We start from the raw sequence: 144,179 nt of genomic DNA on the forward strand, positions 1-144,179 counted from the left end.
TTTTTTGAAGAGGATATTTTTACTTCATTTTATGCTTCTGCCCCCTGTGTTGAATAGTAATTGACCATAGACACTTGGGTTTATTTGTGGGCTTTCTATTCTGTTCCATTGATCTATGTATCTTTTCTTATGCCAGTGTCAGGCTGTTTTGATTACAGTGACCTTGTAATACAGTTTGATGTCAGGTATTGTGATCCCTCCTACTTTGCTTCTCTTTCTCAAAATTGCCGCAGCTATTTGGGGTCATTTATGGTTCCGTATAAATTTTTGAAATGTTTACTCTGTATCTGCAAAATATGCCATTGATATTTAATAGGAATTGAGTTCAATCTACAAATTGCCTTGGGTGGTATGGACATTTTGATGATGTTAATTCTTTTAATCCATGAATATGGTATATGCTGCCATTTGTTTGTGTCTTCCTTAATTTCTTTCTTCACCGTTGTATAGTTTTCTGAGTACAGGTCTTTTACCTTCTTGGTTAGGTTTATTCCTAGGTACTTTATTTTTCTTGTTGCTATATCAAATGGGATTTTTTTTCCTGATTTCTGTTTCTGGTATTTCATTGTTGGTATACAAAAATGCCTTTGATTTCTGAATATTGACTTTGTGTCCCAATGTTTTACCATATTCACTTATTAGGTGGCATAGTTTTTGGTGGACTCTGTAGGATTTTCTATGCACACTCTCATGTCATCTGCAAACAATGACAGTTTTGCTTCTTCCTTTCCAATATGGATGACTTTTCTTTCTTTTTCTTGTCTGATTGCTGTGGCTAGGACTTCTAATACTATGTTGAATAGAAGTGGTGAAAGCAGATGTAGAATCTTTCATCCCAACGAAGCAGAATAAACATTCTTTTCAAAGGCACATGGAACATTTTTGAAAATAGACCACATGGTAGGACACAAAACAAGCCTCAACAAATTCAAGAAAATTGAAATCATATCAAGCATTTTTTCTGACCACAAGGGGCCGAAACTAGAAACCCACCTCAAGAGAAAAACTTGAAAACACTCAAATTCATGGAGATTGAATAGCATGCTATTAAACAATGAATGGGTTAAGCATAAGATCAAAGAAGAAATCAAAAAGTTTCTGAAAACTAATGAAAATAAACTCAAAACAGTCCAAAAATTTTGGGTCTGAAGATTTTTCAGAATTCAACTCTGTGTGTGTGTGATTGTGTGTGTGTGTGTACACAAAGTTTTGTACACAAAATTTTACATAGTATACATAGCATATGTATATAACAAAGATCCTTCTATATGTACATGTGTATGTATATATATGTATGTGTTTATATATTTATATACATAAATATGCACATACACACCCATACGTATAGAAGGATCACCATAAGTATGTATACTTGACCTAGTATCTTCAGATATTGCTACTTTGTGAGGATAGTCTAAAAACATAGATGTAGAAACCAGTGTAGTCTGGAACATTCTGGTTTTTAGAACCATGGGGGTTTGTGTGTTATCTACAAAGCTACTTCTCCTGAAGCCACTTTACTTGATGACTAGAGAACCATAATAATGGATTCATCTTTTATCTGAGCTTTTTCTTCTGAATAAGGACATCATTTGGATTCTTGTGCATTATCCCAAGATTTCCCTTTATAGCACATGAATCAGTAATTATCCTACCACTGTCTAAGCCTTCCCTAATCACAAAAATCTTAGAATAATGAGATTTTTCAAGCTAGAAGAAACCTTAGAAATTAAATATTCCATCCTAAGGAGAAAAAAAAAAACAGGTCAAGAAAGGTGACGCTTGAACTCCTGCAGCTAGCCAGCAGCTGTGTTAGTGTCTTTCTCCTTCCATCCCATGACCCGGCCTCCTCTATGAAATGCCACTTAATGTGTATTTTTTTTAACTGTCAAGTTGGTGTCATAATCTTTGTGACTTCCAGCTGGCTCTCTCTGAGTTAAGTGGTTTAAAAGAAATGTTCAGCTACTTAAATCATAATTATTTCATCCTCCAGTAAGACAACCAGTAGCTGAAGACATCCTTGCAGCCTCTTCCATTCGAGCTGGACCCCCATCCATTACCTCATAGCTACTCACAAGGACGTTCCTTAGTCCTACTTCAGATGGTTTGAGAACACAATACTTTTTCTCACCTTGTTTTTACTCTTTGAACATCTGTTTTAACCACTTATGTAGAAATCCTGGTCCCTATCCTTGGCATAAATAGCCTCACATCATCATACCTTCCTTCTCTCATAAACCAAAAAACATTCTCCAGGCTCCTGGGAATTGTGGTTTTATTCACTGACTCTAAAAAGTTTGTTTTCTGGGAATTGGTACAAAGAAAGGACACTGTGTTGGGGTTGTGAAGTGAAGATTGAGGTTTAATGTCCTGGGATATCTTCCAGTAATAATTGAGCCTTTGATTATTATTGTCTTTATTCATTCAATTATTATATACGTTTCAAGTCCCAAGAAAGCTTTCCAGGTTAGCACCCTCTGCTTGGAAATGAGGACTACCAGAGGCAGTACAATAAACAACCATGTCAAAAAAAAAGGGTAAATTGTGTCTAAATTTAAATTAACCAAGATGAAAGAAAGACAGTGGTACATCTAAATTGCAAATATATTTTTAATGCCAGAAAAAAAATGTCAGTAACAAATGCTGATGAAATAAATTCACTGAAAAATCCTATGTGACATAGCTTTCTTTATTTGTATTCAACCAATATTTATTGAGCACCTTTTACCTAGAAGGCACGGAGGCTACAGACGACCCTCACCCTCATGGAGCTTACAGTCTGCTGGGAAACACAACCATTATATAAGCAGATATGTTAAATTACAAGGCTTGTGAAGATAGGGAGGTTAGAGGGCAGCACAGAGACACATAGCTGGGGGCCTTTAATGGGATCAAGGTTCCCTGAGGAGACCATGTTTGATGTGACATCAACCCTTGAGAAATAATATTGTCTGCACAAATAATTGCTTATTTTTGACACAATTGTGGTTTCATTAATGTTATAGAATGCACTTGGGCTTTTGCTCATTATATATACTCACCCAGAGCTGATATCAAAATATCCAGCAACCAGTAACATAGGACATGAGGCAGTTAGAATAGAAGCTAACCTCTGCTCTGGGGCAGAGAGCTGGAAGCTGCCTAGTGTGCTGTGCATTAACTGCTCGACCGTGGAGAGGTCTAGGCTTCCTGGGGAAGGGACTACAGTGAAGGAGAATGACTGAGGCCTGCAGCCATTTACCAACCACGATTGCCCCCTAGCACATACTGCTTGCTTATCTGTCCTGTGTGTACCAGGCTCCTTCTATTGAGAGAGTACATTAGAATTCAAACTTGACAGGAAAAAAAAATCCCTTATTGTTTCAGATCATCTGAAACCAATTGCACAAAACCAATCACTAAGAAAAAGCTTAAAATATTTTATGCAACAAAATGAAGTTGCCAATTTTACAAAGCACTAGTTTTAAAATATTGGGAATTAACATTTTTCCATATAGTGCTGAACATAAAGTGTGACATTAAGCTTGCCTGATATATTTTTTGAATAACATTATTTCAAGAATTTCTAAATTTAGGTAGTTTAAGAATACACTGAATTCTGGGGGTATGATTTCATGTGATAAGTTCAAATACCTCTTTCAATGTAAGAAAAAGGAAGACATTTCTAGCAGAAGGTTAAATGTATTATTTAATTCACAAAAAGCCAGCAATGGGCTAATACAAAAAAATTTATGTTATTGCTTAAAAGGCAAACACAAATTTATGTCCAGAAGAAAAGAACAATTATATTAACTGAGCTTGGAGATACCACTGTATTGTCAAGTACAGTAAACTATTTAAATGAGGCCTCCATTTTTAATCTGGAAAAATATGATGAAGCTAGTTTTCTGGCATAAATCCAAGCTTTGCCAACTTCAAACACATAATGCTTAGGAAATGCAAATCTTGTATTGTATTTACTACATACTAAACTTTTATAGCCAATTTGAACTAAACACTGTAAATTCATGAATTTACTTTTGTTTTACCCTGATGTAAATATTAATGGACCGTCAATCAATTCTAATGGAAGTGTGTTTACTTCTCCCTGGCTCTCTTCATGTGAACATTTCAAACACCTACAAATATTTATAAGATAACCTACTATAACTTCACCAAATGTAATCACTCTAAGAAACAGGGAAAGGCAAAATTGTTTTTCTTTGACTTTAATCTCAAATTGTAACAGAGTTTGTGCTGAAAGGTGACCTCTAAATCTCTTATATCCTCAGAAAAAAAGAATCTCCTACTTCCTGAAAAAAAAGGGCAGTTTTTAAAATCATTGGACAAGAGCATTATCATTTAATTTGCACTTTCAGATTCATTTATGAGCATTGCTCTGGTAAAAGTTAATTATGGCACCAGTATTCCCATCTGAGCTCAGTTACCAGGATCGAAAACGTGTGCAACAAGAGGAACTGCGTTTCCGAGTGGCTGTGCCCTTTCTAAAATCCAGGAGGAAAAGTGACGAGTATTAGGACAAGCTTGGGCCAGGAGTCCCTTCCAGGGCCTTGCAAGAGCTTTTCTGGCAATCTGAATATATTCAAAGAGAATATTTTTTCAGTAAGCCTCCATTTGGCGGACATATTTTTATCAAATAGATTGTTTAAATTAAACCTGCATGCTACAGAAATAACCCCCACTCTAAGAAATTTGCAAGTCTGGTCTTAGTATATTTGTAGGTTTTTCCTCCCATTTACTAATAGGGAGGCACAATTATGTCTTTTGAAAGTGGCATCTTATATTTGCTAGCAGCCATTGAGGCAGCATTGTGGAGGGACCAGCACAGGCTTTGCGATCTGACAGTCTGAGACAGGGATTTCTATTTAACATCTCAGAGCTTCCTTCCCTGCATATGTCACTGGGGAAACTACACTGCTTTGTAGGTTGTTGGAAGAATTAGGAATAATCTATGACAGTGCTGGGCACATAGTAAGTGCTTAGTAAATAGTAGCTCTTGATTTGGTGTTTGTTTATGGTGGTTTTGCCTGCTCTTCACCAGCAGGACCAAACACCAGTGCCATGGTAACCTAGACCATTTCTCATGGCCAACACCAGTTCTCGGCCACGGAGGACTCTGCCCTCTAGGGGACATTTGGCACCGTCTGGGGGCATATCTGGTTGTCACAACTGAAAAGGGAGGGGGGAAGGTGCTCCTGGCATCTAGTGGGGAGGGTCAAAGAGGCTGCTAAACATCCTACAATGCACAGAACAGCCCTCCCTCCCCCAACAAAGTATTATCCAGTCCGGAACCGCAGTAGTGCTGAGGTTAAGAAACCCCGGCCAACACAGTAATCACAATAAATTCTAGAGGCAGAGAAACCATAGCAACAGTCAGAAAATTCATCATAAATTTCAAACTCTCCATAAAGGGAATGAAGGACAGTCTTAGAAATAAGCATAAAATCAGTACAGATAACTATTGAACAGGCTGCCTAGTAGGTGGGTGTGGGTAGGTGTGTTTGTGATTTATTTTGAGTTTGTCTTTTTTTTTTTAACAGTACACCCACCCTTGCTTCAGATACATGCGTGTGTGGTGTGCTGAAGTCAGTGTTCCGTACTACCAATCTGGGATAACTGGTAACTTGCCCCATACAAAGGGGGTTTTCAGTAATGCCATGAACCTTCAATCCCGTGAACTGAAAATCTTGATATGGCTGTGTACAAATCTAGGCACTTAAGATCAATATACTCCATACTTTAGTGTATAAGAAGGTTTAACATGTTTAATGCATAAAAAGGTTTGTTGTATATGCTTCAATGCATAACATTTTTAGGAAACAAAAGAAAAGAGAGCCTGTGGTATAATCCAAACAGGAACTGTGCCAAAGAGAACTTTGTTTTGGAGGCCACCCCACGCGAGCCGACGGTATGACTTTAGAGTGTCTGTGGATCCTTTGTACTTTTGAAGCCCCTGTGGGTGATGAAAGCGACTGAACTGCTACCACAAATCTCACTTATTCGAACGGGTCCTCCCCACTCGACAACTTATTAGTCCACTATGGGTTTTAAAGTAAAAACCTCATTTATATTTTAAAAAATCATCGCTAATTCAGAAAGTCTTGTTTCTTTTGAACCCAAGTTAGTGAAATCATACAATTCTAATATATTTTGGTTTCTCACTTGAGGAATGGTATTTTCAAACCATTGCAAGAAACAAAAAGCCCAGGGACCGTCGGGGGTAGAAATGGGTAAAAAAAAAAACAAAAAAAAACGAGAAAAAACGGGTATAAAGTTTAGTACTAATCGATATTCTACTCCTGTCCCAAATTTCTTGAACAAACATGTATATACGGTTTTTCTGCTCTGGCAGGATGTAAAAAGTGTCATAAAATATACTTAACTTGTAATAAGGTAATAACTTGGTTCACTTTATACTACCGTATTTTTCAGACTATAAGATGTACCTTCCCCCCCGTCCCCCAAATTTGGGAGGAATTATGGTTGTTAATGGTGCTGTCAAGTTCTGTTTACATTTACATTGGTGAAATATTATGTTATTTATGTTATTAAATATTCTACCACATTTTTTGCTTCAATTTTTTTTCCTATTTCCCTCCTCTAAAACCTAGGTGCATCTTAGGGTCTGAAAAGTACAGTATTTAATTAATTTATTTGAAATAGGTATTTGAAAATTATTCATAGGGGTAAATGTCTAATCTGGCAAATAAAAATGAAAAAGATTATTTGAATGACTGAGAACCTTAATTTTCTGCTTCATATGTTTTTAAAAAGTATAAAGGATTGGCACTACTGAAACACTGTGTAACCACCCCAGGAAAGAGACTCTGGCCCTCAGACCACCATATACCAACTGGCAGTAAAGAAACACTCACTTAATCTTTGAGATAATATATTTAGGGAGGGAAAAAAGAATCGACAGCATAGGCAAGTCTGTGGTTGAGAAATCAGGTTTGAAGTCAGAAGAGGCAGCAATAGGGACTCGAATTCTCCTCTGTGCTTAGTTCATAGGCGCAGAAGGGGACTTAAGGCTCCGCGGGAAAGGACGCCGAGGTGCAGCTCTTGACAGTCTACTCCTAAGCTCAGTGAGAGAACTTGGTGTGTCTCAGTTCCCAGATACTAGGATCCATGGGTTTTATAAAACGCTGGCATGGCCTCAGCAAAGGCTGAGGAGGAGTGACTGAAATCTACAAGGTGGACAGAATGTTATCACAAGGTGAACATGAAAGAGGTGAGTTCAAGTCAAATGGAAGATCCTACTTTGAACAGTAGGCTGCAAACTTGAGAATCTCATCTACCCCATAAAAAAGGAAAATTTGTGTAATTTCCTTTTTATGTTGGTGAATTCATGGATTATTGATACATAATGAATTTTAGAGAAAACTGAGGTAAGCGGAGGATCATCTTCCAAACCGAAGGGAAGGAAGACGGGCATCCCCACTCTGTCGGAGGTACACAGGCACAGAGCCCGGGTGTGGGCGGATAGGGCTGACTCCGCGTCCACCCTCGCCTTAACGCATTAATGCGCCCTGGCCACGTGGCGGGCGCCCGGCTGGCCACACCACAGAGGCAATAACCATGTCTGCCTCAAGCAGGCAACAGCCTAGTGGGAGCCTGTACACGTAAAACGGTAGCTAGAATCATGGACGTACTCCATTCTGTAAATATTTCCTCGAGTTCTTGATGAGGTCCTGCAGCCTATTTCCACCTTGTATTCACCCAACTGAGAGTATAACAGCTACTTGCATTGAAAATGTCTTTCTTCAGGAATAGCTGAGGTTTAGATAAATCTTTATAACTGTGAAAAAGCCTGAAATCCTTTAGTTCCAGTTCTTTGAGGAGGCTGTACCAGAACCGCACTACACTGCTGTCACTGCCACTGACCTCGAACCCAGGCCAGTGGAGATGGATCTCGAAGATGAGCTGTCCAATTTGCTCAAGGACATCTTCCAGAATAAGATTTTCCAAAACTTTCCATTCTGCACTTTCCAGATCTGCTTTGAGAACATCAATCTGTGAAAAAGTGATAGAATGAGATTAGCAGATTCAATAAACATTGTTTAAAATGCCATCTTGGTATCAGGAACATCACTGTTTAACTACCATTCTAGAAAGCAGAATTTTTCTTTTCTTTTCTTTCTTTCTTTTTTTTTTAGATATTGATTTTTTTAGAGAAAGAGAAAGAAACATTGATTTGTTGTTCCACTTATTTGGGCATTCATTGATTGATTGTAGTATGTGCCCTGATAGGAGATCAAACCCACAACTTCGGCATATGGGGACAACCCTCTAGCTAACTGACCTATCTGGGCAGAGCCAGCAGAATTTTTTGAATTTTAGATTTAGAGGTCTTTTTCAAATGGCCATTTGTGAATTTCTAACCTCACTCCACACCGAATATTGATACACAAATGATGAAATGCCAGTCAGTCAGAGTGGACCCTCTTTCTTTCTGCCCAGTGGGAATGGATGCCTAAGAAGGAGATGCTGGAGCGTATCATGAAGCTCCATGTCCACAGCCTCCCCCAGAAAACTACATGCTGCACAGGGGAACCTGTGTGTCCAGACAGAACGGTGGCCTGCAGGGGGGACTGACAGAGGACCACTGTCTGCAGGGACCACCTCACTAATCATGCCCCCTCCCACTTGACCAGGACCAGAATCCAGGGAAAGACTTCTCCGGTATCTGAATATTGGACTTGAAAAAAATTATTACTCCATGATCTCTTTTAAAAAAGTATATACAAGTATAACATTCTAAAAAGAAAAAGACAAAAATACCATTCTCTGTTCATCTAATGAATATAAGTTCACGTTCCGGGTGAGACAGAATATAGAAAAAAGAGTAGGATGGGAAAGATTTTAATTAAATTATGAGAATAAGCTCCTTTTTGCTGGCTTTATACAAAATCTATTAGAACAACAGAACTCCATATAGCCCCAGAAAGCAATGAAAGCTAATTACTCACCAAGAGCCTATATGTACCTGGCATTATGCTAAGCATTTCATCTTACAATATCCATTTAGTCCTCTTAACAGTTCTGCAAGAGTGATTCTCTTAGCATCCCTCTTCAGAGTTTAGGAAATCAGACTCACAGTGCCCCATCCTACCACACTGCTGGAGAGGCAGTGGTGAAATGTGAACCGAATCTGTGTACAGGGCCTAGATTCTCAACCACTACATGATGTTGAGTCCCCATAAACCACAAAAGGAAAAGCAGTAACTCAGAGTCCCTAAAAGGCTGTTGGTTTGGAAAATAAGGTGCTAGTGCAGAGAGAATGGCGGTCAGTGAGCAGAAGTATTGTTATCGGCATTACCATTTTACATCTTCGGAGCACTTCCCAGCTTAAAGCATTATAATCTCAGTGAAACAGCCCTATCCGTAGACAAGGATTTGGTAAAGATGACTTTCTGATGCCAAGGAATGGAGGGACAGTGGGAGTGGATAAGTAGACCACACTGAGAAAGGTGACAGCATTCAGACCAAACTGGAATAATGAGGATGGAGGGAATCGCTGCGATAGAGCAGAGGCCAGTGTCCCAAGAGGTGACAGCACACACAACCCTAATCAGCTCCTCAGGAAGCAGCGGACCAAAGTCTCTGACGTTCTGTCCATGCAAGTAAAACATCTTTGTGCGGAAGGATGGATAAGGAATCAGACCAACTCCGTCCCAGCCTCTCTTCTCCCAACACATCTCTGATAAGTTTCTCAGATACAGCTGAGTCACGAGGCCCTCAGAGCAGTGATAACATTTCTTGTGGGATTTCAGAGTGGGATGGAGAAGCAGCATTGAGTTTAGACATAACTGCTCCAAGAAAATGGTCTCTGCCCAGCATCCTGAGATCCTGTGGGACACGCTTTCATTCTCCTGTGTTCGATAGCACCTGCTGGTCCATCAGGAATAGAGTGATAACAATGCCAATATTAAAAGAGGCTTAGGAAAGGCTAGATCTCTATAAACCAGCTGGTTGATTCAATGGCTCCAAAATCAAAGAGAAAAGCGAAAAACAAACACAAAACAACTTTCTTTTCTGAAAGGAACAGAGCAAAGGCAGATTCCATATGAACATACACAAGATTAAAATAATTCTTGTCAATTGGACACAATAGAATTAATTCACCCTTTTTTTCATCTCTGCAGTCCTGACACTTGCTTGGCTTTGTTTAATTTTTGAAATCTTAAGCAAATATTCCTGAGTTAGGATAATTAAGCTGCCAAAAGAGATAATCAAAACTTCACACCATTTTTCTAATTGGTATAGAAACTATCCAAAACCCAAAATCAACATTTGTGGGGACAGTTCACATTGCCAAGAATTTCTTAAGTTCCTTATAGATTTATTTTTTACTGTGGTTTTCTGTGAGTTTGTATAGTTGAATGATCAATAAAGTATTAAAAGGACAGGTTAAAGTTAATCAGCCTAAAATTGTCCTAAAAACTATAACTATGAGGTGTAGAAGAATATACTTCATATATTTTTCCAAACATTTGTTTTAAACAAGCTGTTAATCAGAAGTTATGAGCAACTGGAAAATTACCAAGTTATTAGGCTAAATCATAGCAAATGTATGCTTCCTTTGGAAATCCAATTTTCATTCACAAAATGCTAACCCATTCTAAAGAGCAAAAAGTATAGTCAAACATGACAACATCCCCACCCCCTTTTGACTTCAGTGACTGAAAATTCTCCCCATCAGTCAGAGCTGCACGGGCTGCTCCAGTGCATGCAGCCCTGGTGTGGTGTGGCGCTGAGAGAAGTGCAGGCAGCCAAAGTGCTGGGGATGAGGCATGGTTTTCTCTTACAGTGTGTTTTTTCTGTTTTTTGCATTCCAGAATATTCTATTACTGCTATTTTGCAAATATAATTTCCATTATTACTGCATTAAGCACCCAATATTATTGTTATTATAGGCACTAAATATCTCTGAATAAGATATGCCAGTTTTAATATTCTAATAACAACTTTCAACAATTACGGCACTAAAAATCATGCAAATAACCATATCGGAATAGTCAAGTGCCGGTCCTAATACAGTTAGGTTAAATCGAGCTTATTGAAAAAAAGGAAACAACTGAGTGTTAACTCTCTGTAATCTCTGAAATGAAGACCTTCTTGGGTAGAAGGGTCTCAAAGAAGTTAAATGAAATGGCTTTTTAGTGTCATTTCAGAGGCATTAGAAGGGTCCTCTTATCAAAAATCATCTCCTTTTCTTTATGCCTGAAATACACATAAATCACCTTTCATAGACTTTTGAGGAAAAGGGAAATTTAACTTTAACTGGATTAAGTTGCGAGGCCGTCTGGCAGCTTCCTCACTACAGGCACAAGTTTACCCGTGTTCATCCACCTGGAAGCGAGAGCTGAGAGGAAAGAGGGGTGTAGACAAGGGGCACCAATGCTTGTATTAGTTTGCTAGGGCTGCTGTGTAACAAAGTGTCCCAAACCGTGTGGCTGCAACAACAGAAATGTGTTGCCTGGGCTCTGGAGACTAGACATCTGGAACCAAGGTGTGGGGTCCCCTGGGGACTGTGAGGGAGGGTCTGCTTCATGCCGCCTCCCAGCTCCTGGTGGTTTGCTGGCAAGCTTTGACATCCCCTGGCTTCTGCACGACTCTGATCTCCGTCTTCATGTCCACACTGTTACCCCTGTGTGTCCGTGTCCAATGTACCCTCTTTATAAGGAGACCAGTTATATTGGATTAAGGGTCCACTTTACATTAGTATGACATCATTAAACTAATTACACCTGCAATGACCCTCCAGTTAAGGTCACCTTCTGAGGTACTAGGGGTTAGGACTTCAACACAAGGTTTTGGGGGGGGACACACAAGGCAGCCCACAACAGTGTTTGAGGTGGCTATCACTATAGAGCTATGGCAAGACAGTATGAGTTTGGGAGCCAATCCCGCAGGCCAGTGCCTATGGAAAGTGTGCTGGGCCAGGGAGCCGAGGGCCAGCAACCATTGGAGACAGTTATTGGCAACTTCCTGCCATTTCCTACGCCAGCCAACACTGACAGCTCCAACTTCGCTAAGTGTCAAACCCAGAGCAGGTCAGCAAGCCTCCAAGGCCAATTAAAGCAGCCACCACAAAACCCCTGTGCTACATCCCCTGGTTCCATCTAGGCCACATGGCCAGGCCCAGCAGGTGCCGCTTGTCTTTGGCACCTTCCCATTCCTAGCTGCACCCCTCTCCCTCCTTCTGGAACTCCTTCAGGCACTCAGCATCCTTGTGTCCACGGCTCCCCACCTGAGCCTGTTCTCCTCCAAGGGGGCTGTCATGCAGGATAGGAGACTTTGTTACATGCCAGCTGGCTCTCAGGAGGGTAAAAATGGAAGCTGCAGCACCTGTAAAGGACTAGGTTGGGACTCACCAGCATCACTTCCACGGCATTCTATTGGTCAAAGCAAATCACAGGGCCAGCCCAGATTCAAGGGGAGGTAGAACAGATCCCAGCCCTTGAGGACAGCAAGGCGAACACAGAAAAGATGAGATGAATTGTTCATAGCCATGTGTGCAGTTCATTGACCCCAGGGTTAAAAGCAATGTTACTTTACATACACACCCATGAATGAACTAAAGTTATTACAGTAGACTTCAGCTTTTACTGGACATAGGCAATAGTCCAGGAAAAATAAATTATAAAGCCTTTATTCATCAGAATATTATTTAAAAAGGGAAATTAATTAAAACATGGCATTTACTATTAGATCTGGCTTTCCTTGAAAGCTGACAAAGAACTTAGATATCCAATGGATTAAGGATGACTAATAAAAAATACTGAAAAGGACAAGTAAATATGTGTGAGCCTTAGATAGTGTATTAATCTATTAGAGATGCTATAACAAAATGCCACAGACGGGTGACTGAAACAACGGAAATTTAGTTTCTCAGAGTTCAGGAGGCTAAACGTCCCAGATCAAGGTGTCAGTAGGCCTGGTTTCTCCTGAGGCCTCTCTCTCCGGCTCACTGACGGCTGCTTCCTCCCCGTGTCTTCACGTGGCCATTCTCCTGCAAGTGAGCACTCTTGGTATGTCTTGTTATTCTTACAAGAACACAGTCCTGTTGGACTAGGTTCCCACTCTCATGACTTCAGAACTTGAATTATGTTGATAAAGGCCCTGTCACCAAACACAGTCACATTGGAGGGTCAGAGCTTCAACCGACGCATTTTGGAGGGGACACAATTCAGGCCATAACAGATAGAAAGCAGGTAGGCACTCTTGTTACGCTCTAATTAGAGGCAACCAGTATCTCTCCACAAAGAGTTTCGAAATACATGCCTGTTTACTGCTGCAGCAGCCTGGCTTCTGCAGATCCAGCATTCTCTCCTCTGCACTGCCTGGCTAACTCTAGTTCCGGGCAGTAAAAAACGTGAGCCACCTAATTCACTGAAGGTGAATCACAGAGCCTATGGCACATTTTATTTTCCCAAGGATGGTCTCACCATTAACTCCCATGTCACAATATGGCCTTGGCACTCCTCCCATCAAGAGATGGGGCTGGTGTTCCCACCCCAGAGATGGCTTCATACGGTGCGACCTGTGCAACCACACCAGGCCCTGCATTTAGAAGGCAACTTGATTTAATGCTCTGTTGTCCTGGACTTGAAATTCTTAGTAAGTTTTGAACAAGGGACCCTGCATTTTCATTGTTCACTGGGCCCCACAAATTATCCATCCTGTCTGTGACTTCCCTTGAGTTTTGCTGGGCTTGAGACTATTGACTAACTGAGTGTGAGAGAAGTGACTCTAAGTAACATCCAAGTCTAGGCATAAAAGGTGGTGCAGCTTCTGTTCTGTTCGCCAGCACACTCACTCGTTGAAACACCGGCCGCCATGCAGGGTGCCTGCCTGCCTGCCCTGAGACCACCGCGCTGTGAGGAGGTCCAAACCGGCCTTTGCAGGGAGGCCACGCCAAGGCACCAGGAATCAGTATGAAGCGGGAGATGCCTGGACGACCCAGCTGCCGCCGACGTCACCTGACTGCAGCCGCGTGACAAAATCTGAGCCAGACCACCCAGCACATCCTGTCCCAGACACTGACCCCAGGAACTGAGACATGACAAAATGACCAGTTGTCATTGTTTCAAGTAACTTAAGTTTTGGGACTGAGTCACTATGTAGCTGTAGATAACTAGAACAGGCACCAAGTACTGTTTATGCAGATATTCTTTTTAAAAGTTACTTGTATAGTATCACAGGCCATATATTTCAAAACTGTGATTTCCAGAAATTAATATACAGGGTCCTGCAGAAGTAACACCATTGAGTGTGGTCGGTAGGGTAGGTGAATGTTTCTCATGAGACGGATGGCAACTTGAACATTTCACCTAAAATGTCATAAATAAATATACACACTTGTCATTATACACATTTGGTTTCCTTTATTTATTAAATAATTATTAAATATCACACACATTTATTAGGGGCATTATTTGTGCTGGACCCTGTATATTTAACCAGAAGTATTTTCTTATTGAAAAGACAATACATGGTCATCATTTAAAAGTTAAAACTACAGACAGGAAAAAGAAAAGAAATTAAAATACCCATAATCTAGAGTGTAAAAAAAGTTAACTCTTGAACACTTGGTGTATGAGGCTTTGTTTTTCTTTGCTGTAAACACACACAACACACACTGCAGCGTGCACGGGCGTAATTCAACACGCATGCTGTTCATATGATCAGAGTGACACTGTGTTTTCAAGCCTGCTTTTTAATTTTCTTTTACCTTATTATTTTTTTATTGTTTATGCTATTACAGTTGTCACCCTTTGCCCAAACCTGCTTTTCTATTGAAGATTTTATTTATTTACTTTTTTAGAGAAAGAGGAAGGGAGGGAGAGAGAGAGAGAGAGAGAGAGAAACATCAATGTGGGAGAAATACACTGATGAGTTGCCTCTTGCATGCCCCCAACTGGGGACCTGGCCCACAACCCAGGTATGTGCCCTGACTGGGAATTGAACCAGACACCTTTTGGTCACAGGCCAGCATTCAACCCACTGAGCCATGCCAGCCAGGGCCAAATCTGCTTTTTAAAGTAACAGACCATGAACATCTTCCCAGGCCAATACATTTTCGTATAAAGTGTTCTCTCAAACACTGTCCCTCCAAGCTTCCATAAGACAAGACCCGCATCCCACAGGAGTGAGGGTCATGGGGATGAGGCCCCAGAGTGCCTCCTCCATCTAACAGGACTGACTCCACTTTTCTCTTTTTTATATTTGGAATCTCTTGCAAGTTTCTGCTTGAAAAAAAACTTCCCTGCTTAAGAAAAACATTTTTGAAGGCCTCCACCTATAACCTGTTTTTGAAAACTACATTTATTTATTTATCCTCATCTGAGGATATGTTTATTGATTTTACAGAGGAAGGCGAGAGAGAGAGAGAGAGAGAGAGAGAGAGAGAGAGAGAGAGAAGGAGAAGCATTGGTGTGAGGGAGACATCAACCAGTGGCCACCCGTTTGCACCCGGCCTGAGGATCACTCTCACAACTTTTGGTGTATGGGGCAATGCTCCAACCCATTGAGCCACCTGGCCAGGGCAATAACTTTTATAATGCTATAATTTACTTAACCCTTTCCCCTTCTGATGGACACATAGTCTCTTTTCAATTGGATGATTTGCACACTGATGAGATCAACAACTTGTAGCTAAATATTTAAGTGTGTTCTATTATTTTCTTAGAATAAGAACACCCCCAGAAGTGGAGGAGCAAGTTCAAAGGATAAGCGTGGTTTACAACTTTTAATAAGTTTACTAACCGTTCTTGTCCCTGCTCTTGAGAAAGTACAAACAGGTTGTGCTAAAGGTGGGAGCCCTGTGCAGATGCTCAACAAAAGACTCCTGCCCTGGCTGATGCAGGTCAGGGGACTGAGCGCCAGACTGTGAACCAGAAGGTTGCCAGTTCAATTCCTAGTCAGAGGAAATGTTTGGGTTGCAGGCCAGGCCCCCAGTGTTGGGGGTGTGTAAGAGACAACCAATCAGTGTTTCTCTCCCTCTCTTTCTCTCACTCTCCCTCTCTCTCTAAAAATATATAAATAAAATCTTTAAAAGAAAAAAAAGACTCCTCTTGTCATCAGCCCAGTCAGTACCCACTTGCCTTCTCACCCCAAAGGCATATGACACTCCGGAACATTCCCCAATGTGCCTGTGCCTTTATGTCTGAAAAATTCATTAGACGAGACAAAATCCATGTGCCGTTTAAAGAAAGAGAAAACAAAACAAATCAATTTTAACTACATGTTAAATCATCTTTTTACAACTTTTCATTTAAGACATTGTAATAAAAAGTGCTTTACCTATTGTTTTAAATTACATCTTTAAAAGAATATAGATTCTTTTCCACTCAAGAAATGTGTATTAAAACTTAAAACTGGCTATTACCATCTATTGTAAAGCTAATTAGCCATTATATTAATAAAAAAAAAAAAACCCTGGCTAACAGCCAAAGCTACATGAGTTACACCAACAAAACGTCAGAATTAACCACCCAGCCTTTTTCTCCGCTGACGCAGGAAAGGACTTCCCCCGGAGGCCACGGCTGACCTGCAAACACAGCTGCTCGCCTCTGCAGCAGCCGTCTGTCTGCGGCCAGAACCAGGCACTGCAGGGCAGCAACAGACACGGCCCACATTCTGTAAAAGGTAGATTCCTGAAAGGAGTGTGGACATTGAGTTTCATACTTGGGCTCATATTTCAGAGAGTATTATTTATTGAGCACTCATCTAGTCATTTATGAATAGTTTTAAAAATTTTATTATAATCAGTTATTCCCAAAACATCAAGCTATATTCATTCTCCATGTGCATTACAGTCTGGATCACTATTCAGTCATAATTTTAAACTTTCTGTTTTTTAGATTATGAAAAATTTTTAATGATTAAAGCAAAGTAAATCCAAGCTTGACATGTCAAATCTACTTTAAAAAAGATATGTATATCTGCGCCTATAAAACTAAAGCTGAACACATTAGAAAGAGGATCATGCTTCTGTAGAAAAAGAGAAGAAATTAATCTGTCTTAAATGAGCAAGAGGATTAAAAGTGTCTTTAAGAGCCTTAGACTTTAAACACATTCAGTCCAGCCCAATTATCACTGTTGGCTGCCGGAACTGTAACATTACAAGGGTCTGCTACCACCAGGCAAAGGGAGACAAGACTCACCCTGCGTATCATGAGAAATATTAAAGGCCACTCTAAGCTAATATATGACCGATTCTGAACTTAAAATAAAAGAAAATAAGTTTTATGTAGTGATCAGCTCTCAGAAATAACCTCTGCAGGGGAGCAACACTGGGCAAATGAATTTAAAAAATAAGGAAAACACTTCCAAACAAAGACTTTTTTATTTTATTTTATTTTTGCCTGTTCCAAAGAATCCAACCTGAAGCTGCTGAGCAAGACTTCTTTGGCGGTCAGGGGGCCAGGGACAGGTAATTGGTGAGATCTGGCTGGTGACAAGTCAAGAAGCCAGATGTCAGCAAGGCCATGGATGACATACAACAGCAAGGAACCAAGTGCTGCAAGTTCAGGCAGGACTGAGGTAGCAGCAGGGGATGTGGCCAAAGGCAGAGGCGGCAGCAAAGCAGGCAGGCAGCAGCAGGACCAAGGACAGCGCCAGGCAGTGGCTTCAGTTTCTTTGTTTCTACCCTGCTTCCCTGGGCAGCTGAAAACAACATGCCAGTCTCTGACCTTAGATCGCAATCCTGTGCCTTAAAGCTACAGTGCCTGGTTAACTCATTTCTCTGACCTTACCATATTTATGCAAGCATTTTCAAGTATTTCCAGAAAGATGAGACACAAAACACAAACCTATATAAAGTATTTCTAAACAAATGGATGTGTAAACAAATAAATGACCAAGTAATCGCCCAAATAAAATGTTCTTCAGCCAGAAATGTCCTTGAGGTCCAATAGCAGGCCTTAGAAGTGGGACCAGGTCCATCCTGGAGCACGGCGAGGCCAGCGACGTGGCTTCAGCTACTTAAAACATGGTCCAAGTGCAACAAGCAAGCACTAATTTAGGGGAACACAAGATGAACCCACTGAGTTATTTAGCTGTTTTTCAATATGCTGAAATATGAGCTAAAAATAACACTGTGCTGGGGAAAACTATGAAAGGGTCAGCAGAGAGTGAAGCCAGACTTAGAAGATGGAGGAGAGGCGATGAGGGAACAGGACGGGTCTCAGGCCGCAAGTCAGGGTCACCTTGACATCTTCCATTTCTGGGCCCTGTATTTGACTTCTAGGGAAGTCCATAGCATGGCTTCCACTCATTTGTTGATATGTCTGATTCCCTCCCCTCACTTGGGCTGTAAGTTCTTCCAGGGCAGGACCTAACTCTCCTTTAGTATCAAGTTTCTATGAGAGTTCCTGCCAGGCACTCCGAGTAATAGCCTCTCAGATCACAAGTCCTGTCCCTTCAGCATCGGCAACATCTCACACCTGGCCCCTCTTTCCACACCTCACCTCCACCACCGTGATCACCTTCCTGAGGCCCCACGGATTGAAAGGGAGGAGGAAGGAATCAGAGATTGGAAGTCAGGAATGAGGGCAGCCACAGATTCCATCGTCCCATCTGACGTGAATGGTGTCAGGGTCTTATCAACACTTTACAAACCCTACACTTTAGCCCAGGGCAATTCTTTGCTGTTCCTGAAAATGCCATGAAATGTCCTGCCCTTGATCCTTTGTTCATGCCACTTTCTCCATGTGGAACACCAAACAGAAGTTTCTGCTGGTCCTCACCTCTCCCCTTCACCAACACACAGGGCCCCAGGGCTGTCCTTGAAGTGCAGGCTGAATATCATGTTCTTTAACATACTTTGGTTGGGGTTATTTTAAAAATCCTTACCCTCTGGCTCCAAAGCAGAAATAATTATCTAAGGAGCCATTTACCATAATCTGAAAAGACTTGGAAATATATACAAATTGTCTTTCTCTTTTGGAATATTTCACTGGCATTAAACTGCAAGGCTCCCATCCCAGACATTTTCGATTTAAATGATCCCAGCCCTGGAATGAGAAAATAGAGAACATCAATACATGATTCCATATGTGGTGTTCATTTTTGGGGGGGGTTGTTTTGTGTTGTGTATAATGCAGTGAATGGTCCAGATGTAAATGTTCAGGAATGTTTAGGGATGCTATGGGGCGGAGCTGTGTTATCCTACACAATAGCTACACACCACGTGTGGCCATGTAAGTTTTAAATTCATTAAAATCAAATAAAATTCAAATTTCACTTCCTCTGCCACACTTCAAGTGCTCGACAGTCTTCTGTGCTAGTGGCTACCATGCTGGACAGTGCAGCCACCAGACATTCCATCATCACACAAAGTCTGACCGGTCGGTGCTGCTCAGGGTGTCCCGTGCATCAGCATCACCTGGAGGGCTCGTGGATACGCAGCTGCTGACTCAGTAGATCAGGAACGGGGCCTGAATGTTTGCATGTCTACCGGAAGCCCAGCTGGTGGTGAGGCTGCTGGTCCAAGTACTGCACTTTGAGAACCACTGGACTTGGCTGACACTCTGGGTGAGCTGTTTGTGGTGTGTATGCACAGGAGTCAGCCTCAGCACAGGCCAGATTTTCCCTTCTCATGAACAGATGTAGAACGTATCTGCACCCTGGTAATCTTTGGGAAGGTATACGATGGTTTTCCAGCACCAGCTGTTTTTTTAATGAGGTTACAGTTAGATCAGACTTCCCTAAATAATCACCAAGGTGTCAGTGAGGCATATACTCCCTGGAACTGTGAGCAAAAATATGTGTTTGTGGCTATGAGCACTTTTCTAAGAATATTGAAGTTACTGCAACCTTGGCTCTGAGGCTGATGCCTCATCACATAAGCCTAGGGCAGGTTATTTAGCCTCTCAGTGACTCAGGAAAGATACCAAGGGCTACCTTGAGGTTAAAGGAGAAATTCACAGGAAGTACCAGGCACAATGCTTAAAACACCGTATGTGCCCCATCCATGTTAGCTGTTACTCTTTTCACAAATTCTCAGTGAGGTCCATAGCTGCCTCTCCCAATTAAGATTGCCTTGTTTAAGCTAATAGTGAGGTGTGCCTTCTTTGCACCATAGCAGCTATGTTTAGAGAGATGATTCAGGGGAAGAATTAAAACTTGGCTCAGGAAATACACAGAGGTATTTCAAACACAATAGCCAAGAACCACCTCTGTACAGCACATTGGCAGATGAAACCAAAAACAGAGTTTCCGCAGCTGCATTTCCATCTGACGTGAGGCATGAGAGACGTACATTCCCTGTGTCCCAGACTGGACTTAAGATCCATGGATGTTCATTAGTTATTTGTTTTCGAATCCTCAGCTTCTAGCACACTGCCAGGCACTGTCAAAAAATAGTTGACAGCCCTGGATGGTGTGGCTCAGTTGTTTGGGCATTGTCCCACAAACGGAAAGGTCACCAGATAGATTCCCAGTCAAAGCACATACCTGGGTTGTGGGTTCAGTCCCCAGTTGGGGCACATATAGGAGGCAACTGATCTCTTACATCAATATTTCTCTCCCTCTCTGTCTCCCTCCTTATCCTCTCCCTAAAAAAAAAAAGTTGAGACTCCCATCAAGATGGCAGTATCGGCAGACATGGATCACCACTTCTCACAACCACATCAAAATTACAACCAAAATATAGAACAACCATCACTCAGAACCATCAGAAATTGAGTTCAATGGAAGTCTGACAACTACAGAATTAATGAAAACATGTCCACCCACACTTGTAGGAGAAGCGCAGGTGAGAAAGGGGCCGCTGGACCCTCCCCAATGTGTGGTGAATAAAAATTCAGGAGAGATATCTCGGGAGCAAGGAGTCCCAGCCCCACACCAGGCCCCTCAGCCCACCAGGGTTCCAGTGCCAGGAAGATAAGTCCCCACAGTTTGGGGGTACAAAAACCAGTAGAGATTGAGTCAATGGAAGAAACTTCTGGATCCCCCAAGCAGTTCCTCTTAAAGAACCCACACATGGACTCACCTACTCAGACTCTCTCCCTCTGAGCTCCAGCCCCACCAGGGAGCAGCTTGAAAGGCATCAGTGTTATTATAGGGAGAAACTGCGAAGTATCTGGCATTCAGGTAAGCAGATGCCATTGTCCCTTTTCAATACCCGGCCCCCACAGAGCTGACAAGTTTGTGCCATATCTGAGACTCCGTCAACCTCACTAACACTGATTGACCTGCACTGGAGATCCCTAGAGACTCCGTCCCACCCAGTTACCAGCCCACCCAAAAGCTTGTCCATAAGAATGGCTACTCTTGGCTCATGCTTCACAACTTCCTAAATCCTCTCAAACAGCAACGGCTGGCCTCAGTGAGCCCCAGGCCCAGAACTAGCAGCAGCCAGCCCACATTCACAGCCTGGCCTCCCCTGGGAATCTCCAAGCCCAGGACAAGTAGCAGCCATTTCAGGTTGCTTTCCAGCTTAGGCAGAGTGGCCCCAGGCAGAACACAGGTGGGGGCTAACCTTGGCCTGCACCACCTAGGAAACCCCAGGGGTTAGCACACCCAGTGGACAGCTACAGACCACATCAGAGCACCACCACCCTGCCTCTGCACAGCTGATCCTCCACAGAGAGCAGAAGTTGCTGGCAAATGGTCATAGCCAGTTCTTGCAGTTGACTAGCCTGGGTAAATCCCTCCCATCGATCTGCCATCAATAATCAAAACTCAATTACAAGAGGAGCATGTACCCCACCCACACTAAAGCCACACCTCAAGAAGGGCACATCTTGAGTACCCAGCTTGGATAACAGGGGAGACTGTGCCACTGGACCCTACAGGACACCTACTATATTAGGCCATACTGCCAAGGTAGGGAGTCATAGCAATTCCATGTAGTACACAGAAACAAACACAGGGAGGCTACTGAAATGAAGAGACAAAGAAACATGGCCCAAATGAAAGAACAGATCAAAACTCCAGAAAAAGAACTAAACAAAATGGAGATAGGCAATCTATTAAATTCACAGTTCAAAACACTGGTTATAAAGATGCTGAAGGAAATTAGTGAGGACCTCAGCAGCATAGAAAAGATTCAATCAGAAACAAAGGATACACTAATTGAAATAAAGAACAATTTACAGGGAAACAACAGTAGAGTGGATGAAGCTGAGAATCAAAAGATTTGGAACATATGAAGCAAAAAAAAAAAACAAAAAACACCAGTCAAAACAACAAGAAGAAAAAGAATCTAGAAAAAATGAGGATAGAGTAAGCAGCCTCTGGAAAAATTTCAAGATGTCCAACATTTGCATCATAGGGTGCCAGAAAGAGAAGAGAAAGAACAAGAAATTGGAAATCTATTTGAAAAAAATAATGAAAGAAAGCATCCCTAATTTGATGAAGGAAATAGACATGTAAGCCCAGGAAGCACAGAGAGTCCCAAACAAGATAGATGCAAAGAGGCCCACTCCAAGACACATAATTAAAATGGCAAAGTTTAAAAATAAAGAGAGAATCTTAAAAGTGCCAAGAGAAAAGAAGTTAGTTACCTACAAGGGAGTTCCCATAAGACTGTCAGCTGATTTCTCAAAAGAAACTTTGGAGACTAGAAGGGATTGGCAAGAAATATTCAAAGTCATGAAAAACAAGGACCTACAGCCAAGATTTCTCGACCCAGCAAAGCCATCATTTAGAATTGAAGGGCAGAAAAGAGCTTCCCAGACAAGAAAAAATTATAGGAGTTCATCACCAAACCATTATTATATGAAATGTTAAAGGGACTTATTTAAGAAAAAGAGGATCAAAACTATGAACAATAAAATGGCAACAAATACATATCTATCACCAATTGAATCTAATAAACAAACTAAGCAAAGAAAAAGAACAGAGACAGAATCGTGGATACAGAGAGTGTTTTGATGGTTGCCAGATGGGAAGGAGGTGCGAGAGGAATGGGTGAAGAGGTGAGAGGATTAAGAAATACAACTAGGTAGTTACTGAATAGCCATGGAGATGTACAGTACAGTATAGGAAATGGAGTAGCTAAAGAACTTATATATATGACCCATGGGTATGAACAATGGTGGGGGGATTGTCTAAAGGAGTAGGGGGTGCTGGGTGGAGGGAGGCAAAGGTAGAAAAATTGGGACAACTGTAATAGCATAATCAATAAAACATAAAATATAAATAAATAAATAAATAAACAAACTCTTTTAGTGATTGACCTAGGGTTTACAATATATTGTCCATTTTTAAAAATTGAGTTATTTGTCCTACTATTAAATGATAAAGATTTTAATGCACCCTAAATAAAAACTCTTTATAAAAAATAAAAATTAAAAAAAAATAGTTGAGAGGTGGATGGGAGGATGGACTTATAATGAGTGCCACCCCTGTTGAAAAAGCTAGTCAGAATTTAGCCTTCTGTGAAGAAGCAGTTATCGGCAGTACAACAGGCCAGCCACCCACGTATCAGAAGTTACAGTCCCCACTTAAAAGTTTACTGTTCCTATTCAGCCCTTCCTGAGATGGTAAGCAACTTTCTAGTTCCGGGATCGCTACCCTTCCTCTGGATTCCCCACATATTATTTCCCTCTTGCCTCCTCTTTTTTGCTCGAGATCCTGGACAATTCTTCTGCCAGAATTCTCATGACCCCCACATTGCCCTCTGCCTTTCTCTCTGGGCCCAGAAATGTACAAGGCATGCACAAGACGGGCGCGCAAAATCACTTACTTAGTTCCTTGTTCTGAAAAAGGTAGGATTAAGGCATCATGTTCATGAAGTTGGCTCTCTTCTTCCTCTATCAGATACATTTGAAATTCTAGTACATACTTAAGAAGACAGATACTGACATTATTTTCACCACTCAATGAATTCTACCTGTCTGTGTGTTTTTACTGAAAGCAGAGATGTTTTTCTTGAAGATGCAAGTCAAAACTCAGTCAGGACAAGACAATAAAGATATCTTTAGTCTGATAATGCTCCCGTAATGACAATTTTAAGTCAAATGTGTCAAGTCTTTCACCCGAAAAAGAAATGTACTCTAATTGGGGCAGCTCCTGGCTTGGTGAAGCTTGAAGCTTATTAAATTTGAGGGACTACTTTAGGGAAAAAAATACAAAATTATAAAATACAAGATTAGGTAAAGTCACTTCTGATTATGATCAAAACATACACACAGGTCCTGACCCAGGAGTAAAGAGAGGGTTAAGTGAAAGCCAGTATAGCTAAAAGCCAGAAAATAAGGCAAAAATAAATAAAGTGAGATTTTTTAAAAACCTACAAGAAAAAAATATAAGCAGTACCACTTTTGAGCCTTTAAGTTTATATAGCCATGAAAATGAGGAGAAAGAAACTTTACACACACAAAGATCAGTATTGATACATGGTTGTATGGGTATCACCCGTGCAATACTCAAAGGAATATGCTAAATATTCAGATAAGGTCATATCTAAAAACTTCAGCTCAGAGAATGTGCTAAGACAATGACCTACAGAAATAAGTATCATTGGCTCTCACTACCTATTACATAAAAGCCCCTAACATTTGCTTTAGATGTGCCATCCCTCAGAACATCTACCTCTCTTTTTATATTGTATCAACTGGTAACTTAAAAACACTAATAGCCAACTTTAATTTGGCACGTGCTGTGTGCCCAGCCAAGCAGCATGCTAATCACTCTACAGGCAAGGCCCCAAGCAATCCCCAACAAGAAGAAAACACATCTTTTACTATCCTCATTTTTCAGATGGAGAAACGCAGGCCTATGTAGGTCACACAGCTTGTGAGAGGTGTAGCCAAAACCAAATCCAAACAGTTTCCACAGAAACCTGAGATTCAGAGAAGTTATCCAACCAACCCAGGTCACACAGCGAGTGAGTGGTAGAATCAGGATTCTAATGGGGTCTGACCTCAAAACAGAAGTTCTCAACACCATATTCTGAAACTCTCACCATATTAATGGGTCCAAACACAAAATACGACATTGTCAAGGGTTTCTGGACTTACAGTTTCTTTTGCCAAAATGACGGACAGGAGAAGAGTAAACGTGGAGTATTTATTAATATAATAAGTTTTGGTAATTTTATTTTTCAATTACAGTTTACATTCTATATTATTTTGTGTTAGTTTCCGGGGTACAGCGTGGTGGGTAGAGTCGTAGATATAGGGAACAGACTAATGGCTGCCAGAGGGCGGGGGCTTGGGGCGGGTGAGAAGCGCAGGGAGGGTTGAGTGAGCCTTTGTAGGGCTCCCGTGGGGGGTGGCCCACTTGCTGCCATCCTGGAGGTGAAAGACAGCATCGGGTCTGCCTTCAGACAAGGCACATGCATTTGAGCAGTAGTAGCTCATTTCTTCCATTGCAACTAGTTCCCTCTCCCCTTTATTTCATGTACTTTTTCTAGAATATTCATTTCATAGCTTCCCTATGACCAAAAGGCATAATTTGGGGCTGGGACAGTTTCTTTGTCACTTTATGTTTTATCAAGTATCATACAAATGAAGATGAATGCATAAAAGAAGAAAACCACCATTTGCATGTGTGTGGGCTAAAATAACTGCCACATAGCCCCTGTTCCTGCTGAAGAGTGGTTTCCTCCCACCAGTTCTTTCCCCGCCCCCGCCCTGTGCACCAAAAGTGGATTATGTATTCTGCTCGATTCCTAATTCCAGAGTCAGGCCCAGCTGGGAGGGATCCGGTCTACAGCCAACACCATACCTCATGTTAAATTGTCAGAAGGAAAAAAATTATTTGAGACCTAACAGCCCATGAAACAAACGTCTGACACCCCACCCCACCCCAGGCCTCTCTGTTCCCTCAAAGATGACGGCAGTTTGGAATCTGTTTGTTTACTTCTGTTTATAAAAACAAGACTTGGAACTATTAAAAAATGGGAAAGTACAAAAAAGATATACAGAGGCAGGAAAAAATGTTCAAAATCAGTCCCAAGAGGACATGACTACTAACATTTTGGTTGTATTTCTTTCGGTATTTTATCCACCTTTAAAAACAACTGAGATCAAACGGTGCTGCATAATTCTGAAATCCGTTCCTCGAGGGGTTTGTTGTTGTTACTGTTGTTTCGCTTTAAAGGCCATCTGATTAATGCACATGTACAGCTCCCTTATTTTCTAGGCAAAAATAATTGCAACCAACATCTTGACTTGAGCATTCTAGAGGAGTCTGCAAACAGCCCACGCTTCTTTTAGGCGTCATTCAGTAGGCTGTCCTGGGAATTTTTAACCCCACGGTGGCAAGGATATGCCTACTCAGTTTGCCCTACATACAGCTACATGAGAAGATGAGAGCTGACCTTCCTGAAAAAATATGACCTCTCACTGTCCTTTCATGCTAATACGAATTTAGTGATAAGTTTGTATTTTTTCATGTTTCACAAGATATACTGATTTACACCTGGCAATGTCTGAATTGCAGAAGCAGGTGTGATTGCAAATCAAAAAGAAAGGAAGGATGGAAGGAAGGGAGGGAGGAGAGAGAGAGAGAGAAAAAGAGGAAGGAAGGAAGGAAGGAAGGAAGGAAGGAAGGAAGGGAGGGAGGGAGGGAGGGAGGGAGGGAGGGAGGGAGGGAGGAAAGGGAGGGAGGAAGGAAAGGGATGGAGGGAGGGAGGGAGGAAGGAAAGGGATGGAGGGAGGGAGGAAGGAAGAAAAGGAAGGAAGGAACACAGAACATGTGGAGGAGTGGGGGAGTCATTTAAACATTTTCAAGATGAAAGTATGTAGGCGCCTCATCCATTTAATGAGGAGGAGGGGAAGACCAGACTCAGCTCGTCCTCCGACTGCTTCGCCCTGCAGAGGACCTCTGGTTGAGAAACCACCCCTGCACCTGCACTCACACCTTTCCTACTCCTCAGTCCCACAATGGGAACAGTCAAACGGCTGCTCAAGGCACCTTTCCTACTTGGTTTGATACAAATTGACATATGGGCGATTTGACAGATGATTATCTTTGAAAATCATTCAAATCCACGTACTTCTAAGTGAATCAGAGAGAACAATACATATAATGGATTTTTTTAAGTCTCTATGTTGGCCCAGAACAGAGACAGTGGAGGTAATTGTGAAAATGTTATGGGCTGTCAACCAGGGACTTCATCATCTTGCTTAATTTCAGTGGTGGGTGTTTTTGTAAGTATTAAATTGCAATTCCCAGGATTCTCTATCTTCCTTCTTTAAAAGAATGGCTGGTGACTGGGAGGCTTCCACCATGGGGACATTCAGTTTTACTGGAGCTGGAAGAGTTTTCCAGATGGCATTTTTTTTTTGAGTCGAAACAAAGGGTAGAGGCAGTGTCCCTAACAGGGTGTTGTCAGCCTGTCACACGGACACCATCCCTTGAGTAGGTGCTCTGTATTTGGGGAGTGGGTGGTTTCAGACAGACATTGTTCAAGCTCTGAGTCATGTGACAGGATGGGAATCACTGTCTCACAGCCTACCCGTTTCTTCCCTGAAAGTAGAATAACATTTGACTCCCTGGAAAGCCACACCTCTTCCATAGCATCACTGTGGCAAGTTTAAGTTCCTTTATCTATGAATGATCCTCATATCGGTGTTTTTCATAAATGTCTAAATAGAGAAAAATGTATTCTACTTGTCTTATTTCTGATGAGAGAAGAAAAATTTGCAGTGTCTTGGTTCTTCTGAGGTGAGCTGCCAAATTGTATTGAGCTCCTCAGTAATGGGAAGTTTTAACTAATGAATTCCTGTTGGAAACAGCTCTTAATATTGTATCTTCAGAGAAGAGCACACATTTCCAATGTGCTGTTTCCATAGATCAGAACATGGTGAACTGGATGATTTCAACTGTGAGCATCTTGATCTAGGCTGGAAGCTGTCATCCAGACACACATTTGAACTTGAAAAAACAGTGTACAGGGAGGCACCAACAAAAAAAGAGTCCATATTCCACGCAAAACATTTGGGCTGTTTTTTAAGTCAATTCTCAGTTACCTATGGGGTAATTGCCAAATCCACATTTATAAGCAGTTATAAGTGCACAGCTCATAGCTAAATATCAAATATTTATTTTGAGTTATCTACAATTTGGATTAACTAGATCCCTGGAGGAAAATAATAAATTGCTGATAGTGCAAAAACAGCTTTCCTCATTTGTGGAGAATGTGACATATTTCTGTTTTCTTCATAGACAAAAATCCCAGGTCAAATTTGTTTATAGCAAGCCCCAGAGGAACTTTAAAAGGTTTTAGTAATAAATATTTCCTTTTAAAATGAATTATTAAATAGAGCTTTAAAATGTGTTGTACTGCAGCTTTAATTTTATTGCACTGGGATTTGACTTTCTTTCAAAAGTAAGTTTTATTAAAAAGTTGGTTGTGAAAATGTAACTGAGAAAAAAATGTATAAAACAAAGTATAGAAGTCTCTTATTTCTGCCCACATTTTAAAATTCTTGGCAGGGCCTGATAGCCATGATAGCTTTGCTAAAATACCGCGGCTGACTAATGCCTCCCTCGCCAGCACCGGCTCTGACTGATCTTGTTAACGCTTGCCCGCTCAGTGTTTTCCATGGACCTCATCTACTCTCAAGAGATCTTAGCCTTGAAGTGTCCACCTTCCACAATGTTCCCAGGATTATCTACCTCATTTAAAACCTAGTTAATTAAGCCCCTTGTTTCAGGGCCTCTGTAGGTGCACCTATGAAGTGAAATGCAAACCCCTTGACAGAGCTCACCAGGCCGCTCACCACCTGGGCCCAACCCCCCTGAGTGCCGGCCAAAATGTTTACCTGTTCTGGAATTTATAATTCGCTTTCTCACTTCTATGCCCTTGCATTTACCGTGTCCCCTCTCTTCTATCTCTGATAAACTCCCATTCAACTTTCAAGAGCCCGATGAAATGTCATCTCTTCTGTGCCACCTCCCTGACCACCCAAGAAAAAAAGAGCTACTCCTTTTCTGTGTCTCCTATGGTTGCACTTAGTTCCTTACTGAAGAATGTTTGTACAAATGTCTGTCTCCCCCTATTGACCCTGATGTCTGTGAGGGCCAGGGCCCACATCGCTGCTTCCTCATCACTGGTTGAGTTCTGTTGAGTGAATACCTACAGTGTTCTACAGCATCCAGCAAAAGTAAACGACAAACAATAAAAATCCAGCCTCTCTTCATCTATTGCATGGAATACGAAATATTTGAGAGTAGTGTGTACGTCACAAGGGTTAACACCCTGCAGCTGAGCTGTAGAGGGAAAGCACCCTGTGAAACTCTGGGTGGCCCCTCCATAGCCTCATCCCAATGGCAAAGAAGGTAAACCACACCCCAGTGTTTCTCCTTCCTACCTGCCTTCTGCCTTCCTCTTCCACTTCCTGTGGCGTCACACCCTCAGCATCTACTCTCAGGTGCCCTCTGGCTGGCCAAAGCTCTTTATTATACAGCTTATACTGAGCCATACACAAAAATTTTCTCCTTTACCACCTCAACCAACTTCCTTTCCCTCTGCCAAGTATCACGTGACACCTGCTCAAGAAACAAATAAGATTATACGATATATACTCAGGCAGTACACTCAATCTTCCAGAGAGAAATATCTTTTTAAAAGATTAGCTGATTAACTCAAATGAATCCAACCAGCAGAATTTACTGAAACATTATTTTTTTATTGGAAGGCCTCCATAAGTCCCTTGGACTTTCTGGGTCAGTCGAGACCAGGCCCAAGATGGAGGAAGTGGTGTCAGCAACCAGAACCCCATTTCCTGAAAGGTTGCAGGAATTTCCCACTGTGCCTTCCTCAGAGAGTCAGTGCCTGGAAGACCACAGTCTCTCAGGCTTTCCACATTTGGCCTAGTGGAAAGAAATCATTAACACACACACACACACACACACACACACACACACACAGAATTAGGGCAAGGAGAGCAAGGAGAAGAGGGGAGAGAAAAGACGTGTCAATACTGGGGGAACCGCAGAGGGGATACAGTGCCTACATAGATGGCACTCATCGCAAAAGCCAAATAGAAGAATCAGAAATGCACCCATCGCAGCATTTTTTTCTATTTAAAATGGTTTCCCCCTAAAGAAGCTGTGTCCTATATTTTGTTAAAAAAAATTACAAAAGATTGAGTGAGTCAGAAAGCCCAGAGCACTTTTCTTCCTGAAATCATGAAAGCCTACTGAATCACTGAAAATGTCTCTGCGCTCCCCTCGCTTCTGGTGATATTTGTTTCCATCCCCAATTTGATCTTATTTCCCAGCCAGCCATTCCTCTTATTGCTACACATGCTGAGATCAAAGGATGAAGAGGCTGTTAACATGTGAGACTAATGTTACAGAGAGAAGAGTCGGAGAGGGCTCAAACCTCATCACAGAAAAAAAATTCAAGGGATCAAAAACATTTTCAGAGGAAGCCAAAACCAAAAATAGTAGCAACTTTAAACTTCAATTTAGGAGCTTGAGGGATGTTGTACCCCTCCATGCGGTTGCCTAGGAACAGGATTCATTTATCCTATGCTATCCAATAATTTCTTGGAAATTGCAATTCTATATTATATCTATGATTGTTAAATTCTCCAAATTGGAAAGCACCTCCAAAATTCACTGTAAATGGGAAAGCCCCTCAAAGTGTAGTTTAGTGGGGAGGGGAAGGGCAAGCCAAAGAACATGAACAGAGGACTCAGGGGCACAAACAGCAGGGTGGGGGTTGACTGGGGGACAGAGCAAGGGAGAGCAACATGGGAAAGGGTGGGGCAATTCTAACTGAACACTAAAAAAAGGAGCGCAGTTTAAGTTACAGTTGTGGGATCTTTGTCAAGAAAACATCATAGAAAGCTAAAGCTCCTTTAGTATCTCTTGCTTTCCCAAAACATTAGCATCCTTCTCCTTGAACGGGAGATGTTCTTATCCATAATATCTTAGGCTTCACTTTGATTACTGAACCATGGAGTCTTCTTACAGATAAGTGAATTTGTCTTGATTAGACACACTGTCTTAGTATGTCAAAAAATATAAACAGGAATATTCTAATCTGAATTAAGCCAGGCAAAATTATTCTGATTTTACCCCTAAGCATGAATAAAAGAATATCCTTGATTACAAATGTGTAAGAAGCAAAAAGCATGATTTTTGACCCTGACTGGGTGGCCCAGTTAGTTAGAGCATCGTCCTCTACACCAAAAGGCTGCAGGTTTGATCCTCGGGGCACATGACTAGGTTGCATGTTCCATTCCCCAGTCAGGGTGCTTGCCGGAGGCAGCCAACAGATGTTTCTCTTCTCTTCCCTTCCTCTCTCTCTAAAATCAATAAACATATCCTCGGGTGAGAATTTTTTTCAAAGAATGACATTTGGTTTTCAGTACATAATAAATTTTCTTAGGTTCTTGCCTAGTGTAGGCCCAATCACGAGGGTGAAAAGTTTGAGTAACTGTCACAGGGAGGCTTAGTGAAGGTGCCATCCATGATACTAGCACGTTCATTGTTCAGAAGAGCAACACTGCTGGCCAAATCCCTGTCCTCTCCACTTCCCGTAATTCTATCAGGCCAGAGCGATGATTTCACTGAATGTGCTGAGCCTTCCGTTTCTGGTTCCCTTGTGTTGTCAGATGAATAAAGGGCATTCTGAGAGCTAACCCTCCAGTGGGTAGAATATTCCTCCTGCTTATGTTCCTTGCTAATGCTTTTGGCTTCTGTACACATTAGCACTTTTCACAAGGATCCTTGAGGAGGCTAAACTTCCCCTCTTCACTTTCCTCTTTGAAACAGCCTGTGTTGACATCTAGATCAGGGAAAGAAACAGACCAATGGCTACAGAGGGTGTAATCATGTGATTTGGTGAGTTCAGTTTTCCATAAAATTTTAAGGTCCTGGATATCCTGTGCCTGAGATCAGAGACTCTGTAACTCGAACACATGTCCTCTCGTAGAACCATCTATGAAATGATAGCTATCATCTGAGTAGCAAGGTCTCAACTAACCAGGATTTAATCACAGGAGAAATACTCCTATTGTCAGGAAGCCTTGTCCTGGGCACTGTGGGGCTTGAAAATATGCCCCAGTAATTTTTTTTTTCTGCAGCTCAGTTTTAAGAGAGTTGAATGGTAACAGAATAGACTCACATAAAAATCTTATTTAAAAATAATTTAAAAATTTCCAGGAAAGTCCTAACATAAGTCCATGCCCAGTTCTACCTTCTACAACTGCATGAATAGAATGAAGTTCAGAATGACTTTACAGGATACTACCTGCTAATTGTCAGGCCCCTGCGTTGTCCCTGTTTACTAACGAGGGACTGTCAGTGACTGTCTCAGGCTCTGGTGGAACACTGGATAGAGGTGTTTGAACACTGAAGTGCTGAAGTAGATTAAAGTTAAAAACGAAGTCAATCAACATATTCTTATCAATTTCAGGTTTAAATTAGTAATGTACATGTGTTACTTTATTCAAGAATGTACAATTCTGCGATGGAAAATGAGAAATCAAATGGGATAGGTGAAGCTTGCAAGATGTGACAAGTAACTTAGGAGCCATTGGGCCTAAATAAAATAAGTAGTAGAGACATGTGTTGGACATAGGAATAGAAATGCAGACTGAACACAGAATTGTCACCCAACCTTAAGTATGCACGAGGTACAAAAGTCACTCAATATTTATGAGACCTTAAATGGGCCACCCACTGGTTACGCCCACGCTGGCCCCATGGACCCTCTGCCACACAGACTCTGTTGCTCCTTAGAGACTAACTGGCGAGCTCACAGTTGTGGCCAGACCCACCTGTCCCTGTGTCCTTCCAACTGAGCCTCCTTGCTCCAAATCTCAACTCTGTTCTCTTAAACATACCACAAGGAGGGAAGGCTGGTGAGAGAGCAGGGAGAGGGGGGAAAGGGGAAGGAGAAAGGAGTGGGGTGAAGTGGGGGGAGGCGCAGGAGGCGGAGGGGATGGAGGCTGACCAGGCCTCACAGTGCGGTCCTCCCACCTCACTTGTACGCAACCCTAAGTACATAAACTTACTCCATCTCTTTCCCCCTTGCTTCTCACTGTGTGTTTTAAATGGGTTCAATAAACCATGTAATTCAAACATCTTAATTTGGGAATAGCTTGCCTGGTAGTTTAAATTTGGAGGCTACATTGCATCAAGGTAATTTCCCACATGACAAAGCTCATCAGTGTTTCTTAGGCCTTCATACTATCTGCTAATTGTCTGCCACCAAGGGCCAATGGAAGAAAACTAAATGAAAGGTGGCAACCAATCATTAAGGGGGAAACTGCAGTAGTCAATCCTGCTTAGTCCTGTAGCTTGGTTACATCTGATCTTTGTTGTGACTTTATATTACACACATTTAAGTAGTCATGTTTCCTCCTAGTAAAATTATCCCTAAATCAAATCATTAAATTACAGATACTGGTATTTCATAATGTCCCCCAAAGAGTATAGTGTCTATAAGGAGAGGTATGATCTCAAGATGCTCGGCTGGCTGAACAAGCTTCACCACCATCATTTAGAAAGATGCTACCAACTAACTCACTCGTGTCACTGCGCCTGCATTTATTTACCACACATTTCAGAGGGGCCAGGCACTGTGCTGTGGGCTGCGGTGGAGAAAAGGTAAATACATATTTCACTATTGCAGGAATTTCAGAGCCCATTGCAGCGGTCATACATAGTATACTACGAAGATACACCGAGTACCCAGGTAATTGCGATACAAGGAGCTAGCTGCATTTCATAAAGACATGCAGACAAGCCTTTATGGAAATTCAAAAACAGTCAGCAATCACATTTACTGGAAGAATCCCAGTAAAGTGAAATGATACAGACCCTCTTGAGGGTAATTTAGCAATGTGCACAGAAAGACTTAAGACTGCACATTTACAGTAGTTAAAAACTGGAAATAATCTACATGCCTAACACTTTGGGAGTGGTCACCTCCATTCGCCAGGACATATGCAGCTCTTAAAGTACATTGCAGACAGCTATCTCATAAGATGTTATGGGAAACATATAAAATGCACTCGGTAAAAAAAAGGTATTCAAAACCTTTAAAAGGACAATGAAATATTTCTCTCCCATCATAGGATCCCCAGTACCTTTACCCATAGACACCATTGTTTAAAAGTGCACACACCTCTATTTTCAGTCAAATAACCTCTATTTTTATTCAAATAATGGATATCATACTATATCTATCAATTGTTGGGCACTTTGTTTGGGGCCCTTACCAATTTATTCTGGCACTTTTTCCATATTAACAAAAAATAGATCTACAGCATCTTCTTATACATTCAGGAAGTATGCATTTGTATGGGTTTTTATTCAGTCCCTTATTAAAGAACAATTATATTGTTTACAAAATTTTGCCATGACAAACAATGTTGCAATGACTCTACATAAAATGTTATCAATAATATGTTAAAATGTTCAAGATATTTTAAATTTAAAAAAGGGCAGATGAACATCTGGTTTCCAATACCACACTTAAGGAACTTAGAAGTTGCTGCTAAGTTCTCCAAGTAAAAAGGTAAACAGACTGAAAAATCAGCAATTCATCTTGGATCCGTATGAGGGGAGAAGACAGGGGTCACACCACACACACGGCTCCCCCAGGACTAGAAAGACAGGAATCAGAGGGGGGACACACAGAGTCTTGGCCCAGAGCAGAGGCCAGCAGGGGAGCCCCCAGGACCTGGCACTGGGGCCGGGAAAACCAGGATGGTCCTGGACAAGTTGCTGTGGACAATGTGGTCAAGTCTGAGAGTGAAAAACCCCAGGGGGACCCAGTCATGGGGTGTCCTCACAATACTGTGAGATTTACCTCAAGGAATTTGGCCATATTCCCACAGCAAATATCCCAAAAACCCCCGCAGGCTTCCTGCACAGAGAAGGGTAAAGGAAGCATTTTGAAATATGCCATCGTACTCCGGTCTTCCTAACAAGGCCTGCGCTCCAGAGAAACTAGCTAACTGAGCCCAGTCGGTTGGGGTGCCCTAGTGCTTAGCTGACCCAGGGATGGGAAATACCCAACCCCAGCCTGCGCCAGCCATCCTGCTCCACCTGCAGGGGAGAAAAACCTAAGAAACTTCGGTGACATTTCCAGAGGCATAGGCTCACTGAAAAAATGAGTCCTAACCATAGCATTTCGGGACAGGGACCAGCCCGGAGCAGGTCTGCCTCAGGCCGGCCTTGGTGTGTGGGTTCTTGACTTTGTGCAGGAAAGATTTCACAACACGAGTCCGGATCATTTTACAAGTACGTATATTAAGGCTGGGGACAGTGGAACAAAGGAAGGACTCAGGCGAGAAGGACAGCAGAGAGCCTAGGCGGTGCTCTGCTTCGGCTCCCTAGAAACGTGACAGGAAAGGACCGAGCCCAGGCCGGGCTGCTGTTGTTAGCTCACTGGGGAGTCAGAGGACAAGGGGGCCATGGACACAGAGCCGGGAGGTAAGCCAGGGACCAGCTGCCAATGCCCATTGCTCCACCTGGTGGCAAGGCTCATGGGGACCCTTAGAGTTTGGGAGGAAACGAGAGGTCCAGGCCCGGGAAGGCGCAAGGGCATGCTTTAGAGAGAGCCAGCACTGAGGCTTTGTCCTGCGGGCTCTCTCTCTTTTTCTGCAGGTGAAAATCTTAGGGGAGGGTTTCAGCAGAATATTCATTAGCTTCCTATGTGCGTCTTTAATGTGCTGATGCACCAAGAAGAGTGTATAGGGGAGTTTGGGATTATTCTTTGGTCTGCTTTACTGTTTTAATGTTATCTTGGGTCTGTTTGGCTCTAATTGGGTTTTTGTTATTTGTTCCCCTGACTTCATCTGTCCTTCGGTTTAGCTGGCACAAATGGCATTAATTGGGTCTCTGTTCTCTCTTTTCCCTGACTAGGGTGATTTAAGATGCATATTTTCTGGTTAGGGAGGACAGGTATAAACCATTTGCTCTTAAGAGTCTTTGGTTAGGGGAGATAAGGTCTTGTGATTCACTAGCTGGATGTGAGTTGTTCAAATTGTTTGGCCTTGTTTAATTCCCTTGTCTCAGCTTCCCTATTCCCCTTGCCCAGGACTTCGCCCAGCTTCTTACTCTCCTGTCACAATAGGACCACAGAACACGGCACCCCCCCGGCCCAACCCACCTCCCCCTTACTAAAGGTCTACTTACACCCCATTCCTTTTATGTGGTATATCATGACTGGCCACTGAGAAAAATTACAAGGCATACCAAAACACAAAAAACACAATCTAAAGAGACAGACCGAGCATCCGAATTAGACATGGCAGGGACGTTGGAATTATCAGGCGGGGAATTTAAAACAACTGTGATTAACATGCCAAGGACTCTAATGTGTAAAGCAGACAGCGTGCAAGAACAGATGGGAGATGTCAGCAGAGAGATGGAAATACAGTGAGAGAACCGAAAGGAATGCTAGAGATCAAATACACTAAAGCTGAAATGAAGAATGCCTTAATGCACTTAGGAGATTGGACACAGAGCAGAAAGAATCTCTGAGCTGGAGGAAATCTCAATAGAAACATCCAAAACTGAAAAGCAAGGAAAACAAAGGCTGGTGTGGGGGTGGGGAAGAATCAGAATCAAATATCAAAAAATTTCAGGGCAACCACAAAAGGTATAATATATACATAATGGGAAAACCAGAAGAAGAAGAGAGAAAGAAATAGAAGAGATATTTGAAATAATAACAACTGAAAATTTTCCCCAAATTAATGTTAGACAGAAAGCCACAGAGAGAAGAGACCTAGAAAACATCAAGCAGGATAAAAACAAAATAAAACAAACAAATCTATACCTAGGCATATCATTTTCAAACTATTAAAAATTAAAGATACAGAAAAAAAAATCCTGAAGAAGCCAGAGGACAAAAGACACCTTCACTAAAGAGGAAGAAGGGTAAAAACTATGTTCTTACCTCTCTTCAAACACCATGCAAGGAAAAAGAGTGAAGTGAAACATTTAATGTGTTGAGAGATAAAGACCACTGATCTGAATTCTATACCCTGCAAAATTATCCATCAAAACTGAAGGAGAGCCCTGGCTGGTGTGGCTCAGTTGGTTGGAGTGTTGTCCTGTAAACCGAAAGATTGTGTGTTCGATTCCCGGTCAGGGAGCAAAGCTAGGTTGCAGGTTCGGTCCTGGTCAGGGCATGTACAGAAGACAACTGATTGATGCTTCTGGCTCACATCAGTGTTTCTCTCTTTCTATCCCTCCCTTCCCCTCTCTCTAAAATCAACAAATGTGTCTTCTGGTGAGGATAATAAAAAAGTGAAGGAGAAATACAACTTTTTTAGACAAACAGCAGTTGAGGGAATATGTTGCCAATACACCTGGCTTGCAAGAAATGTTAAAAGAAGTTCCTTAGAGAGAATAAAAATAATATAGGTCAGAAACTTGAATAAATAAAGAAGAGCACTGAAGAAGAAATAAGTGAAAGTAAAACAAACACTTATTTTTCTTATTCCTTTTTCTTCTTAAGTGATCTAACAGATAAATGTTCAACATAATATCAACAATGTATTTGATTATGTATACATATACATATGCTTATATATGTTACATATGGATGCATTATACAAAGTTAACATGGACTTCGGGTGACTGTGGTGAGCCCATGCAGGTTCATCACTTGTAAGGAGGTACCACGCTGGTGGGGATGTTGCCAGTGGGGGAGGCTATGAATGTGTGGGGGCAGGGGGTGTACGGGAAATCTCTGTACCTTCCTCTCAGACTAGGACCTGAAAGTGCTCTAAAAAATAAAGCCAACGACAAAAGGGCAGATGATAAAATAGCATACCCAGTGCAATCCCACTTTAATTTAGTTAAAATACATGTGTCACAGGGCAGAAGAGTCGGAAAGGAGAAACTACATATATAACTACTAGTTATCTTAATGGTGGAATTACAGGCAATTTTAATTTTCTTCCTTTTACTTTCTGTGTTCTCTATTATCTAAATTATCTACTGTGAATATATATCATTTATGTAATTAAAAAATTAAATTGTTTAAGAACAGCTTTGCGGATGAGACATCCTTTGGAACAATACTTGGAAGAAAGGTGAAATTTTGACTTGTTCAGATACGGAGAAAATATTTGCAATGAAAAGAATTGTGACTAAAGCTACAAGGAATGAGAAAGTTTAGGCAAGTTGGAAATAAACTGTCTAGTTAGGTTAGAACATAGAATATCTATCTATAAGAAGGTGCTGGAAAAGAAAGAGGATGGAACAATTGAGACCTTGCCCCTCAGAGGAGGTGTTGCTACCTGACACAGCAGGCACCCAGGAGAGGAGCAGTGAGGACAGAGGTGGGCAATTGCGCCTCTTTGACAGATAATTTAGTTATCCGGAATATTCCTAAGCGTTTAGCAGTTAGTACTAAATTTTATATGTCTCAAAAAAGAATCCAAATTAGCAGGCAGTTTCAGAGAGAGGATACTCAAGCTAGAGGAAATACAATGTCATAAGTCAACTGTAGGAAAAGCATTAGAGAAACATTGTTACATAAAATACCTTCAAAGGCATCACTACTCACCACACAAATGATTTCACAACATACTTAGTAAGCCCGTGCGATGTTAGTACTTATGCCCAAGAGATGGACATGGGAAAGATTTCTACCAATTCCATGAAGCAGGTAGACTACCTGAAATGCACACCAATCATAGCCATGGTTGTCGCTGAAGAAAGATCGATCCCAAGGACATTGAAGGGGTGACTGGACATCAGGCTCACACTGCTGCTATTGTAAACACTGCCCAAACCCACTCCAGAATACTGACTCTCTGACATTTTCTAGAGTAAATGGTTCACCTGTTGGAAATTTCCCACTATTACTAAGAAAGCAGGGAGCAATAAAATATGCCAAATGGTCCATACCATAATACTCCATGGAAAGTATTAAAATACTGACCTAAAACAACCCAAGCCAACCCAACCCAACAACTGTTTAATAAACAGCTTCCAAATGGGGAGCAACCTGCCAGGCACTGTGCTGGTTTCCTTATAGGCCTCTCTGTCTTTCATCCCAACAGTCTTGCACAGAAGGTGTTATTGCCCCCATTTTACAGAAAAATAAAATGTGGCTCAAAGGGCTTCATTCACCTGTGCTATTCACACCACCAACAGGAGATAAAGCTGGCATCGGGGTCTTGTTGGCTGAGAGCCCGTGACCCTTCCACCGAGCAACATAGCCTAATCTTGCCGCCTACCCCCACACAGCCTTCTGAAAATGTCATCATCATTGTTTTCTGTGCCAGTACCACGATCAGAGCAACCAGGAGAAACCCTCAAGACCCGTTTCAGACAGATAACTGGGTCTCTCCGGCTCACCAGAGTAATAATGCCATGGCAAACAGCCAAGCCATTTCAAATTTCTAAGCAAAGAGCTGTGCCAAATAAAAGCAAAGAGCCGTGCAAAATCAAACACCGGACAGAATAATAACAATGTCTTTCATTGGTTTGGGGATCAGGTAAGCACATTCCTTTAAGAAAAAAAAAAACAAAAACCAGAAACAAGACATTTAAGCCTCCAAATATAATGCTTATGCATTTTAAATGTCTGAAATTCTATTTAAAATCTCAAGAATGAAATTTCAATTTAAAATATCTATAAATAGCATAGAATGGAGCACAATGTTACTGTTTGAGCCAAGTGAGAAAGAAGCCCTTTTGCTATCTTTATAGAACAAAATTCTCCAGGGAATAGAGGCAGTGTTCTGAGAACAGGAAGAACATTTTCTCCCCGAATGCCCACCACTCCCGAACATCACTACATGTTCATCTCACATCCACAGGCAACCTTCTTTTTTTCTCCCCCCAAGAAAAGACAGAAACATAGCTGGTGGAAATACCTCAACATCTCCGAATACTTGATGATATTCAGAATTAGGAAAAGAACATTACTGGGAAAATGTTTTCTGTAATCTCACCAGAGATCAATACAGGCAACCGAGGAAAAGCTAGTAACCTGTTAACAAATCCTCCTGCTGCTCTCCAGAACCATCGCTGGAGAAAGGAGGGCAGCGGAAGAGCAGGAAGGAAACCAAAGAAAGGGGTCTACCCAGCAAGGGTCTGAAGGGCTCACCCACCCACCCACCCACCGAACACTCACGGGGTCCTCACTATGGACTAGGCATCAGGAATACAAAAATAAATGGCATGTTAGGTTGAATTTCTCCGTTAAACACTCCCATAGCACATGGTACTTCTTCTTTGTAGCTCTCATTACGGAATCACATTTCTGTGTTTTTAGCAACATGTTAAATCTTAGGAGGTTTGTTGATGGGAATGTAGAATAGTACAGCCACTATGAAAAACTGCATGGGAGTTTCTCCAAAAACAAAAAGAGTTACCATTGGATATACTGATTTCATTTCTGGGTCTGTATCAAAAAGGACCAAAACCGGAGTTTGGAAAGCCATTTGCGCCTTGTTTCACAGCAGTGTTACTTGCAATAGGCAAGAGGTGGAAGCAACCCAGTTGTTCATTGACAGATGAATGGATTAAACGTGGTCTATACCTACAAGGGAATATTATTCAGCCTTAAAAATGGAGGAAATCCTATCACATGCTACAACATGAATGAACTTTGAGGACCTTATGCTAAATGAAATAAGCCTGATTGGTGTGGCTCAGTGGACTGAACACCAGCTTGCAATCTGGAAGGTCACTGGTTCAATTCCTGTTCAGGACACATGCCTGGGTGTGGGCTGGGTTCCCCAATTAGGGGCATGTGAGAGCCAACTGATGATTCTCTTACACATTGATCTTTCTCCCTCTCTCTTTCCCTTCCCTTCCCCTCTCTCTAAAAATCAATAAATAAAATCTTTTTTTGATAAAAGAAAGAAGCCTGTCTCAAAAAGACAAATACTACATGATAGTTGCCAGGGACTGGGGGAAGAGAGGAATTAATGTTTAATATACACAGAGTTTCAGTTTTGCAAGAAGGAAATGTTTTAGAGATTAGATGAACAACAATGTGAATATACATTACATTACTTAACTATATGCTTAAAAATGGTTAAGAAGGCAAATTTTATGTTACATGTATTTTACCACAATTAAAATTTTTTAATTAAAAAGAAACTTGTTTATCTCTATATCTTTATTATTTAAGTATAGGTCCTTGCATACGGAATATGCTTAGTAAATATTTATTGGATGGATAAATGGACGGATGGATGGACTGACTGGACATACAGATGGGAATGTGAACAGAAGTGCAAGATGTAAGCCAATAATTACTATGCCATGCGAACAAGAGAAATGGGCCCTGTAATTTGAAGAAGTTATTTTTACAGTTGATTTTGATACACCATTTATCATATAGAATTACTTTGTTTTATCTACCAATACCACAAAATATTTTTTCAGTTTCTGCATATTAATAACTTATTTTTATTTTTGAACATCACAAAATTCAACCAGAATCCTTTAAAAATATTCTGCATGCATTTAACAAATCTGACAAAGGACAAGTACACAGGTTACTCGCATTATAGGCTCTTCGAATTCCGCTTCAGCTGCAGCTTCTTGAGCATTCATGGTAGATGTGCTGGGGTGCTCTCAAAAATGCTTTTGTCTGGATTCTAGACTAAATGTAATTTCAACTCCCTAACAGTTAAGGAGTAGTTACAGTTACACAGTCCTAAAATTATTTTGGCCCTTTGAAGGCAACTGCAAGGCTGACATGGCCCCCAGTGAAAATGAGTTTGACAGCCCTGGTAGAAGGCCCTGCCCTTTCTGATGCACATGTGGAATTTGAACACTGAAGACCTTCATTGGCCTCAGGAGTACTGAGGAAAGCCTCCCATCCTTTCAGCCTTTCCTCCCTTTCATTTGTGGTCTCCCTCCACCTGATCATCTCTAGTTCCATGCCATGCTTGGGCGGTGATTTGGCGGCCACCAAACCACCGTCCGTCAAAGGTTTGAAAACAATAATCAGCTTCCTCTGGATTCCTGAAGGACACAGAGGCCACACCATCTGAGAGTCTATCAGAAAGAAGGAGCTTCCTAATTTGTCCAGACTTTGAACACTCTGCTCGAAGATCTTCTCTGATCTCATTCAGCACCAATGGATCGCCCTCAAAATCCACAAGATGACCACTCACTCATGGTGCATTCGGGATGGCCCATCCCTCCTCTTGGGTCTCCAATCCAAATGCTTTTGTGGCCAAGACAGCTTTTTCTTGTAGTCTTTGCAATCCTTCTTCTTCTTGAAGGCACCATATTCCCCCTTCAGCTGAAACTTTGCTAACTCAACATGTAATTTGTAGCCTCTAATTTCATCTTCATCCAAAAGTTTTCATGTGAGATCCACATATTCCCTCTTCAAATAACGGCAAATCCCATCTCCTTTAAGATTTCCTTGATTATCTTTGTAAAGCTTGACCTTAAATGCTTCTGTTCGAGAATCTCTCATAATAGTGCCAAACCTTGACCTGAGCTATATAAATTCATCCACTGTAATGTCCGAAGGCAACCCAGACACATGTACATTTATACTTTTGTCTTCTCCAATATGAAACCATCCTGATTTGGCCTTTCTCTTTTCCCCCCTCTTTTGGGAATCAGTGGGTTCAGGGACTTTTCTTTTTGGCGGTTCCTCTGGGGGCCTAGCATTAACATCTTGTGCATTTAAGGTAGAGCTTGATCCTCCATTGTTAGAAAAGCCATAATTGGCTGATGTGTAGCAATGAAATCCTCAGTGACCTTGGGTAACCAAGCCTTCTTGTCCAGGTCCCATTCGTAGGGGGTGTCATCTGGTGGCTGCCCGAAAGACTTGGTTTCTCTACAGGGATCTTTCTGGGTGTCTCCATCCTTGGTGTCTCCATACAACTCTTGCATTCGCAACTGCTCGTCAAAGTCGTTGTTCCCATCCAAGCTGCTGTGGCTCATTTTGACGACTTAGCCCACGGGTAGAGACCGGGCGTGCAGAAAGGCCGAGATGAAGCCAGCTCGCTCCCCCAATACCACAAAAATTTTTAATACAAATTTAGTTCTATCTAGTTGAATGATTTTTTCTTCTTATTTCTTTTCACTACAATATAGTCTGTCTTCTGACCCAGGTGATATTAACACAGGAAAATACAGCACCTATGCTCTTTCCAGCACCTCTTGTAATTCAAAAGGGTAACGTGAAATAAAGCTTACACTCGGCACTGCAGAAGATGAAAGCAGGTGATAAGTAGCTTGCCCATGGATTATTAATCAGCTGTCCTCCGGGCACAGCGTTAGGAAGCTGTGTCATGTAATAAACAGCAGACAAAAAAGTATAATCTCCCTTTTCTGGGTCTGAAATGCAGGCATGTGCCATAAAACTAAACTGACATCTGTTAGCAGGCTTGTCACATGGATGGTTTTTTTTCCTGCAGAATCTGGAATAAATTACATCTTAAAATAAAACTTGGAACAGAGAGGCTGCTTTACATAATTCCCTCTAATGGTGTGCTGTGAACTCATCGCACTGAGTTCTCATAAGAAATGTTGCATTATCATTTTAGGTGCAAAACTGTTGAATGCTGAGCCATGCTAGGAAATTTGTGTTTTTAAAATGGTCCTTATATTTTTAACTAAAAAGTGGCAAATGAAACCGTCCTTTCCTGATATTTGTACAGGGTGGAAAATAAATCAGGTTTTACCTCCCAACGAAAGTATGGCTGCCTTTGCCCCAACTCCTGCGGCCTGTGCCCTGTCGGTCGTTTGTGATGCTTGGTCACCGAGGGGAGCTGGCAATGCAGAGCAGAGCTCCCAAGGCCGCCGGGCGTGCTGGTCTGACCTCGCAGGATTCGCTCAGGGGGACACTCCCTCAAACGGTTCACAAGTATGAAAGTGAGTTCTGAGGGCTTTTCCTGTCCAACGGCATGAAGCACTTTTTAGCACACACTGAGGAACTTGCCGAGCTGCACGACCCCGAGCATCAGAGTGGCGCAGCACGGAACACAGCATGCCTCTGTCGACCACAGCCCCCTTTAGGAGAAGAAGCCACACAAAGGGGAGCCTTCATGGGCATCTGAAGCTTATAGCCCCTCTGCTCCCTCGGGATTCACTTGGCTCTTAGTCCCCAAATTTTGTCAAAATGGCAAGATTCTCAGACACATACACCCACCTCTGATTCACAGTGAAGAAGAAAAATAAATGTCAGCTTTCTGGAGGCTAATTTCCTCCGTATGTGACATCTCCCTCTTTTGTAATAACACCGGGCCACTTTGAAAATCTCAAAGAAGTGATTTTTGTCATAATGCTTTCTTTTCTATAAAATCCCAGTTCTTGTCTCATCAAAACTTCTCCTTCATTTCTCTCACTGACATGAGTTTATTTACTGGATAATCTTCTCAAATGACAGGTGTTATGCATCATCATACACTGTACAATAGTGGAAACCGAGGCAGGGAGGACACAGCAACTGGGGAAGGAGACACGGAGGGAGGGTGCAGAATTGGACAGCGATGCTCTGGACCGACTTTCTGTTTAAAGGGTTTTATGCACAGCAGGGGATGAGGGCTTGCAAATGGAAGGCGGAGCCACTGACGTCCTCTCTGCATGCTGAGGGTCATGGGGCGATCTGCATATCACCTGGGTTAGAGCTGGGGGTGGGGGGTTAAAAATGCATGTTCCGGGGCTCCATGCAGACAGCTAAATCAGAATCCCCGAGGCTGGTCCTGGGTTTGACATTTGAATCAAGTTCCCTAGGTGATTAGATTCTTTGCTCGTGGCCTGATGCTATTATTTTTTGGTCTGTTTTCTGGTGTTCTGAATCCTAACAGTAAAATCTGTGAACCACTCGGTTGCACAGGTAGGAGTGGGTCTCTGAATTCCAGAGCACCGTTCACACAAAACACCCATCTTGGCTTCCGCCCATGGAAAACCTGGGGGGGAACACACCCAAGAGAACCCACACCGCTGCTAATTGCAGATGGACCTCGTTCATTCTCAAGTGGACTTCACAGCTGATGGCATCTACATGCTAGCTAAATACTGAATGGTGTGAAATTCATTAAGAAGAGCCCAGGCCGCTTGCTTCACAGAAAATCTCAGCATTAGATAAGAGTGAAAAGGATGAAAAGCCCAAACTCATTTCCTGAACATTGAGGGAGAAAGTTCTTGACTCGCTTTTCCAAGATGGCTTGTCCTTGGGGTCCACTGAAGATTGATGGAGACAGGAAAGATGTCTCTGCATTTCAAATTTCAATTCAGGACCATGAATGACTCATTACTCCTCAATTGCCACTGGCTTATTTCACAGAAACACAGAACCGTGGTGATTTAAATTCTGCAAGACGAAGCTGCTTTCAAATACACAGAAAGATACCTCTCTTTGAAACGGACTTTAAGCAAATCCAAACAGAAGACTGCACTGGGAGCTAAAAGAGTCATGCGAGCTTCTCCCTTTACCGCAGCACATCCTCTTTCCATGGAGTTTTCAGCCCCAGTGTTCTTCTGAAACATCCCTGACTAAGGCCTCTGGATGCTCAAGTGGATGCTTATTAATTCTGAAATAGGTTGTATAAAAGATAAAGTATTCAAGCTTTGATACCTGCATTTTTTATAGGAAGGTACTGATGAGAAAGTCAGGTTGGCAAGTATCACTTATTTCCTGAGTCTTTATACCCTAGCGGGTTGGGATGAGATTCCACGCAACCAAGTGTCTCTGGCCTGGAACCCCACAAGGCTGAGTGAGGAACACACATCAGAGAGCAGGGGTCCAGCTAACCCATTAATCATCCAGGACTCAGGCATGTCTGGGCCTTACGTTGGTGTGGCAGACAACCAGACAACATTTTTTATAAAGCAGCTTCCTCCCTGAGGAAAGAATGGTCCCAGGAAAACGCCACATCTAGGACAAAAATCTGACGCAATAGGCTGGGGCAGAAATGGGAGGGAGAATGGTCTGGAGCACAACGCAGCATCTGTGCCTCATACCACACACCCTCCCTGGCAGGAGCTCAGGCTGAGCCAGGAGGACATCAGGGGAGCACCCAGTGGCCCCGGGCTGGGCCCCTGGGGAAATACCACCCAGCTTCGGGCCCCAGCATTGCCAGTTACTACTAAAAATCCTCCGTGTTGCTCAGGCTGTGGTGCTGATCTTGCTACTCAGTGTATGGTCCCCAAACAGCAGCAGCAGCACCATCCAGGAGCTCACTAGAAATGCAGGATCTAGAGCCCCACCCCAGACTCTCCAGAAGGTTCACGTACACATTCAATGTGCGCAGTCTTGGTATAGAATATGATTTGGGGCAACGTACATAAGAATTTAAAATCTTTCATTTGTTAAAGGTTTTTAATATTTATTACAAAACATAACTAGAACAGTTGACTCCTGAGTCCATGCATATTATTTCTCCAGATAATTCTAAGTAAAAAAGATGAGTCAAGTTGACTTAAAAGTATGAAGGAAAGATGCCCCTGCCCCATGCCAACACGAAGCAAAAAGGGGGAATTAGCAAAGAGAGAGAGGAACAAAAAGGACAAGGCAGGGCTCAAACGCTGGACAGACAACTCTGTGAACCAGCACACCAAGCAGTAAGCAGGACTGAAGCCAGGACGTGCTGGGCTCCTGCCCTAAAGCAGGTGGCAGAGGTCCTAGGGTTGCACGACCTACAGGGACCAGGAACTAGAAGTGCTCCCGTGAGAGAGCAACCAAACCACATTCATTCATTAAAGCCAAGGGCTAGTGGAGTTTCCTGGGTCAGAAAGGGGCTTGAAATAAACTGCCGACAGCCACTGGGGCTCAAACTGCCAACAGCTAGTGGGGCTCAAAGCCAACTACTGGCCTACAGAGATGGGAGGAAAGAGACACTCTAGCAAATAGCAAGTATGCCAGACCCTGGGTGGTTCAGGGACTGAATATTCCCCGTCGCACAGGGAGGAGCAGGTGCCCTCCAATGCTTATGTAAGACCAGGTCTCGAAGGTCACTGCAAAATCAGTAGGCAGAGGAGGGCGAGCTGCAAACAAAAGAAAAAAGCAAAACCAAACCCAAAGCCTCTCACTGAAAATGAGCCAGCAAGGGGGGCAAATTCCAAAACACACACAGAAATCAACGGATGAGAAACAGCCAACCAAAGCAACAATTGTGACATCATTTCATTTGGAAATTAAAGTAATTTTGTTGAACAATCTGACTAAAGTTTAAAATAAGTATGTTTAGAATACTCAGAGCAATCAAATAGAATAATACCTACTTTCATAAACATTCAAGCAGTGGTAATACATTTTGAAATAAAAATATGTAAAACTAAAAGAGAACAGATGGACAGGAAAAATACCAATTCAAAATCTTGGAAGCAAAAAATATCGTCATTGCAATTTCTAAAAATATCAATAAATGGTACAAATTCTAGCCTGGACATAGTTAAAAAGGAAATTAAAGAATTGGAAGTGGTACTGAGGAAGTCATCCGAAAGTAGAATGGTGAATGACATTTTAAAATATGAAAAAGCAATTAAGAGACAAGGAGGATAAACTGAGCGGTTCCAAAATATATCAAAAAGGAACTCCAAAAGTAGAAAATAAACAAAATGGAAAAGAAGCTACTGAAAATATTTTCACTTTTAAAATACCCACAAAATACAAAACTCAAAAGATACAGGAAGTACAGCCAATCAATTCTTCTGCCTGGAGTCAACCGGTATCACAATTTTCTTATGTGTATGTTCAGAGAGATTCCATATATATATAAATAATTACATGAAACAGTACAACGATAGAAATGTATACACATTCTGCAACTTGCTCTTATTGAGGTATAATTTATGTATAAAAAATTCGTACATTTTAAGTATACAGGTGAATGACTTTTGACATAAGTATACATCCATGTGCTCATCAACACCCCAAAGTGTTCCCTTGTGACCATTTCAATAAACCTCCTATTCCATCACCCCATCACATATTTCTGGCTACCACTATCTGATTGCTAAAACTATAGAATAGTTCTGCCTCTTCACATAAGTAGAGAATCACACAATATGTAGTCTTTTGCATCATTTCCTTCATTCAAGAGAAAGTTTGTGAGATTTGTTCACATTGTGTGTATTGCTAAGGTTGTTTCTTTTTATCGCTGTGTGGTGTGCAATCATTCAGGGATACAATGGTATATGGTATGTTATACATGGTATATTCATACTATAACTTCTCTACCCATTAACCTGTTGATGGACGCTGGGGTTGTTTCCCATTGGGGCTATTATGAATGAGGCTGCTATGAACATTCAAGTACAAGTCTTTGTGTAGACACATTTTCAACTTTCTTGGGTAAGTACCTAGGAGTGGTTTGCTAGGTCAATCTTTAGAAAATCTACATTTAACTGAATAAGAAGTTGCCAAACTCTTTTCTAAAAAAGTTACCTCACCATCCAGAAATGTTTGAGAGTTCCAGTTTCTCTACATCATCATTGTTGCTTAGTGTAATCAATCTTCAGACAATTTCAGCCATTTGGGCATTTGGGAAGTGGTATTCCACTGTGGTTTTAACTTCCATCTCCATAATGATTAAGGGTAGTGAGTATCTTTTCATGTGTGCTTTGCCATTTCTGTATCTCCTTTGGTGAAGTGTTTGTTCAAATATTTTGCCCCTTTTTTATTATAAATTCAATAATTATATATGGGGTTATTTCCACATTCTCTTTGTGTTCCATGGAGCTACAGGTCTATCCACCGACACAACACTCTCTGGAAGGCCATCACTTATATTAAGTCTTGAAATCAAGCAGTGCTCTAACTTTGTTCTTTTTCAAAATTGTTTAGCAATTGCTTTGCATTATAAGTTCCTTTTCGTAAAAATATATCAAAAATATATCACAGAAATTGTTTCACATCAGTATATAAAGATTTGCTTTTTCCTTTTTTTCATGGGGCATTGTAAATAATCCTTGGAAAGATGTACAATCATTTATTCAAACATCTCCACCATGGCAGATATGTAGATGTGTAGATAATTTTTTATCCTTTGCTATTTCAATGAGTCAAACAATAACCTTCATATATCAGTTCTCATGACCATATGGCACATTCACAGAAGCAGGATTGATGGATCAAAGGATATGTGCATTTGCAATGTAATAGATATTGCCAACTGCCTTGCATAAAGATGGTACCGATTTACATTCATGCCACTTTCTATCTTTGATAATTTGATGGATGAAAACATTGTATCTAAGTATAGTCTCATTTGCATTTCTCTTAATATGAGCAAGTAAGAACATTTTTTTCGGAGGATCCATCTGTATTTCTTTTTCTGTGAACTGTTTTTTCCATTTTTATCCAATTTGGTATTAAGTGCTAATCTTTTCTTTATTGATTTGTTGAAGCTCTTTACATACAAGTGAAATTAGCTCTCTGCTTATGAAATGAGTTGTAAATATTTCCCAGTTTTTTATTTATCTTTTAATTTTGCTTTTGGTATTTTTACCATGCAGAAGTTTTATACTTATATATAATCAAATTAATCATCCCTTCTCCCATGACTTCCTTATTCCAGGATTATTTTATCCTTTATAGCATCAGCTTTTTAAAATATTTATTATTTGCTTTTATTTTCTTTGGTAGAAGACATCAAACAAAAATCAAAACTAATTTGTTTAACAAAAGCCTGCCCAATTGTCCACATAACTTTTACTGAACTAAGCTTTGGCAAGAAGAAAAATGAGGTTTGGAAAGAGGAATAAATAAGCTTTGGCAAGAAGAGAAACAAGTGCAGAAAACCAAAAAAGCCCAATTTAAAAGAGTGAAAAGAGTCCAAATATGCCAGTGGTTACAAGAACTGTGAACACGCCTGCTTACAGACAAGGATTATCAGATTGAATTTAAAAACACAATCCAGGCATATACTAAATGTCACTCTTATACACTACCTAAACTAAAACTATATCCAAAATTAAAAATAAAGGGATCTATAATGGCATTTCATGAAAATACTTATCCACAAAAAAAAAGGAAAAAAAGCTGGAATGGCAGAACTAATAGCAAACAAAATAAATGTAAAGCAAAGATTTCATCGCTTCTCGGCCTTTTGGCTAAGATCAAGTGTAAAGCAGAGATTTCTAGGAATTAAAAAGTGACATCATATATACACATGGCTGAAATTTTTTTGCTGAAAGGGTCTACCATTTTCCATTTCCCAAAGCAAAGCATGAGTACTATTCCAAGCAAGCATTCCACTGTAGGGCAGTATCAACCTCTTGTTTATATTTGCTGATTGGGTAAGCAAAAAGAAAAAGGAATCTTTCTGTAGTTTAATTTCAAAGCCCATATTCTCCCTAACAGAGCAGCGGCCACACAACAGAACTGATGTTGCGTGATCAGTGGGGAGCCCTCAGCCCAGGGAAGCAGAAACTCCCTCTCCTGTAAGGGCCCACGGGGACACTCAGCCACTGGGGCAGCATCCACAGAGAAGAAGAGCCCCCCAACTCTTTCCTCAGCACTGAGCTGGCTGGAGGTCCAGCTCCACCCGGGTCGTCCCCCTTGGTCTACATCTACTCTGTATTCATGCTCAGCAGCTTATTTCATTTCTACACAGCATAGAATTTACTTTCTATACACTCTCAGCAAAGCTGTTCAGGATCCCGAGGCAGCAAACAAGAATAGCTCCCAACAAGCATGCCGAAGGACCAATTGCCCTTCAGTTTCACACAAAACTTTCATTAAGAACTCTTGACTGGAGTCAGGTGCAGTTAGCAATTTCCAGAAAAATCTCCAATGTATTTTCCCTTAAAGCAGAGCAAGAAAATGGTTTCTATGAAATTCAGTAGAAAATTGACTGAAATTGATAATAAAAATTCTTTGAATTTATGAACAAATGACTCATCCATGCCAGGCACCTTGCTGGAGCATTTCACAGTGTGTTTTCTGATCTAATTCTCAAAAACAATCCATTTGGGTAGTATCATTGACCCAGTTTCACTGACAGTCTAACTGAGCACCAGAGAGTCATCTGTGCCTTGCCCAGTTCCAAAACCCAAAAAGAGGACAAGCCTCAAACCCAGACCGGTGCATCTGCAGGGAGCTCCGATGCAGTCCTGTCATTCATGTCATCAGCATGGTTGGGAGTGAAAAAAACAATTTATCATTAATCTGCCGGGATCATTTAGCATACTCTGTGTAATAAAGACCTTAGAAAAAAGCACACATTATGATTAATATGTGCAGAAATTTCAGATTCAATATTTCTAGTCATATTCTGGAAAATTCTAATGCGCAGTTACAGCAACAAGCAATTCAGTAAAGACCGTTAATCATTTCAGATGGTGCTGGGTTCAGGTGATATTATTCCCTGACAGACTGGGCTTCTGGTTCCCGTGCTTTTGCTGAGGCAGCTGCTCTCATTTGATGCTTTAGAAAGATTTTTTGATTTATAGTTTGAAGCTAAAATTACCAAAGAGTTTTAAAAGCAGTAAGAAAGCCATATGCATCTTTCTGTCATCATCTCAAAACACTTCCTTTCATTTTGCCTCCATTTTTGCCTGAGTGGCTGGAATCACAGGGTCTGATAAAAAGAAGAAAGATAACAGCTTACCATGAAAAACATCACCAAACAATATGAGATGTTTTAAAATCATGAAGTGACAACAACACAACCCAAACCCCTTTGGTTTCTATTCTCACTTCCAGAAAAATGAGTGAAGAAGGCCAGGCAAAGAGCACCGCCGTGTGTGTGTGCGTGTGTGCATGTGCGTGCGTGCATGTGTGTGTGTGTGGGGGGGGGTGTTCAATCTGCTTTCACGCCAGAGCCACGTCCTATTTACCAGGGCCTGTACCCATGCAGAAAAATGAAAGCAGACCCTGCTTGCCACAGGCCAGAAACCAGGTTCCTTTTATCTGCCATTGCATAACTCCTAGAAACATGTTCCTCAAGGAAGTCATCACTCACACGGATGGGTTTAGTTTTGTTTTTGTAAAGCATTCCCCTCAAAGAAAAAAGAATATCAGTCTCTTTTAAATTCTACAACAAGGGGCTTTTTTTAAGCAGCAAAAACATACTTGGCAATTCTGGGCCAGATCACTTCCATTATTACTGTTTTTTTTTCTATTTTTTATTGTGGTAAAATACACATAAAAATTACCATCTTACTGATTGTAAGTGACATTATTCAGGTTTTTAATATAAATAAGTAGCTTTAAGAATACAAGAAATTTTCCAAAACATTTCTCTTTTCCAGGTATGTAAATGTTCCTGCTGTTTCAGGAGCCGTGAAGACTTACTTCCTGCTTCATCCCCAGCATCAAGGTTTGCCTGCTTCAGCTCCCCGGGGCGTGAAACAAGCTCAGATCGAGTGGGAACCTGCCGTCTGAACACTCGTTTTCCACAGGCAGTGTGACTTAGATAAATTACTTCCGCAGATCGTTTTTCAAAGTCTTATTTTATCCTCACATTTACCAAATCTCTGGCTAACACATTATTGAAAAAGGCAAACTTGCTTTGAGTTTCACATCTATTCAGTGTTTCCTTTGAAGAGTGGGGGTGGGTAGATAGGGCCAAGATGTAAAAAACATTAAGGACAAACAGGAAAACGCTTAAATGAATACAAAGAATCAGTAGTTAGTTCTTTGAATAATCTAGAGTTGACATATGAGAGAATCAAGCCTGTAATTTCCAGCTGTAAAAAAACAGCTCTATGAAGGTAACAAGCAACAAAAACAAGATAAAGTTCTGAAAAGTGTTCTCACTCCTTTGGGTTCTGTTCACAGACCTTACCCCCAAAATCCTATAAATTTTCCATTAAGGCTCCTAACTATTAAATGCTAGTACTTCCCGTGGCAAAGAAAAATACAAATCAATAGTTAGTCACATGTTAAAAGCACAGCAAATTCTTTGAAAAAATCCAAAGAAGCTCCTGCTGTTGAAATAAAGGCAGTTTTTTTGATGATGATGAAGAAGGAGGAGGAGGAGGAGGGGGAGGAGGAGGAGAGGAAGAAGAAGAAGAAAAAGAAGGGCGAGGGGGAAGAGCAATGCAGAGGTAACACACTTTGATTAAAGATCAAGCAGTAAACTGAAGTTTAAAATTGAGCTCCGTGTGCACTGTTCCTCAGACATACCATTCTGGCATGTTGTAAATTACAGGGCACTTCTGGCTGGGAATAATAGGCCAAGATAGGCCAAGCCCAGAAAGGGCTGGTGGTCAAACATAAGTCAACTACGCTCAGGAGAATTTCTCTAGTATCTGCCTACAAAATGCAATTAGCTCAGCTCTACACTAAAATTTGCTTTTAAGAACACAGTTCAAAGTTTGAGTCTCTTTTCTTGCTATCCATTTACAATAAAATATTTGTAGAGATTTGACATCCTTTGAACATAAGTATCTCAGTTGCAACATGCATCATGTCCATTCAACTTTACAAAGTACATTTTAATCAAAGCTACACATATTTTCTGACTTTTAAGCGCCTGGAGACTTGAAATAGTGGTTACAACATGGAAAAACATGATACACAAGCGATCTGTTATCAAATGTAAGCCTGAGTCTGATTCCTTTTTGTATTTGAGGCCTATTTGACATAAGTACTTTCCTCTGCCTGGAAATTTTAAATCGAGTGCCAATCGGAAATGGTGCTCTGGAGCCTCTGCCAGAAGTAGGCTTCTTAGTCTTCCTGTCTGGTCTTAGCCAAAACCTTACTTAGCACTACTCAGCTGCAACTAAATCTTTCAAAACAATTTTAACATCTCTCTCCTTGTCAAGACCTTATGTCTACAGAGCTGACGCTATAAATAATAATGGGTGATGGGTTAGGTTAAAACTGGACCTTCTAGTTACAAAATAGTACAGCATAGAGAATATGGTCAGTAATATTGTGATATCTATGTACAGTGCCAGGGGGTACTGGGAATACTGGGAGGATCACTTTGTGAAACATATGACTGTCTAACCACTGTGCTGTACACCTGAAACTGGAATTCATACAAAATAATACTGAATATAAACTGTAACTAAAAAATAACATTTAAAAGTACTGAACCTTCAACTATCCAATTCTTGGTTTGTATTGTTCATTTTATTAAATTATGAAATCAAATGAAAAAAATCTTACCTTGTGATGCCCAAATTCATTCAAAATGGTTCCCAATTTTCTGGTGTTGCTGTGTAGTTTCTGGGCAGCAACAGCTGGATGGGGGTCGCGCCAGTTGATGGACAAGCGGTGATACCAAAAGTGCTGACTCTCCAGAATGTGAGCTGATTTGACACTAGGGTCGAAACGATGCACTTCACACCCGTTGTTGGCCATGCTGACCTCGAAATGGGTATCATCACTTCCCAGCCTGTAGAAAAAGAGGAGGATGGAAATCAACACTCAGACAAAAACAAAAACAAAACAACACATGTAATAAAGTGAAAAAGTGTTGGGTTGACAAAAATGACAGTTCCAAGGCCAAGTTTCTTAGTTATAGCAAGACTTCTATTTTAACACGTGGCTAACTATACATATTCACAAAAATTGCACTCTAACTGTACACAAAAAGCATTATAGCTAAAAGCTTCTGGATGAAAGAAAGAAGAGAAACTATCTACTAAACAAACACAGACCAGAGAATCACATGCTCAAACATGTAGAAGAATATCTAAAAAAATGTTAAAGATGTAAACCATAGCAGCAGTGAAACAAAGACTATCCAGCTGTCTTCAGAGATTTCCTCATATATGTCGAAAACATAAGCCCCAGGGTCAGTTCCCGTAGGGACAGAGAGGTACCGTTTCTGATGAGGTCATTTGTCTCCATTCTAATGGCCACAGTGCTGTGCATGCAGTTTGACTTACAGGCAGCAGCTGTTTTCTTAGAAACTGCATTTTAAAACAGCATGTAAAGCAAAAAAGACAAATGTCTGTGGTCCTACTGGATCTAGTACTCAAGAAGCAGAAGAGGCACCTCACCTAAAATTCTCACCAACAGGAGACAGAATTTCTATTTAAGTACCCAATAGATGGCACATTATGTGGGAAATTCATATACTTGCCAATTTTTAATTTGTTCAAAAGTATTCCTTATTTAGTGATACATATAAGGTTCATCACTTTGATTAAAGCATCAATTTGAATGATGAAATTAACTGAGAGAAGATTATTTTTTTAGCGGTGAGTATGCCTTCCTTGCCCAAAATTCTATAATTAGATGTGACTTAAGCTACCAATATCCCATGGAGCACCTGTAAAACATCCACTGAACCTGGGCCCAGTGCAGAAGTGCTCTACTCTCTCAGACTCTACAGTTGCAGATTATTTCATAATTTAGAAATATACCAGTTCTTTGGATAACAATCATTTACCTGGTTCTAGTTAACTATAAAGTAAGTTTTCAGTATGGAGATCCTCCCCTTAGACATTCTTAATACTCTCATTTGCCTCATCCTCTCCCTTCGCTCCCACTGTGCTGCTCTCTCTTCACTGGGTCTGCCGCGCATCAACTCTCTACCGTCCCCACAGTTATAAATCTCTCTGTCCTCTTGGCCAGGAAAAGACTCAGCACTCCTCCCACAAAACCTCCCATTCCTTCTACCCAAGAGATCCTGTGTCCTACTTTCAACCTCCTACTGAACCCACACGGTTCACAACACTGTCATCTCCACTGAGTTTCCCATGTTCTAATCTGGTGTGGCAGAATGACTGTGTAAGAGTAGGAGAGACGGATTTGGCACTGTTTTAGGTCCTTGGTTATTCCTTTTAAAATATTCCTGAGAGTACTAAGGTGAGTGTCCTCTATGTTCCCCGGGAATCGAAAACTCCGAGCGTAAATACATAAAAAGATGGTCAAGATCATTAGCCAACAGAGAGAAACAAATCAAAACCTCAAAGAGATACCACTTCCCATCCACTAGTGGCTCTAAGGTGGCTCTTTTTTAAAGCTAGAATCAAAAAGACCAATAATACTGTGTTGGCAATGATGTAGAGAAGTTGCAACCCTCATACATTATTTGCAGAAATTTAAAATGGTATATATCCAAGAGAAATGAAAACAAATGTCCACACAAAAACTTACACATGCATTTTCATGGCAACACATTCACAAGAGCCAAAAAGTATAAACAGCCTAAATGTCCACCAACTGTTGAGTGAATAAATGAAATGGAGTCTATCCATACAATGGAGTATGATTTGGCACTTCAAAGGAATGAAGTTCTGATATGTGGTACAGCATGGGTGAACCTTACAAACTTTGTGCGAAACGAAAGAGCCAATCACAAAAGGCCATGTGTTTTATGCTTCCATTTTTATGCAATGTCCAGAACACGCAAATCTATAGAGACAGGCAGTAGATTAGTGGTTGCCTAGGACTATGAGGCTGAGCGGGGGAAGAGGGTTGGGAAGAAATTGAGAGTGCTGCCATTGGTACAGGCTTCTCTTGGGGGAGTGACAAAAATGCTGTAAAAATTACTACAACAACCAAAAAACATTGAATTGCACACTTTAAATGAGTGAATTGTAAGGTATGTGGATTACATCTTAATGAAGTTGTTAAAAAAACTTAAAAAATAAAATCAGAGCAGCTGTAAAGAAAGCTTTTAACCCACACCATTGAAGGCAGAAGGGTTGAAAGAAATATGAAAATTAGCATTTTTTCCTAGCAGTTTTAGTAGTACATTCTTCATTCCAGCAGTCTGGCAAATGATTATCTATCTTGATATAGATAATTAGATTATCTATTATCTAATTATTAAAGTAATTACAATTAGATCTATAAACAGCCAACTACTAGAGGGAGAGAAATTGGTTTTCCAAGGTATAAATGACATTGAATAGTGAATAAAAATACTTTATAATTATTAAATTTTATTAAATAACATTGTATGAAATGCCAAGATTTATTTTTTTTATATATTCTCAACATGAATGATCTTACCCCTAAGGAGGCAAAAACTGATTTATGAGAGAAAAAAAATCTTCCTCTTTTTACACATAAAGCGCAGATACATATGGTACATAAATAGATTATAGTATATCTATGGTATTAAAATTTCATGGGACCAATTAGGAGACAAATTATCTAAAAGTGTTCTTGGTTCCATGATTTTCCGATTCCTCATTCATATACACTATAAGCGCCTGTGTTAATTAAACTATTATAAGATGGAAATTTTGGCTCTGGAGTTCAGTCATTGCTCCTGACGGCAAGTTTGGTCGCTGGACTTCACGGCAATGGGAAGTCCAGGATTTCCTGCGTGAAATACTGGCTCTGGTTGCCTTACTGTGTGTCATCTATCAAATCTTCTTCTGTCTGATGCTGAGAATTAATGTCTTGAAGCCAAATGGTGCAACCCTCTGGAGCACTAAAGAAGAGATGAGAAATATTTGCCTGTGTGTTACCCCATCTCCAGTTTTCCTTCCACTCTCACTCCTACCCCTGAAACACAGTCTTCCAAATGAAGGAGGAAATAGGGGATGTTTCTCACTTCACTGTAGGCACCTCCCTAACCCCCCACCCACGCCCACCACCAGCCCCCACGGTCCACACGGGAAGACCGGCAGGCAGACTCGCCTGGTTGATTCTACTGCGGTAGATGACATATCCTCGGAACCCATGGCCTCTTGTCTCTCTTGTCGTTCCTCTCCTCCGTAACACAACGTTCCTTTTCAGTGCCTTTCCTGTCTTGGTCTATGTAACTGACATGATCTGATTTTAATTTTCAACTGAACTTCACACACAGGTCACTTTCCCAGGGAAAAAAAAAAGTCTTTTACTTAACTATACTATAAAAAGCTTTGGCTCCTAGTCAAACATCAGAGAGAAGGTGGAGGTGACACCTGCTCCAGGTCTCAGGGGTACAGGAAAGGCAGACAGATGAGAAGGCAGGGAGCTCCCCCTCCGCGCAGCTGCACTCGCAGCCGCACTCGGTGGTGTCCTCGTCCTCTGTTAGGACGGAAACGACTGGGCACAGCAGTGGTGCTGCCGCCACAGCCCTGGGGCTTGGGGCATGGACTGCCTGAGTGTCGGGGAGTATGTCCCCTGCCGCCCATGCCCCTGCCACCCCCTCCCCACCCCGCCACCTGCACTCGCACCCACCTCATAACTCTCCCAACACTCCTAGTGCTGGGAACCCACGCCCCTCATTTCTGGAGCACCACCCCTTCCCTGGGTTCCTTTCTTCCTTCAGCATCATTTGAGATGCTGTCAGCCTGCACTTTACCTGCCCCTCACGCAGGCAGTTCACCGAAAAGTGGGGGATGCTTGTCTAGACCCTAAGCCCTGGGTAACAGTGTGATCAGCACATATATCCACAATCCCAAGCATCCTTTTTTAGGGCATAAGAAATATTTAGCTCCCAGTTTTCAATTAAGCATTTTCAGGTTTTGAATCAAATGTTGGCCCTCATAATCTATGCATTTCTATTCCCAGCAGAATTCAACTGTTCTCATCTGCTCTTTACAAAGTTGATTTTGAATAGTGAACATTTAAATGAAAATAAGAAACTACCCTTGCGTGGAATAATGTAAAATCATACAGCAGAACTCTTTTATCTAATAGCTCAGAAGTATAAGGAAAGCAAAAAGAAATTTTACAAATTTCTCCAAAAACAGCCTTCCCAGTTTCATTTTACTCAGTTACATGCTTTCAATGAAATTATTCCAGGGTGTTAAATACCAAGCTAGGCTGCGGGTTCAGTCCCCAGTTGCCGCACGTCCGGTGTGTGGGCGGCAACTGGCTGAGGCGGCTCTCTCACACCAGCATTTCTCTCGCCCTCTCCCTCTGCCTCTGCCTTTTCATCTCTCTCCCGTCCTGTCCTTCTGAAATCAATATACATATCCTCGGGTGAGGATAAAAAACCGCTCTCCTCTCTTCTTTGAGACATATATAATTTGTGACTTCAGAACTGTGTAACTTGAGTACTGGTGCATTTGGTGAAAAAAGTTTCATTACCTTATATTCACCCTTTTACAAAAAGCTCACTAAATCCATTCGTACATTTAGGTAATTTCAGGCTGAATAACTGAATATCAACATTTCCCACAGTTTTGACAAAATCTCATGGTTTCATAAGAGGTTTCTTCTCTTTCTTTCTTTCTTTCTTTCTTTCTTTCTTTCTTTCTTTCTTTCTCAACGTAAAAGTATACACAGATTCACCATTGTCACAAAACGTAAAAACCCAACAGCGGCCATTTGCCTTGGGTCACTCATCATAACTGCGTATGAAATTTCTAATATCCTCACTGTTCTTCCTTGTTTCTAGGTGCATTCTTAGTTATTTTCCCTCTCTTTAAAATCAGGATGCTCTAATTCTAGCTGGATATCATTGACTTCACCAAAAGGATTCATCATTGTGCTGAAAATTGAAGTTGCCACCTTCTGACCCGCATAACGAGAGACGGTGGCCCTGGCTCCTCGGGCGATCAGCAAGTACCCCAGGGACATCCCACACAGGTGAGTCCGATGACACGGGAAGCACAACATGGCACCTGCTGTGCGTTGCATCCATTCATAACTTTGCGTTGCTGAAAGACCTTGGCCACCTGCAGGACTGTTTTTGTTTTCTTCTGCTATGAAACGTACTCACCCTAAAGAGTAGAGACGGCACTGCTTGTTGCGGATTTGATGAGCTAAGCCAAACCTGTCATCAAGACAAACCGACCAGGGCTTCTTCTCAGGGCTGGCATCGGCGGCCAGGCGGTCTGTGCTCATGTGATCACATGCAATCTGTAGGGAGAGGACATCAATGTGAACAACTTAAAGCATTGGGTGATAAATGGCAGGTAGGGATTTAACTGCTTCCCTGGTGCCTGAAAACCATAACAGGAGAGTTATGTCCTTCCGCACTGCTAACTAGCCCTTCCCCAGGGAAACACAGACTGCTGTAAAATGTGCAGAGGAATTCCAAGGGCCAGATTCTAAATAACCTCGTGGAGACTATAGGCAGGTTTGAAGGGACGATAAGAGCTGCTATAGCCATATGCACAGAGTGCACACGGGGAGAGCAAAGTGGGGACGCAGACGGCAGGGAAGAGGGAGGGGTCAGGAAAGGCTCTGCAGAGGTGTGTTCGTCTTGGAGGATGAACAGAAGCTGAGACCATGAAGGACAGTCAGACATGAAGACCAGTGCTCCAAAAGCACAGAGGTCTGTCACCCGGTGTTCCTGCTAAAAGCTGTGAGAGGACCGTGCATGGGTCTCAGAAGGGTAAAAGATTGTGGATTCCTTATCTCAGGCAGATAGGGTGGAGCCACCACGTCCAGATAGGTAGCAAGTGTTATCCAAGGTAACAGCTGATAAGGGGTCTGGTGAAATTAATCCATAGTCCCTGCTAAGAGGGCAGGAGCTTCCTGAAGCACTCTTCTAAGGAGTGTCTGCCTCAGCGAGAAGAGCAAGGGCCCCAGCCTGAGGACGCTCTCCCTGAGCTAACTCACCCATCAACATTAGATAAGAAAAGCAAAGGGAACAAGCATCTAAGTCAAGTGGAAGTAAGTCTCTAGTTTCAAATGAGCATGAAGTAAACATTCTTTTTAAGGAGTTTATGACTTGTATTTGAGGCTGACACAGTGTGAATGGCTGAGGCTGCTGGAACCAAAGAAAACAAGTCTGGGGCCAAGGTATTTACCTTACTGAGCAAGCGGACTTCCCACTAATCCCTCCAAACTGTCGTGGTCGTCACAAACCACACAGCAGCTCTCACTGCCACGTCACAGACAGGCCACTCCAGATGGAAAAGGTGTTCTGAGGGTTACCACTTTAATTCGTTGGAAAACATAACAGCAAACCACTTTCTTCTCAAGAAGTTAGTCTAGGCTTGCCAACCCCTTTATTTAACTGATTTTCCAAAACTGTAATTTGAAAAGAGTTTATGTGGCACCTGTTCCACTAATACATCATCAATCTAGGGCTGTAATCTAGGGCTGGCCTGGCAAAATCACCCTAGCACTATTTATCAAGGACTATGACTGAGTCTTCTAGGATTTGGACATCTTAGAGGGAAGCTTAAAAAGTGAAAACCTATAGCCCTGGCTGGGAGGCTTAGTTGGTTGGAGTGTCATTCTGTACACCAGTGGTTGCAGGTTCGATCCCTGGCTAGGGCACATACCTAGGTTGCAGGTTCAATCCCTAGCTGAGGCACACAAGGGTGGCAACCAATCTATCTATCTATCTCTCTCTCTCTCTCTCTGCAGTAAAAATGTGAAACCCCATATATTTATATTCTTTTCCTTCAACCCAATAGCTCTGTCTACAACCACTGATTAAAGGGGGAAAAATAATAAATGGAATTGAATCTTCTCCCAAGCAACCAGTACAGAATACATTTATTAATTGGGTGTATCAACATATTCCTTTGTATAATTCATTCCTATTATTATCCCACAGATAAATGGAAATTATTCTTCTGCCTGCCCACCTCCTAGTCTCTGCCCAACCAATGGAGAAGTTGCTAATCTAATTAGTCAGAGCCTGTGTCTCTTTGGGCCTGTTTTTGCTGGTGGGCAAGTTACTGAGCCTTAACATCGACACCTCCATTGGCCTCTCTTCATACCCGCCCTCCCGCCGCAGTTCTGTGGGTCCCCAAAGCATGCCTGGACTTCAAAGCTGAGCCATTTGCTCTAGGGCAGCTTCCTGGGGTATTTTCATTAAAGTGTCATGATGATGCTTATCTGCTGTCCTTGGTGTATACCTCTCCCTACCAACTGCCTTAGCCACAGATTAGGATAGGGAAGTTCATGGGTTCTGATTTATAATTCCCTCCTCACACCATTAAAGCCAAACGCTGGCCTGTCCTGCAGTGTTTCTCAGGTGTGGTCCACCTTCATTTGGAAGGTAATTAAGAATGCAGATTCCTGGGTGCCACTCCAGATATGTAAATTCAGAATCTTTGAGGATGACACATGCATCTTAACAAGCTCCCCACAGTGATTCTTGTGCCAGTGGTCCTGTGTGTTTACTGGGAGCCCTCTGTAGACCCCACTGAAATGTTCAGGCTGGCTTCCCCTGTGCTTCAGCAAATCAGGGGAAGAAACTACACTTAGGCCAGAGATTGGAACTAAAAACAGCAGCATCTTCAACCCCACTCCTAACCAAGATGGAACAGCAGTATCGACAAGTAGCCAGAGGCCTCTAAGAATCAGGTAAGTATTAAGGCTCCAGATTCAGGGCTCTGGGGTTCAGCTGCTCCTCTTTTGCCAATGACAGGAGTAGAGTTTTATTCTATTAAAAAAAAACACTTTAAGCATTTCTTCTTCCACAGACTTCATCTCGCACAGATATATCCCTATTGGAGGCATTCTTTTCCATCCAATCTCTCTGCTAATGTTCCCCTTTCCTCTCCTAGTTCAAAAATAAAACAGTTTTCCCATTTTAACCACTTACTAACCATTTCGCTGATAGACATTAGTTTTTGAAAATAACTAAGAGAACTCAGTAACATTCAGCTCCTAAAATTAATTAAATATTGATTTTTCCAACTTCCTTGTTAAGATTTATGGCTTGGGCTTCCATAAACCCTACTGCAAGCAACATAAGTGGAGGCGGTAACTCCAGGCTGAGCTTCAACTCCAGTAATTACAGTCTCTCTTTCTCTCTCTCTGCCTCTCTCTCTCATTCTCTCTCCTAACTCCCCGTGTAATTTTGTCCACACAAAAGCACATTAGGCCTAGACAAAGGAAAATAGACTCCAGGGGGAAAAATGTTTTCTAAAATGCTTTTTAGCTCTTTAACTTAAAGGAATTGAATTTATTTTTATTTTACTTCATATTGCAAAAGCTTGCACAGCTGTTCTGCCAACCCAGAAGCAGTAGAACCTGGTGAAGGGAGCCCTTAAAATTTGGAGACTTCTGGCAAGAGTCATTTCACTGACCAACTGTATGTTTATGTAATACCATTACTTTCAAAGGTACAATCTCGAGAGTTGTGCTTTTGCTGTTTTTATCCCAATTTGTGTGTGCACGTGTGTGATAATAAATAAAATAAAGACTACTGTTATGAAGTTCTGCCTCTCCAGAACCTAAGCTCTTATGTTGTTCTGAAAAATAGGTATATGGATGGATGATTAGATAGATAGATAGATAGATGATAGTTTAACACATATTTTATTTTTTTTAAACAGCAACTGTTGCTTAGATTAATTTTGTACTGCAAGGCACGCTTGCTGGGGGCATATGGTTTGGGGGTTGCCATAAAAAGCTAGATCTGGAGCTTCTCCTTAGAACAGAGCACTGTGTTTATGATTTAACTGTTAGTTAACAGCAGCATATGAGCGACTTCAAAACTCAAAGATGTAACCATGGTCTTTCACATTAGAAAACGATACCTGATTAAACGAGCTTGGTGTTCTGTACACTTTACCCAAACACCATGACCTCTGATGTTTCATAAAAATAAAGGCTGGGTCCCTGCCCTGACGAGTGTGGCTCAGGGAGTTGGGTGTCATTCTGCAAAGCAAAGGGTCAATGATTTGATTCCCCATCGGGACACATTCTTGGGTTGCAGATTCGGTCCCTGGTGGCGGCACATGCAAGAGGCAACCAATCAATGCTGTTCTTCCTCTCTCTCTCCCTCCCTTCCCCTCTCTCTAAAAATAAATAAATATAATCCTTTTTAAAACTGCAGGGCCTCAATCGCGCCCTCAGAATCACCACAACACACAAGTCTAGGAGGGCCATCTCCACTGCAGTCTCGGGCCGCACCCCCCGGGGGCCCTGCGCTTCTGGCCCTGAGCACCCAGCTCTGCGAGAGCACACACAGTCCCCGGCAGTCCCTGACTGTTATGCAGCGGGTGCGGGGGAGTGGTTTAATTCAGGTTTGCTGTTCCAGCCTGTGTCCAGCACAGTGCCAGCCACAAAGCAGGAGCTCAACAAACGTCTACTGAATTAAGAAAGAATAAATCAATGGTGAACATATCACACGCCGGGCCTTGCTGCACACTTTTGGACACAGATTTGAGGAAGTAATTTTTTTTTTATTTTAAAATGCAGCAGAAAAGGATGGGGGTGGAATTTGCTTTTAAACCTTCAGAAGTTTAATTTCTTTTCCTTGCCCATTATGACTCACTTCTGCTAACTGAAAATCTTAGCTAATAGTGACTCTAATATTCTGCCAGTTTTATAAATTTTCATTTTCAAAATGAGTTCTAAATGAAGCATAAGCCCCCAAAGCAGCTCAAAAGCTCTGCATTACATAGAAAGGGAGGAGAGCACTGGGTAGTAATTGATTCTATTTAATAACAAGTGAGTGTCATTCTGATGCGCTCCCACCTGCTGGTCCCTGAGTGACCCGGAAGTACATAAAAGCACAGGACTTAACTGGGTAAAATGACTCCTGATTACAAAAGCATTGTGCGGTCTAGAACTTATCTCATTCTTTCTGGAGGACAATCAGCCTAGCCAGCTTCAGCAACCAAGTGTCTATTACTGTACTCATCAAGCTGAATAATCACTGCACGCCCATTTCTCTCTCTTTCCAACTTGTTAGTCCCCTGAGGTTGATATTATACACCCAGGGCCAAACACAGTTCCTGGCACATAGTAGGTGCTTTAAAAATAACAATCCTACACTACTCTCAGCGTAGCTTAAAGTCACAGAACTGAGAGGGACCTTAGCAATAATTTAGTACTCTTCCTTTTTGAGATCAGAATAGTGAGAGACACAATCAAAATAAATGCCCGGGGTCACAACATTGTAGCATGCTTTTCTTATATATAACTTTTTTTCTCTTAGTGCATAAGTCATGGGAAAGATCTAAGAGGCTTGAGATGACCTTTTCATGCCTCGAGAGCTTCTTCTAAGTAAACATGCCTTTTAGAAATTACAGAACATTAACCTGCAACACATATTAAATGGAATGTAGGGGCTTTCACTGGGTCAATTTATTTGGAGGGGTGGAGCCCATCATTCTCAAATTCAAGTCATAAATTTAACATCTCTCATTTTCTTTAGGGGCCTTTACGGGCTTCTTAAAGTCGCAGGTAAGAGGTCCAGCTTCTCATCCTTCACATTAAACCAAACTGTAAAATTATAATTTCAGTACTTTAATTAAGTCTGTGTGAGTCCACCAAATTAATCTGTAGCAGCAAAATAAGATAAAAATTTATGGAAGCACAGGGACCAATTTGTCATCCCATTACTCATAATTAATTCAATGAGCTTTTACTTCCATGTCTAGGTGACAAATATTAAAATCCCTGATTGACTGCATCATATTAGAAATGGGACTTTCTTCTATCCCTAAATTAGCCTTCTAAAGATCTAGAAGTATATTCTCTCCCATGGGTGAAAAATGGGCTTTGCTGCCAGTGCGATTTGGGAGGAAGAGTGGAGTGCCAAGCGCCAGTGGGCTGAAGGGATATCGGAAGAACTGGGGTCCCCGGTGCCACCCCAGCCCCAGGCGAAGCTCCCTGAGCCGGCCTCCGCCTCCCAGGCAGCCTGAGTTGCTAATTCACCTGCACCTCCCAGTTCAGGCGGAGTTTCCCTCAGGCCTCCATTTCCTCTTCTGACTCTCCCCCCAAGCCCAGGCTACTTGAGAATGGAACCTCCTGATTAACGTGTCAAGAGTCATAGACTCTCCTTAATGGACAAGCTCTCTGCCTGCTCAGGGCACTGACTCAGCCTGCGGAATGAGGCGGGAGCTGCCACAACGTGTTAAGTCACTAACACAGGCCAGCGCTCGGTAATGACTTCAAGTGCCCTGCAGCATAGACAGCCTCTGGATTCACAGGCTTCTCTTTGCACTGCCTGCAAAGTCTCCTGTGCTCTCCGGCCTGGCACGTCGCTGTCGGCCAAGGCTCTGTGGCAGGAAAGCAAAAAGGCAGACTCCTCCAGATACCAAATGAGGCCTGAACGTCCAGATGAAGGTTCTGACACACTCGACTGCCTACTCACGGGTGCGAATCTGTCTTTTCAGATGTTTTCCAAAGCAATTTTCTAAAGTGGGTCCTTAAAACATATCAGGATGAATCATTAAGACATTTCACGATGGAAGGGAGAAGATGCTGAAGTGAATGGAAGGCATCCTTATCTAATGCCTCCAAGCGAGTGGGTAAACTCAAGCAGCAACGCCTCGGAAACCACGTCCCTCTCAAGTCCCTGTCACAGGTCCCCGAATAACTCCCCATGCCCTCAGTGACAACCCCTTTTTTAAAGGGGTGATCAGTATCTTTTGCGTCATCTCCAAACTCCTTTGTGCATGAAATACAACCTGGGTGGTGCTGATATATCTCAGGAACCTCAAGGCTTCTTCATCCAGGGACTGGGCAGGGCCTGCCCAAGGCTGGAGGTCTATGTGCCACCGGGGACCCTGCGGGAGAGAAAACACAGGTCGGTGTGTAAGGGGTGAGGAGTTGGAGGGTGGGGTGGGGAAGACCTGGCGTGCGAGACAGGCAGCAAGGCTGCTCCAGCCACCTGTAAAACAAACTCGTCCTCGGCGGTGGGGGACGGTTGCCCGGGAGCTGGTTCAGAGCTGCTGTCCTTAAGACCACATCAATCACCGGGAGATAAATGAGGCTGAGAAAGCCCAGCTACCAGGCTAAGCAGGAGATTGCAAAGACTTCCCTGGGGACGTCTGAGTCTCCTGATCAAAGGCAAACTCCACTTGACCCCATGCAGCTCTCTGCTGCCGCTCTGTACCACACAGTGCTGCTCCCCTTGCAGGAGAAGCACTCCCTTATCGACTCCGGTTTCCAAAGCTCAGTGCTGCAGAGATATGCGCCTCCCTGAGGGTCAGTTTTCTTCTCTCAGCACCACGAGGCCTGAAACCTTGGGCACTTGGGCACCTTCCCCAGCACAGGGAGACAGGTGGCGCTGCAGGGAGGTGCAGTGGCGCCACCCAGTGTCCCAGAGCCCCTGGCCTCTGGGATCTCACACATGTGGACGAGGTGCCCAGAGCTGTCACCAGCCGGGCTGGCAAGAGTGGCCTGCCAGCACGTGAGGCGGTCCCCACCTTTCATCAGAGGACTTGCGGAGCTCCTATGAGCACAGTGGCAGAAACAGGCCCTGAGACCCCTTTTGTAGCACGAGTGGGGTGGTGGACGAAGGGCTGAGGGAAGGCAGTGGTCTAGAAGAAACACAAATGGGGATCCCGCCAGTCAACAGGAAGCAATAATTGGTGAAGTCCCAGCTAGAGGTCCAAGTTCCCCACCTACAGTTCTCACCACCTGGAAACTTCCAGGAGGCTCTCTGTGATTCCAGGGGGTGAGCCCGGCTCACAGTGGAGGGCAGGAAAGGGCTGGGGGGCCCGGGGAAGCTCAGCGGCTGGCAAGGTGAAGGCCTCGTGTCAGGAAACACTTGGGTGTCTTGGCACAGGGGTTCCTGCAAAGTGCTTGGGGTGGTCCCCTAAACTCCCTTTTATGGTGAGGAAGGGAGCAGGGGAGGGTTCCGGAAACAAGACAAAGGGACCCTTCGTGTACGTTCATGTTCTTCAGTTAGGTATTGTCATGGGCTGAATGTCTGTGTCACCTCCCCCAACTCATATGTGAAATGCTAATGCCCAACGTGATATCAGGATGTGTGGCCTCTGGGGTGTAATTAGGTCATGAGGGGAGCCCTCGTGAATGGGATCAGTGCTCTTAGAAAAGAGACCCTATAAAGCTCCCTCGCCCCTCCCTCCGTGTGAGGACACACACAGAAGTAGGCAGTCTACAGACCTGAACCGAACCATGTGGCACCCTGATCTGGGGCTTCAGGCCTCCAGAACCCTGAGCAATAAATTTCTGTCGTGTGTAAAACCACCCAGACTGTGGTGCGTTGTTATGGGGGCCTGAACAGACTCAAACAAGTATGATGGCAGGAACTGCCTCTCGTCCAAAAAAGAAACACCGAAACAGGGTAGCCCTGAGGTGCTTTAGTACACGTGTGGTTTGGCGCTCCTCGATGGGGCGGCCCTGGTGGCCTGGGGTTCAACTGAAAGCAAGGAGAAGTGGGGGAGCCAGCAGGTTAGTCAGCGTGAGGGCAGGTGCGTGGGCTGGGGGAGAGGAGTGCCCTCTGGACGGAGGGTCTGAGATAAATACCAACTCTTCGTGAGTGATGAGGGGTTGTCCAGGCCATGCGTTATTGACTCACTGCACAGAGTCCCTGGGGCCCACAGTAGAGGGTCCAGACAGATCTGCACTGCCTTGCGAGGCCGAGCGCCCTGCAGGCCCTGCAGACTTAAAGAACCCTCCTTCATTTCCCGTGGGCTGCGCCTTTCTCCGGAAGCCTTTAGGAGGGCCGGTTTCAGGGGCTTGCGACCTGCCCGTCTCGGGATGGCCCATGCCAGCCTGGCTTCTGCTCTGCCGGCACTGACTCGAAACTCTTAATTTTGAACAAGAGGCCCCGCACTTTTATTTTGCACTGGGCCCCACAAACTACACACTCAGAGTGCCCTGAGGGGCACCTTTTCTGTAAAAATAGCCTTTTCTTATAGCTATTCTTGTTCTGTGAAGGTTGAACAGGCGGACATTCTATTCAGAGAGAGCCTGAGAACATTCGCTCATATATCTTCCCAGTTAATGTCTTCTACCGGCCCTGTTTCTTCTCCTTTCTTGTGAATTTATTTTGGGGGGATACAGGGAGGAGGTCAGGAAATTCCACTGCCCCCACACTTCTTTTTTCCTTCTCTGAATTAGGTGTTGATTATCATTTCGCCAAAAAGTATTCACAGAGCGCCAGCCGCTCTGCGCCAGGCCTGGCCAGCACAGACGTGACTATAACCTGAACTCCGCCCCCCCCCCCCCCCCCCCCGCGCAGGCGCGCCCCATCCGGTGGGGGCGGTGCCTGTGCACAGAGCAACTTTGATGGGGAAATGCTGGAACACTAGGGAGCGCTGTTCTTTCCGGGAGACTCTAATTATGGAATCGTTAATGATAAGCACATTCAAATACAAACGCCTCCTAGTTTTGCAGGGTCGCATTCTTTTGCATCGGAGGACAATGAGTGACTTCCCAAGTTGCCTTCTGCCAGCCTGTTTAGGCCTGGCGGTTAAAACTTCCTGTGCCTTTGTCCCAGGACCACTCACAGGTGCCCCAGCATCTGGCCCCAGAGACTCTTGATGAAAATGGTAAGGTTCACCCATCATGGTTTCCCTCTAAATCAGGCCATACAGTTTCTGTTGCAACTCCTCACCTCCGGCTGCGGCTCACAAGCAGCCTTAGAGAGAAAGTAAACAAGTGGTCATGGCTGTTTCCAATAAACTCCATTCACAACAACAGGCAGCAGCAGGCTGGACTTGGCCCGCAAGACTGTAGTGTGCTGACCTCTGCTCTATTTGATTATAATTTGGAGGCAGACCAGCCTGGAAGAGAGTGTTTATTTGAAATAAGGCAAAAGAGACAGATTATGATATCTAGATTATCACCAACTTTGGCATCTGGGTGACTCAGGCAAATAATACCAGTGAGGGTTGCTGTCGGATCAGTGGGCTCCTTCCAACTGGCTAATTTGGGAGGAATTTAATGGACTATTTACAAAGGTGCAGACAGGTTTTGAGGAAACCAAGAAAGAACAATATATTAATATTTGTGGCTGGCAGCACCAAAGAGCCCTTGTAAACCATAAGCCTGAAGGAACAAGGACGGGGAGGGACTTTCGGAACCAGGCAGGACAACTATACAGAGAAGGCACGCAACAGAGGAACACAGCCCATCCTATCACACCCTGTCCTATTGCACAGCCCCCTAACTGTCAAGCCCAACAGGAAGGCAGAGGAGAGGGAGGCTGTGGTTGGTCGACACGGGTCAGTCTCCCAGGGCGCAGGGCAGGAGGATCAGGGTGCAGAGTGGATCTCGAGGGGCTGATGGAAGTTCTTCGCAGCATCCACTGGTGAGTCAGTATGGTGGAACTATAGAGCTATCTCAAGGATCCATACACCGTATCCTTCTTGCCATCTGCTATTTCTTATTTCCAGCTGAGCACTGGCCACTACACTGTGGCTGGAACAATGAATAATATAAGGTGAGAGACCTAAGGTAGCGATATCCGAAGTGCTTTGGCTGAGCTGTTTAAAAAACATTCCGCATAAAGTAATGTTCTTATTGGAATCAGTCTGACAGTAATTTGTGATTATTTCCCCAAGGAAAATGCTAGCTTTTATCATCTCTTTCAATTATCATTTATCTTAGTTCTGTAGTGCACACATCAGTATTTGTCCTTCGAAAAAATCCCACAAACAGAATTCTCTGAGCACCTTAAAACACCAACGGCCAGTGTTTAATAGAACAAGGCAAAGTATATTTTTCTTTAAAAAAAAAAGTATCATTATGACTTTGATAGAGCAGGCAGTTAGGCAGGCATGAGCAGAGCAGGAATGAATGGCCAGGTCCAGAACGTCACTGGGGCAAAAAGTTCCTGGTGCCTAGCAACAGGCAAAACTGGGAAAACAAGTATTATAGGCGAAAACCTCACTCCCAGGGTGGCCTTTCCTCCCCTAGCATGTTGCTAGTCGTGTGGTTTAGACCCCTGCCCTTTCACATCGGTGGTCTTCTAGTTTAGACCCCTTAGAGGAGGAACAAGGGGCCGGAGAAGAGCCTCATAAGATGCCTATTCAAGTTCTCGCATGACCACTTCCATAGGAATTAAGCCCTCAGGTCAATGAGGTTCTGACAGGCATCAGGTAATCTTAGGAACAAAGCCTCAGGTCTGCTAACCATACAGACAGAGTTTTGGTCAAATTAGGGATAACATCAAGGCCTCAGCTGTGTTTTAGCTCCCGGCCCAGAAAAGCAGCAAAACCAGACAAGTGAGGATAGCTGACAAGAAGACCAGATGTAATGACTAATGTCCCCCTCCCCTAGTGCTGACCAATCAGTAGAGACCATGAACCTGAAAAGGCACACCTGGAAAGCCAATGAATATTCTATCAAGATCCTCTCTGAGACCTCCTCTAAAATTCCTGCCTTGGAAACAATATAAACCCTTAAGGCTCCCTCCTCTCCCCCACCAACCCTTTCCCCCCACCCCCTCCACCCTAGCATGCCAGCGCCTCCCCCCACCGCCTTCTTTCCTCAGGGCACACTCTCTGGAGCACCTCCCCCCTCCCCACCCCGGACATTCCCCTTTCTTCCTTCAGGCTGTTATCTTTGGTTTCTTTCTCCAAAGTTCCAAGAGCCCTTCTTTTGCCTCTGTAACTTATTTCCTGGGTCCTTGCAGCCCAGTCCTTCTACTTCAGTGACTCCCTAAATTAATTTCCTGGCTCTGAATTCTTTCTTAGCCAAACTCAAGGACTGAGGTCTAACACGCTAACTCTGGGGTTAGCAATTTAATGCAAATAATCTTCTAAACTCCAGGGTACGCTGTTATCCATGTGCTCCAAATATCAAGTGGCCAGAACAATGCTTCACCCATCACTGCTGGGAGGTAGGAACCTGGATTCACAGTCCTGTCTGTGCCCCCACTTCCTCTTCCGATAGTAAAGGAGCAGCTCATGCAGAAGGAAGTTAAAGGTACTGTCATTTGGGGCTGGTCTGTCTGTCCCCAGCAGGCTTGAGCTCAACTGTCAAATGGAGCATACACACTGAGTTACCACAGAGATGCCACGCCCCTAAGCTCCTACAAGGATGGGGGTGGGGGCCATCAATTTGTTGGCAATTGTTGGTCCTGCCCCCTGAACCATTCATACAAAGGAGTCCCTCCCCCAGCACTAACCTACTTCACCAGGAGGACTGGGTCCAGATTTCTGAGGAAAGGAAGCAGCCCACCTTGTTTGGGAAGGCTTTATCCAGGAAATGTGCACTGAAAAGTGAGCTGGTTTCTTCTCCTGAGGGGCAAATGTTTTGAGTACACAGAAAAATTTTCCATAAATTAAGGATGGGAAAAGATTCTATACCCAAGTAACTCATGTTATTTGGGGGCTATTTTGCAGACATCTGAGACTCTGCTTCCCAAAGGGTAAATAGTGATCACTGAGTCAGTCCAAGCCAGTTCACAGAGATAACGGACTTGCCTCAAAAAGAATGCAAAAAGCAAAGCCACGAGGCTTTGGGGTATTTTTATAATTTATGATTTCATCAGTAAATGTGTTTCTCAAAAAAAGAAAATGACTCTTTCAAACCAAAGAAACTGAATTCCAAGATCTTACTATTAAAAGATTAAACAAAGAATAAAGCAGTCTTCAAAAATACTCTTTTGCCTACCAGCCTACATTTAGGCAACATAATAGAATTATATTAATTCAAGACCATAAACCCCAAACAAAACTCGTTGCATTAAAAAATTACAGAATAAAGCAGACCCACCCATGACCTAGAAAAGAAAGCCATCAATACTGCCTTCTGCAAAAGCTTGCTTTTTCTTGAAGTTTGGAATCACGACTCCTTCTCCACGGCAGTGTCCCCACGCCCTTGAATGGCCTCATGTAGCCTGTGCAGAAACTGTCAAAATAAGAGCAGTGCCAGCATCAATTACACAAGCAATTTTTTCTTTCTTTGATTTTGTATAAAAAACAAGTATAAAATAAACCAGAGGAAGGCTTGCAATGGTCCATTCCTCTGTGTTTTCAATGCTACAGTTCTTCAGGGGTGAAACTGTATGAGGAGCAATTTCAATGATCAGTTTCTTTATTGCGATAGATAATTACTAGAGTGTCTGGGATATTTTTACAGAGTTCCAGTACTCCCAAATGCACATTCCCACAGCTAATAAGCTCCTGAAAAGTTTGAGAACCAGCCGTTTCCGCTGGAGGGATGGCTCACAACTGGTCCCCTGCTTCGTGGTTGTGCCCATGGAGAAGAACAAGGTTGTGAGTTCCTGACTCGAACCAAACAATATGCTGAGCATGTGCTGGTGAGCTGATGTTGGGGAGGCCTAAGCTTCTGGGAGAAACAAATCCGAAACAAGCCAAATATATTTATTTTGCAATTTCGTGCTAATTAAGAGCATCTGCTAGTGGCTAGGAAACAATGATTGAAGAAAATTGTTTATTCCTTTTTAGAGAAAGAAGGGGATTTGTGCCAGTTATTAGGGGAGGAGGAGGCACAAAATGGTGCCTGGACAGAAGTGAATCTGGCCACAGCTGAGAATTTGTGAGCATCAGCCCTTCGATCTCATGGCTGTCAGGCCTTTGTTGGAAAGGGACCAGGGGCTCCGAGAGGCTCTTGGGTGGCAGCTCACATGCTTCCCCTGGACATCCTCATGCAATTAGCCTTCCCTCGGAGGCGGCCTGCTTCAGAATAAGCAAGGGGCAGTTACACATTTTATGGTGATGTTTAAAATTCAGGCACCCCGTGCAAAAAATTTATTTAATAAAAAAAGAATCTCAGCGTCAGTTCTGGGTACGATGGGTAAGCGCACCACTGCCCTATGTCTCCCACGGAATGCAGCAATAAAAGAATGCACAGAGCAATTTTTCGAGGAATCTGAAAAGTAAATACTAGCAGACAGATTGGAGGAAAAGACTAGAATTCAAAGTGCCACTGAACGGGTGGTGAGGTCACCCCTGTGTTTTCCTTCTGGTATCCTGCCTCCTCCCCCCACACAAGCAGAGCCACACCAGACACGGGCACTGGCACAGACCGAGAGCCCCAGCAGAAGCTCTCTTGTTCAGGCCCAAGGAGGGAAGAGGTCTCCTAATGCTGAGAGTGGGGGAAACCCTCCCCGTTTCCCCCTCTCCTTTCTTTTTCTTCATTCTTTCATCCCAACTCCCAGGCAATCCCACTGTGGTAATGGAAGTCACACCAGCAGCCACAAGTACCTAGAACTCTGAGGACACAGAAGCTTCCTCTCCAGTCTGAAGCCCAAGGCAGTGGGGTGAAGCCCCATGAGTTCGCCCTGGACTTGAGCACAGTCATGGGAAGCGTGTGGCAAAGCACAGGGAAATGAAAGCCCAACCTTTCTGGCCAAAGGTTCAGAAAATGCAGGAAAATGGACAATACTGGGGAAACCGCAGAGAAGGAAAGCAACCCCGCAAAGTGGTTTATGAATCCCGGGCTCGTTAATATGATCCTCGTTAGTATTTCATACTCTGAGAACCAAGCTAACAGACAGACCTCTCCCGGGTGCCAGGTTGGTCACTGGGTGGCATGGAGGTGGGACGAAGCTGCAACACACTGCAAAGGCTTTGAAATCAGAACTGATCTGAAACCACAACCCACAGAAGCTGGCTGGAACCTAAGGCCTGAACCCAACTAGGTCATCTGCCTGTTAGGACGTATATATCGACTTTATCTGCAGCATTTAAACATAACTCCAAGTCTCATAATATAATATTCAAAATGTCCAGGATGTAACTCAGAATTACTCAGCAGGAAACCCAAGACAAGGACTCAGGGGAATCCCAATCAGTGTGGGGAAAAGACGCTCAACAGATACCAATACAGGCGTGACACAGATGTTGGAATTATTTAGAAAAACAAACAAACTTAAAAGCAACAAATCTGAAAAATGCTCCAAGAAGTCAGGGCACACACTCCTGAAACCAATGGAAAGATAGGAAGTCTCAGCAAAGAAATAGGAAGTATAAAAACCCAAATGAAAATTTTAGATCTGGAAAACCTAAAAATCTCCGTGGGTGGACTCACACAAGGAAGAGTCAGTGAACTTGAACATAGACCAACAGAAAGTATCCAATCTGAACAGCAAAGAGGAAAAATGACCTTGTGGGACACCAGCAAGAGCTCTAGCACACAGCCAGCGGCATTCCAGAGGAGAAGGAGAAAGAAAACAGTGCACACAAAAAAGAAAAAAAAATTAAACATGTAATGGCTGCAAGAATCCCCAATTGGACAATAAACATAAACTTCAAGATCTAAGGATCTCAGCAAACCCCAAACAGAAAAATTCAAAGAAATTCATGCCCATAGATGTCATGATAAAACTGCTGAAAACTAAAGACAGTAACAAAAAAAGAGATCATCTGTGACAGACCTGCTAGTGGGCCAGGGTCAGAATGGCTGGGAAGGAGAGGACAGAGGCAGCCCAGCCCATAGGGGGCCTCTTACCCTGCGGTTCCCTCCCTGTTAGGGCCGGGTCCCACCTCCTCAAGTCCATCTGCTAAATGTCTCTGGCAGCAGACAGCACTCATGCTGAAACCCAAATCCAGAGCAGTGTTCTGAATCCTTTTCCCATCAATCTGCCATCTCTTTATCATCAGAGTGTAGGCTGGTAGGCAAGGGACCAGAAATCAAATCAACTCTGACAAAAAAAAAAGCACTATAATTCAAGCAGACCCTGATAACTTTTAGGAAGGAATAAAAAATGAAAGAAAAACAAAGGAGAGGGAGGAATACCGGTAAATGCTCAGCTCTGGATTTATTCTGTAAGTCACCCCAGTAAGTTGGGAAGAAATGCTGAATGAATTTGAGTTGGGTTTTGTTCTTAAATTGACATCTTTAAATTCAGTGTGTGTTCTGTGTGTGTCAAAATAGTCTAGGAGAATAAAACATAATGTATTTTAGGTTTCATCATAGACTGTAGAAAGGAAAGCCAAATTCCTGGAGCAGATCCTGTGAAATGCAGAGGTTTGCACTTGTTTGCATGACAAGGAAACTATACAGCATCTGAGTACATAGTAGGTGCTCACATGTCAAATCATGGATCTCACTGGGGTAACGTCACCCGGAAAAGGAGGAAGTCATTTAATTTGTCTTATGAAATGAAGGTTATATAAGAATGCTTCCCTAAGAAAGCAAGTAGGAATTTAGAAATGGCATTAACCACATTGTGAAGCATTTCTCTCTCTCTGTGTCTATCTCTCTGTCTGTCTGTCTGTCTGTCCCTCTCTCACACACACACCTCCACATATTGTGCACCCCATTCAAAATATACAAGGTACCCAGATTTTCTGGGACTCAGAATCCCATAAGTTTAACATCATCGAAATCAACATCCATCAGCTGAGTTCATGAACTTACTTCAGAGAAAACTCCAGCCGGTTAACAGCCTCCCAAACATTTACCAGCTCCCGAAACATTAGCCCCTGGAGACAGAAGGCCTGCAGCACCCTCTAAACCTATCTCAAGGCTCGTTCGATCCTGAATGCTGTAAGAGCCAAAGGAGCAGTGGAGTCAGCAGGGGGCAGAAGACAGAAAACCCACCAAGAGGGAGGCAGAGGAATGGAGAAGGGAAATGGGGAGGGGGGGGGCATGAGAGGAAAGAGGGGTTGCACCACCAATACCTGCACAGCAATCTCCATGCTCCCCACAAGTTCACCTGGACTCAGGTTGGCCATGGGGTGCCCAGGACCTCTTTGGGGGCTCTCAGCTCACATCAGTCCCCAAACGTCATACCAAACCGTGTTCCTCAAGGCTTCCCTCTCTGGGATCCTCAGGCTGCTGGTCACATCTCTGCAGCTGCCCTTCATGGGCCTCTCAGCCTTAGAGCCTCTAACGAGCTTCTGTGGTGCAACATCGGGCAGAAAGCTTGTCAACAGTAAAGCTCAGCGTTGCTGAGCAGGTTTACAGGGGAAATATTTCAGTTCTACAAATGGTTGCAAACAATTATGTGTGTGTGCGTGCATGCATGTAACTGTCAGTTTTAAGTATGCATGCATTCATTCATTCATTCATTCATTATTAACGAATTCTTTTGCCATTTTTGTTTCCTACTGTCCATGTTGCCAGTCTCTGGCCCTTTGGATTATTAGAGTATTTGGTAGCCTGAGTGGATCCTACTGACAATTAGAGATAAGACTCTGGTTCTAGGACATTCCTTGCATGATTCTGTATTTATAGAACATTTTTCTGTCTGAGTGCACCATAAATTACAGTGCCTGACAAGTAGATGTAGTGCAGTAAATGTTTCTGTTTCATCTGTGGGAAGCTGCCAGCTCTGTAAAACAAGGCAGAGAGCCGGCTGGAAACTCGGGACCTGAAAGCACTTAAGCCTCAAACCTAAATGGAAGGAAAGATCTACCACCCTTATCGCTAAGTGGTCCTTTGCAGGAACGTGGAGAACTGCTGAAAGAAGCAGACCTTTCGGAGGCCAATTATCATTGGGTTTGCCGCGAATCTCCAAGGTTCGAAGTGAAGCTGCCCGGGTGGCGTCTGACCTCCGTGCAGTCTCCCTTCCCCATTCGGATGGGAAATGACAAGAGTCAGAGGACAAAGGGTGCAAATAAATACACGGAGCCGTGATGATCAAAATTTTGACCGTCTTTCTTTCCTCTTTTTTATTTAGTTGTGTTTATTCACATCCTTAATTTCAAATCTAAAATACGTACTCATAGTTTGTGGCTGAGATGTCAAAAACTCAAATTGGGTCAGATTATATTTCTTAACTATATGAGAAAGGAGGACTAACATTCCTTGCACTAAGGAAAAACCAACTTCCTTTCTCCCACCTGGAAAAACTTAAAAAGCAAGCAGGTTATAATACCCAGAAGACACACTATTTCTAGCTTTAAACTTTACTTGTATCGTACTGAGAGAGAATCACTGTATTCAAAGATACTTGAAGGATACTTTGTGTTGGTTTAATCTATACCAACTCCTTTGTAGTTGAAGGGTGTGAAGCTCAGAGAGGTTCACACAGGAAGGAGGATCAGGGATGCAACTCAGACCCAGACCCCTAGGCTGCTAGTCCTGTCCTTGCTCTGCTACGCCATGATGCCGCCACCCCAGGCCTCAGAGTTTTATCTTCCCCGTACCTAGTTTTCCTTTTACTATAGACATTGCATCCCCCATAGCAACCTCAGAAGGGATTCCGGGTAAAAGCCACAATGGCTGTCTTGCACTGATACATCCACGCAATAAGTAATGCATGTATGAAATTCTTTATATAAAAGATATAGAATACATTAAAAAGTTCACCAGTGGTACCCTGGCCAGGTGGCTCAGTTGGTTGGAGCACTGTCCCATACACCAAAAGGTTGTGGACTTGATCCCCTGTCAGGGCACAAACCTAGGTTGTGGGTTCGATTCCCAGTCAGGGAGCATATGGGAGGCAACCGAATGATGTTCCTCTCTCTCACCAATGTGTCTCTGTCTCTCTCTCTCTCCCTTTCTCCCTTCCTCCCTCACTCCCTTCCTCCCTCTTCCTGTCTAGAAATCAGTAAACATATCCTTGGGTAAGGATAAATGCAAAAGTTCACCAGTGGTTCTGAAAATGTCACGGATGATGAAATCTCAATGTGTTAGAAGGGAGGATTAGTGTATGTCAGGGGAAGGATTCAGGCCTTTCGGATAAATGGCAATGGTACACCTCAGCTGATACAGGGTCAGCCTGCATTCCTGAATAACAGCAAGAGATGGTCCCGGATTCCAACTCCTACTGGATGGAGCAGTAGCAAGAAACAAAAGTTTGTTATTTTAATCCACTGGAATTTTGAGGACGTTTGTCACTGCAGCATAACCCAGCCTATCCTGACTGATACGGGCACCTCAAAGGCACTGGGTAACAGATGGCTGTCATTATTACAAACACACCCCCCCAGAACCTTCCCAGTGCCATGCCATCCGAGACTGAACAGTAGACTAGAACAGACTGCTGGTCTGATGGAGATTCCCGGGTAAGGAAAGGGGAGAGTAGTAACTGAAGACAGAGACGAGACTCAGAGAACTGAGGAAGTGCGCAGATAAAGACCAGAGGACACTTGGATGACAAAACAAACCCTCTGTCTGGTCTGCTTCCTTAGTGCCGCCTGCCCCTGACAGACTGGGCCAGGGCTTCTTCCTCCCGCCCACAGCCCTCTCCCTCATTCCCCGGTCAGTTCAAACCCCAGGTTTTCTTCAGAGTGTGGGTTGAGTCCCACCTAGTTCCCCCGAGTATCCTAACTGCCAAGCCTCTACTATGTGCAAAATAAGCTATGCAGAGCAGGGGCCTCACAGTCAGCGCTTGTACTTCTCATGTGACGCTCAAGCAAACGATTGGTAAAATCTGTTTCCGGCGTGTCATTCTTGTTTCTCCAAGCAGACTACAAGCCTTGCGAGGACACCATGTGTTTTATTTGTTTTAAAGTCCCCCACAGAAATGACTCCAAGAGACATTTTTGTATCGATTTAAATGTCAGGGAGGAAAGAACATGATATAATTCTTGGGATTCAGGACAACTTTTTTTTTATTACGCTGGCAGAAAGTAGGGAAATGTACTAATGAGGCTTTACAGTGACACTTTAATCTAGCTAAATATAAACACTCTTTATGTATTTAGGTGGAAATAAATTATTATAAACCCTAAATGTTTTGGACTCAGCTTTGCTCAAATTAAAATAAAACCAGAGATGACAAGTAGTTTCGCAGGGGCCCTGAGAGAAGCCGTAGGAAAGCACTGTGGAGAACTTCAAACATTTCATTCAAAATTAACATTTGTTTTGATAGATGAAAAAGTTAATAAATACTTCCATACCAGTTATTAAATTTAAGCGAAATCTGTGCATATTCTATACTTTGAAATTGTAAAGTTAGGTTTATCCAAATCTATTTGTGAAGAAGTGCACAGAGCTTTTCTGTAAAATGAAAGTTTGTTTCCAAAGACTGTTGGCATGTAACCCTATAAATGTTTGTTCCTATAAATTTTATTTGTTAACTGCAGAAAAACTAATTGGCCCTGGCTGGTGTGGCTCACTGGATTGAGTGCCAAACCTCAAACCAAAGGGTTGCTGGTTCGATTCCCAGTCGGGGTACATGTCTGGGTTGAGGGTCAGGTCCTCAGTAGGGGGTGCATGAGAGGCAACCACACATTGATGTTTCTCTCCCTCTCTTTCTCCCTCCCTTCCCCTCTTTCTAGAAATAAAAGTAAATAAAAAAGAAAAACTAATTGTTCAGTAAGGGGGAGAACCGTGTTTCCATGGAAGGTTGATCCCTGAAGCCCGGCAGACACGGCCCTTGTGATTACAGCCACTCTCTGTTCTCGTCCGTTAGCTCAGCCGGTGCAGCACTGAGCAGGGGCCGCGAGGGTGAGCAGGGCATTCCTCCTTGTGGGAACTTACTTTACAGACAAAATTAGGTAACTCCACTGTGCTTTAAAACATGGTGCACACTTTTGGTCTTCTTCAATACGTATTAGAATAGAAGCACTCTTCACCTGTCTCTACAAAACCCACTTGTCAGATTAACTGACCCATAGTACTTCCGCCACCCCGTACGCGTCTCCTGCTGCCAGACTAGTTATATATACCTTCACCAGGAGTCATTTAGTTTGTTCCCAAACCAGTTTATATCAGTTGTACAAGTTACTGAAACAATATAATTTAATTAAAATGTAGGTACACCGATGAAATTTGTGCATGGAAAGCAAACGATTTCTCTATAAAAGCCAAGTCTATTAAAAGCTAGGTGCTATTTTTAAATACTGTCGTGTTAGGTACCCATGAAGTAACTGTAAAAGAGAAACACAAAGCCGCTAAAATCCAGAGGTGTTCTGCACTGGAACCACTTCACAAGTGTCAAGTTCCAGCCCCACTTTGAAGAAACTAAAACTGAAAGTGGCGGGTGATGCAGTCTGGCTGGGTTTTTTTGAGAAAGGCCAGAACTCCAGCCAGGGGCCAGACTCACAACAAAAGATTAGCGAATAAATGTACATGCATTTGTTCTAAGTTAAAATAGACTGTGTGTATACTTTTAGTGATTCGCTCTTTTAACCATCGCTACATAACTGACCAATCGCTGCAAGCCGGCAACTTTGGAGAGGAGGCCTCTGCTCAGCTTGTTAATTACACGGTGGTGGAGATTCCACAGCTGCATAGTTAGAGACGGTGCAGCATTCAATCAGCTCACATGCTAGACCAATGTCGGTGCGTAGCCCGAGAAACCCAAACATCCAGCAGGACTGTGGATGAGGTGGAAGACTAGAAGAGATAACCCATTACTTCCTTTATGTTTATTTTCACAAGAAGCTATACATTTTTCTACCTTTAAAAGGTTTTTTTAGCCTTCAATATCTTCACAGCATAGAACAAGAACTTATTTACAAATGACATAGCATAAAAATCAATGGCAGGGAGGAACCATTGGCTACTACTCTGAAAACAAAACATGACTCCTCAAGGTAAAGCTTAAGGAGGCCCAGAGAGAGGAGAGGAACTGGCCATTGGTAGAACTGCCCTTCTCAGCAGCACATCCCAGCACCAGGCCAGCCAGGAACGACCCCAACGCTCCGGGCTGCCACCAGGACTCTGGGTTCTACCTCCTGAGGGCCCAGCCCAGCAGCAATGAGGTGATTCCAGGAGAGAAAGGCCATGACACTGGCGGCTCTTAGTTAAGAGTGAACACCAGTGTTTGCGGCATCTACCCCAAATTTAGGCATCGACCTTCCCAACCACAACTGACAGGGAGCCTCCCTGAGGGAGGGAAGGGTCCTTCGTGGGGGGCCTGCAGTAGGTGAGGCTGAAGATCTGTACTCCGAAAACTCCCAGGAGTGACTCCGATCTACTTTTGGATTAAGAACGTAGGGTTCACGAATTTCCCGAAATCAACTGCCAGTGAATGTGTCTGCAAACAGGTGCCCAGTGTTCTGGGGTGCTTGCCCGTGGCTTCCCGCACATCGTTTCTATCAAATTTCCAGAAATCAGAAAGTGTGAAGAACCCCCGATCTGACCCCAGTACAGGCCATCATGGCCCGGCCAGCCCCACGGCCCGGGGTGGTCTGACAGGGGCCAGACGCGAGCTCTCCCCGCAGAGCCCCGTCCCCACCCCCCGTCCTGTTCGGTCCTCCTCCTTCTCCTCCTCCTCCTCCTCTTCCTCCTCCTCCTCGCTCAGGCTTTCTCCGCTCCTCGGCTCCAGTCCACGCCCTTCTCTCCACTTCTATTTTTAAATTGAAAAAGCTTGGCTTCAAAATAACTATAATCTAAGAACTCCTCAGATAAAAGACACAGAAAATTAAGTTTCCACTTTCCTTTTTCCTACTTCTGCTATCCCTGTAAAGTTTTGTTATTTAAAAAATTTCTTTTAAAACTTCACAGCACCTTTCATCTGCTTTTCCTGTTAAGTAAATGACTTGACCAAACATCTGGGCCTTTATTTTCATTATCAGCATCCTAACTTGCTTATATTTTTTAAATAGCAAATTATACATCGGTAGAGTACCCTTGTTTTCCCCTGTCCTGTGTTAACACACCCCGTCACAAGACGAGCGCACAGTGTGGCGTGTGTTGAGTCGGCTCCAGTCTGCGTGGGTGGCTCGGTGGCACGGACCCGAGCACACCTCGTCCAGGAGTGAGGCCCAGGCGTTGGGGTTTTCCAAAACAGTTCTCAGTATCCAGGGCACCCACACAAATCCCAGCACGTCAGTTTCAAAACTAATGTGGCTGTCAGCTCCTGATTGGGGTCAATGTCTTCTAAGTGTACAACTCAGCCATTTTTTTTACTATTTCTGTACGAAATGAATATTCACTATTCAAAAGAACATTCCCTATCATAATTATACAATCAGTTCAAATTTGTTCTTAAGCAATGTAAGTCATGTTTGAAATTCCAACCTGACAAAATAGCTAAAATTAAGCTCTAAAATATATTAGTTGACTTGGAAAATATCTAAGATGCCTTAATATCCAACCTAAAATCTAGAGTCATCAAAATATTTTTCTGAGATCCAGATTTCAGCATGGGGATAGCCAGAGTATACAACAGAAAAAAATACTAAATCTGACCTCAGCCAAACAGGGTTACAATGTCTATTTACCTTGAACCAGTTATTTAACAGATTCCCTCTCCGTAGAATGGAAAAAACACGAGTCTCACTCACATGGCTATTATGAGAACCTCCTGGGATAACAGCAGAGCCAGTCTCTGCAAGCTGGGAAGAGCTGTAGAAAAGCAAGGTATTGATATAAGGACTGTTCTCTTTAACACAATTGCCCTCCAAAGCATACAGAATGCACACATCCGTACAAATGAGGTGACAAGGGTCATGTGGGTAAGAATGAAGACAAGAAAGAAGAGCGAAGGTAGCTGAAATCTATGCAGAAGAACTCACTCATAAAAGGCACAACAGGCTGACAGGTGCACAGCCACATCTTTTGACAAACCCCTGGTTCTCTGTGCCAGTGCTTTGTGCAAAAAGCTGACACACTAGGAGGCCAGCAAGCTCACAGTGACGGCAGCTTCAGGTTCGCACTTATCTGCTAAGGAGCAAGCTCCTGAGTTCCTAGTGCAGGGCTACCCGTGTCCACCTCTGCAGTGGGGCGGCCGGGCCTGAGAAGCTGTCGGGAGAGGGAGCACCCTGCAGTTCACCAGGTGAACCACTCCTGAGGGGCCGGGCCAGGTGCCGCCTAGAGAAGCAAACATGTGGACTCCACATTTCTGCTAAACATGTTCATCAGGCCGGGGCCCCAGGGCTCTCTCACGGTTGATTTATCTATATCTGAACAGAGCAAAGCATGTACTTTCACAACGGTCATCCAGGCTATGGGCTTCTGAAAACCGTTTAACTGATATATAATTCACATACCATCAAATGTACCGTCTCAAACAATTGGATGCCTTTTTATATATGCAAATTATGCACTGATCACCACTGTCTAATTCCAGAATATTTTCATCACCTGAGAAAGAAACCCCCGTCCCAATAGCAGTCACTCCCTATCACTTCCCTCTCCTCTGCCCCTGGATACTTCATTAAAATTGAGTGATGCAATATGCGAGCTTCGTGACTGTTTTCTTTCACTTGGCATGATATTTTCAAGGTCCATCCATGGTGCAGCATGCACCAGGACTTCATTCCTTGTCACGACTGAATAATATTCCATCATGTGGATATACCACATTTGCGTATCCATTCATCAGCTGATGGATGTTTAGGCTACTTCCGACTTCTGGCTATCATGCATAGTGCTGCCATAAACGCTTGTGTTCGAGTCTTGTGTGAACATATGTTTTCACTTCTGTTGGTTATAAACCTAGAGGTGCTATTGCTGGGTCATTTCCAGGCAGTCTTGAACCTAATGTTCATGTTGGCGCACACAGTGTGAATCATTCCCACGACAGATGGATATAGTTCACCAGGAACCCCAAAAGTCAAAGGAGTAAATGAAGACATGTATGAAAGGAAAATAGGGTTCTGCATGAGACAACACATTGCTGCTTCCAGAATGCCACTAATAAGATGTTTCCCCTATATCATAAAACAGCAGGAGCCACAGCTAGGGTGAGGGTCTAGGGTGTTGATCTTATCATTAGGATTGTACCAAGTAGATCTAAGCTGGCACAATCCTAATGATAAGATCTACATGTAAATAATGGTTTCTACCTCACGGCACCGTGCTGAGCACAGTATGTGAATTGTCTAACAGCTGAGAGGATGGGACAAATAGATTTTTGAAAACAAACACTGATTGCAGCCAATTGTGCCTTCCTACCAGAGTGGTATACTCCGTCTGTAGCCAGGCTGGTGGGAGAGGGGAACACAGGAAGCTAAACTGTCTGAGTAAGAAAAGGACACGTATTTGGAATTTGTTTTTTGAAAGCTCAAGAGAGTAGTGTGGGCAACAGGAGGTTGAAAACTTGGAAATTGAAGAAAGGAGTTGATGTGTAGATAAGAGAAGGCAGGATCAATGGTTCAGAACCTAAGATGAAAACACAGCCATTTCATATAATAAGGGCTTGGTGATGATGAACTCCTTTAACTTGACCTTATCTAGGAAGCACTTTATCTGCCCTTCCATTCTAAATGATAGCTTTGCTGGATAGAGAAATCTTGGATGTAGGTCCTTGCCTTTCATGACTTTGAATACTCCTTTCCAGCCCCTTCTCGCCTGCAAGTTTTTTTTTTTTTGAGAAATTAGCTGATAGCCTTATGAGAACTCATCACCAAGCCCTTACTATATGAAATGTTCAAAGGACTTATCTAAGAAATAAAAGATAAAAAATTATGAACAGTAAAATGACAACAAGCTCACAACTATCAACAATTAAACCTAAAAAACAAAAGCAAAAACTAAGCAAACAACTAGAACAGGGACAGAGTCACAGAAATGGAGATCACATGGAGGGTTATCAGTGGGGAGTGGGAAGAGGGAGAATGGGGGGAAAAGGTACAGGGAATAAGAAGCATAAATGGCAGGTACAAAATAGACAGGGGAGGTTAAGAATAGTATAGGAAATGGAGAAGCCAAAGAACTTACATGTACGACCCATGGACATGTAGGGAGTGGGGGGATGCTGGAGGGTGGGGGCAGTGGTGCAGGGAGAGGGGAATAAAGGGGAGAAAAAATGGGACAACTGTAATAGCATGATCAAGAAAATATACTTTAAAAAAAAAGAAAGAAAACACAGCCAGAAAGAAATCATCAATGGCCAGGAAAACTTCAAGTAATCAATTTTCAGTAGATTTCTGTTTTGAACTGTGTTAACATCTCCCTCTATTACCTGGAACCTTTCAGTAAGGCTTGCGTTGGCAGCCACTCTGGGGGATAAAAGGAGTGGGCTGTGTCAAGCAGAGAGGAGGAAGCAGTGGCCAGAGATGAAACGCCGAGCTGGGCTCGGAATTCACAGAGACCAGAAAATGTACGCCCCAGACACTATCAGAACACTGGAGGGGAGGAAAGGCCCCGGATCTCTCCACACGGCTCCAGCCATTCTAATTTAGCTGTTAAGGGAAAGGGTGACTCAAGAAGCTGGAAAAGACGGGGCCAATCTACTCAGCAGCCCCAAACTTGTGTTAGAAAAGGTGGGCGACAGGCAGAAGTATGCAGACACCAAGATTTAAACCACTTCAATGCTCTCTCCAGGGCAATGGCCTTGTAACAAAAACGTAAAGACTTCATGATGACATTGCCCATGAAGGGTTAGAGTACAAAACATTTTTTCAGTGTGTCCCTGTTGGAAATCTAGGACCATTCTTTTCAGGCTGCAAGCGGGAAAATTCTAGCACGAGAATCTCATAGATTTGACTGGGTCCACAACAGGTCAGTGGTCACCCCCACCTGTGACAGTCACAGGTAGGTGGCCCTGAGCCCACTTCCACAGCAGGGGTCTGCTAATATTTTCTGTAAGAGCCAGATAGTAAATACGTTAGATTTGGTGAGACAAGAGGCAAAGTCAAGGATAGTAAGTAGGTATCTATACAACCAGAAAGAAGACAAGTTTCCACATTTTTAATGAATTCAAAATAACTGCACACATTTTTTGTGATATAGATCTACTAATGAGAAGAATAAAAAAATTTGGATAGTATTTTGCTTCATTGGGATTCAAAGTGAGTGTTTCCTAACATCAAATCAATTGTCAGTGTTCATCTATAGAATCCATTCTTAGCTCACGGACCACACAGAAATAGGCACGTGCCAGATACAGCTCCGAATCTCTGCGGTGCAGCTGTCTGAAGCGGTGTGAACGCGGGCTGCTCTGTTCCAAGAGTCTGTAGTGTGCTAATGCCCTCATTCGGAAGTTAGAGACCTGGAGGGAACTTGGGAACCACTCTTGAAAGATTCAGATGTTCCTCAAACACATCAGTCTAGTACCCGGTGACTGAAATAACCATTCTTTCAGCCAGCATTTGCTGAGCACCTACTATGTGTTGCTGCTATGCTAGGCACTAGGGATATAGTGGTGAGCAAGACAGACGAGCTCCCTACCTGCAAAGGGGACAACACTGCAAACAAGAATTTAAAAAATTTTAAATGTCAGCATGGGAAAGCCATAAGAGAAAGTAGTAGGAGAGAAACTGGGATAAGAAGTTGCTTTGAATAAATTTGGTAAGAATTCCCTTTTCTCAACTGTCATCCTTGTCAGTCCTTGTTTTAGCACACACTCTGCACTGTTCCCAGTGTGACTGACGGGGGAGGCATGAAACAGAGCGCTGTGGTGTCTGGATCTGCCCCCTGCTTATTGGCAGGATGCACCTTCCCCCCATGCCCTCATGCTCCTCTTTCCACAGATGCTTGTAGCTAGAAAGATAGTCTTTCAGTTTTCCTCTTCTGTTAATTCCTGGTTAGTTTTCGGTCTATTTTTCTTTTCTGCTTTTCCTTACTCATCAAATTTTAGATAGTAATAGTCCTTTATTGGTGATATCCACTGGGAATATCCTCTCCCAGCCTATGGCTTATCTTCTAACTTTGTGGCGTCTTTGTTTACAGGAAGATTTTAGCTTGTAAACATCTGGTAACTAATCTACATTATGTGAGAACAAGTAGCTGCCTGTCTTGGTGCGCAAATTGAAAGAGTCACAGGTTTTGAGGTGACTCTTTCCTGTGTCACCTCAGGACAGGAGGAAAGTTCGGTTGATCTTTCATTCCATCCCTGTCGGCTGTGTGTTGTCCAAAGGTATAATATCTCAGAGCCTCAGCTTCCTTATCTACAAAATTAACAATTCCTCCCTGGTAGATTCGCTGTGAGAACCACATAAAAGAACATGTAAATGCAGCTCCCCCAGCGCTGTGGCCCCCTCTCTTGTACTCTTCTTGAAGGCCTTTTATTCCCCAAGTGCTGTGTGCAGGGTCAGTACTTAGATTTTGTTTATTGTGTTGGTTAAATTAAGTTTATTTTTAAAGTGCATATGAAGTGCCAAGTATAATTACATGCATTTAATTGACTAAAATGTGGAAGACAGGACCAAGAAAACAGTTTAGCAAGATTAAACTGTTTCTCTGGCCTCACTTGAACTAAAGAAGTAGCAGTTATAATAGTAAGTGGCACAGTTAATGAAATTTGTAAACATTCTTTTGAGGAAAAGTTATATTTTGAAAGCTTAGAAACACATTTATACAGGCAACTCTAACACAGACAAAAATTATCTAACAGCATGTGATAAAAGATACTTGTAATTAGTTTTCAGGGGAAAGAAATCACAAACCAATGTGAACAGGTAAGCCTCAGCCATTCGATAAAAAATGAGTTTTATGGGGAATAAATTTATGGTGAAAATGTTAATAAAAATTTACTAGTTACTGCCAGCTTTTATTTAAGATTATAAAAATGTATCTTCCAGCTCCTCTGATTGCTGAGCATGTTACATACATATGCTTTAAATTTAAGAATAAAAAGGGAGCTACTAAAAATTGCAATGGCCGTTGGGCTTTCTACCCACCTGCCCCCAGACATGCATACCTGTATCTTTCTGATGCCCAGGGGCCTGCATCCCAGCCAGCAACCCAGGGCTGAACAGACAACCTTCCCTTACTGCACCACCCCACAGGCCCGCGCCTTCCCCTGCACGCTCTTGTTGAGCCTGCATAGCAGCCCTGGGAGTGAGGTTCTGCTGCTCTTCACAGAGGAGAAACTGACATTCGGACAGGGCACCCCACTTGTCCACATCCGGGAACCCAGGGAGCAGAATTTAAACTTCTGACCTCAGGTGTAAAACTATGACACCATCTTCCCCCAAGTAGGAAGAATTAAACTAAAAACATGTGCTGTGATATTCACACAATGGCAAATGCCCTACAGCACAAATGCTGCCTCTGATTTGTGGCCGGATTCTGAAAACATGTTTTGAAAGTCTTTCAACTTGCTCTAGCTAAAAACAAATGAGTGATCGCCATGAAGATGGACTTAAACATGGAGTTCGAGTCACCTCACCAGAGGCCTTTGGCTCATTTGCACTCATGGCTTTATGTATTCAAATAACTTGGTTTTCCTCCCCCCACCCCGGGGGCAGGGGGAGTCCTGCAGACCACCATCCCATCCCCACTCTGTACGCAGACTCTAACATAAATCATGTCAACAAGAACCATTGCATTTAACAAACTGCAGGACGCGTCACTGTGTTGTTTATAAGCTATAAATAGAGTCTTGTTTTATGTCACTGTTCTGCTAAATTCAGATGTCTGCTTCATTTTATATGTAGGCCCCTGAAAGGGCTTCCCATGCTTTATTGAATACTGTTGAATGTGCATATTTAGCAAGACATTCAAGATGGCAAACCTGAAATACGACCTAGATGGTGTCCATTTGGGTACAGATGATGGTGGCTGTAAGCACTCACCAAATACTTCCAGCTCTCTGACTTCTGTCCTCTTGCACTGGGTAGGGCCCAGCGCCCGGCTCTGGCCCCTGCCCTGGATTGTGAGCAGGAGTGCTGTGTGTGGCTTCCAGCCAGGGCATTTAATAAAGCCATGCAAGACCCTCAGGGCACTCACCCTTCTGTGGAGGTGACAGGCAATATTCCAGACAGTGACTACACTGCCAGCCTGGGGTCCAGAGAGAGGACAATGACCACACAGAGCAGCATCTCATTCCTGCCAACTCACAGTGGATACAGAGCATGAGCAAGAAATAAATCTTTGATAGGATGAGCCCTGAGATTGGAGGGTTGTTTGTGATTGCAGCATAAACTAGTCTCTCCTGCCCTTTACCCCAAATGGTGCCATGAGAAAGGGGTTGGTGTCTCTCGTGATAAGTTAGCAGATTTGTGTAATTGAGTATCTGATGCGAAATGCTATTATCTTGTCAGGGAAAGGTCCCTAAGTCCATAGTTCACTTGGACCCCAATTGTCATGTTCCAAAATCTGAATTAAATAGGCCAAGCAAAATTGAAGAGGGAAAGTTACGGTTATAACCTTCCCAACTGCCAGTTCTAATTTATTGATCTGTCCAAGTTCTTAGTTGTAAACAATAGAAACCACTCTGGCTGGCTAAGTAGAAAATAGACTGATTAACGATCTATTCACTTACAAAATCGTAAGCACAGAAACACCCCTCTGCATGCCAGTGCAGACTGCACTGCCCCCACTGGGCACGGACACCCCTGGGCGCCAGGTGCCTCTGCTAGAATCCTGGCCACCGTGCCACTCCAGGGTCCTTGTGCCGCTTGAATTTCTAAGGTACAATCCAAACTCTCACATAGCTCTTTCTGAATGGTGAGGCCTAAAGTGCAAGGAAAAATTGGAACAAAAAATTTTCTTGGCTTTTTCTTGGGTAGGTAGAGAATTTCTCAAACACGGGAAAGAAATTCGAAGGTGTGGTCAGAAAGAATGCTAAATACCCACCTCATCTGTGGGCATGCGGACTATGGGTAACTAAGGTCTCCAGAGCTGATGTCAGCCCATAACAAGGCACCCAGAGCCTTCCTGGTTTTCTCAGCTCTTCCCTCAGTTCTACCCCAGGACCCTTCCCATGAATCCCTGTTTTCACTAGTTTCAGCTGGGTTCCATCACTTGCAACCCAGGCAGTCCCCAAACAGAAGTAATCATACTTAAAGAATCCCAAACTAGCCAGTTGCAAACAGGGCTGTAAATATTCAGATGCTCTGAAGAATATTTTAGGGGTGTGTGTGTGTGTGTGTGTGTGTGTGAAGTACTTTTCTGCATTTACAGAAAAAAAATCAAACAAAAAACACAAGACCCTAACCTTGGTTTGAGATTCCTGATTGGGATCATGGGCTGCACACTGACTACATTTACGTTCTATACTAAAAGTCTTCACCCGCTCCTGTAAGCAGAGGTACAGCTTCCTGAAGCAGTGATGATATCAGTTATGTGAAACGTATTTTTAAAAACTGGTCAGTGAGTAGCTTTTCCTCTGTGAACTGTTTTGAAATAAAACCTCTTTAAGAGGCTGAAACTTAATAAAAAGAAAAGGCCTCCCAAGTAACTTCTCCTAGACAAACAAACAAAACACTGCAGCCACATCAATCTTGAGTGCATATCCCACCTGAATAAAAATATCGGAAGTATGGTGCCAACTTAGTGCCAAATGCTACCTGGAAGTAAGGTTATCTGTAAGAATACATCTAGATAGAGAAAAAGTTAATCAGTGAAGAAGTTCACACACACAGAAGCACAGATGCTAGGCTTGGATGTTATTAAAAACAAAACCAGACAAAAAAAAACCCTACACTCTATTTCTAGGTGCTCCTATCCAAGATCCTTTAACTAGACTTGTTCAAATAATAGAATTAATATGGGAAAAGCAAAAACCTACGAGCAAAACCATGCAATAATTATACTGAATAGTTAAGGAATGTCAAGAACTTGACTTCATGGGGTAACTTAGAGGTTTCCTCTTTCCCAAAAATGGCTTCGAGGACAGGGAGGTGGCTCTTGGGCTATTTATGGCTTGTGGCTTCAGCTGGCTGGACTGGCTGGACTAGGGTGAGTATCTAAGAGACAGACCTGGGAGTCAAGCAAGGGAGATGAGCCTTGTTATGGTGGCACTCTAGGGAGAAGGTCAAAGAAAGCTGGGCTTTCCAGAGGATTCCAGAGCAGCCCTCCCTCTTCTCTCAAGCTGGACTACTGTGCCATCACCAAGTTCCCCTGACTGCGGAGTCAGCCATGAACAAAACGGAAGACAGCAATACAGGCGTGTTCATTGTGGATGTCAAGGCCAACAAGCACCAGCTCACACAGGCTGCAAAGAGGCTCTATGACATTGACGAGGCCAAGGTCAATGCCCTGCCCAAGCCTGAGGGGGAGAAGAAGGCGTAGGTTTGACTGGCCCTGACTGTGATGCCTCGGGTGTTGCCAACAAAATTGGGATCATCTAAACTGAGTCCAGCTGGCTAATTCTAAATACAAACATTTTTCACTGTAGAAAAGAAAATTTGTATAAATAGAACTATTTTTAGATGGAGTCAGAGCCGCCATCCCAGAGGAAATGTCTTACTCCTTGACACTCTGGAATGTCTGACTTGGGCAACATGGGCTTTGGACGGGGTCAGGCCAACACTTTACAAACAACTGTCCACAAACCTAACGGGCCAGCCGACCTCCCCTCACAAGGACTGATGCTTAAGAACATCTTTGGCATCAGGAACCAGCCGTGTACAGCCAAAGAGTAACTTAGCTTGTTGACACCAATAGAAATCCCTTTCTTCTATTCATGTAATTATTTCCCTTCCTTTTCTAAAAAAAAAAAAAAAAAAAAAAAAACCTTGCCTTCACCCTGTAACCAGAACACTATTTGGGTTTCTGCCTGAATCTGCGTTTTCCAAATAGCTATTCTTTGATCTAATACTTGTTGCCTTTCACTTTGGATTTTATTTTTAGGGTTAGGCTGGTAGATTCCAGCCTCAGTGTGTGTCTCGGGGTAAATGAAGCAGGCTCTTGTTGCTTTCTATGAATCACAGAAGAAAGAGCCAAACTACTTATAAGCACAAGGACTCCAAAGGTATCGCAGCACAGATGGAAAAACTCAAGTGCCTACCACCCTTGACAGTCTCCAGTTTAACTACATAGCTTCGATTCTCTTCACAGACTAAAAAGGAAATCCAATTCAAGAAAACTGATAAGGCTTTCTTTTCCGTGGGGAAAATGGACAGGGCAAATTGCTCTCAAAAACCTAAAAGCTCCACCGCCAATTGTTGAAAAACAATGGAGCCTCCACTGGCTGTTCTTTCTGCCCACAGAATGCTCTCAGAGGAACTGCAGGGTTGGGAAGGAGGGCAGAGGCCTATTCCCCATCTCAGGCACATCAAAGTTTTAATCAAAACCTGCCTTTCTCTTTGTGAAACTAAGCAGCTGCTATTTCACACCCACATATTGCTGGAGAGCATTCAATTACCCTCGACGACTTTGTTTAAAATGAAAAGGCTTTGCCTCCTGAGGACAGTGTGAGAGGATTGATTAATGTTGGGCAGAAGTGTAAGTACACAGAACAATCCTAAGTACTGGAAGCTACAGCTGGGCCATATTGTACAAGCAACTCAAACCTAGCTTCACGTTTTTGGTGAGGAATAAGGGCTTTTAAGGCAATTGGATATGTCAAGGGGCATACTGTGCCGTCTTCTTCCCTCTTCCTTTCTGACGATAAACACAGAACTAGAAAACTAAGAGGAAGATGAGAAGTGATGAAGAAAGACCAAATTTTGCCATATGGTTTTTCAGGAGAAGAGGAAACATTTTCTTTTTCTTTCTGACACATTGTGCCAAAGGATCCGTGACTAACAAACCAAGCCAGCACATTGCTGGGTTCTGTGGCTCTGTAACTCAGAAGTCGCTTTTCTATCCAACATATTAAATGTCAAGGAAAATATCTCCGATGACAGAGAAAAAAATTCTTCAGGGAGCTTGGCCACTGTATGAGCGCCTTCCCTGTGCAAATGAGCCACATATTTTGCTGCTGTCATTCAGGTGAGTTGCCAACCTGTAAGGGAAACATCTACCTAAGACGACATAAAGATGCATAATCATGGAGAACTGTATCTTGGTCCTCTATAAATGCCCTCCAAAACAACTTTACCCATGTAAACATAGTACATGTCTATTTAAGAAAAAAATCAGAAAGGCACACACACACACACACACACACACAAAACAGAGAAAAGAGGAGAGGAAGAAAAAGAATCACAGAGATATTTTGATGCATGCATAGTATGCAGAACCAGGACACTAAGAGCTCTGACGGAATGCTTAACGCCTCTGGAGTATACAGGAAGTTGTGCGCTCCAGGCCAGTCCTAATCGAAAAGAGCAGTATTTCTCCATCATGTGTCCCGAGCCCTCACCTCATTTCACAATGCCCTGAGGTTAGAATCCCTGATGTGAAAGAGGATTTCATACTTAGAGCGCGTTCTTGCATGGTTTGGTGAAAGAAGGGGAAAAGAATTACCGGCGAGGGCTACACTTCACTTCTCTTTCTTATAACGATTATTTTCTTTCAAAAAAGCATAAGCTATGATCAGTGTGGCAATATAATGGCTGATTTTTTGTTTTTCTAACACCTGCAAAGGAAGCACATTGGCAAGAAGCAGCAAACCAATTATTTCATGCAGGTTTTCATCCACCCAGAAAGCCATGCTCAAAATAGATGGAACTTGTTCTCCTTCACCGACCAATCTGGTAGGTGCCTACGGCGAGAACCCAAGAATCTAAACAACATTGTGTATCATTATTCTCAACAGACCAAAGTTAAGTAAAATAAAATCCAAGGAGTTCAACACATAACTTCCAAACTTTATACCAATTATTTAACATTTCAGCACATCTCGATAGGAGGCTAAGAAGGAACAAGATTCGTGCCCCAGGGATACCGAGCTCTGTTCCCAGAAGTAGGAGAACAGATCAGACAAGTCTTTCCAGTTTTGAGGAACATTTTAATTCAACCTAAAAATAAGTGGGAGGGAGAATGAAGCAAATTCAAGAGTCCTGCTATCTAGGAACTTGGGACGGTTAGAATGTATACCCTGAAAATAAGTAAATGAATAAATAGAGCTAGGGAGAAGGAAATCCAGGGAACTTTTTTCCTTAGGAGGCTAAACATTTAATAGTTTAAAAATAACAATAAACTCACTTCTGTCTTATATTTTTAACCAAAGATATTTAGAGTTATGGACAACAGGTTGCAATAGATTCTTCTCTCTTTCACACATTGGTGCTCAGGAGTAAGCATTTACTAGCTGTCACTCAGGGAAACACCATCCTTTCCATCAAGAACAACTCTGGAGACAAAACATTCGATGGGAAATGGATTACCAGGCCACAACACGTGTGAAACAATCACAAATTGGGAATGCATTTCTGCTGCCCTCTCAAACTGGGGGAAGATCAGCAAGGAAGAAGGACCAAAATGGGGAGGTTTCCAGGCAACATCCTTGATCTGAATGTTCAAAGATGGAAAGGAAATAGGTTATAACAACAAATTACATATGGGAACGGCTGAGGCTAATGACTTAGGCAGATTAGTGAAAATTAAAGCTACCATTACCGAGTGCTTACAATGTGCCACACTCCACATAAACGTTTCCTGTTGCTTTTCCTAAGCTAATTTTAACAAAGCTGAGTCCTGGGGTGCAGACTCCGATCTCTCATGTTTGTGGCCCCCTCGCTCCCTAGTTGACCCCTATACTCTCATGGCTTCAGGGGCCCTGCACTGATGACACCCACATTTCCATCTTCAGCCTGGACATCTCCTCCAACTCCGGACCTGTACAGCCAACTGCCTGTTGGACATTTCCACCTGGATGTCTAAAGAATATCTCAAACTCACCGTGTTTAAAACCAAACCCCTGATATCCATCCATTCCCCCTTAAAACAACAACAAAAAAACTAAACAATAATGACAACGGAAAACTACTTCTCCCTCATCTACCTCCAGAACACATCCAAAAGCGACCACTTCTCACACCTGCACTTCTGTCGCAGGCTCTGAGCCACCACCACCATCTCTAGCCTGGGTCGCTGCAGCCTCCTAAAAGTGATGCGAGTGAACTTCCCCTCCAGTGGCCCTCGGAGTCGGTGCACTCCAGACTTTAACACGAGGCACTGCCAAACTTTTACACGTGTAGGACAGGCTCCAGGCACAGACACTGTTGTCCGAAGGAGAGACTAAGAGTGATTCTTGGACAGGTGACAACAGAAACAACAGAGGATGAGAGCCGATGTGAAAGGGAGAATGCAAGGTGGGGTTGAGGATATAAAAAATGGGACACCCAAGAACATCCAGAGAGACAAAAGAATCTGAACTGCAAGAAATATCAAGTCCTAGGTCAAATGTTCCCTCTCCGTTAGCCTTTCTTGACTGTCCAGGTAGAGTTCAAGACCTTGATTATATAGCGTCGGTCACATTACCGGAGGCCTGTGCTGAGTGCCTCCCCAAGTAGGCTTTGAACTCATTTTGTAACCCCAGCACCTGCTGCAGCACCTGGGACCTGGTAAACCCTGGGCCAGAGCGCACTGGATGCGTAACATAGTATTATGGAATGTGCATTAGGAGCATGGAGAAGGAAGAGGCCGCATTCTTCTGCAAGACCAAGTTAAGACTTTACACAGGAAGTGAGGCCTTAGAGATAGAAAAAAAGCATTTTGTGTTTATCTAGGAAGAAAAATAACACTGAAGGGACCACAGTGTGGTGGGGAAAGACGGAGGACAAGGCTTGAGAGGAGGTGGAGGGAAGGAAAGCAGAAGAAATAATTGGGGCATGGGGGTGGATGTGATATTGAAAAGTAGGTTAGAACTAGGAAGCTAAAGAATGCAGCAGACTCAAAGGAAGAGTTTTTCTCTCTACCCCAGAGGAGGGGTGGTGGGGAAGGGGGAGAGTGATGTTTAAAAGGAACAAGGGAAAGCCAAGCAACTGAGTACTCGGGGCTGACGGATATAAGGACCAGGCAAGCTCATACCTGCAGTTCTGAATCTTTTCATTCCCAAGTACCAAGTAAATTTCTGAGCTCCAAAAGGAGGGTGGGAGGCCAGAGGCTCAATCATCTGAGGTTAAAACTGGACTATTCAGTGAGGTGTGAGCCAAGAGGTTAATGAGGTAGGAAGAGCAACACTGTGGAGTGTTGTAAGACAAACCCAAGTTACTACTTGTCTTCCAGGTCAATGAACTCCCCATTAAATGGTGCTGGGGGCTCAATTTCTCACCCCACACCAGCCACCCTGCCGTCCGCAGTGTAATTCAAGGGAAATTCGGCTGGACAGTGGACCTTCCTCACCGCGATGAAGGTAGTATTAAAGCAATTCGCAGTGGATACCCACCCAGCTTTGTCCAGGCCTCGAGGAGAGAACTGGGGAGAACACAGGATACAAAAACATATATATATATATATATATATATATATCAATCACTTCTTTTCTTTCAGTACCCATCACCCATAGTCTCCCCTCACTCAAGTGTAAGGAAGCTCGGTGACGGCAGGGCTTCGTCCTTCACCGCTGCGTGCCCGCGGAGCAGCGGGGCTGGCACAGAGTGGACGCTCAGCAAATTGTGGTTGCATACTGAATGCGCTCTGCTCAGTTCCACTTCGTTATATTGAAGGATGCCACCGGTGGAGCCGCCGAAGAGAGCGCAGGGTTAAGACTATTTTGAAGGTCCCAGTGGGACGGCCTGCGATCCCCGCGCCTCGGCTCTGCAGGGCGGTCGAGAAGGGGATTCGAATCTAGGGCCCACGACTGCACGGTTTGCAACTGACCTTCCAGCTGGGACGCCCGCGCGGGGCGCAGCAGCTCGGCTCCGGCGTACGGCTCCCGCCGCCCCGCGGCGACGCTCGGCGCCCGCTGCGCACGTAGGTCACCTGCCTCCTGCTGGCGCCACGCGGCGGGCCAGGCGCCGGCCGCAGGTGCGCCGCAGGCAGCGGAGGGGCGGGATTCGGCGGGGCGCTGCGGGATGGGGGTCGGGGCCCGGCGCGCCGCAGCTCCGCGCAGAGCCGCAGGCCCACTAGCAGCGCGGCGCCCAGCAGACACCGGCTCAGTGAGCTGCAGCTCCTCCCGGGTGACTTCTCCCTGGCCATGGCCGGGGCAGACCCCAGGGCTGCGTTCGGCGGCCCTCGCGCTGCACCCTCCCGACAGCAGGGATGTGGCCCGGCTGGCCTGGGCTGCCAACTGTGGGAACACCCCCGAGAGCCAGGGCGCGGACTCAGACCCGCCTCCCCTCCTCCTGTCCAAGGAAGCCCCGGCGTAACCTTATCCTGCCCAAGAACTCCCGGACGCTGCAAGAGGCGAATCGCGGAGGGCCGGGCGCGATCCCAGGGGGTGCGGGCAGATCCGTGGGGCAAGAACCTAAGACTAGCATCACCTCGAAGGTCCCTAAGGAGCCTCCCTCCACCCCGGCCTCCAGAACCCGCGGAACTGAAAGCTACATTGCCAGAAAAGGCGCGTTCCTAACGGGAGGGATCCTGGGCCGCAACTTCATTTTCTAGTACTAGCATTGCTGAAGAAACGCGGGATAGGTGAGCCGCCAGGTTTTGCTACAGGGAGCAAGTTCTGATTGTCAAGCAGTTTGGGCCATTAAGGACAATATAAAAATACATTGCACTTATGCCCAGGTTTACAACTTCTCTCCCTCGAGAAAGAAGGGGGAGGAGGGAATAGCACTCGCTCAGTGCAGAATAATCAAATTAGAGTTATTCCATTTCTAAATTCTGCCTGAAGCCAGTCCGTGCTTTCTCTCCGTGTTATGAAATGTGTGGGGGTGACGGAGGAGAGAGAAAAAGCCTGCTAAGATAAGTGACAGCAGGGAGACGGAACAGAAGATACTGGCATGATGTAAATCAAATTAATTTAGCTACACACACACACAGACACACACACACACACACACACACACACCTCCCTGCTGTCTTGCAGAGATACAGAGGGACAAATTTATCTTTCAGCAAAATGCTCCCCAGCTGGTATTTTCCTCACCACCTTGACCTTAATTAATCAGGCTGAACGCTCACAGCCTGAAGTCCAGTGTTGGCTGTTCCATTTTCAATTGTTAATAAAATTCTTTCCCACAACCCTTTTACAGTTTGGGTTTTAGGTTTAGGTTTGGATTTGGGTTTGTTTTCTTTAGCGGTGGCCACGTTTGTTTGTTTGTTTGTTTTTTCATGCTTTACACTTGCATTTTTTCGTGTTTCTGTGTAGACTACCCCTGCTGACCTACCTACCCTCTTTACGTAAGAGCCAACAGAATGAACAAGAGAGGTGAAATGTGGAACCCCCTCCGCGACACCCCATTTGATTTTCAGGAATTTTCTATAGGGAGCCCTCCTCTCTAAAACCCCCCTGGCTTAAGAAAGACCCAATTTATTCCTCGTCACTGTACAGAGCGCTTGGCCTCTTTCTCTCGGGTAACAACACTCAACCCAATCTAGTCCGTTCGCTGAGCACATCCGGTCCTCCGGCTCCCGCGTGTTTCATGATGACTGACTCCTTTTCCCTTAGATGCAGCCCTCCAGCCACTGCAGACGGGCTCTGTTTTAAAGAATCCAAGCAAGTGCGTTTTTCCTGACACAGGCTCTAAGAAAAAAGTTGACGCCCTGCGTCTGTTTAAACAACATGTGTGGCAATGCCAGCTATGCGATCTGTGTTGAATGGAGATTCTGCCTCACAGAAGCTGTTAGGCTTCGAACAAAGTACTCCACCTCTCAGTTTTCGGCTGGATAAATAGACCTATGTATCCGGTAAAATTACAGAGATCACATACAGTACCATATGTTTAGTACCTAAGTAATACCTGCTCCACAGATGGTAAGTAATAGCAGTTATTTTTATTATTTACCATTAAAGAAAATCGTGGATGTTATCATGGAAAACAAAATTTAAGCATTGGTTCCAAGGGGGGTGAATCTAACAAAGTATAAGGAGATTTGTAAATGACTTACACAGGCTTCCCCGGAGTTAGGAAGACCCAGCAATGGAGAAACAACCCTTAAGACTCAAGATCCCACAAGTACCCTCTATTAAGTTGCAGTGGTATTTGAGGCATGATTTGTATTTGCTTGATAAACCTGGGTCACTGGTGTCTGATGTAGACTTCAGTAGAAGCTTTATTTTTTCATGCAACCTACAGTGTCACTAACTACAGAAGCAATCGTTTGAGGGTTATACCACTAAGTTATGCCCTCTGCTCATCTGTTGAGTTGCTCTCCAGAGGGGAAAAATGAGGAGTATCCTATATTAGTAAAATGGGGATATTTAATAAGACTTTGGACTGGGGGGTGGAGAGGGAGACACCAGAACAGTGTAGCTCTTTAAGAGAATGGGCAAAATGACCTCATATTTTCCCTTCTGTCATGTCTCTGGTTCTCTAATAATGTTTCCATTATGAGGGGAAAATCTAAATAAAAATGCAATATTTAAATGCCCTTTTCCCTTTTGCAACAGTCTGTATGTGTTTATTACTAATAAAAAGGAATTGTTTGCACGTACATAGCATCATTAACTTTCTAGGAAGAAATCTCCCACTTTTAACTTCCACACAATATTTCCCTGTGTCATGGATGAGAATGAATAGTGAGATGGGTCAGTTAGTAGGCTGGACAGACAAATCCAATCACCGTCGTAGCTGAAAAGCAGTCTTTCATTCACGACCTTTGCTTTTCGCATAGAGTCGAACTTGTCTTGGTCGTTTCTGGATATGTTTCAAAAATGCAGATAATCATTAACCACTGAGATGTACATTGGTTAATTAAACTTTCAGGTCAGTAAATCACAAAAGCAGCCTTCATTAGATCATAAATTACATCCTCCTTGAGGTTTCAGCCAACGAAATGAGTAAAACAGAACATTTTTACTGCTATCTCCTAGACACCAGACATTGCAAAATGCACACATGCTGTAGTGCACTGCCTCTCACACTGGGTTAATTTCGCCTCTCAGGGACATTTGGCAAATTTCTGAAGACATTTCTGGTTGTTACTATAGGAGATGGCGGGGAGAGGATGCTACCAGCATCTAATGAGTAGAGAGCAGGGAGGCTGCAAAACTTCCAATGCAAATGATAGCTTTCTGCAAAGAATTATCCAGTCCAAAATGACCAGAAAACTGAAATTGAGAAACCCTGATGTTGTACAACATAGATGTTAATGTAGCGACTTTTTAAAAAGATTTTATTTTATTTTTTTTAAAGAGAGGGGAAGGGAGAGAGGAAGAGAAACATCAATGTCGATGTTCAAGAGAAGCATCTGTCAGTTGCCTCTCAATCCCACCCCAAACTGGGGACTTGGCCCACAACTCAGGCCAGTGCTCTGACCGGGAATCAAACTGGCAACCTTTTGGTCTGCGGGACAGCATTCAACCCACTGAGCCAACTTTTAATTCTAGACTGTCCAGAGAGAAAACAGGCTGACAGTCCAGGATCCTCACTTCCACTAAGTAGTTATTTCTGCTCCATAATGTGAAGTACTCAGCCTGAATTAAAGTAATCAGATTCAGGGGGGAATAGAACTGGAATTTCTGGCATTAATATCTGCCTTCACCCCACCTATGCCCATCATCATTTCCCCATGTGGTGCATGTTCATCGTGGAAAACTCACACAAGCAACAGAAGATATTGGCAGTCGTTCGCACAGCGTGATTTAGAGACAGCCACCCTCTCGGACGTTTTTCTATGCATATACATTGTTTGCAAAAATGAGATCATATTCTTATGATGTCTAGAATTTTCTTTAAAACATCCAGTTGGGAGGTGAGAGATAACTTGGGGAATAAATGAAGCAAGAATGGCTGAGTTTATCATTGTTATAGCTGTGCGATGGGGTTCACAACTCTCTATTGTTGTGTTTGAAATATTTCATAATAAAAATGCCATTAAACAGTAGCTTATTGGCCTACATTAATTTTTTATTGTAGCAACATTGGTTTACAACATTATATAAGTTTCAGGTGTACAATGTTGTAATTTGACATCTGTATATTCCATACCATGCTCACCACCAAAAGTCAAATTTCCATCCATTACTATGCAATTGACTCTCTTTACCCATTTGGCCCTCCCTCCAACCCCCTTCCCATCTGGTAGCTACCAATCTGTTGTCTCCCTCTATGAGTTTGTTTTCGTTTTATTTTGTTTGTTCATTTGGGTTTTTTTCCACACATGAGTGAAATCATAGGGTATTTGTCTTTCTCCATCTGACTTATTTCCCTTAGCATAATACCCTCAAGATCCATCCATATTATTGCAAATGGCAAGATTTCATCTTTTTTTTGGCTAAGTAGTATTCCATTGTGTATACGAGTATATTCCATATCTTCTTTATCCATTCACCTGTTGACGGACACTTAGGTTACTTCCATGTCTTGGCTATTGTAAATGGTGCTGCAATGAACACGGGGGTGACATAACTTTTCAAATTAGTGTTTAGATAAATACACAGAAGTGGAATTACTAGATCATATATATTCTATTCTTAATTTTTTTGAGAAACCTCCATACTGTTTTCCATACTGGCTATACCAATTTACACCCCCACCAGCAGTATATGAGGGCTCCTGTTTCTCTGCATCCTTTCAAACACTTGTTATTTCTTTTATTTTTATGACGGCCATTCCAACAGGTGTGAAGTGATATCCCATCATGCTTTTGATGCCCATTTCCTTAATAACTAGTGATGTTAACACCTTTTCATGTACCTTCTATGACATTTTTAATGGCTACATTTACCATGACTTAACCAATCTTCCACTGTTAAATGGTTAGACCATTACCAAGTTTCATTTTATAGACAATGCTGTGATGGACATCTTTTAGCTCAACCTGATAGGTCAGATGTGGACTGTGAGCGAAAGAGAGCAGTCAAGGATGATACCAAGGTTTTTCCAGAGTGTTGGAAGAATGAAGTTGCCATTAACTGAGAAGGAAAGGACTCAATTAAAAATGATTTGGGGTGGAAAATTAGGAGCGATTTTGGTGGTCTTGTTAAGTTTGGGACTCCATCCAAGCTCGGGAAGACGTCCAAGTGGAGATGTCAAATAGGCAGTTTTGTTGAAAAGACTAGAATTCAGGAGAGCAGTGAAGGCTGGAAATGTACATTCGGTCATCAGCATGTTGACGTTGAGTGAGGCAGGGGAGAAACATTTGAGGACTTAGCCCTGGGTCCCCCAATATAAAGTCAGGAAGCCGAGGAGTAACTTCCCTTACTCTACTTCCTTTGCTGTACTGGAAACCGAGTGAAGAAGGTATTTCTTGAAGGGACTGAGAGGTCTAATAAAATGTGGCCTGAAAATTGCCCATGAGGTTTGGTGACACGATGCCTTCTTCATCATCTGTCCCTACTAGAACGTAAATCCCACGAGGTCAGGACTTCATTTGCCTTGATTATTGCTGTAACCCCAGTTCCTAGAATAGTACTGGCATGCACTTTGTATTCAATAAATAGTTGTTGAATTGAAGAGTGAAAAATGAATCAAACCTGTGTGCATTCATTGTTTCATTATGTTAAATTTTAAGAGTAGAATCACTAAGTTAAAGCAAAATTATAGGTCTTTTGTGGTGAAGTGCTATTATTAATTTTTAATACATAAAAAATGCTGTATTACTTTCATTTAAAGACCATCAAATATTCCTTTGTTTTCAGTGGGAAACCTCAAAGGAGAGCTTGAGCCAGCCTCTGACAGGCAGATAAACGAGCAGTTTATTTTTAGTTCCCCCTGCTCCTTCTATCACTACACTTGAACTCTCCTGAAATGCCCACCCCAAACTGCATCCCACATGGGATTAGTGTTCACTTGACTGTCAATTAGTTTCCTCCTCCCCACCCTGAGGATGTAGCTAAATATTAAGATACTAGATCAACATCACTTAAGGCCCCATCAGAAATATCCATGTTAAAGGAAGAACTCGCCAAAATGAAAATTTTCAAGACCTAGAACAAAGTTATATTAGAATGACAGGCACCGGACCCACTATTTGTGGCTGGGAGCCCTGCCTAAAATCACACCACTGCCTCGTCCACAACCTAACAAAGCTGTCTCTGGGCTGGTCTTGTGGAAAATGCCTGGGGAATGGCTTAATGCCCTGGCCTGCTTGGGAAAGAGAGCTTGAGCCTTGCCTGCCTCCTTTGAATCCCTAACACAGAGTTCTTCATCCGGTGACTAGCATTTACTTTATCCTTCCTCTAAACAGACAGTTTTTCAAGCATAAGGATGGGGTCTTACTCACCTCTGGACCCCCTGCAATGCCCTATGTGAATGGGCCTCTCTCACATCTCTGGAACTGTGGACAAGCAACAGATATCACACCCAACCCTACTGAGATCAGACACCAGAGAGCACATTTATTGCAGCAATCCCGCTATTCATCCATCCTAACCAACAAAGAACCATACTCAAACCTGTGATGGCTCACAAGGAACATCTCCAACCTGGCCCATTTTTTCCCTCAAGGAACGGGTGAAGAATTGGAGAATGCCCCATACAAGCCATTGGGGAAAAGAACTAAGGTGAAAGAGGTGGGTGGGTATCAGGGGAGCAGCCGTGGCAGCTGGTAGCTCCAGAAAGTTCCTAGAAGATGCATCTCTCTCCCTCTCCCCGCCCCCCCCCCTCTCTCTCTCACACACACACACACACACACACTTACTTTCCTGGATTCTGAAAAGACCTCTGAGGCATTTTAGATAGGCTTATCCACACACATTAACTCCCATGACGAGAAATTCTTGGGTTTTATGACAGTAAAATAGTTTAGGTTAAGAATGAGCAAAACACTGCCAGGTCCGCAGGACCACCTATGGAGCACTCCCCTCCCTCCCCCTCAGCGCATCTGATCATCATGACACATGCCAGAAATAATCTCCCAGCTACAGACCACTTTGAAGTCAAAGGCATTCCTGGTTGAAATTTTCCCAAAGTCAAGGGCTTAAAAACCCTTTTAAGGTCAGAAAAGATCACCAGGAAACTGACAGGATGAAGTGAAGCACAGCATGCCCAAGGGCAGAAATCTCAAGGCGCTGTCACTGCAGCTTAGCTTGTGAATATATTAAAAATCCTGAGGTCAAAAGCCATTTTACTTTCTCATCGCATCACTGCTCCAACCCTAGGGAAAGCATAATAACCACATTATTTTCAGATCATAACCAGGGGCTCTCAAGCGTTCGTGGGAACCACCTGGGGAGTTATGTAAATGTAGGCTCAGAAGCCCCACCTCCATAGATTAAGTCAGAGGTGAGTCCCCAAGATCTTTATGTGAGTAAATTCCAACATGTAGAAGCCTCGGCATAGAGGTGCCCCAGCCACGGTGATGGTTGTGGGGCGGGGAATGCAGGAAGCGGTTATTACAGGGTGTTTGAGTGTCCATCCATGGATGGCTGCACATGTTCTCTCTCAATCCTCTAAATGTAGTTGCTAACAAAGTTTTAGGCATGAACAAGGGGTTCCCATATTCAAAAGTTCAGGAGCCCCCTTGACGCCCATTCTCTTCTCCCTCGTGACTCCTGATGGAAAGGCGAAAGGACTTCAAAGAGAAGAGACTCCTTCCTCCCTCCCCTTCTTCCTTCTTCCCTTCCTACCTGCCTTCCTTGCTCCCTCCCTCCCTCCCCTATTTGCTCTGGGACTTTCCAGAGCTCTCGAATGAAGTAGAAGGGAACTGGGGTCATCCACAGTATATTGTGCAGCCAGAGTTGCCCCAGGCTTACTCTAAGTACAGCCACAGAGATCTGATCAAATCACTGGGGAGGACTAAGGAGGGGCTGTAGGAGGAGGTTGCCCAATTAAACGCTTAACAGTCTAGGACAGCGTTTGCCTCCAGAGAGCATGGAATTATGGGCAAAAAGATCTGACATAAAAGGAGGGCAGAGGCTGACTCTCAGCTCTCTTCCTTGCAGACGCCTGGATGGTTGTGCTGCAGCTGCCTGCGGATGTTATTTTGGATGGTCGAAGGAACTCTGGGCACAGCCTGCGATGGGGCTGGCCTGGCAGGGGGTGGCAGGGTTATTCTTTGGGTGTTTTAGAGGGAACAGGCTCTGAGGCAGAAGCCTACCATTCTTCCAAAATTGTGTACCTTTTGTATTTTATGTCCTTTTAGTTTGTAAACTAAGAGTTTAGCCTCAATTGATAGGCTTAAGTGATTCAAGCTATAACTAAAGAGTTAAAGGTTTTAGCCTTAACTGATAGGCTTAAGTGGCTAATGCGTGAGGAGAGCTGTTATTCTAAAATTACGTAGCTTTTGAATAAAGACTCCTTTTCTTTATCACCAAACCTCTGCCTTTGGAATTTTGCCTGGAGGGTGGTGGCGGGCAGCAGGACCCCACTTGCTGTTTGGTAACAGCCACACCTTGAAATCTGCAACCTCCCGTGTTGACACCCTTCAGGGCCAAGCAGGTCCATGGTATTCGTTCAGACGGAAAAACATGCACAGAGCCATTGGGATGTCTGGCCTGCCTTGATTCACGGGTGGGTGAGCTCTGCACGCTGCAAGCTACGTGTCTCTCTGCATGTCTCATGTCGTGGACCTTGCTCCCCAGTGTGGCACCCACCGTGGCCCTTGCATGCGTCTCCCACCACCAATATCCCAACAAGGAGTCCCTACCTGTTTAAGTACTAGAGTGGAACAAAGCCAGAAAACTGCCAGAACATTACATAACATAACAGAACATAGTTCTGTGCATACAAGCTCACTTTATGTTATGGGAACAGTTTATTGGACCCAGTCTCAAGGCTAAGAGAGCACTAGTTATCAGGCCCCCCCAAGGCTGTGGGAACACTGCTCCCCTAGTTACCCAGACACCTGGGCAAAGAAGCCAGACTGCCTCCACTTACCCTACACAGCCTCTCTGGGAGACAGTGCCCTTGCACTCACTGTGGGACCCCCGAGAGTCTGGGAGACGTAGACTCGGGAAAGCAGTCTAAGGAAACTAAGGCGAAAGGTCAGCTGAAACAGAAGACCGGAGTCTCAGCTTGGCTTCTCTCCTTTCAGCTGCTCACTGGCAGTGTGGCCTTCGCCGACCTCTCTGTGCCTCAGTTTCCTCCTGGGTAAACTAGAGACAGTAACAACAACTTTCTCATAGGGCTTTTGTGGTCATTGAAAGAGGTAATGTATTCGAAGGACTCAGTGTGGGTGTTGGTGTCGTTCTTCTGGCCCAGAGCAAGTGCTGTCACATGTGATGTGTGGTCACTGCTGTGCACAAGAGAAAAGACGTTTAATTTTGCCCTGCTTTCGATTCCTCTTACCCTCAGGCTGAATCGTCTGTTTGGGGGCTTGGGCTGAGTGAGTCTTCACTCCACTGACATAAGAGGGGAAATGAAAACCATGGCTCCACTTTGGTGTTGCTGCTGAGCCCACAGTCTGTCCTTTAGAATCACTGCACTCCAGGGCCTATCTCACTACGGTTTCCACTGTTATTCCGGGAAGCACACTGATCCGACTTAGTCAGTGAGTGGGTCTTTTCCTTGTCCCTTCGATGGGCAGTATTCTGAACCGTGCCCCTTCCCCCCTGTCGTTCTGATTTCTATGGTTTGGGCGCCGTGCAGCCACACCACTTTCCTCCCGGTTACCTTTCTCAGCCTGTTTGCTCCGCTCACTTTTACACTTTGTCTCTAAAGCAGGCTCGGCACACTGCGCTGGCTCCAGCACCTGTGACTCCTTGGAACCTGCCCCTCAGAATAACAGCCACAGCCTGACCACTGGACTATGAATTTGCACCCTGCATGTTAGACACAAACCCAAACGCAGAGCACTCATCCCTAACACCCCCGGGAATGTTCACGGTGCAGAAGGAGAATTTCCAGAGAGCAGACTCCTCCCAGAGGGGATAGAGGCCAGGAGCTCTCCCTTCTCACCCCCTTCCTCGGTAGCTTAGGGGGTTGCTCAGAGAGGGAGAGGAACGCTGTCTTGAAGGAATGCGGCCGTTGCTAGGAGAGAGGCAGGAGAAACGGCTCCCTGTCACAAAGGGCGGCCGGGAGGAAGGCAGCTGTAGGCCAGATGGCAGAAGAGCGGAGCCCAGTTTTGGTGTCTGGCTAACATTATGTAGTTGCCATTAGGTGCTTCGACTGAAAAGTATGAGATCACTGGAACAGGCTTTTAATAGCTGCAGTTCTTATTGTAATGTCTTTGTGGGTTTTTAATTCAGCCTTTAGTGTGGGGAAATTGTATGTAAAAATCAGGAAACAAATCCCCATTATTGACAGAACTTCCACAGATCAGGTACCGCAGCACACAACTGCCTCTGAGCGGTTGTTTACCAGCCTCAGTACCACAGCGGATACAGGGATGGGGGGACATGGGTGGTGACGCATTTATTTTTGGCTCCCATGTGGTAACCAGCTTCTGGCAGGGAGACGAGCTCGGGGGAAATGTGTGCAACTGAGGATTTCAAGAACCCTGCAATACTGGACTTGGTATACAGAGACCCAGCCTTCAGGCGCCCTACATGCCAGCCGGCCTCTCCACTGGCGATACCCCAAACACCGCTGCACTCTCTCCTGCCTCGTGTGTTCCTCCGCCTCGAAGGAGCAATACCACCCTGCCCCGGAGGTGAGAAGATCCTAGGCAGGTTTGAAAAGAGCAAGCTGAGCAGTTTGGATTGTATTTAATGGCTAATGGGCAGTCGTTGATGGGTTTTTTGAGCAGAAAGCGCTGGTATGGATTCCAGGTTGAGCCTGCTCCAGGCCTTCACAGACCCTGAGGGTGTAGATTATGTCACTGCCCCACCTCCGCCTCACGTACTTCCGAGTAAAAACAGTAGCAAACAGTAACACACAAAACATCAGCTATATCGGCATTGAAAAAGCTTGATTCTACATCTTCTGAATGTAAAATTCTGAAGGCAAAAAGAGGCTTCTTTTCCAGGTCTTTCTCTCCTCCTCACCACTCGAGACGGATGTAGATCTTTTTCTTTACTGTCGAACGTTCTCCCGGAGATGGACTCAATTTTATAAGGTTTGAACACAGAGGTCCAACAAAATAAAGTGGTCATTGCCCATCTACGCATTTTCTTCACCCAAAATTAGATAAGGGCATACATAGCACCATTGTTTCAGGATAAACCCCCTCATGTTTGCTGTGGCCTCGCAGAAGGCACTGAGAATAGCCTCGTAGCACCGCTTCGGTGCATCTGATGTGTCTTGAAACCTTTAAAAGCTCCACTAGTGAAATTTTAAGGGAGTCTTCCTTTTGTATAGTGTATTACATTAGAGGCCTCCTGAGTTTGGAAGACAATAATGAAAACGGTTTGCAAGGCACACAGTCGTCTTCAGATTCAGTTTCAGCATGGGGGGAAATGGTGAGCACTGGACACCACATAGGACAAAATTCTTCCTTCTGCCTGTCAATTTCACAAAGGGTCCTTTAAAAAAAACAATTAAGTTAAATAACTGTCTCGTGGATAAGAAATAAAAATCAAAACTAAATCCACAGCCTGTCACAATCAGAGGAACCCTCTCTAACACAGAGGTCTTCACCTCTGTGTGGACCACCCTGCTGCAGCAAAACTCGGCTCTTTCTCTGCAGCCCACTTCAAACCCATGTGAAACAAAGGGGAGAAGTTCCATTATTTTTCAGGCTTTAACATCTCAGGATAAATTGGCTGTTCATCTACTATTTATCTGCCATTGTTAGAAATTAAGTCTTTGTTACTGAAAGGGGTAAAACTTAGCTGGCTGGGCAGGTCAATAGAATTATTTCTCTTCTCAGACAATAGAGGGTAGGAATATAATGATTAGCAATGTCTTTTTAAAAAGTCTTCCTTTCATTAGTATTTCATGATCCAGAAAAAGGCTTTTTGAATTTATGAGAAAAAGACAGCTCCTAAGGTTCAACAGCTTTGTGTATCAGAGAAATTTTCTGCAACCCTGAAACCTAAGTACCTACCAAAAAAAAAAAAGCATATTCTTTGCACAATCTACTCTCAGATCCACAGGAAAGCCTTCATAATTAACACTCTTAGACTCCGTGTAGGTCAATGCTAAGCCCTGCATTACTGCATTGAGGGTCGTCAATGGCTGGAAGATCAGAGAGAGAGGGAAGAGCTCCGACCGCAGACAGCGCTCCGGCACTAGGAGCAGCAGCTCTGCTCTGAGTAGGCAGACTGCGCCAACTGGCTTCACGCTTTGGCCCCACGTGGTTTTTTTGGAAACTACTTGTCACGAAATTTTATGATCTGTTAAAAAAAAGTGTAAGAACATTCCTTCTTACCTACCTTACAAGGATGGTGGAAAGACTATAATTAGACAGTTGTGAAATGCTTCAAATTCTCCTAGGAAAGCCTGCAGAAATGCTTTGTAGACAAACACGTACACTGGAACTTCAGAATGGTGAGAATGCCCCCATCTCACAGCCTTCTCCCGTTAAAAGCCCAGGGTTCTGCTGACCAAGCAGTCAGTTCCCTCACCCCTGAATAGCTCTTTAAAATCGTTTTACTTGAAGCCCCAAAGTATTTCATACATGAGTGACAAAAAGAAAAAAGAACTGCACCGCCTATCCAAACCCTTCCTGGATTAGTCAGAAGAGAAATTCCAGCAGCCATGCCTTGTCTAGGAGAGAAATATTCCCATCACCCCCGCCCTTTCTGTCCTCAAAACACATTTTCCTTTGTCTCCTTCTAAGTGCAAGAACTAGCAAATGCACTGCCTACTGTTTACAATCAGTACATATCACCATACTCTGTTCTTTCACTTAAGCCCTAATGGGGAAAGCATGGCCCACCCTCAGCAAAACTGTGTCTTAATACCTCCGTGCTCGGCACATCGAACCTCAGCAACAAACACTTCCACCTCCAACAGAGACACAACATGTGTGTGTTTCCCAAACATTCCCACCTTTTACTCCACCACCCTGCCCATCCCCAGTGCTACATTATCAGAATCAACTTTCATCTAAGACCTGATACACATTCACATTAAGTTGTAAGTCACTAGTATCTGCTGAAGCAGATACACCTTCCTAAATATTTTCACTGCATATGCCTCTCCTTTTCGGATTCTGGCATACCTTCTCTTCCCACAACCTATGCCCAGTGAGCAGAGCAGAAGGGAAATTTCATTATTTTTTTTAAATCTGTATATACATCAAACTAAGAAGCTTCTGCAAGGCTAAAGAAAACACCAACAAAATGGAAAGAGAACCAACCATATGTGAAAACATATTTGCCAATGATACCTCGGACAAGGATTTGATCTCCAAAATATATAAAGAACTCACACCACGCCACACCAGGAAGACAAACAATCCAATTTAAAAATGGGCAAAGGACTTGAACAGACACTTCTCCAAGGAAGACATACAGAAGGCCCAGAGACATATGAAAAAATGCTCAGCATCACTAGCCATCAGAGAGATACAAATTAAAACCACAATGAGACACCGGTCAGAACGGCCATCATAAACAAAGCAACAAACAACAAGTACTGGTGAGGTTGTGGAGAAAAAGGAACCCTAGTACACTGTTGGTAGAATGCAGACTGGTGTAGCCACTGAGGAAAACAGGATGGAATTTCCTCAAAAAAGTAAAAAATGGAACTGCCTTTTGACCTGGCAATTCCACTGCTGGGATTATACCCTAAGAACCCTAAAACACTAATTCAAAAGAACCTGTACACCCCAGTGCTCATAGAACTGTTATCTGCAGTAACCAAGTGCTGGAAATAGCTTAAGAGCCCATCAGTAAATGAGTGGATTAAAAAACTATGGTACATTTACATGATTGAATACTATGCAGCAGAAACAAAGAAGGAGCTCCTACCCTTCACAACAGCATGGATGGAACTGGAGAGCATTATGCTAAGTGAAATAAGCCAGGTGGTAAAAGACAAATACCATGTGGTCTCACCCATAAGAGGAACATAATCAACAAAACAAACAAATGAGCAAAATAGAACCAGAGACCTAGAAATAAAGAACAAACTGACAGTGACCAGAGGGGAGAAGGGAGGGTGATAATGGGAAAGAAGAGGAAGGGACAAGCAATGGAACATGAATAGAGGACCCATGGGCACAGACAAAGAGGGAGGTTGACTGTGGGAGTGGGGAGAATGGGGTTGGGGTGAGCAGGGGGAAAAGGTGGGACAACTGTAACTGAACAACAATAAATTTAAATATATAAAAAAAGTTTAAAAACCCGTTTTTAATAACAGAGGTGTGGTGTGCATAGGAACAGTTTGGAGGATGAAAAATAAAAGGACTTGGGTTAAAGAAAGGAAATCCTAAGAGTGGAATTTCAGCTGAAATGTGAAGGCAGGGAACCCAGGGAACAGAGGGCACCCCCCGATGCTGCTCGACTTGGGTGCTGCCTACTCTACCCACGGGCTCCCCTCACCCTGATCACAGCGCCACACAGTGCCAAGCACTGGGAGCTACATGATGGAGATGATGGTGAGCACTCCTCCGGCACCTGGTATGGTTGGTATGTAGCATTCAGTTGCAGATAACAGATGCTACGTTTATGTTAATGTAAGCCGAAAGGTACTTATTTCCCAGTATTTGTGGCTGCCTAATCACGGAAAAGTAGAGGAAGAGGTAGGTGCTGACTGAGCGTGTGTTGGGGAAGCAGCTGCCACTACTGTCAACTGCAGCCGCTGCAGAGCCACAAGGTGTTGCCGCCACCCACTCCAGCGGTGTGGGGGTTTCTGGCCCCGCCTCTTTCCACACTTTGCTCCGTTCCAAGCCCACGCTTCATGCAGATGCATCAGTCCATAGGAGCCTAAGCCACAAGTGGAACCCTAGCTGAAAGAGAGTATAGGAAATAGAGTTTTTACTTTTCAAGACTCTGCAGCACATGCAGAAAGGCACATTGTAAAGAGAAATGTGATGAGCAACTCACAGAACCTACTCTTGTATTCCTAATGAGGGAAGTTCCAGTAAAACTGAAGACCAATCTGGAAGTAAAATACCTTTATTATAACTATTCCATGAAACATTTTTTGTGTTTTCCAGTTTTCCTAGTCTCTGTTTTAAAAAAGCTAAACGCAATTTACTTTCTTTCAATGACCCAAAATTATAACCATAAATATTAATTACTGTGCAGCAAAGAGCAGCATACGCACAGTATATACACACATATACACTCATATGTGTGCATATGTACATAAAATGCATTCATAACAAAATAAGGAGGAATACAGTCCTCCTTGTTCCTATAACTGGTCACAAGGTCAAAACTGGCAGTAGCAACTACCTTCTTCCACTACCTCAGCTGTGTTCCCTTCAGTAAGCCCTGCAGCTGGTCCCGGTTCTTACCTGGTGGGTGACATAAACCTCCGTTCCTGAAGGGTCTGGACCATTAGTAGTTTTGTAGTTCAGCTTGTAGTTTTCCATTGGCCTTAATCACAAGGCATGGTAATACTAGGAGACACCCTAAGGGACCTCCTGTTTTCCAGACATACTCTTCCTTACCTCCTTGTGGAGCAGTAGTCCAACCTCCCCTTGGTAGTCAGAATCAGTCACCCCAGCCAGCACGCTAACTCCCTTCATTGCCTATTGATTCAGAGGTATGAGGAGCCCAACGTGGCTGGTGATAGTCTTTACTTCCAGTTCAAAGGAACCATTGTTGCGTCTCTTCGTAGAAGCATTCCTCCTTCTGGAACTAAGACTTCTAGGCCAGCAAAGCATTTGGCTGTGGGAGCAGTGTGCAAAATTTTGCTGGTAGGTCACTAGGTGCAATAGTGAGTGGTGCCACTCCCATTTTTACCGCTTGCTTCCTGGACCCATGAGCTCCAGCTGGCAGAGAGATAGCACCAGGCACTGGATACTGACTCAGAGCACAGACGGCCTTCTGGAGAACCCTGCCCCAGCTCTGCAAGGTACCTAGCTGGCGCTACACCTGAGTTTTCAAAAGGCTGTTCCACCATTCTATCACACCAGCTGCGTCAGGATGGTGAACAACATGGTGAGAACAGTGAGTTCCCTGAGCACAGGCCCGTTGTCACACTTCTTTTGCTGTAAAGTGAGTTCCTTGATCAGCAGCAATGCTGCATGGAATACTGTGATGGTGGATAAAGCGTTCTGTAAGTCCACAGATGGTAGTTTTGGCAGAAGTATTGGGTGCAAAGCAGGCAAATCCATACCCAGAATGAGTGTCTATCCCAAGAAAAACAAAAGGTGCCCCTTTCATGGTAGAAGTGGTCCCATGTAATCAGCCTGCCACCAGGTGGCTGGCTGATCACCGCAGGCAGTGGTGCCACATCAGGGACTCGGTGTTGGTCTCTGCCACTGGCAAACTGGGCTTTCCACAGCGGCCACAGTCAGCTTGGCCTTGGTGAGTGCAAGTCCATGTTGCTGAGCCCATGCACAACCTCCATCCCTGCCACCAAAGCCACTTTGTTCACAAGCCCATTGGGCGACAACAGGGGTGGCTGAGGAAAGAGACCGATTGTATCCACAGACTGGGTCATCCCATCAACTCGGTTATTCAAGTCCTCCCCTGCTGAGGTCATCCTTGGGTAAGCATTCCCATGGCAACAAGTGTCTTCACATTCTGTGCCCATTCAGAGAGTTTGATCCACATGCCTCTTCCCCAGAGTTCCTTGTCACCAGCTTCCAGTCGTGTTCCTTGCAAGTCCCTGGCCATCCAGCCCAACCATTAGCCATCACCCATGAATCAGTGTCTAGTCCCACATCAGGCCATTTATCCTTCTAAGCAGGTTCATTGCTTGAAGTTCTGCCCACTGGGAGATTTTCCTTCACCACTGTCCTTCCCGGAAGTCCCAGAAAGGGGCTCCAGTGCTGTGCCTGCCCACCTTCAGCTGGTGCCTGTGTATCGTGCAGAACCATGTGTAAAGCAGGCCTAGGTCTTCTCTTTCGCTAATCGTAGGGAATGCCCATGAGGCCACAGGTACGGGCTGCGGGCAAGAAGGCAGCATAGCATTCGGACCATTCTTCATGTAACTTACTTGTGCCTGCGGGACCTGCTTGGACCCAATCACTTATATTCTACTTCCGTCTGATGATGGAATGCTGCTGTGCACACTCAACATCACGGCTCGGTGGGTCGGATAACACCCAGGTCACACCGAGCAGCTCAGGCCACATGGTGACTTGGTAGCCCATGGTCAAGTCTTCATTCTCTGCTGAGGCCCAGTAGCAAACCAAGAGCTGCCTCTCAAAAGGAAAGTAGTTATCTGCAGATGGTGGCAGGGCTTTGCTCCAAAATCCTAAGGGCCTGTGCTGGACTCACCAACAGGGGCCTGGCAAAGGCTCCAGACAGCCTCCCTGTCTGCCACGGCCACTTCAAGTACCAGTGGATCCGCTGGGTCGTACAGCCCAAGGGGCAGAGCAGCTTGCACAGCAGCCTGGACCCGTTGTAGAACCTTCTCTTGTTCTGGAACCCACTCAGAACTAGCAGCATTCAGGTGACTCAGTAAACAGGCTGGGGTAACACACCCAAATGAAGAGTGTGTTGCTTCCAAACCCAAAGAGGCCCATAGACGCTGTGCCTCTTCACTGTGAGAGGGGCCACATGCAACACCTCCTTCACCTAGAAGGAGTATCTCGCTGTGCCCCACACTGCTGGACCCCTAGAAATTTCACTAAGATGGAAGTCTCCCAAATTTTTGTCAGGTTTATCCCACCTTCTGACATCTAAATGTCTCACTAATAAATCTAGAGTACTTCCTGCTTCTTGATCACGAGGTCCTATCAGCATAGTGTCATCAGTGTAGTGGACCAGCGTGATACCTTGTGGACGGGAAAGGTGATCAAAACCCCTGCGAACTAAACTGTAACACAGGGCCAGAGAGCTGATGCACTGCTGAAGTAGAACAATGGAAGTAAGGCCGGGGTGGTTTACAGGCCTGAGAGCCGATGGTGTAGATTCCAGTCGCACTTCTCATGAGATAGGACCAGACAGTCAATCTCATATTCCTCAGAAACCTCACTTTTTAAAAAAAGTTTTTGTAAAAATTAATTTAAAAATTTTTAATAAAAATTATTACATCAAGGAAAGAAATGCAGTGGGGGCCCTGGCCAGGTAGTTCAATTGGTTAGAGCATTGTCCCCGTATGCCAAGGTTGTGGGTTCAATCCCCAGTCAGGACACATAAAAGGAGCAACCCATAAATGCATAAATAAGTAGAACAAGAAATCAATCTCTCTCTTCCCCATCCCCTCTATCTCTTTCCCTCCCCCTTTCCTCTTTCTCTCTAAAATCAATAAGTAATTTTAAAAAGAAAGGCAATAGGAAATGGAGAGTTTCAGATTCCCCCCAAAAGTTATTTTTCCTGTAGTAATTTCAATAATAAGGATAACTTATAGCTATAAGTAAAATCTAAATACCATGGAACAAATGTAGCATTTAGTGACTTCTAGCTTTTAATTTAACATCTTGTCTTTTTTTCCCTATTACCAACTGGAGACATTTTATATATCATTATCTCCTTTATCATTATTTACCCATTGTTAGGGTAAACGAAGTCCAAACTACCCAAGCAAAGCTCTTGTGTTGTTCAGGCAACAGTTTTTCTCATACTGGAGCTAACTCCTGGGTATATTGTTAGTTCCTGGCCGAGATCTCATTGAAATCAAAGGTGCCCTTAGTAATGCAGATTATGTTCTTTAATTAATAGAATGGAGTTATGGCCAATTTGTACAGCAAAACCTTATGCCATAAGAGCAATACCTGTATTTAATTTCCTGTCCCTGAATTCCATCATGACATGTTTTATTGTAATTTTTATTTCCCTTGAGCACATTTAAGTAGATTCTCTCCTTTCCACCAAAAACCCTTGTCTACCTTAAAAACAAGTGGATCCTGCCCTGGCCAGGTGGCTCATTTAGTTGGAGCATCATCCCGTACACCAAAAGGTTGTGTGTTCGATTCGCAGTCAAGGCACATACTTAGGTTTTTGGTCCGATCCCCAGTCGGGACATACTTGGGGCCATCAATCAATGTTTCTCTCTCCCTCTCTCTCTGTCTCCCCCACTCTCTTTCTCTAAAACCAGTTAACATACCCTCAGGTGAGAATTTAAAAAAAACAAGTGGATCCCTGTGATGGGAGAACATTTCAACTGTTCACTGGACAAGGGGTCTGCAAACTGCTCTTATGAAGGGCCCGAGAGGAAATATTTCAGGCTTTTGGGGCCACACCGTCTCTCAGCTCCTCGGCTCCGCCATTGCAGCCTGAGAGCGGTGAGACCACACGTGGACAAAAGTTCCAACAAAACTCTACTTACGCAAAGAGGCATTTGGCCGGAGGGGCTGTGATTTGCTTTGCACTAAATCGTAAGTTCCATGTGGGCAAAGACATGCCTGCTTCAACACTTTATGTCCAAAGACTGGCACCCCCAAAATACCAATCCTGGTATTAAAAAAAAATTTTGTTGAATAACTGGGTGAGTAAATTATCAGTGCCACATCAATAAACAGATCATCCCATCTTAAATGTGAAAAAACTAGTCAGTCTTATTCAATACACTCTCTTTTGGGCTTGCTGATTGATTTTCCTTAAAACTGCAAAGTCTATCTCCTGATAAAATCTCACAGTTTGAGTGTACCGGAAAGAGTACATTCATGGCCTGGATTCTCAGGCAGTTGAGTTATCTAAATGGCTAGAAGGAATAAGAACAAAAAAATTTCCTTAGGAGCAAAGCTAGTATGTCCACACACACCCCCCCCAACCCGCACGTCCACACACCTCACTGGCAATGCTCTGCTGGGACCATGCAGGAGCGTAAGGCCGCCCTCTGGTAAGGGAGCTGCTTGAAGCCCTGTCTGGTCCCTGCTTTATGGTCTCTGCAGCTTCCAGGCATGTTGCGCCTGGGATTTGGCTCCCACTAGGAGAGGAACAAGATAAAAGATAAAAACATCAGGCTTGTGTCAGGAAACCTTCTGGTGAGAATGGTTTCTGGTGAGTTGATGCCTTGTCTCGGGGTGGCCCTTCCCACACTGCCCCTTGCCCCCTGCTGTTCACCCACCCACAGCACTTTCAATGCGTCTGGTCTCCCGTGGCTTGCCTCACCTTTGCACCCACTCAAACATGAGTTAGCCCCCTACAACAAAATCCTGTTTTGGGAGTCACCCGCAGAGCAAAACAAAACAAAAACTTGATACTTGGACCCACCCCTAGACCAAGGGAATTCAAATCTCTTGGATGGAGACATTAGGCATCGACATTTTTTAAAATCTCTCCCCTCACCCCCACCTCTGTAATTCTAATGTGGATCCAGGATTCAGACACACTGATCCTGATATTTTGCATCAGAATTACCTGGGGAGCTTCTTAAAAATATAGATTTTAAACCTAATAAATCAGAGCCTCAGGGGGTGGTCAGACTGTGATTCTCTGCTTCTGCCTCCTCTTTCCCGCCTGACTTCCTCTGTATAAACCTGAACAACCGGGACCATCAGCCCAAGCCTTCATGTATCCAGAGCCTGCCATTACTAGGAAATGGAATCCCTTCGTGCAAATTCTTAAGACTCTGACTGACTTAACCCATTTTATAATTTGATACTTTTGGCAGAACCTGCTAAAACCTTGAACTTTGCCTTGTCAACAAGCCAAAAGACTACATTTCCAGTTTCCCTTGAGCCTCAGTGTAGTCCTGAAGCTAATCTTATGCAATGAGAAATAAGCAAATGTGCTATATGAGTCTTCTGGGAAGTTTCTTTGGGAGTGGATGTGATGATGTGATGGCTGGAGCTCCTACTGCCATCTTGGAGCCATGCGTACAAGAGCCACACGCACAAGAGCCACATCTTTGAGAGAGCGGAATGTGAGCAGGAACAGCCCGGGTCACTGATGAAAACCTGACACCAGCCCTGGACTGCCTACATCTTTTATGTGAGAGAAAAATACATGCCCATTTTTTAAAAACCTCACCCAAGATATGTTTATTGGTTTGAGAGAGAGAGAAACATCAACTGGTTGCCTCCCGTATGCACCCCAACTGGGGATCTAACCCACAACCCAGTTATATGCCCTGATTTACCTGAAACTTTTTGGTGTACAGGGTCGGTGCTCCAACCAACTCAGCCACCCAGCCAGGACCATGCCCATTTTTTAAAGCAACTATGTGGGGGTGTTTCTGCTACTTGAAACTGAACCAAAACCTTACTGATAGTTTCCTGTCATCCAATAAGCTGTGACCAGAGAGGCGGGGCAAGGAGACACTGACCAGGTAATAAATCTCCAGGCCAGAGCACGTTTCCCAGGAAAGGGGGCCTGCAGAGTAGACAAGCCACAGGGCGTACCCACCACAGTTCCCGAGTGCCATTGCCTTGGGTCTGTACAGAAGGGAAATGCTAGAATGCATGACAATCTTTGGCATAGGCTGCTGCCATGGAACATGCACCAGGGTGAAATTACAATTCAAGGGAAGTGGGTTCTGGGTGGGGGGTTGTGGGGACCATGGCTGCAGGCCAGGGTGGCAGGTGCCCTGAGCATATGGAAGTCAGTTGTTCTGCTAATAACTGAAGAAACGCTGGTTACAGTTTTTCAGGGATCTGGTTAACTCATTTCCTTTGGCTGCTTAGGGCTGTGATTTATAGGCCGAGAAGCCACTTGGGATAATAAAGCCCCCAGGCCTCGTGGCAAACTGCGCAGATTTTTCAAGAAGAAAGAGGCCACTTGAACATCTCCATCGGCTTTTCCTGAGTGCATGATGCCCAGGGAAAACAGGTTTCTGATGTGTCTCCATCACTCACAACCCCAAGAAGAAAGATGAGCAGAGTCAAGAAACATCGCTATGCCATGATTTAAAAAATGAAGTGTTACATTCACTGCAGATATCTGACATGTTTTTGGAGACCCGGAACGGATTTCCCAGAACTGCAGCTCCCAGCCGACATGGGTCCCACCATGGTTTTTTCCCATTTCTCTAAAAGCTCTTAAGGGGTTAAGAAAAATTGGTTCAATTATCAATTGGTTTGAATGATTCTATCCAATAAAAGGAAGACTATAATATATATAATTTTGATTTTTATTTTAAGATAAAAAATAAACAATTAGATTTCATTGGTTATGCTATTACAGTTGTCCTGATTTTTCCCACTTTGCCCCCCTCTACCCAGCACCCCCCACTCCCTCAGGCGATCCTCCCACCATTGTTCATGACTAGGGGTCATGCATGTAAGTTCTTTGGCTTCTCCATTTCCTATGCTGTACTTTACATCCCCATGGCTATTCTGTACCTACCTATTTGTACTTCTTAATCTCCTCACCTCTTCACCCATCCCCCACACCCCCTACTATTTGGCAACCATCAAAACGTTCTCTGTATCCATGATTCTGTCTTTGCTCTTCTTATTTGCTTTGTTTGTTTTTTAGATTCAATTGTTGACAGATAAGTATTTATTGCCATTTTACTGTTCCTAGTTTTGATCATCTTTTTCTTAAATAAGTTCCTTTAACATTCCATATAATGCTTTTTAAAGATTTTATTTCTTTTTAGAGAGAAGGGAAGGGAAGGAGAGAGGTAGAGAAACATCAATGTGTGGTTGCTCTCATGTGCCCCCAACTGAGGACCAAGCCTGCAACCCAGGCATGTGCCCTGACTGGGAATTGAACTGGCGACACTTTGGTTCTTGGGCCCACACTGAATCCACTGAGCTACACTATCCAGGGCTTGTATGATAATGGTTTGATGATGAACTCCTTAAGCTTTTTCTTGTCTGGGAAGCTCTTTATCTGCCCTTCGATTCTAGATGATAGCTTTGCTGGGCATCTGCTATCTGACCATCTCCTACTAGGCTATGGTCTTCTGTTCAACTTCCTAAGTGAATAAATCCTGAAAGTATGTACATAACCTCTCTCTGCTGACGGAGCACTGTGCCTGGAGCACTGTGCCTGCAGCACTGGTGCCCTCAAAGCTGCCGTGTCACTCTGGGTCACAGGAGCAGCAGGTCTGAGCTCAGCCACAAACGCTAGACACTATGTCAAACACAGGGACTTAAGAAGGAAACCAGTTGTTCTCCATGTTCAGAAGAAAGGAATGTAATGGTCTGTGATAGAAAATGGGGAGAGAAAACCCCATCAAAGTATAGGCCATTCTCAGGCTTTAGCACAGACCACCAAAGACCTCCACTTGGACAGGAAATCTTTGTTGGGGGTAGGGGATGGGGCAGAGAAATAGGCCAACTGAGTGAGAAAGGCAAAGGCTATTTACTCAGAGCTTGCTAAAGCAAAACATCACTCCAAGGCAGGCAGAGGAGTTGGGAGCTTCAGAGTGAAAAGTGGGGGGACTTCAGGTGTGCCCTGCAGGAGGCTGTCATCCTGGGGAAGATGCAGGCGGGCTAACTAGAATCACGGTGTCCCGTGTGACTGGTTAGGACAGCATATTGAGCTTTCTCTGGCTGGTCCTGCATTACAAATGGGACAAAAATTAGGGGACCTGTCAGTTATTAATCAAGTCCCTGGCCATTTGGGGCCAATTGTTTCAGAAAAGATTGCTCAGCTTTCTGGGTTGTTACTAACGATAACAGTCTGGGTTCCTCCAAATCTGATCTAAAGCAGGCCAACTCCCAGGACTGGTTATTGTAAATAATGGTTTGGTTTACTGGACAGGCTGTTGCAACTTGTGGGCCAGCATTCTCTTTTTACATATGGTCTGGCCATTGTCTGTATGCTGTCTCTTATCTTTCAGACAAAGACAGATCCCGGCCTACAGGCAGCGGACCTACAGCCCGCAGGGCGATTCCCAGCGTTTCTAGAGACCCGCTTTGGGAGACAGCTAATTCCTGTTGGCCTCCTTGACCGGAAGTGCCTGAGGATATCCCTGCTCCTGTGAGCACACCCCAAGACGATGCCCCCAGGATGGCGAGAAAGGACAGAAAGGCTAGGGGTTGAGGTGGCAGTGGGGCCCTGTGAGGGGGCAGGGAACAGTGCTCAGGGATTCTCAGCCCTGGATGATGGTCAGAGCCCCGTGGGCAATTCTGAAAAAATACTGATGTTATGGCCCGCCCTCCAGAGCAGGGCGGGCATCGCTATTTCTCCAAAACTTCCCAAGTGATTCTAACGTGCAGCCTGGCTTGGCAGCTGCTGACTGAAACGTTTGAGAGTTGCCGGGAGCAAATACGGATCCGTCAGTGAAAGTGAAACAGGGCAACGGCTGTGACCACTTTCTCGAGAGGCCTCCAATCTTTCAGTCTTGTAGCATCGGGCGTTAGAAACATGAAACGCAGAGGGAAACCAAACTCTGAGAGTAGCAAATAGACAATGCCATAGAGTGTGAGCGGACCTGCACACCACGAAAAATGCAGTGGGGTCAAACAAAACAGGGGCAAAAGTAACAAATTCAAAACACTTCAAAACATGATGAAAATGATGGAAAGATGGCCTATTCCGAACAGCATTCTTCATTTTTATTTTTTATAATTATGATGTATTTTCCTGCTTTAAAATGCCATTTTATCATAGCATATTATTTCTCATAGACTTCATGTAATGAGAGTGTGTGCTAGTGTGTCTGTGTGTATTTTCAGTCTAAACTTGTACATTTGTCCTTGTACTTTACCCGGAATTCAGAGCAATAGGCATTTGGGGTCATATAAACTCAAAAGAATCACAGATTCACTCAACACACATGGTATCCTGTTTTTATTTTTAGTCATTTCTAAATTTTCAAATTTACCAATTTATCTGAATTTTATACAATACCGCCCCCTGGTGGAAGTCTATAGAAAATAAGCCACATTCCAAAGTTTCTCTCTCTTTCTCCCTCCCTCTCTCTCTCTCTCTCTCTCTCTCTCTCTTTCTCTCTGTTTCAGCCTCCCCCCACTCTCCACCTTTTATTCTCTCCCAGCAGGATTTTCTCCCCGAACAAAATTAGATGCAAAACTCAATGAACAAAACAGTAAAAATAAAGTTGTCCTAGGAGGTTTCTCCCACGTTGTCACTCAGAATATCCAAAATAGAATCATCTCTAAACACATACCATCTCCCCCCAAAATTAAAATTAAATTTAAAGTACCTCTGTTTCTCTAAAGCGTCTTCATCTCAGTAAATAGCACCCCCTGGACCACTCCCTCAAGCCCAAACCCCCCTGAGGCTTCACCATGCACGGGAACAGATAAAAGCTCAGAGTGGTAGGCCCAAGTCAAGAAACCGGTTAGATATATCTGATCCAGCAATTCCCAGACTCATTTTATCATGAGACACATTCTCTTCCTCCACAGTACTTTCTAACGACTTGCAGAAAACTCAGGTTATATTTCATTCAGAATGATTTTTCCAGCTTAATTAGCAAATTAGCTCTTTGGCTGCACATGCTCTTCAATCTTCAACACCACCCAGGCGCAGTCAGCCAAACAACAAGCCCATGTGTGACCCTCGGAGAGCTGACCGCAGGTAGCTACTGAGTTGGTGCCAAGTCCGCAGGTACCTTCATCTGTGTCTTCTACCAGGGACACCGGGAATTCCTCTGGCAGGAGCCGTGCTTGTCTTCCATTAAATGTAACAAACTTGCACTGCGTGACCACCGTGTACTTGTATTTACAGAGATCACAATGCTCATTCGACACAACCTGTGAGCATCACGGGCAGCTCAGTGACTGATAGTGAGTTCAGTGATTTCCGTACGTTATCTCCTCCTGTGGATTTATGAGCAAAATTGTCAAAATCCCAAGAGCTTCCAGCATCCATGTAAATTAGCACAGGTCCTTGGACACCAGATCTAAAAGTAATCTTTTTTTATCATAATCTCTATTTTTAACAAAAATAGAGCTTTATGTCCTATGCGATTAGTACTAGATGTAAGTCTAGTACCAGATTAGTACTGGGTTAGATGAGTACTAGTCCTAAATTTACTCATACAGATTGCATCACTTCTAATTTTGAAAGGAAATTATATTTTGATCAATAGTCTCCTGGGCCATTTGCTGTCGTTTCACATCTCTTACAGCTTTGACTTGGAAGCGGGGGTCCTGAGGGTTTGCACACACTCACTCAGCAGCCTGGTGGCCTCCAGAGCAGTACCCCAGTGCATGCAGAAGCCCCCACCCCCGTGGCCATAGTGGTGGACCACAGGCAGCCTCCGGCCATCCCGGGCTAGAAGCTCTGTCTGCAGCCGAACGCCTGCCCTGGAGGGCCGCAGGCCCACCTTCTCCTGTATGTCCCAGGCTCCCTGGAGGGAGGGCTCCAGAGCACAGCAGCGGGAAAGAATATCTCTGCTCATTTCTGCATCTGGGGTCAGGTTCCAGTCTCCCTTCTGCCTACATCCACCCAGGGTTACGTTGAATGTGCCGGGGTAAACGTAGGTCAGCCCACTCCCATCTCGGATGAAATGTTTCACCCAGGGAGCCTGAACTTTGAGCACTTGGCCCCTCACAGGGAAGATCTCCGAGTCTCCTGCAAGCTGTCTGCTTCCGAGGCCTGAACAGTTGACCACAATGTCGAAGGACGGGTGAAGCTCCCACAGGTCTTCTATTCGCCGGGTGACCATCAGGCCCCCACTCTCTTTTACCCTGGGGAGAACAAGAGACCAGGAGGTGAGCCTTAGCAGCGGCTTCCTGCTCCACCTCTTACAGGCAGTGCCCAAGGAGGTCAAAGGCTAGCCATTGACCGCTTCCCATTCTTGGGAACTGGGGATTCCTAAAGTTGAACCTAAATAAAAACCTATTTCAAAAAGTCAAAGCCAGGGAAATTATAGGCAGGATGGGGCAAAAGTAGGTTTACAGTCGTGAGTGCGTGAAACACAGAGTTTATTCTTGTGTTATTATTTATTAATTACTATATTATTTTCCATGCAAACAACTGTAAACCTACTTTTGCCCCACCCTGTACTTTGTGTCCGGTAGGGTTTCTATATCATTTTAGATGCTGAATAAATACCAAGCTAATCTGGTACTTTAAATACCCAAGTATTTCTTGTTTATGTCATTCACTTAGCATGTTAACTAACTGCCTTGGACTTTTTGTTGCATAGTGTTAACTCTTGCATGTTCCTCTGTGTTAGTCTGGTCTCCCTAACTAGACAGCTGGCACAGGGGTTACCTGTCCCTCCCCTCATATCTACCACAGGAGGTCAGCATGAGAGGCTAACCATTAAGCATCAGTTCTGTGTTCCAGGCACACCCGTTAGAACTCAGAATTATTCTTCTCACTCAGAAAAAAATAAGGGAATTTACCAGCCTTGGAATTTGAGCAAATTAGTTAAACTCATCAAAATTGTTTCCTCAGCCATAACCAAGGGACTAGACTGCCGAACTCACGGGGTGTCTTCTTAAATGACAATATGTAAAAATTCTATAACTGTAAACGTCCTTTTCCATTTCAAGGGCACCTTGCTGGCTGAGCTGTGATAAAAGTCCACCCTTTGCCTGGACTCTTCTTAAATCATCACAGCGGACAGATTGTTGGGAAGCCCTGTGGGGCTTGCTGTGCTGGGTCCCCCCCAGGTCCCCACCCTCAGGAGGAAACCCACGGAATGTTTCCAGGGACCAGTCACCTGCAGTGTGGCCACATGGTGATACTCAGTCATTGTCGTACCTCCTGTGGCCAAGGCATTAAGACAGCACAGAAGTGTAGGAGGAAACTGTACCTGGAAGCCGGATGTTGAATTAGGTGACCGGGCACCTACAAGACTGCCTTTATGACCACAGGAAGTAGTTATTCTGGAGGTTTTGAGTGACATGGTTGGGGGTATAAAAGCTTCAGGACTTTGTTCTTGGGGCTTCCTGCAACTCAGCAAGACCTCACCCGGGGCAGGGAAAATACCATTGCCCCAAGTACCCATGAGGAAATGGGGGGTTGCAGGACTCAAGAAGCTGTGCTCACTGAAGAGCCCCAGCCCAGTGTTCCTGAATCATCACCCTAAAACCCGAGTGTCCGTTTTTACCAAGCCTGAAAGCCAGCTCTCCTCTGGACCACACCAGCTGGACCCATACACAGGGGGAATGATTGTCTTTAGGGCCCTTCCTTGCACTCCCTGGGAGTCCCACTAAGCACTTGTTCACACACACGCACTGCACCTCCCTGGACCAAACAGGAGTCCCCTCTTTCCCTTGGCCTTGGGAACAGAGGCAATATCCTGCATCCCACCTGCCACCCCTTGCCCCAGCCCAGGCTGGTGAGAGAGGAATCCTGGGCAGCACTAAAGGGGTAGCTGAGGTTTCTGGTGTGGGACCCATCCGGGGAGAAGCACAGGGGACAGGTAGGTCCCTGGCGAGCTCCAGTACAGACGTATGGGGCTGCTTGACAGCAAGCAGCATGGGGCAGGGGGCTGCAGGAAGGAGGCGGGACGTTGGAGTGAGAGGTCGGGACAGGAAGGGGGCGGAGTCAGCCCAGCAGGGTCAAACGAGGGGTGCAGCAGAGCCTGGAATCCTCCCGCGCGCACCTAGAGTTCGCCGCTGAAAGTCGGACCCCAATCGTTTTTGAAATCTAATGAGTAGAGACTGGGGAAAAGACTCTGGTTGTCATTTAAGTTTCTAAGCGCTTTCCATCTTGCCGAAGGTACACATTTTAACGCTCCTCTGTTAATATTCTAACAGCTCGTGCTTTTATTCTGGGAATATTATCCAAATGTCTCTGAGTTATGCAAATAAAAGGAAATCCTCTTCCAAGGACCTAAGACAACTTTGGGGTGAGAAGTCACAAAATCGGCTGTGTGAAGGCCAGAGGCTTCTCTGCAGACGAGATTGCTTTCGGAAAATCTGTCTCTGGGCCAAGGAGGGTGGAGGGAGGAGAGAGAAGGTGACAGCTCAGCGTCCATTCCCCCAGCTGGCTCCTCAGACTGCTGGAACTTTCTCCACGAGGAGAGGGCCAGAGCCGGCGAAGACTGATTCTAAGAGGACAGGTGAGACGCAGGCCGAGCAGGGCTGGAGCTCGGGCATCAGAGCAGGGATGTTCCCCATTCCCCGCCCGCCCTGCCTCCCCGACGTCTGCACAGAGCCCAGGACCAGAGACTGCTTGAGGCAGGGTCTAGAGCGTAAAGTTTGTTGGGATGAAAAAAAAAAAAGCACTGAGTTTTGAGTCACTATCTGAGGATAACCTGGAGAAGAAAGAAACAGTGAAGAGCTAGAAAGCGGTTGCTAATGACATGGAAGGGCACTGAGACACTTGGAGAGGACAGGGTCAAGGACGGGGGCGGGCTGCCCTGCGAGATGCTGTGTATTATGTATTATTACACGTAGCCAATTAAAAAACGTAATCAACCCTTGCTTCAAGCCCAAAGCATGACACCTTAACCGTGATTAGTCTGTTTGTCTGAAAATGAGGGGGAACAAAAGGAAATTAATTTTAAAAATCTCAGTTGGCAAATAGTACTGTGGTTTTGCTTCCCAGGAAAAGTGCAGTTTCTTCACAGGGACACTTGAGGCTGCAATTCCTAAAACAGCTCCTAGTGGTTAAAATCACATCGATGAGTCTTTTGCTTGTGTGGGGATGTAAACCATTTGCACTTAGAGGACCAATGGTGGTGTTTTAAAAATATATCCAGCCATCACTTGACACTTCACCCTTCAAGGCTGAAGCCTAACTCCCTTCCCTTTGAATGTGGACAGAACCTAATCACCTGCTTCCAAGGAATGTACATAGATGCAAGTGACTAGGCTCATTAAAAATATTTTTATTATTATTTTTATAGCATGATTCGGGATTTTCTTCTACTGTAAAGCATGTTATTGGCTCAATGGAAAAATCTGATCGAGATCTGTAGACTTGAGAAATGTACCTGTGTTAATGGAACGCCCTCACACTGATGACTTGACCTTGATTATATAAGAGAATGCGTTGGGCTTGAGAAGTACATACTCAGTATTTGGGGTGAAAGGGTATTATATCTGCAGCTCACTCTCAAAATGTGTAGGAAAAATGTATATTTAGAGGAGAAGGATGAAGAAATATGATAAATTTAAGATTTGGGGGAATCTAGGTGAAAGATACGTGGGACTTCTTGCATTTTATAGATAGTTTAATTTGTCTAATGTATAGATAGTCTGTTTGACCCAAGATATTTTCTCATATGATGCCCATGTTCCTCGTCCATTCCCTTGCAATGCATATGCTCATAAAGTCAAATGCATTCTACTTCCCACTTCTCAGAATCCCCATCCCTGCCTTGGCCACTCCACGAACTTGTAGGAATCGCAGCAGGCCCTCTTCAGGCCTGGAGCAGCCTCTGGTCTCTTTGGGAAAGGGGACATGGACGAGGCCGCTGGGGTTCGATGGGTGGGGTGGGGGCAGCCGGGCTTGCTTAGTCAGGGAACAATTTTACCTCTGCCGCCGCCTGAGAGTAGCTGCAGAAGCCCCAGTGGAAAGGCCACAGTTATGGAAGCCCCCCAAGGCTATTCCCTACTACACCATGTTGCCATCATCAGAAAAATCAAACACCATCACTTTCCAGCTTCCTGGCTGGTCCCCTCCCACTTCATCCTTGCATAGCCAGGGAAAAAGGGCAGTGCTCCCATTAGACCTGTGCTGGGGTCATCTCTTCCCCTTGCTCCTCTGGTTCAGGAGCTGGGCAGCAGACGCTGGCAGGGGGAGGAAATACCTAAAGGTGCGGGGAAAGGAAGGCTGTGCTCTAGCAGGCCTGGTGTGTGTTGGGCGCAGGGGAGCAGAGGTCTGCTGTACACAGGGAAGGACCTCTGCAAGTCAGACATTTATAAGGCAGGGACAACCCGTCACATTCCTGATGTAGAATCCCTATTTCAGTGCAACTGCTGAGGGAACTACAGGAGTTTCTTTCATAGGCACTGCTGTGGGTCAGGCCAAGAGGGAGAACAGAAGACAGAGGAGATGGGAGACAGAGGGCTCGCCCAAGGACAGTACCAGAGGACTCACTAGATGAGTGGAAAGGGCAGTACAGGGGGAGCAGCCCCATGTGGTCGGTGCTGTGGTCAGTGCAGGCCTGAGTGGGGCCACAGAATGAGGCACGGCTTCCTTAAAAGTAAGCAATGCACCTCAGTTACAGGGCCCCCCAAGACAGACACGGGACACCCAGCCTTCTGGATGTCGTCAAAGGCAGGACAGTCCTGATCCAGCTGGGATGATTTATTTAGTAGGATGCCTGGCGAGGAGACAGGCTCAGCTGACCTATTGCCTCGATGATTCGTTTCCTGGAAGGGGCAAGTAAAAGGCAGCAGAATATGACTCCGCTGGCCAAAGACATAAAACATGATCTGCTTGGCTGATTAAACCTCAGGGTTTTTGTTTGTTTGTTGTGGATTTTATTGGAGACATATATTTTGAGAGGGAGATGAACCCGTCTGTTCTTTGAAAAATGATAATGATCTGATCTGTGGTTAAAAACATTTTTTCCCTTTTCTGGCTCGCTGAGTGCAATGCCTGTTTTTGAGTCTGAACAGCGTGCCCGAACATTCACATTGTGTAGAGGGGGCGCAGGAGGCAACAAAACAGGCCTGGGGTGTGGGGGACAAGCAGTCGCTGTGTAGCTTCCCGTGGAGGAGAGGGGTGGCAGCCCACAAAGGGAGCCCCTGGGGGGTGGGCACACCCTCACCCCCCACCTGGCCTAAATCCTTGTCCTGTAAGGTTTGCCTGGGGATTAGAGGAGTCCCTGCCCCACAGAGCCTCCCCCAAGAGGAAAGGGGACTGTGGCTCCTCCCGTCTTCACCTTGGCCTTCTGGCCAGATGCCAGGCCCTGAGGGCAGGGGGACAGCCAACCTCTGCAGAGGAGGCCCCTGCCAGTTTTCCATGCTGGCCCCATGCTGGCCTGCAGGGGGGCATGAGGGGTCAGGGACCCGGGGGAGCTGACAGGGGGTGGGGTGGGTTGCTAGAATCTCACGTACCAGTCCATTGTCATAGTGGGTACATATCTCAAACAAATGAACTAAGAAAGCCCCCCCTACCCCAGACTTAGGATAAGAACACCTCCTCAGGCTTCTCCTCCCTGACTCTGTCACTGAAAAACACAGCAAGCAGCATGCTTCAAGGCCCGGACCCTAGCTTGCTGTTCACCAGGCGGGCTGGTGTTGCTCAGGTGGTGGCTGCCACTGATACAAAGTCCACTCACTTGGGGTTGTTTTAAGTAAAGTGAGGGCAGCAGGCTCTTCCCCAGGCCATTGTCCCACAGTTAGAGATGAGGCCTGAAAATAAGGTTATTATGGAGATAAGGGGCCTGTTTTCTAGGCGGTGATACTTTAGAAGCAGACAGAATAAATCATCCAGATAACAGTATAGTTGAGCCTTGAACAAGGCGGGGGTTAAGGGAGCTGACTCCCATATAGCCAAAAATAACTTCTGACTCCTCAAAACTTAACCATAGTCTCTCAGTATCCATGGAGAATTGATTCCAGGACCTTCAGCAGACACCAAAATTCGTGGATGCTCTAATTCCTTCCATAAAATAGCAGAGAACATTGCACAGAGCCTGCCCTCTGCATCGGTGATTGACTGGACCCACAAATACAAACCTGGGGATATGGGGCATGCAGGGAAAAAGGCTGCATATAAGTGGTCCCATGCACTTCTGCCCCTGTTGTCTGAGGGTCCTCTGTATTGGTTTTGTGTGAAAACGGTTGAGGTGGGCCCGAGAGCCAAAACATTCATTCTCAGCAGAATGGGAGAAGAGCTGAGACTGTGGCCATACTGGGGACTGGCCGTCACCCAGAGTCCAGTATGGGGACAAGCCCCCTCCCAGGGAGAAGCTTCTCACTGCCCAGGGCAGCCCCAGGCAAACTCCTCAGAAGAGGGAACAGGGACACTGGGGGTGACCCTGCCTCCACCCTCTCCCACATGACAGCCCATCTGCCGCATCTCCAGGTGTCCTGGGCCTTCAGGCTCCCTCTCTGCCCCTTCAAAACTCCCCATCTTCCAAAGATCATTTCTATTACAATGAAAGCCACATGTCCTCTCTCCCAGGGAGTTTCTGTTAAAGTCTTCTGTCTATATTGAATAGCCAAGGCTTCAGTGAAAGATTAGGAGAAACTCCTCACACCCTCACACCCTGAATGATTACTACTCCCAGGACTCAGAACCCACCCTGGCTCATCTGAGCTGGACCTTTCTTCCTCTGGGTCACCTGGAGGACCCTACGCTTGCCCTTCTCCAGCTGTGCATGAGAAATGAGCAGGTGGGCAGAACCTTTCCCTTCACTTCCAACCTGTGAGCTGGGGACGCAGAATCCCCCATTCCCTCCCCACTTCCAGGTCCTGCATCATCTCCTCTGTTGGACAGACAGACTGTGCCACTGTGTGCACCCCTGAGCCCAGGGGGTGGACGAGGGAGAGCTATTTTCAGGGGAGAGTAGGGCTGGAGCCTGATGGTACCAGCTAGGGTGCCTGCTGGCATGCCCCCAAGGCCCCTGGCTGCCGTTTTCAGGTGCAGCGCTCCCAGGAATCTAAGAATTCTAAATGTAAACTTGGCCTTCCGATAAATGCAAAGCATATTTGTTAAGGTAAAGAGATAAATTATATCTTACTTAATGGTTCGTTAGCTTGGTTGAGAACTTTTAAATATTTACACATTCTCATGTGGGCTTCTGTTTTTGTTCCTGTCCCAGGCTGGCTAGGCAGAGAAGCTTCTGTCTGGTGTCAGGTGTGCTCTCTAGATACACACCCAAAATTACAGCGGAGGGAAATGTCAGAGGATGGAGGGAAAGACAGGGAAGGAAGAAAGAGTAAAGGTGCTTTATTTCTGCACTGAGCCCATAAATTTAAACTGTGACATTACTTCAGGTTTCTAATGAGGAAAAGATGGAGGCAAATAGTCATAAAAAATGTTTTTCTTCTCATAATTGGGATGTACGGAATCTTGTTGTGCCTTAAAGTAAGAAAATGCCTTTTAAAAAAGGATACAGGCATGCCAAAAACACCCAGGAGCAACTCCGAGGAGCTCCCATTGGCCAAATCTTGGACAATTTAAACATCAAAATAAACAATAAAAGTAATAGACCAAATCTATTGAATAAAATAGGAATCCATGAGTTCATCCTGATATAAATACTTAAATAAATAAAGATAAGAAAAGAAAAAGTACTATTTTTATAGTAGAAAGCAAATTAAGTGTGGAAAGACAGAAAATTATCATTTGTCAGGCATTATTATGGTGATGCTTCAGCAAGAAGAATCAACAGATGCTAAAACTAGTGAGTGAAATTTAGACAAGAACAGCATACTTACAAACCCTCAAGGTATAATCTGACAAAGCGTTTAGTAATTACAAAAGACAGAAGGAGCGACTTCACAGTGGAGAGGCCTGGCAGGCCAGGTCCGCATAGTTAATGTCACCAGAAGACAACAGACAAGCTGACACTAAGCGTTTCCTGGTACAGCGCAGTAAGAATTTAACAGGACCTCTATGGTGTCCTGCCAAAAATTCGTAACTGCAATGTAATCATGAGGAAAAATCAGGCAACCCCCAAGTGAGGGACATTCTATAAAACAACTGGTCTGTCTAATTTCATGACCTTTACAACTGTTGAGGTCATAAAAGACAAAGATGGACCACAGACTAAAGAGACAAATGCAATGTGTGGTGTGTGATCGTGCATTGGATTGTGGACCAGAAATATGTTCATATTGCTATAAAAAAAATTATTGGGACAATTGGCAAAATATGACTAAGGTCCACAGGTTATAGTATTATACCAATTTAAATACCTGGGTTTTGTCATAGTACTGTATTTAGGTAAGAGAGTGTCTTTGTTCTTAGAAAGTACATATGACAACGTTTAGGAGGAATATGGTATCGTGCCTGCAACTTACTCTTTGATGGTTCTGAAAAAAATATGTATAAAGAAGCCAGAGAGAGACAGTGATAAAGCAAATGGTAGAAATCCAGATAAAGAGGTTACAAGATTCCACTCACTTCCCTTATTTCTGTGTCCCCGGCCCTCCCCACCCAGAGAAGCCGTCGGCCAGCCCCTGACAGTCTCTGCGATGGGAAAGAACTCCTGGGGGCAGGGGGTGGGGGGGTGGGGGGGGGTGCGGTCCTCACCCACCTCTTCCCAGTCCGCCAGAGGCCACAGAACGCCAGCCAGGTTTTCATAGACTTTCCAGAACACGGAGCCAAAGGTCCAAGAAGAGGAAGCCGAACAATAGATTTGGAGGTAATTATGAAACTTCAGCCCAAGAGGGCTAAAAATGCCAAAAATTATAATAAAACTCTCTAATGACACCTCATTTTTTATACCTAGTATTTTGTACACGGCCCTCCATGTTGTTTTTCGTCATAATTTTGCAATTAGGCAGCGTGTTGACCGCAAAGCTCTGCCACTTGAGGCGTGCTCGCTGACTCCCCTGCATGAATTCAGGGTGAAGCACAGGACTCCGCAACTTCGTGTCACTAGCATCAGCACTTCCGGTTCTTCCCACTCGTCTTTGTAACAGAAGCACAAAAATGCAACCCAGAAAAGACGGCGATGCTGCTAAAACCCGAGTGCGGCTGAGGAGCGACGCCACCGTGTGACGGTTCAAAACGTCCGTCCGTTTGCCAGCTGATGATTCAGGCCCAAACCTCACCCACACACGGTGGCTTATGGGCCGGTGAACAAAGCACCAAAATGTACGCTTTGTGAAACTGGGACTTACAAAAGGAAAAGGACAGATACAAATTACTGAGAGGTGAAAGTCAGAAGAGCGCTTAGAGAGCTACAAAAACACAGCACAATGCTCCTGACCTGTGTCCAGCGGACTTAGGTTTCCTCCTCCAGGCCCCCATTCAGCTCTCCTGAATCTGTACTTACCCCTCACCGTATGTGTTACTGAAATTATTGATCAGTGTAAATATAAACACACACACATTCATATACACACTGAACTATGGTGGGGGAATGCTGGTGGGAGTGGCTACAGGGCGGAGGGGAATAAAGGGGAGAAAAAAATGGGACAACTGCAATAGTATAATCAATAAAATATATTTAAAAGAAAAATGATCGTATTTTATCTTTCTTTTTGACCAGTTTCTAGGTGCACAGAGGCGTTCAACACAGAATTGCGGAATTAAGGAATTGTCTGAATCAGTTATTCTATATCCTGTATCTGGCCCAATCATTACTGCCCACTTACCTCAAGTCACTCCTCTAACATTGTACAGTAATTCAGTGTTCCTGTTCACCCGCCAAATACACAGATTTAGAGACTGAAAAAGCCAATGTTTCACAATCCCCAACTGCCTGCAATTTCCTGACTTAACTATAGAGAGATTTATTTGATGTTTTTCAAATAAAGATGTTCTTGATGTGTCTCCTAATGAAATGGAAATAGCACGTCCTGAAAACCAAGCCAAAACGCAAGTTCAAGGTATTTGGGCCTAAACTTGGTGAGGAAGCAATTATGTAATTTAAGTAAGCCCTTAGTTTTAGAGTTCTTATTTATAACAAAAGAAAATTCTCTCACTCAAAGAAGTAGAGTAAGCCCTGGCTGGGATAGCTCAGTGGATTGAGTGTGGGCTACAAACCAGTGTCGCAGGTTCGATTCCCAGTCAGGGCACATGCCTGAGTTGCAGGCCATGACCCCCAGCAACCCCACATTGATGTTTCTCTCTCTCTCTCTCTTTTTCTCCCTCCCTTCCCTCCCTAAAAATAAATAAATAAATTCTTTAAAAAAAAAAAAAAAACCCAAAGAACTAGAGTAAATCATCTAATTTTTTAGCCAAAAGCATATTTTTAAACTTCTCTTATTTTATAGACGAGGAAACTAAGATACTATTTCAATAAGCAGGTTTTCCTGGTGTGCGGTGTGGTGGGGTGGGCGGGAACCAAACTGTGTGTCAAGTGGTAGACGACAGACATGTCACCACCAAAACGATGTGACCCACACCTGGGACTCCAACACTGTCTTCAAACTGCTCTCGTCCAATGCCCTGACTATTTGTGCACAACAAGACACAAGCAAGAGCCTCGAGGCACCACAGAGAACTTTCAGTATATGTTTTATGAATAGCAATGGAGTTACCTATGGCTATGCCAAATGAACAAGACAGCAAAGAGCCGTTTAAACTGACCTTTTCTGCAGCCACGGGAGGTAGGCGGAACCTTCACATTTCAGGGTGGTGAACGCCTGACCGGACGCATGTTCGGGAAACTTCCTCAGCTCAGCCTCAGTCATCTTCCGAAACCCCAGAACCACGTCCGCCCAGAACGGTGCTTCCTCAGTAGGAATGCTCCGAAATATCTGCCAGCTCAAACATATTAGGGGAATTAATTTCCTGAAATTGGGTGAATTACCACATTTCTAGTGAACCGCATGTGACACTCTCTAAAGCACTGAAAAATCACACTTCTTATACACATAAAAAGAAAAGGATCTATTCTCCCATTCTTTTGGGTTCCTATAACTCAAGTAGCTAAGTTTAAAATGTTCATGATGCAGAGGAATAAGACATTTGAAAAGTAGTGTCTTTTAGAGATTGAATTTAATTTTCTTCTTTCCAAAAAACTCTTTCACAGATTTTTTTACTTACTTACGACTACATGTATTTGAGGAAAGGATATTTTTCTGCTTTGCATAATGCTTCACATAAATTATAAGCAAACCATCAAAAGTTTAAAGACTGGCCTCAATTCTGAACAAAATACCTAAACTGGAATGAGCAATGGTGGGGGTACCAGAAGCCAGGGTGCAAATTCTGACGTATGTTGTAGGTCATCCATTCATTAAGGTCTTGAACAGAGAAGCCAAGAGTTGTCCGGAGGAGCCCTGGTACCAGTAAGTCATGGTTGGGATGGATGAGGCCGTAATGGTCCTTCCAATAGCCGCTGGGGATATGTTTGATTTATGACTGTTGGATTGTTTTCATCAATGGGAATAAATGTTGTAAATCATGGTTGCTCTAAAATAGCCAGGAAAATCATGTGAGTGCTATACATGCTGGTGATGTGATATTAATATACCAGAATTTAAGTAATTCACAATTAAGTGATTACTTCAAAGCAGTCCCCGTGGAAGGCGTAAATGCTTGCTGCAGGGCTACACTGGGCGCTCTTGCTGTCTCATCTGCACGCTCTCCCTGGGCTGCATTGCCCTCCTCCATTTCTTCACCATCATCTGTAGGCCAGACACTCAGAAGGCTGCATCTCCAGCCCACTTCTCTCTCGTGAGCTCCAAATCCAGACCCAGACCCACGCTTCCTGCTCCCCATCGGATGTCTACCTCCATGTCTCATATATTCACTGCCCCCCACACACTTCCCCTACCCTCCATGTCTCGTACATTAACCCCCTGCACACACTTCCCCAACAGCTCTATCCAACTCAGAAAATGGGACCCATCCACATAGGTGCTCATGCCAGAAACCTAAAAATCATCCTTGACTCTCCTCTCTCACCCCCTGCATGCCATCATCCATCAGGGTCCATCAATATCTCCTCTTAAGTGTTTCTCAAATGTACCCACCCCCTACCCTCACCATCAATAGCTAATCCTCACCACCATCATCTCTTTCCACAGATCTGTTCTCACACTACAGATGGAATATTTTTAAAGTGTAAATATGGTCAATTATTTCACTGCCTAAAACCCCTCAGTGGCTTCCCATTACACTGGAATTTTTCAATCCCTCCACCACACCGCAGTCACCCCAGACCCAGGTCTGGGCATGCACTTTTCCCTCTACCCAGAGTGCTGCCTCCTCTGTCCCGGACCCGTCTCTCCCCCCTTCACCTCTACGCCTCACCAGACTAACCTACTCACACCTGAATGGCCTTCACTGAAACATCACTTTTTCCCTGGTGGCAACTCATAAAACCCCAGAGCAATTTATTCTCCAGATAAATGTTTCCATAGCACCTGCATTTTCCCCTCGGGAATGCGTGTCTCACCTGTAACTCAGCAGAGTTAGGGCATTCCCCACTGACCATGAGCTACATGAGGGCAGGACCGCATCGGTCTTTCTCAAAAATTCACTCCCACAAAGTTATTGAGAATCTACTATATGCTGAGCAGTATGTACTAAACTGTTCATTTACATATCCCTGATACCTAGGACAGGACCTGATCTGATGAATGCTAAAAGGTTGTTTTGGAGAAATGAACAGACAAATAAGGCTGTGTACTTAAGCCACAGGTACGCAGGACACCATGACCTGGTCGTGCTTGACGGACCCAAATCCTGTTTGGAAGCCAGTGGACTAAGACTCATTCATGTGGGGGAAACAAATAACTAACTCTCTTTTAGAATAACTTAAAGTGTGTCCTTTTTAACATCCTCAATGGTGACAAAGTCTTATTCTTGAAAGGATATTTGAATCTTGAACATAGCTGTTTTTTTAAAAAAAATTACTTAGAGCCCAAGTTTGTGAATTAGACTGGACCACATTGGCTTTGGATAAAAACAAAGTGTTTGTATAAGTGGCTATATATTGATGAAAACCTTTTTCTATGTAGCTTGTCAGCTGGCTTTGGGGACAGGTATAGTACCCGTCCATCTTCAGAAGGCAGAGAAGTGAAAGTCGCTGCTTCAAACGAAGACTGTGGGGAATTAGTGATAATTCCCTTCGGTGATAACACCCTTCGGTGTTTGTGGAGGTGAGGGCGGGCAAGAGGCGGCAAAGGGCAGAAATCCGCCTGAGGCAGGTGTGTGCACCAGCAGAAAATGCCAGCACACAGCCTGATCTCAAAACAGGAGAGAGGACACTTTGTGTTTTATCTGGTTTTTGTTTCAGAAATAGCACAGAAGGTGCAGTGGACTTAAGAATTTAGCAAAAGGACAGGGACAAGTATAAAGGACACATGGACACAAGTTAGGGGGGTGGAAGTGGGAGGGAGGTGGGGAGGGATGGGGGGTGGGCTGGGATGGGAGTAAAAGACAGAAAATTGTACTTGAACAACAATTAAAATTAAAAAACACTAATACTAAAATTCACAATAAAAATAATATGGAAGATGCTTAGAGAAAATTTAAAGCATATAAAAAAAAGAATTTAGCAAAAGGCAGCATCCCCCTGCCCTTCTGAAGGTGGAAAGGGCATGACTGCATCACAAGGCAGGGCAACCGTACGACACACAGGTTCCGTCACAAACTGAAAGTGATAGAATGGTTTTGTGGTCTCGATGTAAGAACTTATTGAAAGATACTGTCACGTGTCAAAGTGCTCGTTTGTGTTAGAAAATGTTCCGTGGGATTTATTTTTAAACTCCTTGTTGAACTGTGTGCCTCCAGCAATCAGATATGAAGAGTCAGATGGGACTGTGATAACCATTTCAGAATCATTTTTTTTCCAAGTGGCACTTCAAAAGGTTGACTTCGGGGACCTACAACATGTACACTTTGGGACACAGCATTCTCCAAGGACACTAAATGTGTCAGATGTCCCGTATTTCAGGGCTCTGTGCCCATTCCAACGTCCCACCTGTTCACGTCCCATTGGCCACACGACCCTCACATAACCCCCCTCACTGCTTACCTGACATATTTTTGTAATTGTAAGTCACTACAAAATCCCTGAGGAAACTCAAAATAGTATTTGTGATGGGAAACTGTAATGGTTGTTTATTATTAAAAAATCTAATACTGTAATTTGTCTTTCTTGAGTTGGAGTAAAGCCTAAAACGTTCCTCTAAACCCTCCCACATCCAGGTCAGCGCTCCGCTCGCTGCAGCCTCTCGTGCCCACTGATGTCACACTCTGAACTCTGTTCGGGTCATTCTGAATTCAAAAACAACTTCAGCTTTGCTCTCTTACCCAGACACCAGATGAACGCCAGCCTCTCCAGCTTCTGCAGAATTGGCAACTGCAAATAGGTGGTCAAAGGTCTCTCTAAACCACTGCTTCTGCTTGTGAACGGGTGTGTCTGTAATCACGGAGAAAAGCAGAGTGGAACAGAAAGGAAAACGATGATAATGGCGATGCTTTGGATAAGCTCCTTCATTTGGTCAAGTACCACACAGTGGGATATATCCGCAACCAAACTTTTGAATATTGACATATGCTGTAGGCATCGTCTGTGTAACGATTGACCACAAAGTGGAAACCAGTCAACTGGGGCAAACTCTACTGAGCCGCTGGCAGGTGGACTTGGGCCCAGTACATTCCGGAGGTCCTTGAAGGGTCCGTAACCACCTGAGCAGAAGTCCGTCGTGGCTGAGGCATCTAGCAGGCCATACAGTTAAAAAGTGGGAGAAAAGGAACCCAGGGCCACTCTGGAGACTGAAAACATGGCGGACGACCAGGGAAGATCAGTGTGGGGGGGCCCAGCTCTACCAGGACAGAGAACGGAATGCGTATCCATGGAAGCTCAGGAGCTCACCCTCCGGCTACAGGGAAGCAAGACCTGTATTATGAAGTTAGCTCCTGGGAAGCGCTCCCTGCAGCCCCAGCCAGGGCTCCCATTTCTTCCAGCCCCACCACTCCATGAACTCATGGCCAGCTTGGAGCAGCACCCAGGTCAGCAGGGTCTGCAGGACCACGCAGGCGCCACCTGGCAGAGTTCTGTGGACCAGTGCTCCCTATCCCCCAGCCCTCCCAGCCAGAGCACCAGAGTGGGACCCGGACGCAGCTTCTGGAAGGGTGCCAGGCCTGTGGGGAGGAAGTAAGGGTCAAGGTTCAAGCCCCACAAATAAGAATGTCCAATGCAGGTACAGAGAAACCCAACTATGGGTAAAGCATTTGGTCCTCTGATTCCTGTGGAAGAGTCATGAGGGAAAGTCCAGGGTCAGGCCAGAGACCAGAGTGCAGTAATTCTGAGGGGTTGCCAGGGGCAGCCACAGGAGATGAGAGAACTGAGGCAGAGAAGATTCTGGATGAGCTCTTCTTGGAGGGATGTCCCTGGAGTTCACAGAGCAGGTACAGGCCTGGAGTCATCCTGCTCCCCAGACAAAGCCCCCAGGTCACTGAGGGCATTTCTGTAGCAGCTTTAAAATGCATACAGAGCCCACAAACATTTCTTTAACGGTGGGCCTGGGCTGCCTTTAAACATGGGCCTCGAAATAACACTGCATTCCAAAAGGGCAGACTGGTCTGCCAGTGTAGAAATAAGGAAGAAATAAATAATAAGCTGCAATGAAAACTAAATTTGACCTCTAAGGACCAGACCCCAACAATCACAGCCAGTGTATGGGGCTGTACTGAAATGCATTCCCCTGTTCCCACCCCAAAGGTTAAAACAAAATAGTAGGCGAGATCCACCTGCTGCAGAAGTCATCCCAAAAGAACAAACAATCCCAGTTCAACAGTGGGCAGAGCAAGCCTGGTGAGCTAACTCATGTTCAAGTGTGGGAAAAGGAAACTGTAGCTGGAGTGGAGCAGTAACAATAGCAAATACGGATAGAGCACTAACTATGTCCCAGGCACGCTCTAAGTGTTTTTACCTAATTAACTCACTTAATTCTCACATGACCCTGTAAGACCGGCATGGTCCCCATAGGGTGATGATACTCATGAGCGCAGAGGATATTTACCCCAGGCCTGGTCTGAATGAAGCCCAGAGAGAAGACCCGAATCTTTATCCAGCAATACCAGAGAGAGGCCCCTTTGCAGGGCCCCAGCCACCCGGCCAGAGTGTGAGCTTGGGCCTCGGTGGCCTGGACAAATTCTCAATGAGCCTCCTCTGAAGATGATTCCACAGCTATCAGGTTACCTTCTGGCCACTCACCTGGGCCTGGTACAAGCAAAGGGGCTTCTGGAAAGGGGACGCAGAACCCTGGTTACACGAAAGGCACCCAGAGTGAACTGGCATTCTGCAAGCACACCAGGTGCCTGTGCTGGCTCCCTGCAAGGCAGCACCCAGAGATACATCAGCATCACAGGTGCTGAGAAAGCCACGTTTCTGCAATGCCATGGCCACTGCACTCCCTCCCCACCCTGGCAAAAAATGGGTTCATTCTCTGTTAGATGAAACAGGGGGTCCTGGCTGGGAAACACCAAGCACAGGTGAAGGCAGGGATACCACACAGAAACCGGAGGGTTAAGAAAACACATGTCATCCAAATGCTAAGACCCCAGCCTTCTTCCCCCGCCTTCAAGGATGAGGCCAGCCCAGGCTTCACCTTCCCCAGCCAGGGGGCTAGAAGCCTCTTCTCTGAGGAACATGCCCGTCGGAGAAAAGACTTAAACTTGATGACATCACAGGTTCCCCAACTAAACAGCCTGCCATCTCTCTCCAGTGAGGCTCGAGGCAGCAAGCCCTACACAGCGCTCAGAGATTCCCACTGGCTACTTAGGGTCTCACTCTGAGCTGTCACAGACAGGTAAAGATGACCGCTGGCCAAGGATAACCTGCAGCCTGGAAAACGAGAACACCCAACAGCACAACACAACTTGGGACGACAGAAATTTTTCAGGGAGAAGAAACTTTTTAAACTATGATTACTATCTTCAGAAAGATAAGAAAAGTTACTACAACTATAGAACACAAAAAGGATGCCATATCAAAGGAAAATTCAGAAAACAAAGCAGAGCTTTATAAAGTTAAAAATGCTATAGTTGAAATTAAAAATTCAACAGCAAGGTGAAAGACAAAACTGAGAAAAATTCCTGGAAAGTCAAATAAAAGAGAAAGACAGAAACAGGAGGGCGGAGGGGACGCCGAGAGAACGGGAGGACCGCCCTGGAGACCCAGCGCAACAGCGACTCCACGAGGAGAGACAGAGACATCGAGGGGAGAGGTCGGCAACGGAGTGATTCAAAGACTGCTTCCCGAACTGAAGAACGTGAGTTTTCAGATAAATAGTCAGGCCTTATTCAAAGTATAGATTGCTATTTTTAAATAAATCGTGTACCACTTGACTGTTTAAACTATGCACATGTGTAATTTTGATAAAGATAAAAAACTAAAATTAAAGAGAAAAAGGATCAGTGGAAATGAGAAGGTGGAAAGAGTAAGCATAAATTGGCTGTGAAGTGATTTTGTTTTCTATTTAATGCTATTTCTTTTCTCCCATTCATGTGGAAATCCCAAATGGAAAGGATACATGGGCATGTTTTTAAAAAGCAGTGCATCTTTAGGCCCGAACACACACTGACTGATGGTTTCTATACTGGCTTAGAAGTGAGGGTCTTAGTCCCATCACATACGGGTGGGTTCTGGCTTGAGGATCATAACTCCATCAGTGGAAGACCTAGAGTTCCCGACTGTGGCAGTGATGGGTGCTCTTCACCAAATACTTCCGGCCATCCGCCTCCGGGGAGCCTTACAGAACTGCACTTCCTGGCCTCCTAAAGCTTGAGAGCATGTGGGTAGTGCTGGCCAATGAGCTCTCATCACAGGTGACAGAAGTGATTTCCTGGCCAGAGCACTTATTGGGGAGGTAAGACCCCTGGGTTTCTTCCCTCCAGGTACAGATACTGATGACATTCAACACAGCGGCTGCTCCATCGTCTTGGGCCCCTACTGATCCCTTGCTGTGCTCAATCAACACACAACATACACCATGAGCAAGAAATAAACCTTTATTTCTTAAGCTGCTAAGACTTGAAGGTTGTTCTTGTCTTACAGCATAACTGAGCTTTTCTAACAGATGGACCAATAAATGTTAAAAGTTCACATCGCACTTACTTGCACATCCTGCTGTCATTCTCAACAGAATTCCACAGACATCATTCTACCTGACGTCTACCATGTCTGACAAAGGAGCGAAAATCCCTCTCACCTGGATACGTGTGGGGAATAAGTATTCCGGCTGCCACGTCACTCTGGTGTCAGGAGAGAACTTGTCTGCAATGACTGTGACGGAGCACCGTGGGGCCAGTTTGGATATGCACAGAGCGGTGGACAGTCCCATCACCTGCCCCCACCACGGCAACCCGGGCTGCATCCATGGGCCTGTGAGGAGAGACGGTGTGAGCTGTAAGCCTCATGTCAGCAATTATTCCACCCGGCACAAAGTCTGGCCCTGAGGGTCCTTTCCTGAGGTCCACAGCCCCTGGAATAAACCTTTCCTTTGGCATTTCCATGGGATAAGGAGAGCTCCCTGGGAGCTCTCTTTCTATCAACTATCAGCATATGAGCAGTAAGGTCTCAGTGGAGTTTTTTTTGTCTGATGATTTTTTAAAAATATTTTATTTATTTATTTTTAGAGAGGAAAGGGAGGGAGAAAGAGAGAGAGAAAACATCAACGTGGGTTGCTGGGGGTCATGGCCTACAACCCAGGCATGTACCCGGCTGGGAATCGAACCTGCAACACTTTGGTTTGCAGCCCGCGCTAATCCACTGAGCTACGCCAGCCAGGTCAATGGAGTTTTAGACAGAATTGCAAAACTAGCCTGGAGTTGCCTTTAAACACACAACAGGTAAGTAGGTTTGCATTTTGGGGGAGATTTCCACTCATTCTGCCCCCTTTCCTAAACCACTTTCCCTGTGGGCAAGACCTAGAGGAGGTTAGTGAAATAAGCACAGTAGAAACAAGAAGCAAACATAACAACATTTAACAGAAAGCTTAACGACTGAACTCGGCATCTCCTCTGCTGCCCTCACTCTAACTGGGGACCAGCTCTCCCAGCCGCCTCCCCTGACTCCATGCTGCTCTCCCACCCCCACAGGCCCACCCTCAGTCAACCACGACACCAGAAACCCCACCCGCTGAGGGCAGGCTTCTCTGTAAGCTGGGGAGTGACCCCCAGTCTCCTCATCTGGACTCCCTCCTCTGTAAACGAGGCCACACAAATTCTTTATTAGCCTTTGGGGGGTAATAAGAGAGACCCACTGAGTTTGCTTCATGAAGAGGGCTCTTTCTGAGAGTCTGTCTGGAAATGCAGCAGCCTACTGGGCAGGAGCCTCCACAACTCCCACCCTGTCGCCACTGAGCCCTGCTCCCCTGTCAGCTTCTGTGTCCACCCAGGCTCTCCTGCAGGTCCTCCCACCTCTGTTCCTGCGCCCTTTCTAACTTTCCCTGTAGGTCTCAGGTTGAAACTCCAGAGAGGGAAACATGGTTAGCCCAGGTGGTCCTTGCCATTCCTATCAGACAGTGTTCTAGCACCAGGCCTCCTTATTGAGCTAAATCAGCGGTACAGTTGCCCTTCTATGTCTGATCTGCAGTAGCCAGGGCATGTGATACAAACCGTGGCCACAAAATTCACCTTTCCTCAGGAGTGGGCGGGGTGTTCCCTCTGCTGGGAGCTGTCAGCAGTCTCCTCTGGCCCGGAAGGTCTCTGACACTTTAAAGTCCTCCAGTGAGGTTTGCTGCATGTTATTTCTATTTCTCAAGCAGTATATGCATTTCCTGGCATTAGTTACTCTGACTGCTCCCAACAGGCTGGCTCACTAGGAAGGAGCAGGACTGCCAGGGCAGAGGGAGGAAAAGGCAGGGCCCAGGACAAGGGGCAGACCAGTGGAGGGGGCAAGCCCGAGGAGTATGACACACGTGTGCCCCAGAGGTAGAAGCTGGCCACCTATCCCCTTACTGGCTTTCTCTTTCACACTGACCTCCCTGCCCACCACTTTCTCAACATAGTTCTCATAAATTGAGAAGGAAAAGTAATGTGGCTGAGCATAACCAGCTACCAGGGAGAAGAAACGTGAACCAGCAAAGGGGGTTCAGCCTGGCCCAGCAGCTGTGAATCACTGCCACCTGATCCCACTAAGACATGCCCACCCCAGGAACTCCTCGAGTGCCACAGCGTGACCCTGAGCCGCAAGCAGGAAGATTCTGGTACCTGTTCCTGGAAAAGCAGCCTGGAACTCACTGGAAGCTCTGGCACCACCACTTGTTTTCCCAGTGAGAGGTTGGGCTAGTGCCCTGAGAGACAGAGGGAAAGCAAAACTGCCTCCCATTGGGGCAGTTATTAAGGACACTCCCCTTAATCTCCATTGGTCCACACGCCTGTGTCTCTGTCACTTACTTCCCTGGAGAAAGGAGCCACTACTTCATCTTAAATCGTGCCGCTGAGCTCTGCCAAACCCTAGAAGTGGGTCTACCCTTAGCAGCTCCTCTCTGTCTAGTTCACAAAACCTTCATCTCGCCACCAGCTTGGGATTCCTCCAGCTGATTTGTAGGCATGGTAAATAAGGGGTGAACCTCTCCAACTCCCGGCAAGTTCAGCCAGAAGCAAACCCTGGTTTCCTCATTTGGCTGCCTTGAGTTAGCTGCAGTCTGCCATGGGTGCCTGGCTTTGCCGGGTCAGCTGTGCTGGGGGAGGGGAGTGAGGGGTGTGAGGGCAGAATAACATTGAACACTTAAATGATAACCTGATTACAGTTAGAGAAATTATTTAGGAGATAATTTAGGATAAAAACCAAATGATTCTTTAGTCCACATATTCAAGTATTTACTGGGTGTGTAGCAGACACTTTTCAGTCAACAAGTTTGTTTACAGGGAAGCAGTTTGAAATATCAAAATAATAATATTGCCTTAGCCATTTGCTAGGCACATGTGTGACACCATTAACACAACCGCCTGTGAAGCAGCTACAACTATTATCCCCATTCTCTAGGTGAGTAAACGGAGGCTCCAAGGGAGTAAGGAAGGGCCCAGGGTCTCTTACATGGCAAAGCCCAGTCTGAATGTCAGATTCCAAGGCTCAAGGTCTTCACCAAAGCACCTACTTAGGAGCCACAGAAGATCTGTTTTACCTTGAGCAAGTCACCTAACTTCTAAATTTCAGTTCTGCACTTGAAAATTGGGAATGAACTAAGATTTCTCTTATAAGTTTGAACATCTGCTGAGGTGAGGTATGTAATTCTTTGTAAGGTGGGAGGTATGCTTTATTGACACCTACTATAACATCAATCAGCAAACATTTATAGAGCAGCCACTCTGCCCAAG

General features: G+C 44.2%; 2 protein-coding genes and 1 pseudogene across 2 annotated transcripts; all 3 read right to left on the bottom strand.

Annotated features, from left to right (window-relative positions):
• Positions 1 to 2,668: 2,668 nt before the first annotated feature.
• METTL24 (methyltransferase like 24) lies at positions 2,669 to 97,488 on the bottom strand. The gene is made up of 5 exons (XM_028510358.2): positions 96,437 to 97,488; positions 66,013 to 66,111; positions 59,400 to 59,539; positions 53,948 to 54,176; positions 2,669 to 8,013 (listed from the first exon to the last, which is right to left on the bottom strand). Exons 1-5 carry the CDS (start codon positions 96,752 to 96,754, stop codon positions 7,699 to 7,701), a joined length of 1,101 nt encoding a protein of 366 aa, XP_028366159.1. The 5' UTR covers positions 96,755 to 97,488; the 3' UTR covers positions 2,669 to 7,698.
• On the bottom strand, positions 41,015 to 44,277 carry LOC114494069 (annotated as a pseudogene).
• A 23,683-nt stretch (positions 97,489 to 121,171) lies between the features above and the next one.
• DDO (D-aspartate oxidase) lies at positions 121,172 to 141,236 on the bottom strand. Its single transcript, XM_028509964.2, is given in 6 exon segments — positions 121,172 to 123,049; positions 133,485 to 133,661; positions 137,163 to 137,271; positions 141,068 to 141,112; positions 141,115 to 141,200; positions 141,202 to 141,236. Coding segments are annotated over 6 exon segments (1,020 nt in total). The 3' UTR covers positions 121,172 to 122,481.
• Positions 141,237 to 144,179: the final 2,943 nt, after the last annotated feature.

The sequence above is a fragment of the Phyllostomus discolor genome, chromosome 4, assembly GCF_004126475.2.
Source record: "Phyllostomus discolor isolate MPI-MPIP mPhyDis1 chromosome 4, mPhyDis1.pri.v3, whole genome shotgun sequence".
NCBI lineage: Eukaryota > Metazoa > Chordata > Mammalia > Chiroptera > Phyllostomidae > Phyllostomus > Phyllostomus discolor.

Coding starts and splice junctions, on each gene's coding strand:
- METTL24 (XM_028510358.2), bottom strand. CDS start 96,754: ATGGCCAGGGAGAAGTCACCCGGGAGGAGCTGCAGCTCACTGAGCCGG. Junction 59,540..66,012: donor GATATATCAGCACCACCCAG/GTTGTATTTCAT, acceptor CTCTCCCTACAG/ATTGCATGTGATCACATGAG. Junction 54,177..59,399: donor TGCCGTCTCTACTCTTTAGG/GTGAGTACGTTT, acceptor CTTTTTCTACAG/GCTGGGAAGTGATGATACCC.